The 121,896-nt window shown below is 44.6% G+C and overlaps 1 protein-coding gene across 1 annotated transcript; it reads left to right on the forward strand.

Annotated features, from left to right (window-relative positions):
- Positions 1-27,987: 27,987 nt before the first annotated feature.
- On the forward strand, positions 27,988-112,505 carry LOC126210072 (MD-2-related lipid-recognition protein-like). The gene is made up of 4 exons (XM_049939194.1): positions 27,988-28,152; positions 79,317-79,454; positions 90,134-90,303; positions 112,202-112,505. Exons 1-4 carry the CDS (start codon positions 28,068-28,070, stop codon positions 112,307-112,309), a joined length of 501 nt encoding a protein of 166 aa, XP_049795151.1. The 5' UTR covers positions 27,988-28,067; the 3' UTR covers positions 112,310-112,505.
- Positions 112,506-121,896: the final 9,391 nt, after the last annotated feature.

Consider the following 121,896-nt stretch of genomic DNA (forward strand, 5'->3'; position numbering starts at 1 on the left):
ATTGGATATACACTGTACTAGTGCCGACATTGTGCATGCTCTGTTGCCTGTGTCTATGTGCCTGTGGTTCTGTCAGTGTGATCATGTGATGCATCTGACCCCAGGAATGTGTCAATAAAGTTTCCCCTTCCTGGGACAATGAATTCACGGTGTTCTTATTTCAATTTCCAGGAGTGTATATATTCGTTGCTGAAATTTCTTCATAAATAAACCATCACAATTTGAGGAGAATAGTGATGTCCATGCCCACACCACTAGAGGAAATAATTGCCTTTATGAGTCATTATTAAAGCTGTCAGTGGCTCAGAAAGGAGCTCAATGTGAAGCAACAAAAATCATTGATCATTTAGCCAGTAACATAAAATGTCTGGCCGATAGCAACTCAATCTTTAAATCTAATCCAAAATCATTTTCCCTGGACTACTAGTAATTCATGGACAAATTCCTGTTTAAGAATGAGTAGCCAGTAAAACAAAAAAGAAAGGGGAAGAAAAGCACTAGTATTAGTGTAGCGGCATGAGTAGGACTAAAAATGTCTTTATTTATGTTAGCACCAATCATGTATTATGTATACCTGTACACTGACTCGTTCCACATAATTTCGACAAAAGAATCGTTCAAATGATCTATGGAAAATACAACTAACAAGCTTAGAGCGAGGGAAAGAATATTTTAGCGAGCTGCGCAACTGCCCTAACCAAGGGCTAACTTTCAGTGAAAACCAAGAAGAAACAAATGAGACAGAGCCATACGGGAGACTGAAAGCAGTAATGCGCCAGGAAAGGATACAGTCTCTGCAGAAATGCTGAAGAATGGAGAAAGCAGACAAAAGGTCGGGCTATGCAGTCTCATTCAGCTCATTTGGAATACTGAATCGTTGCCAGACAGCTGAAGGACAGCAATCATTCGTCCAATATACAAGAAAGGAAGCAAGATGGACTGCTCTAACTACTGAAGAACCTCAGTTTACTTAGCACGGCATACAAGATACCTCTTACAGTTATTTTAGAAAAGCTAAAATCATTTGTAGAAAATAACATTGGGGAATATCAGACTAGATTTCGCTCAAACCGTTCAACGGCTGACAATGTGTTTGCTCTTAGGCAAACTCTTCAGAAATATTGGGAAACACATAGAAAATTCCACTGTATGTACATCTTCAAAGAACTTACTGCAGTATTAATCGAGATAGCCTCTACAAAATTTTGAAGGGGTTCCGAATCGCAAAACCCTGTCTGGTCACCCATATTTACGTATTCCGTGATTTCCCCAAAACTGTTCCAGGCAAATTCCGGGATGGTTCCTTTGAAAGGGCACGGCCGACATTCTTTCTCAGCCATTCGTAATCCGAACATGTGCTCCGTCTTTAATGACCGCGCTGTTACGGCACGTTAAACTGTAATTTTCCTTCCTTTTCTTCGAATATCAAATATGTATTAAAATGATTAGTGTATCTATGGGTAAATGAAGAGCGATAGTATGAAGCAGAGCATACCGATAACCTTCTACCGTAAGAAGTGGAATAAAACAGATAGATGTACGGTAAGTGTACTGTTTATCTCATTCTGGTGAAGGTCATAAGACAGAGCTAAGTTAAAGGGTGTATTGGGCTACAAATTAGAGATACGTTCAAGTTACAAATCCGTGTTACTTTTTACAAAAATATGGATCTACAATGCCGTTACACGCCCCAACGTCGTCTATAGTTTATGAATTAGACACTATCTAAAAGGCAGACGCAAAAGCTTCCAACACTTGAAACAAAGACTATGACAATAACAAAGGCATTGAGAAGAATCTGAAGCTGTATGGGAGACAGAGGTACTTGGAGAACATGAAAGACTAGTAAAATTTATGAGACCAGGAACAAGGCCAATGTTTTACGTTGTAAAATTTATAATATCAAAAGAGCAGATGACCCTAGCGGACATATCATTTCTGCATGTACACCTACATGATTACCCCGCAATTCACCTGCTAGAAGGTTCATCGAATAACCTTCAAGCTATATTTCTCTGCCGTTCCACTATGGAACAGCGCACGGGAAAAAAGAAGTCGTAAATCTTTCCGTGCGAGTTGTGATGATCGTTTCTGCCTATGTAGGTGGGCGCCAACAAAATATTTTCACACTTTGAGGAGATAGTTGGTGATTGAAATTTCATGAAAAGATCCTGCCGCATCGATTTTGCTGCCCCAATTCGCTTATCATATCCGTGGCATTCTCCACCTATTTTGCGATAACACAAACCGAACTGCCCTTTAAACTTTCTCGATGTCCTCCGTCAATCCTCTCTGATGCTGGTCAATACTCCTGAAGAGAAGTCTCTAGTAGACCTATTCCATTTTTTAAGCGTTCTCCCAATAAGTTGTAGTCTTCGGTTTGTTTTTCCTGCAACATCATCTATGCTGTAGTTCCAGATTAAGTTATCCCTAATTTTAGTCCCTAAGTATTATGTTGAATTTGCAGCCTTTAGATTAGAGCGGTTTATCGTGTAACCGAAATTTAGCGGCTTCCAGATTAAGTTATCCCTAATTTTAGTCCCTAAGTATTATGTTGAATTTGCAGCCTTTAGATTAGAGCGGTTTATCGTGTAACCGAAATTTAGCGGCTTCCTTTTACTGCTTATGTGAACGACGCACAATTTTAATTATTAAGAGTCAATTGCCACTTGTCGCTTAATACAGGTATCGTGTCTAAATACACTACTAGCCATTAAAATTGCTACACCACGGAGATTACGTGCTACAGACGCAAAATTTAACCGACAGGAAGAAGATGCTGTGATATGTAAATGATTATCTTTTTAGAGCATTCACACAACGTTGGCGCCGGTGGCGACACCTACAACGTGCTGACATGAGGAAAGTTTCCAAACCATTTCTCATACACAAACAGCACTTGACAAGCGTTGCCTGTCGAAACTTTGTTATGATGCCTCGTGTAAGGAGGAGAAATGTGTACCATCACGTTTCCGACTTTGATAAAGATCGGATTGTAGCCTATCGCGATTGCGGTTTATCGTATCACGACACTGCTGCTCGCGTTGGTCGAGATCCAATGACTGTTAGCAGAAGCCGGCCGTGGTGGCCAAGCGGTTAAAGGCGCTACAGTCTGGAACCGCGCGATTGCTACGGTCGCAGGTTCGAATCCTGCCTCGGACATGGATGTGTGTGATGTCCTTAGGTTAGTTAGGTTTAAGTAGTTAAGTTCTAGGGGACTGATGACCTTAGAAGTTAAGTCCCATAGTGCTCAGAGCCATTTTGTTAGCAGAATATGGAATCGGTGGGTGCAGGAGGGCAATACGGATCGCCCTATCGTATCCCAATGACCTCGTATCACTAGCAGTCGAGATGACAGGTATCTCATCTGCATGGCTGTAACGGATCGTGCAGCCACGTCTCGATTTCTGAGTCAACAGATGGGGACATTTGCAAGACAACCATCTGCACGAACAGTTCGACGACGTTTGCAGCAGCATGGACTGTCAGCTCGGAGACCATGGCTGCGGTTACCCTTGACGCTGCATCACAGACAGGAGCGCCTGCGATGGTGTGCTCAACGACGAACCTGGGTGCGCGAATGACAAAACGTCATTTTTTCGGATGAATCCAGGTTCTGTTTACAGCATCATGATAGTCGCATCCGTGTTTGGCGACACCGCAGTGAACGCACATTGGAAGCGTGTATTCGTCATCGCCATACTGGCGTACCACCCGGCGTGATGGTAGGGGGTACCATTGGTTACACGCCGGCCGCGGTGGTCTAGCGGTTCCTGGCGCGACTGCTACGGTCGCAGGTTCGAATCCTGCCTCGGGAATGGATGTGTGTGATGTCCTTAGGTTAGTTAGGTTTAAGTAGTTCTAAGTTCTAGGGGACTGATGACCACAGCAGTTGAGTCCCATAGTGCTCAGAGCCATTTGAACCATTTGAACCATTGGTTACACGTCTCGGTCACCTCTTGTTCGCATTGACGGCACTTTGAACAGTGGACGTTGCACTTCAGATGTGTTACGACCCGTGGCTCTACCCTTCATTCGATCGCTGAGAAAACCTACATTTCAGCAGGATAATGCACGACCGCATGTTACAGGTCCTGTAAGGGCCATTCTGGATACAGAAAATGTTCGACTGCTGTTCTGGCCAGCTTATTTTCCAGATCTCTCACCAATTGAAAACGCCTGGCCAATGGTGGCCGAGCATCTGGCTCGTCACAATACGCCAGTCACTGCTCTTGATGAACTGTGATATCGTGTTAAAGCTGCATGGGCAGCTGTACCTGTACACGCCATCCAAGCTCTGTTTGAGTCAATGCCCGGGCGTATCAAGGCCGTTATTACGGCCAGAGGTGGTTGTTCTGGGTATTGATTTCTCAGTATCTATGCACCCAAACTGCGTGAAAATGTAATCACATGTCAGTTCCAGTATAGTCCAATGAATACCCGTTTATCATCTGCATTTCTTCTTGGTGTTTTAATGACCAGTAGTGCAACTATGCAATTCCTTTTGATTATCTGATGGCTTTTCGAGACGTCAAATGGCAGCATTATCTGCAAACAGTCTTATGAGGTTGCTCAGACTGTCTCCTAAATCGTTAATGTAGGCCAGGTACACCGGAGTGGCTATAACACGTCTGTGGCCAACGTCAGATATTGCTACTGTTTTACTCGATGACTTCCTGTCAACTAATCCACGCGCCAGAAACCCGACTTCCTAAGCAAACTTCCATTTCTCACGTTACTGCAAAGAAACCCCTTGGTAGGTGTAAAGAAACAGATGGGAAGACGACGTAAAAGAAGATACAGATGCTTTGATTGTTGTCAGTTGTGAGGAAACAGTAACGGACAGAGCGCAGCGGAAATCGACTGACGCCGCCGCTCGTGGTATACAGGGTCGGTGACCACTGGGTAAGTACGTAATCTACAATGAGTAACTTTAATATTCCGACACTGAGATTTTTGTCTTTGTAGCGTCATAACATTATTCTTAACAAAACAGAAATAAAAAATAATCAATAAGGTACATGTCCAGTAAATAAAGGCATGAAAGTCTTCATACACAACTTACAACACTGGTTACATAATGCGATTTAAATAAAACACTGCTCGATTTTCACGTTACTTTAATATTCTGACAGTCGGCCGTGTTGTACTTGTTTTGATCTATCAGGCCAAGTTATATATCGGGTGATTATACACTACTGGCCTTTAAAACTGCTACACCAAGAAGAAATGCAGATGATAAACGGGTATTCATTGGACAAATATATTATACTAGAACTGACATGTGATTACATTTTCACGCAATTTGGGTGCATAGATCCCGAGAAATGAGTACCCAGAACAACCACCTCTGGCCGTAATAACGGCCTTGATACGCCTGGGCATTGAGTCAAACAGAGCTTGGATGGCGTGTACAGGTGCAGCAGCCCATGCAGCTTCAACACGATGCCACAGTTCATTAAGAGTAGTGACTGGCGTATTGTGACGAGTCAGTTGCTCGGCCACCATTGACCAGACGTTTTCAATTGGTGAGAGACCTGGAGAATGTGCTGGCCAGGGCAGCAGTCGAACATTTTCTGTATCCAGAAAGGCCCGTACAGGACCTGCATCATGCGGTCGTGCATTATCCTGCTGAAATGTAGGTTTTCGGATTGATCGAATGAAGGGTGGACCCACGGGTCGTAACACATCTGAAATGTAATGTCCACTGTTCAAAGTGCCGTCAATGCGAACAAGAGGTGACCGAGACGTGTAACCAATGGTACCCCAAACCATCACGCCGGGTGGTACGCCAGTACGGCGATGACGAATGCACACTTACAATGTGCGTTCACCGCAATGCCGCCAAACACGGATGCTGTAAACGGAACCTGGATTCATCCGAAAAAATGACGTTTTGCCATTCGTGCATCCAGGTTCGTCGTTGAGTACACTATCGCAGGCACTCCTGTCTGTGATGCAGCGCCAAGGGTAACCGCAGCAACGGTCTCCGAGCTGATAGTCTGTGGTGCTGCAAACGTCGTCGAACTGTTCGTGCAGATGGTTGTTGCCTTGTAAACGTCTCCAATTGTTGACTCAGGGATCGAGATGTGGCTGCACGATCCGTTACAGCCATGTGGATATGATGCCTGTCATCTCGACTGCTAGTGATACGAGGCCGTTGGGATCCAGCACGGTGTGCCGTATTACCCTCCTGAATCCGCCGATTCCCTATTCTGTAACAGTCATTGGATCTCGACCAACGCGAGCAGCAATGTTGCGATACGATAAACCGCAATCGTGATAGGCTACAATCCGACCTCTATCAAAGTCGGAATCGTGATGGTACGCATTTCTCCTCCTTACACGAGGCATCACAACAACGTTTCACCAGGCAACGCCGGTCAAGTGCTGTTTGTGTATGAGAAATCGGTTGGAAACTTTCCTCACATCAGCACGTTGTAGGTGTCGCCACCGGCGCCAACCTTGTGTCAATGCTCTGAAAAGCTAATCATTTGCATATCACAGCAACTTCTTCCTGTCGGTTAAATTTCGGTGTCTGTAGCACGTCCTCTTCGTGGTGTAGCAATTTTAATGGCTAGTAGTGTAATTAAACTTTCCCTCTTTAACACGTTGTAGCACGGAAACTAATATCTGTACGAAAAAAATGGCTCTGAGCACTATGGGACTTAACATCTATGGTCATCAGTCCCCTAGAACTTAGAACTACTTAAACCTAACTAACCTAAGGACAGCACACAACACCCAGCCATCACGAGGCAGAGAAAATCCCTGACCCCGCCGGGAATCGAACCTGGGAACCCGGGCGTGGGAAGCGAGAACTCTACCGCACGACCACGAGATGCGGGCAATATCTGTACGAGTACGGAACTTGGTAGCATAAATGTGAAGGACATGGGGAAGAGGAAGAATGGAGCATCTATTCAACTCAAACATCTTTACTGTGCTGCTGCGGTACATAAGACCATTACATACCGGTACCCATACTGCTACAAAAGGGGCTCAATATGGCGCCCATCAGTGTCCAGAAGAATCGGAAAGCGCAGGATTTCATTCTGCACGGCAGAACGAAGCATGTCCGTAAGTAGTGGCCGAGCGGTTCTAGGCGCTACAGTCTGGAACCGCGCGACCGCTACGGTCGCAGGTTCGAATCCTGCCTCGGGCATGGATGTGTGTGATGTCCTTAGGTTAGTTAGGTTTAAGTAGTTCTAAGTTCTAGGGGACTCATGACCTCAGAAGTTAAGTCCCATAGTGCTCAGAGCCATTTGAACCATGTCCGTAAGTACACTGGCTACCTCTTTTGATATGCTGCACTTCGGATCAGCACATGTGCGAATGTTCCCCTGGTAAATATTGTCCGTCAGGTAGCCCCACAACCAGAAACCACAGTGAGTGAGATCAGGTTATCGTGCCGGCCAAGCATCTGGAAACGATCAGCTGGTAATTCGATCCTTTTCAAATGCATTTGAGAGAAGTTGGTGAACTTCACGAGCGATGTGCGGTGGGGTCCCATCTTGCAGGAAAACTGTTGAGTTCAATGCGTGTCCCTCCTGTAGGCTGGGTAAGACACGCTGGTGAAGCATATCGCAGTAACGCTGACCAGTCACACTGCACGTCTTTGGTCCTTGAGCGCCAACCTGCTCAAAAAAGAATGGGCCAGTGATGAACATAGCCGTGAAACCACACCATACGGCGACACGTTACCATATAGAGGAACTTCATGCACAGTGACTGGAGGTGAAGATCCCCACACTCGGCAGTTTGTGTGCTCACCTCACCTGTTAGAGGAAAATTAGCTCGTCTGTCTATAGGATGGTCCAGGGCCAGCCCTAGTCAACTTCAAATGGTTCAAATGGCTCTGAGCACTATGGGACTTAACTTCTGGTCATCAGTCCCCTAGAACTTAGAACTACTTAAACCTAACTAACCTAAGGACATCACACACATCCATGCCCAAGGCAGGACTCGAACCTCCGACCGTAGCAGCAGCGCGGTTCCGGACTGAAGCACCTAGAACCGCTCGGCCACATCGGCCGGCCAACTTGAATTCGCGCGAGAAAGTGGAGAGGAAGTCAACACGTCGTTGTGCATCCTGTGGTGCAAGCTGCTGTTACCGATACAATTTTAGAATGGTTCAAAGCACTTTCCATACAGCGGACCAAGGGATTTTCACTGCCTGATTATTGGGAATTGCGCACAGCATTGCCTGCCATAGCAACAGCGATTTCAACAACCACCTGTGGTGCAATCAGTCGTCCGCCTCTTCCCAGAGCGATGTCCAGTTCTCCAGCTGATTCGGACTTCTTCATCATGCTCTGCACAGCAGGTAGAGAAAGAGGACCCTTCTGTAATCTTTTCAACCAATCATATTCTTGAAGTGCAGCTGCAGCATTATCGTTGTTTTGAGAATAGAGCTTCACCAATAACGCCCTGATCCTCTTGTCCAAGCTCATGTTGCAGATCAACAAGTGCACTGTGACTAGTTAGGTGTGTGAGACTGGTGCCCATAGTTGGAACTGGACGGTGGCGCTGTGATACATGGAAATCATGTACCCCATACTCTAGACAATGATGCTACCATGTTTGGTACTCGTACGGTAATTATTTTCCGTGTTATAACGCACTAAATACGGAAAGCTTAATTATAACCACCCAGTACTTTCTTCTCAGTCTCGTTTAGGAGCTCACTTGCTAATATGGCTCAACTGTGAGTTCTATCTTTTTCGTAATAGATACCTCTTGTCACGTGCATCAAACTCCTTTTGAAGTTTTTGAATCGTCTGACGATATCTGCCACAGTACTCCTACTCGTGTTGAACATGGCGGCAGTTTGTATATATGATTTGTCTTTCGTCTTACGAAAAATCACAAGTTGTCGAAACTGGCATTAGTTTTGCGTCGCATTGCACGGTCTGGACAGTCTGCCGCGCTTGTAATCAAACACAGCCTTCTAACTCGAGAGTACCGGGTGGTTATAATGAAGCTTTCCGTATTTAGTACGTTACAACGCGGAAAATAATTGCCGTACGAGTACCAAACTTGGTAGCATTATTGTCCAGAGTATGGGTTGCATGTTTTGATGCGTCACAGCGCGACCATCCAGTTCCAATTATGGCCAACAGGTGCCGTGATCAGTCATCGTGGTCCATAGTTTCACACACCTGACCAGTCGCAGTGCGCTTGACGTGTCAACATGAGCATGGACAAAAGGAGCACGGCATTATTGGTGAAGCTCTGTTATCAAAACAGCAGTAATGCTGTAGCTGCACTTCGAGGATATCGCTGGCTGAAAGGATTACGGAAGGGTAATCATTCTCCACCTGCTGTGCGGAGCATCATGAAGAGGTTCGACTCAACTGGAGAACTGGGCGTCGCTCCGGGAAGAGGCCGACGGCCGGTTGCACCACAGGTGGTTCGTGAAATCGCTGTTGCTATGGCAGACAACGCTGCGCTCAATTTCCGATCGTCAGGCTGTGTCACGACAGTTGAACATCTCGTGGTCCACTTGAAAGGGTACAGTACCGCCCGACATTGAAAATAGGTACAACATGCTTCATTATTCTTGTCAGAACAACACATTTTTTGTAAAAATAACTCAATTTCAATTAATACAGCGAAGCCGGATACCAGTGTGGGAAAGAATGACAATTTATTTATTTAATTGATCACATGTGCACTCCCACAAAATAAACTCCTGGAAATTGAAATAAGAACACCGTGAATTCATTGTCCCAGGAAGGGGAAACTTTATTGACACATTCCTGGGGTCAGATACATCACATGATCACACTGACAGAACCACAGGCACATAGACACAGGCAACAGAGCATGCACAATGTCGGCACTAGTACAGTGTATATCCACCTCTCGCAGCAATGCAGGTTGCTATTCTCCCATGGAGACGATCGTAGAGATGCCGGATGTAGTCCTGTGGAACGGCTTGCCATGCCATTTCCACCTGGCGCCTCAGTTGGACCAGCGTTCGTGCTGGACGTGCAGACCGCGTGAGACGACGCTTCATCCAGTCCCAAACATGCTCAATGGGGGACAGATCCGGAGATCTTGCTGGCCAGGGTAGTTGACTTATACCTTCTAGAGCACGTTGGGTGGCACGGGATACATGCGGACGTGCATTGTCCTGTTGGAACAGCAAGTTCCCTTGCCGGTCTAGGAATGGTAGAACGATGGGTTCGATGACGGTTTGGATGTACCGTGCACTATTCAGTGTCCCCTCGACGATCACCAGTGGTGTACGGCCAGTGTAGGAGATCGCTCCCCACACCATGATGCCGGGTGTTGGCCCTGTGTGCCTCGGTCGTATGCAGTCCTGATTGTGGCGCTCACCTGCACGGCGCCAAACACGCATACGACCATCATTGGCACCAAGGCAGAAGCGACTCTCATCGCTGAAGACGACACGTCTCCATTCGTCCCTCCATTCACGCCTGTCGCGACACCACTGGAGGCGGGCTGCACGATGTTGGGGCGTGAGCGGAAGACAGCCTAACGGTGTGCGGGACCGTAGCCCAGCTTCATGGAGACGGTTGCGAATGGTCCTCGCCGATACCCCAGGAGCAACAGTGTCCCTAATTTGCTGGGAAGTGGCGGTGCGGTCCCCTACGGCACTGCGTAGGATCCTACGGTCTTGGCGTGCATCCGTGCGTCGCTGCGGTCCGGTCCCAGGTCGACGGGCACGTGCACCTTCCGCCGACCACTGGCAACAACATCGATGTACTGTGGAGACCTCACGCCCCACGTGTTGAGCAATTCGGCGGTACGTCCACCCGGCCTCCCGCATGCCCACTATATGCCCTCGCTCAAAGTCCGTCAACTGCACATACGGTTCACGTCCACGCTGTCGCGGCATGCTACCAGTGTTAAAGACTGCGATGGAGCTCCGTATGCCACGGGAAACTGGCTGACACTGACGGCGGCGGTGCACAAATGCTGCGCAGCTAGCGCCATTCGACGGCCAACACCGCGGTTACTGGTGTGTCCGCTGTGCCGTGCGTGTGATCATTGCTTGTACAGCCCTCTCGCAGTGTCCGGAGCAAGTATGGTGGGTCTGACACACCGGTGTCAATGTGTTCTTTTTTCCATTTCCAGGAGTGTAAATCCCTACATCCAGTTTGGTGAGATCTGTGAAATGAATGAATGTATGGTCATCTGCTAACCGCAGATAGTGAATGTGAATATATGATCATCTTTGAGACGATCCTTTGGCCACCTTTGGTGGAACCAAAGAGATGAAACTTACCGGAGCTTTGAGCGCCTGAAATGTGGCTGACCAATACGGTATCATGGTCTTCCCCCACCTCGACAGAGGTGCGAGATGACCTGAAGAACGGCCATGTTTCAGCACTCTGCCACTGGATCTAGTGTTTGTGAGACCTGTCTTAGGCGTACTCCGTAAGGACAAAAGAGTGGAGACATGGTATGCATGTGAAATACTTAAGAGTAGTTTAGAAAAATAATATCTCTATTTCAGGAACTTTTGTGGGGAGAATTAAATGTCAGGCAGGTAATATTAATGGGATCGTAGTAATCTTCGGAAGTGACCAACGGTCACAATGAAACCACATGTAGCAATAAGTTGAAATACTTCCGAGTGCTTAAGTTAAGCTGAATTACTAGAGTGTGTACTATAAGTTGGAAATATTTAAGAAATGGCGTGTGCAGGACTTGAAATTAGAGAAGAGTACTTCCACGTGGTGAGTACTGTGTGAGTCTCAATCTGTGTATGAGACAAAGGATAAAGAGAAGTACTCGTCCATGGTATCAGTTGAGGACTCGCGTGTGTGATGAATATGTTCTTAATATTACTTTGCGTGTTGTGTTTCCGTGTGACGCTTGATTCAAACTATAATACTCTGAGAGGGAAGCAAGGTGAGTCAGCCGTCTATCCAGCAACGCCACTTGGCTTGCATTGCACAGGAAGGCGTGCATATAACGTCCAGAGTTCGTAGTAGGAAAGAAAAATTACGAAGTGGGGCAGTGTCGTGTGGAACTGGGATGAATACTAATTGAAGTGGGAAAGCTGAAAGTGATGGGATTATAATGTTGTGACTATTCCTTATGTCGTATTCCATGTTGCAGTGTGGTGTATTGTCATGTAATTTAAGTATGTGTGGTTTGCATGGGAGAGTAGCAAGGTAGTTTCAGAGGTAGTGGGTTATGCATGTTCCTTTTGTACCGCTCGGTCTGGAGGAAAGTTTCGTGATGATGGTTGTGAGAGTCGAAGTGTGAGATATCCAGAAAGTGCACTGTAGCATTAAATAATTACGAGACCATAAGATAGAGAATCACCAATGTAAAGCCATGCCCACCGGGCGGAAATTCTCATGTGTTATTGTTGTAGGTTATAGAATTTGTGTGTTTAGGTTATAGAATTTATCGGAATAAATAAGATAGTGAAAAGAAAAAGATTGGTGGCCTTTTCCTTCGAATTGTATGTTGTCATGATATCCAGAATTTATAATGTGTGCGCCATTCATATTCAGTGCGATGGCCACGTGTTGATAAAAGCCGTTAAATAGGAAAGAAAATGTGGTATTGCCAGTGCGTAGTGAACAGTCAGTGTTGTGGAAATTACTAATAGTCAGATGTGCGTTTCCGTTGCGTAATATCCAAGCAGGAGAATAACTTTTAACTTAATTGTGAGTACTAGAGTTCATGTTACCTGATAAATAAAAAAAAACGAATCCACTCGCTTGGCAGACCACTCATCTTGCAGGCCTGACTGCTTGATGCCACAGTATGAGCAAGGCATGTGGGTGCCTCTCACACTGTACCGAAATTACTTCGAACCATTCTCAAATTGTATCTGAACAAGATCCAAATAGTACAGCATCTTGCACCACAGGGCGCATAACGACGTGTTGACTTCGCTCTCCATTTTCAAGGATAACAGTTGACGATGGTTGGCCTTGGACCATCCTATGGACAGACGAAGCTCATTTTGCTCTCATGGGTCAGATGAAAGCATAGAACTGTAAAATGTGGGGATCTTCACCTCCAGTCACTGTGCATGACGTTCCTCTATATGGTGAACGTGTCGTGGTATGGCGTGGTTTCACGGCTATGTTCATCACTGGCCCATTGTTTTTTGAACAGGTTGGCGCTCAAGGACCAAAGACGTGCAGCGTGACTGGTCACTGTTACTGGAATATGCTTCACCAGCGTGTCTTACCCAGCCCACAGGAGGGAGACCCATTGAACTCAACAGCTTTCATGCAAGATGGGGTCCCACCGGACATCGCTCGTGGCATTCACCTGATTCTCCGACACACATTTGAAAGCAATCGAATTAACTGCCGATCGTTTCCAGATGCTTGGCCGGCACGATAACCTGAACTCACTCACTGTGATTTCTGGTTGTGACGCTACCTGAAGGTTTACCAGGGAAACATTCACACATGCGCTGATCTCAAGCGCAGCATATCGAGAGAGGTAGGCAGCCTACCTACAGACGTTCTTCGTTCTACTGTGCAGAATGCAATCCTGCTCCTTCGTACGCTTCTGGGCACTGATGGGCGCCATATTGAGTCCCTTTTATAGCAGTAATGGTAACGGTATATAATGGTGTGATGTACTGTGGCAGCACATTAAAAGTTTTTCAGTTGAATCGATTCTGCATTATTTCCCTGCCCTAAGTCCTTGACATTATTGCTACCAAGTCAGGTGATCGTACGGTAATTAGTTTCCGTGTTGTAAAGTGTTAAATAGGCGAAGTTTAATTATAACCACTCAATACATCTACAAACGATTCTAAGAGCACTGAAAGATAGTGGCTCCAACGGGAGAGTGGTTAGGAAGAAACCGTATATGAATGAACAGATTCGGAAGAAGAGATCGGACTTCCCTAAAGAGTTTATTACGAAGGAAGAAACATGGTGGAAAGACGTCATTTTTACCGATGAAAGTATATTTAACATTTTGGGGACGGTTAGACCAAGGATGTTTTCTTGCATAATGAGAATGACGTATTTAAAGTCACAAATGTTAAGCCGCCTGCAAAGCATGGAGATGGCACAGTGTTCTTGTCTGGGGCTATAGATCCACTTTTGGACTGGGCTAGTTACTGTTCATCGACAATATTATGGACAATTTTGTCTATCTGAACATATTAAAAAATAATGTACGCAAAAGTGTTGAAGAAATGAAGATATCAAACACGTTCAGGTTTTACTAGGAGCGTGACCCAAAATATATAAGGCTCGCATTGTGTAGGTATATACAACCGCCCGAAATTCGTCTTACAACCACAACCTCTATCCCCAGACATCAGCCCTGTTGAGAATGCGCAGGGAGAACTGGCGCAATGTATTAGAAAAACACCAATATCTTCCATAGAAATTTTGAAACGTCGATTAAAAGACGAATGGGTTGGTCTATGTACTGCCTATTTTTTTAAAAAAAAAGCATCATTAACAGTATACCGCATTGTTTGAAAGAAGTGATACAACAGATGGCTACAATGTGACAGACGTCATAGGATAGCGATACGCACATATGCAGATGGCGGTAGCATCGTGTACATGAGGTACAAAAGTGCAGTGCGTTGGCGAAGCTGTCATTTGTACTCAGGTGATTCATGCAAAAAGCTTACCGACGTGATTATGGTCACACAACGGGAATTAACAAGACATTGCATGTAGAATAGTAGTTGGATCTAGACGCCTGTGATAATCCGTTTTTGAAATCATTATCGACTTCAGTGTTCCGAGACCTAGTGTCAAGAGTGTGCCGAGAATATCGCTTTTCAGGCATTACCTGTCACTATGGACAACGGCCTTCGCTTAACGACCGAGATCAGCGGCTTTTGCTTAGAGTTGTCAGTACTAACAGACAAGCAACACTGCGCGAAATGAATGCATAAATCAATGTCGGACGTACGGCGAATGTATCCGTTAGGACAGTGCGGCGAAATATGGCGTTAATGAGCTATGGCAGCAGACGACCGACTCGAATGCCTTTGCGAACAGCACGATATCGCCTGCAGAACCTCTCCTGGGCTCGTGACCATATGGGTTGAACCCTAGACGACTGAAAAACCGTAGCCTGGTCAGATGAGTTCAGATTTAATCGTATGGCTAGGGCCCCCCGTCGGGTAGGCCGCTCGCCGGGTGCCGTTCTTTCAATTTAACACTTTGGCGACCTGCAGTCGATGAAGATGATAGGATGATGATGAGGGCAGCACAACACCCAGTCCCTGGGCGGAGAAAATTCCCCGACCCAGCCGGGAATCGAATCCGGCCCCAGAGGATTGATAATCCGTCACACTGACCATTAAGCTACCGGGGGTGGACGCCGATTTCAGTTGATAAGAGCTGATGGCCCAATTTGAGTGTGGCGCAGGCCCCACAGAACCATGGACCCGAGTTGGCAACAAAGCACTAGGCAAGTTGGTGGTGGCTCCATAATGGTGTGGATTGTGCTTACGTGAAGTGGACTGGGTCCTCTGGTCCAACTGAACCGATGATTGACTGGAAATGATTATGTTCGGCTACTTGGAGACCATTCGCAGCCATTCATGTATGGATGACAATGCGCCATGTCACTGGCCCACAATTGTTCAAATGGTTCAAATGGCTCTGAGCACTATGGGACTTAACATCTGAGGTCATCAGTCCCCTAGACTTAGAACTCCTTAAGCCTAACTAACCTAAGGACATCACACACATCCATGCCCGAGGCAGGATTCGAACCTGCGACCGTAGCAGCAGCGCGATTCCGGACTGAAGCGCCTGGAACCGCTCGGCCACAGCGACCGGCTCCACAATTGTTCGCGACTGATTTTAAGAACATTCTGGACAATTAGAGCGGAATGGTTTGGCCACTCAGATCGCCGGACATGAATGCCATCGAACATTTATAGGACATAATCGAGAGGTCAGTTCATGCACAAACTCCTGCACCGGCAACACTTTCGCAATAATGGAGGGCGATAGAGGCAGTATTTGGCTCAGTATTTCTGCAGGCCTCTACCAACGACTTGTTGAGCTCATGCCACGTCCAGTTGCTGCACTACGGCTGGCAAAAGGAGATCCCCAGAAAATTAAGAGACATCCCATAACTTTTATCAGCTCAATGTGTATTTGTCACAAAAATGTATCTCGAAATAGTTAATTCTAGTTCCGGAAAGTGTTTGAATATTGAAGAGACGTGAAAATGAGGCCGAGTTTTAATTAAATCGTATTATTAAAGAACTTTTGTAAGTTATGTTAATGAAGTTGAGGCTATTATTAAGACATATTGTATTGTATGTTAATCGGGGACCTAGAAACGACAGAGAGGTTCCGTCCCCGCCGCAGCCGCAGCGGTCCACAACCCCACGGCGACTACCGGAGTCCACTTCACCCCTCCGCCACCCCACACCGAACCCAGGGTTAATGTGCGCTTCGGCCCCTGGTGGACGCCCCCCCCCCCCCGCACCTCCCCCCCCCCCAGGGAATGTCTCACACCAGACGAGTGTAACCCCTATGTTTGCGTGGTAGAGTAATGGTGGTGTACGCGTACGTGGAGAACTTGTTTGCGCAACAATCGCCGATATAGTGTATCTGAGGCGGAATAAGGGGAAACAGCCCGCATTCGCCGTGGCAGATGGAAAACCGCCTAAAAACCATCCTCAGACTGGCCGGCTCACCGGGCCTCAACACAAGTCCGCCGGGCGGATTCGTTCCCGGGACCAGGTGCTCCTTCCCAATCCGGAAAGCCGTGCGTTAGACCGCACGGCAAACTGGGCTGGCCAAAAGACATATAACTTGATATAGTAGTTAGTTATGTTTTTTTTATTTGTTACGATGTTTCATTTTAAGTACAATTCTTTTGTTGCACTATTCGTTTATTTACTCGTAGTGATACAAGTTACGTTGTCTAGTGTACCTCAGAAGATAGTAAATAGGTATAATATCGTTCCTTACGTCTGTGTTCATCGATATCTACATACTGCACCTCGTGTTTGTGTCTTAGTTGGTATGACGTGGTCCATATGAGATCTTGGAGAGTAAATGTCGGCATCTTTTTGTTACGATATGATCATGTTATTTATAAGTATACCGAGTGAAGTGGCACAGTTGTTAGCACACTCAACTCGCATTCGGGAGAACGACTGTTCAAACGTGCATCCGATCATCCTGATTTAGGCTTTCCATGATTTCCCTAAATCGCTCCAGGTAAATGGCTGGCTGGTTCCTTTGAAAGGGTACAGCTGATTTCCTTCCCTAACGCGACCTTGTGTTCCGTCTCTAATGACCTCGTTGTCGACGGGACGTTAAACACTGATCTCCTCCTCCGTTATTTAGTTGTTTGCTGTCTGTTTGCCTAATCTTGTAAAGTTATATTTTACGGCCTTTTGACAGCTTCGGCTGTAGCGATGCTGTGTGTTTGCAATAGACTTTCTATTTCATGGGAAGTCATTGATTACGTTTAATTTTTCAGAGATAGTATTTGCGATTTTTGCCCGTAAGTGATAAGTTTTGTATTGTTTTGTGTTTATCGCGATAATTTACACATTTTCGTTTATAATTTCCGTAAAATTTTGAGGTATTTTTTGTGTTTAAAATCTGTTTGTTCGTTGAGGATGTTTTCTCAGCATTTTGCTGTACGAGCGTAAATTTCCATTTCCTCCAAAAACTTGTACTTAAAATATATTGTTCTTCGACCTCCTGTAACCTGCGGCACCACTGGAAATGAAAGTCATGGTCCTACAAAGTAAGCCGGCCGGAGTGGCCGAGCGGTTCTAGGCGCTACAGTCTGGAACCGCACGACCGCTACGGTCGCAGATTCGAATCCTGCCTCGGGGATGGATGTGTGTGATGTCCTTAGGTTAGTTAGGTTTAAATAGTTCTAAGTTCTAGGGGACTGATGACCTCAGAAGTTAAGTCCCATAGTGCTCAGATCCATTTGAACTATTTGAGCCTACAAAGTAAAAATCTCGTAGTGTCCGAATATCAGCGTTACTCTTATCCTTACTTACTCTCCTGGCCCCACAAACAGCAGTCGGTTTTTGGCCTTGTCTAGTAGCCTCTTACCGAGCGAGGTGGCGCAGTGGTTAGCACACTGGACTCGCATTCGGGAGGACGACGGTTCAATCCCGTCTCCGGCCATCCTGATTTAGGTTTTCCGTGATTTCCCTAACTCGTTTCAGGCAAATGCCGGGATGGTTCCTTTGAAAGGGCACGGCCGATTTCCTTCCCAATCCTTCCCTAACCCGAGCTTGCGCTCCATCTCTAATGACCTCGTTGCCGACGGGACGTTAAACACTAACCACCACCACCACATAGTAGCCTCTTCCACAAAATTCTGTCTTCTGCACCTTCTTTCTTTCTCCCAGTACCTGGAGATCTTTGGCACTCTGGTCTCTCAATTTCATTTTCGGCCTGCATAGAGGTCTTCGTTCTTCCGGTTTATTCTCTGAGACTTCTCTCACTAAAGATCCTTGCTCTCTTCTATAGATGTGGCCGGCCCATCTTAGTCTTCTTGTCTTGGCTTCCGCAACTACATCTAGTTCATTGTATGGTTCCCTGAGCACACTGTTCTTTCTTCTTCGCCATTCTACTCCCTCATAGATTGGTCAAATATCTTTCGCAGGATTTTTATTTTCAAAAACGTTTATCTTTCTCTCCTTGTATTTTTCCAAAAAGTGTGTGAAATCTTATGAGAATTTACTGCCAAGGTCATTAGTCCCTAAGCTTACACACTACTTAACCTAAATTATCCTAAGGACAAACACACACACCCATGCCCGAGGGAGAACTCGAACCTCCGCCGGGACCAGCCGCACAGTCCATGACTGCAGCGCCCAAGTTCGCTCGGCTAACCCCCGCGCGGCTTGTATTTATCTATTCTCCGTATTTCTGTCCATATAGTAATACTCGTCTGATTATAGTTTTATATATTCTTACTTTAGTTAACCCGCCAGGTTAACCGAGAGCGCTAATACGCTGCTTCCTGGACTCAGGTACGCGCGTCAGCCCCAGATCGAATCCGCCCGGCGGATTACCGACGAGGGCCGCTGTGCTGGCCAGCCTAGCTATGGTTTTTAGGCGGTTTTCCACATCTCGCTAGGTAAATACTGGGATGGTCCCCATGTGCCGCCTCAGTTACACGACTTGCAGACACTTGAAAACGCTCACACTATTTCATGGCTTCCACTAGACAGCTGGGGTACACTCTTCCTGTCCCAGGGGGTACGGGTTGGCGACAGGAAGGGCATCTGGCCACCTCTGACACTAACATTGCCACATCCATAGTAACAGGACCAATTGCTCGCTGATTGACGCATACTGTGTTTTCCCGTTCCTTCAATTTCCTCATCTTGCGTGACCAGCCCCATACAACGCTATAGTTGCTCTGACCTCACAACATGTATCGTCCACCTTTTTTTGTACGACTAGTAGGCCTCCGCCAACACGCACCCCTTCATTTTGAAGTGGGACAAAGGCCCAAGGAAATGATGATGATATTCTTACTTTGGTTCCTCTCGAAAAAAATTTAGATTACAGTAGTTTGTTGAGTGTGTATAATACTCTGGATGCAGCTTTGATCCTCGTCTCTATTTCTTGCTTCTCATCGTTTTTATTGTTTACTACTACCCCCAGATGTTTAAACTCATCTACTTCTTCAAACACGTGGTTATCGATCTGCAGAGAATCCCACTTTTTTGTTGTGTAATTTCTTTGTACCACCATAAATTTTATTTTCTCATCATTTACTTCTAATTCAGCTTGCTTTGCTCTTTGAAAGAGTCTTTTTGCCAGTATTATAAGGTCATCCGTATTTTCAGCGAATAGTGCTATGTCATCTGCAAATGCCATCACATTTATTTTTGTTCCTATTTGAATTCCCTCTTCTGCTTCACTTGCTGTATCCACGCTTGCTGTATTACAATGTTGAACAAGAGGGGCGATATTCCATCTCCTTACCTGACTCCTGTTTTTATATCAAACGCCTTGGAATATTCTCCATCCATTTTCACTGCCCCTTTCGAGCCTTTCAGTGTCACTTCCACAAGATGTGTAATCTTCTTCGGTATTCCGAATCTCTGCATTTTCTTCCACAACTTGTCTCTGCAGATACTGTCATAGGCTTTCTTAAAATCAACAAATAGTATTACCATTGTTTTGTTATACTCACAATATTCGAATATGGCTTCTTTCAGTATGAATATCTGGTCAGTAGCCGAGCGATTCTTCATAAATCCCACTTTTTTCTCATTTATTATCACTTTTAAACATGGTTCTAATTTTTTCTGGAGGATCTTGGAGAACACTTTATAGGCGGTGCTAATTGATGAGATGCCTCTGTAGTTCCTGCATTGTTGTCTGCCACCCTTTTTATGAATTGCTATTATTGTCGTTTCTGTCCACTACGGCATTCTATCTTCAGTCCACATGTTCACCTGTTATGCCATCTCTCCCTGGAGATTTTCTGTTTTTTAATATTTTGATTGAATCTATTGTCTTTCATTGTCTATCTACACTGTGTTAATCGTGGTTGTTGTTCCATTTCTGCACATCTATCTTCAACATTTAGAAGCTGCCGAAAATATTCGCTCCAAATTTCCATACCATTGGATCTTTCGAGAACTGTATTGCCACTTTTATCTTTAATGCCTTACATCTGTAGTATGTATCTTTTTCGTTCTGAGAAGATTTTTAGTTTCGCTATTAACATTTTCATACGCTTCTTTGTTCTCGTTGGAATTCTCTCGTAGATGTTTTTCTTCGCTGCCCTTTTTTCTTTCACGTTTTGCTCACATTCTTCTCAAAACCATGGTTTTTTCGTCCTTTTTCTTTTTCCGCATACCTCTAACGCCGCTTCTTCCACATTTCCCAGTAGTCTTCAATGTCAAGGTTGTCTTCCTTTGTTAGAACATCAAATTGGTTTTGCAGCTTAATCACAAACTCCTGTGCTTTGCCATTATTCTTCAATCTGTCTATGTAAATATTATGGTCTTTTATGCTCCCCCCCAACCCCTTGGACTTTTCTATGGCTATTCGTTGACGTATCTGTGCTGTATAGACAATGGTCTGTGTCTCCCCTTATAGTTTTCACATTCATTGTACTGCTTTTATGTCTTTGATCCTTCAGTACATGGTCTATTTGGTTTTTTATTCTTCCTTCTGGTGATACCCAAGTTACCTTGCGAATGTCCTTACGAGGAAAGTGTGTGCTCATAACCCTTAGGTTGGCTGCACTTGCACAGCTTAGTAGCCTCCCTCCATTATCACTACTTTCAACATGTAGGCTTTCAGTCCCAGCAATTCTTTTCCAGATGATCTCCCTTCCAACTTTAGTATTGGCATCTTCCACAATGAGCTTCGCATCATATTCTGGTGTCTTACTAATTACCTCTTCGAGATTTTCGTAAAAACTGTCATTCTTTTAGTCTTCCACCTCCTCGGTCGGAGCATATAGTATAACCATCGTTACATTTCTGAATCCACCTTTTAGTTTCATGACTGCCATTCAATCGACTGGAAATTAATTACTGCCGCTCCTAAAGTTTTGCTGATTGTAAATCTTACTCCCTTTTGAAACTTTCCATCTACCGATTCAATGTAGTATAGAATGTACCTGCCTGTTTCCAGTTTTCCTGTTCCTGGATATCTAATTTCTTGCAGTGCAACAAGATCAATTTCAATATCAACGTTGTTTTGTTGTTGTGGTTTTCAATCCAGAGACTGGTATGATGCAGCTCTCCATGCTACTCTGTCCTGTGCAAGCCTTTTCACCTCCGAGCAACTACTGCAACCTACATTTTTCTGAATCTGCTTAGTGTATTCATCTCTTGGTCTCCCTCTACGATTTTTACCCTCCACTCTGCCCTCCAGTACTAAATTGGTGACCGCTTGATGCCTCAGAACGTGTCCTACCAAACGATCCCTTCTTCTAGTCAAGTTGTGCCACAAATTCCTCTTCTATTCAATTCTATTCAGTACCTCCTCATTAGTTACGTGATCTACCCATCTTATTTTCAGCATTCCTCTGTAGCACCACATTTCGAAAACTTCTATTCTGTTCTTCTGTAAACTGTTTGTCGTCCATGTTTCACTTTCATAAGCAGCTACACTCCATACAAATACTTTCAGAAAGGACTTCCTGATACTTAAATATATACTCGATGTTAACAAATTTCTTTTCTTCAGAAACTCTTTCCTTGCCATAGCCCGTCCACATTTCTTATCTTCTCTACTTCGACCATCATGAGTTATTTTGTTTCCCAGATAGCAATACTAATTTACTACTTCAAGTGTCTCATTTAGCAATATAATTCCCTCCGCATCGCCTGATTTAATTGGACTACATTCCATTATCCTCGTTTTGCTTTCTACAAGTCTACAAATGCTATAAACTTCTATGAGAAGTCGTAGGGTCACTATTGCCTCGTGTGTTCCAACATTTCTACGGAATCAAAACTGATCTTTCCCGAGATCGGCTTCTACCAGTTTTTGCATTCTTCTATAAAGAATTTGTGTTAATATTTTGCAGCCGTGATTTATTAAACTAATAGTTCGGCAATTTTAGCACCTGTCGGCACCTGCTTACTTCGGAACTGGGATTATTATATTCTTGTTAAAGTCTGAGGATATTTCGCCTATTTCATAAACCTTGCTCAACACATGGAAGAGTTTTGTCATGGATGCATCACCCAAGACTATCAGTAGTTTTAATGGAATATTGTCTACTCTCGGCGCCATGTTTCGACTCAGGTCTTTCAGTGCTCTGTCAGTTCTTCACTCAGTATCATATCTCTCATTTCATCTTCATCTAAGTCCTCTTCCATTTCTATAATATTGCCCTCAAGTACTTTGCCTTTGTGTAGACTCTCTATGTAGTCCTTCCGCCTGTTTGGTTTGCCTTCTTTGCTTAGGACTGGTTTTCCATCTATGATATTCATACAGGTGGTTCTCTTTTCTCCAAAGGTCTCTTTAATTTCCCTGTAGGCAGTATCTGTCTTACCCTTGTGGTACATGCTTCTATATCCTTGCATTTGTCCTCTAGCCGTCCTTGCTTAGCGATTTCGCACTTCCTTTTCGCCTGCTTCATTTACTGCATTTTTATGTTTTCTCCGTTCATCAATTAAATTCAGTATCTCTTCTGTTACCCAAGGATTTCAACTAGTCCTCCTCTTTTTACCTACTTGATCCTCTGCTGCCCTTCACTATTTCATCTCTCAAAGCTACCCATTTTTCTTCTGTTGTATGTATTTCCCCTGTTCCTGTCAAACGTTCCCTAACGCTCTCTCTGATACTCTCTACAAGCTCCGGTTCTTTCAGTTTATCCAGGTCTCATCTTCTTAAATTCCTACCTTTTTGCAGATTCTTCAGTCTTAATCTACAGTTCATAAAAAATAGATTGTGGTCAAAGTCCACAATTTAAAACCTGATACCTAAATCTGTCTTACCATTATACAGGTTGGTCCATTGATAGCGACCGGGCCCTCACGAAATAAGCATCAAACGAAAAAACTACAAAGAACGAAACTCGTCTAGCTTGAAGGGAGAAACCAGATGGCGATATGGTTGGCCCGCTAGATAGCGCTGCCACAGGCCAAACGGATATCAACTGCGTTTTTTTTAAAAATAGGAACCCCATTTTTTTATTACATATTCGTGTAGTACGTAAAGAAATACGAATGTTTTAGTTGGACCACTTTTTTCGCTTTGTGATAGATGGCGCTGTAACAGTCACAAACGTATAAGTACGTGGTATCACATAAAATTCCGCCAGTGCTTCGTGATACATTACCCGTGTTAAAATGGACCGTTTACCAATTGCGGAACAGGTCGATATCGTGTTGATGTATGGCTATTGTGATCAAACTGCCCAACGGGCGTGTGCTATGTATGCTGCTCGGTATCCTGAACGACATCATCCAAGTGTCCGGACCGTTCGCAAGATAGTTACGTTATTTAAAGAAACAGGAAGTGTTCAGCCACATGTGAAACGTCAACCACGACCTGCAACAAATGATGATGCCCAAGTAGGTGTTTTAGCTGCTGGTGTGGCTAATCCACACATCAGTGTCAGACAAATTGCGCGAGAATAGGGAATCTCAAAAATGTCGGTGTTAAGAATTCTACATCAACATCGATTGCACCCGTACCATATTTTTATGCACCAGGAATTGCATGGCGATGACTTTGGACGTCGTGTAGAGTTCTGTCACTGGGCACAAGAGAAATTACGGGACGATGACAGATTTTTTGCACGCGTTCCATTTAGCGACGAAGCGTCATTCACCAACAGCGGTAACGTAAACCGGCATAGTATGCACTATTGGGCAACGGAAAATGCACGATGGCTGCGACAAGTGGAACATCAACGACCTTGGCGGGTTAATGTATGGTGCAACATTATGGGAGGAAGGATAATTGGACCCCATTTTATCGATGGCAATCTAAATGGTGCAATGTATGCTGATTTCCTACGTAATGTTCTACCGATGTTACTATGTTTCACTGCATGACAGAATGGCGATGTACTTCCAACATGATGGATGTCCGGCACATAGCTCGCGTGCGGTTGAAGCGGTATTGAATAGCATATTTCATGACAGGTGGATTGGTCGTCGAAGCACCATACCATGGCCCGCACGTTCACCGGATATGACGTCCCCGAATTTCTTTCTGTGGGGAAAGTTGACGGATATTTTCTATCGTGATCCACCGACAACGCCTGACAACATGCGACAGCGCAGTGCCAATGCATGTGCGAACATTACGGAAGGCGAACTACTCCATGTTGAGAGGAATGTCATTACACGTATTGCCAAATGCATTGAGATTGACGGACATCATTTTGAGCATTTATTGCATTAATGTGGTATTTACAGGTAATCACTCTGTAACAGCATTCGTTCTCAGAAATGATAAGTTACCAAAGGGACATGCATCACATTGGAACAAGCGAAATAAAATTTTCAAATGTACATACGGTCTGTATTTTAATTTGAAAATCCTAGCTGTTAGCAACTCTTCGTCTAAAATTGTGAGCCGTATGTTTGTGGCTATTACAGCACCATCTGTCACAAAGCGAAAACAGTGGTCCCAATAAAACATTCATATTTCTTTACGTACTACACGAATATGTAATAAAAATGGGGGTTCCTATTTAAAAAAACGCAATTGATATCCGTTTGACCTATGGCAGCAAAAACTGATAAAAGCCGACCTCGGGGAAGATCAGTTTGGATTCCGTAGAAATGTTGGAACACGTGAGGCAGTACTGACCCTACGACTTATCTTAGAAGAAAGGTTAAGGAAAGGCAAACCTACGTTTCTAGCATTTGTAGACTCAGAGAAAGCTTTTGACAATGTTGATTGGAATACTCTCTTTCAAATTCTGAAGGTGGCAGGGGTAAAATACAGAGAGCGAAAGACTATTTACAATTTGTACAGAAACCAGATGGCAGTTATAAAGAGTCGAGGGACATGAAAGAGAAGCAGTGGTTGGGAAGGGAGTGAGACAGGGTTGTAGCCTATCCCCGGTGTTATTCAATCTGTATATTGAGCAAGCAATAAAGGAAACAAAAGAAAAATTCGGAGTAGGTATTAAAATCCATGGAGAAGAAATAAAAACTTTGAGGTTCGCCGATGGCATTGCAATTCTGCCAGAGACAGCAAAGGACTTGGGAGAGCAGTTGAAAGGAATGGACAGTGTCTTGAAAGGAGGATATAAGATGAACATCAACAAAAGCAAAACGAGGATAATGGAATGTAGTCGAATTAAGTCGGGTGATGCTGAAGGAATTAGGTTAGGAAATGAGACACTTAAAGTAGTAAAAGGGTTTTGCTATTTGGGGAGCAAAATAACATGACGGTCGAAGTAGAGAAGATAAAAAATGTAGACTGGCAATGGCAAGGAAAGCATTTCTGAAGAAGAAAAATTTGTTAACATCGAGTATAGATTTAAATGTCAGGAAGTTGTTTCTGAAAGTATTTATATGGAGTTTAGCCATGTATGGAAGTGAAATGTGGACGATAAATTGAGTAGAGAATAAAAGGTTTTGAAATGTGGTGCTACAGAAGAATGCTGAAGATTATATGGGTAGATCAGATAACTAATGAGGAGGTATTGAATAGAATTGGGGAGAAGAGGAGCTTGTGGCACAACTTGACTAGAAGAAGGGATCGGTTGGTAGGACATGTTCTGAGACATCGAGGGATCACCAATTTAGTATTGGAGGGCAGTGTGGAGGGTAAAAAAGAAATGAATACGCTAAGCAGATTCAGAAGGATGTAAGCTGCAGTTGGTACTGGGAGGTGAAGGGGCTTGCACAGGATAGAATAGCTTGGAGAACTGCATCAAACCAGTCTCAGGACCGAAGACCACAACAACAACATGGCAGCGCCATCTAGCGGGCCAACCATAACGGCATCTGGTTTCCCCGTTCAAACTAGACAAGTTTCGTTCTTTGTAGTTTTTTCGTTTGACGCTTATTTCGTGAGATATTTGGACCGATCGCGATCAATGGACCACCCTATATAATCTATCTGAAACCTTCTAGTGTCTCCAAGTATCTTCCACGTATACAATCTTCTTTCGTGATTTTTGAACCAAGTTTCAGATATTATTAATTTGTGCTGTGTGCCAAATGTTACCAGGCAGCTTCCTCTTTCATTCCTCACCCCCAGTCCATATTCACAGTCTACTTTTCCTTCTTTTCCTTTCCCTACTATCGAAATCCAGTCCACATCAACGCTACTCAATGTAAATCGTTCGGAGTGCAAGTGGCTCACGAAACGTGTAACTATAGTTCAATTCAGATGCGGGAAACTGCTACGTTGCCAGTTGTACGCGCCAAGAGAAGCAGCGCCATAGTATAGTTCGCAAACTTACGTTGAAGGGGGAGCGTGCAGTTTATGAAGTAAAGCCACCACGGCTGCATTAACCCTTCCGCTGCTACAGAGACGTGCTCCCCGCATTCCGCGATGTGCTCGATTTTGTCATCATTGCACTGCTCGCCTGTGCAGACACATAGGGTTTCGACTGCTTTGACACACTTTATCATTCGTTTTCACAAAAACTATTTGGCCCAAAAATTTGATTTTTACACATCTTCTTGACTGATACCTTCCCCTCATAAATGACTTAACTTTGTTTCGATGTTCAACGCAGTTGTTGTGCAGCATTAGATGTAGTAAACCATTGCACGAAATTTTGAAGAGTTTGCAGAGATAAAAGTCCATAGCGTATACTTTCCATATGGTTGATTTTAGTTGCCGCTAGAAATTTCAAAAAATTACATTCAAACGAATAAAATTCATGAAGTAAGACACTTCGATATTGTTTTTAAATAAAGAAAATATTAAGCACCGAATAAGGTCTTTAAAATAATACGCAAAATACCGACAAACACTATTGATATGACTACGAATTACTAACGTTTCGTCGAAGTACAATAGGAAATAAACAATTACCTCTGTTCTTTATTGTGAAAAAGCGGTTAGTGAGAATGATACAAACACCTTTCCTTGCTATCGCCTGAATTAGGAGGCTTATTGCTTGTTTGGTTTAATTCATTAATAGAATATGAAGCAATTGGTATAAAGAAAGTCTGCTATCAAGACATTGCTTTAGTTCAATTACTTTATTTATGACTGAACATTTCTAAAACCGAAGACACTCGTCCGTGCTCTGCACTGCAGTCGAGCTCTGGCAACGTCGTTCTCTGTTCATTGGCTGACACTGTTTTGTGACGTTAGATGCGCAGAACGAACCTAAACTCGGCCGCCGTCATAAATGACGCGCACTTTAACTGGACACTATTACCTACAACCCTTTCTGTATCTCGCTTCCTAAGGGGGATAAGACGCTGTTTGCTGACGCTGTATTTTCGACGCTGTAACCCCGCGACCTCCAGACTTTGGCCTCTCCTGAGCGCCAGCAGTACGGTACACACGGGCTGTTGCAGTCGCCGCGTTGGACTTGGCGGGCGATAGAGCGCTGTGTGACGTCACGCCGGGGTCAGGCGACCCTCGGCCCAGTAATCGGTTGTCCGCCCTGGAGCAGACAGCCAGAGCGTGCCACGCTGCCCACCGGACGAGAAGGGAGACGGGATGCTGCGATCCGCCGCGTGTCTGCTGCTGCTGGTGGCCGCCTGCGTGGCCGAGGAAGTCACCTTCCGGAACTGCAACGAGAAAGGTGAGGCTCCGCGGCCGTTCATTCACTTCCTGGAAGCCACGAATCGGGGGTAGGTGCGGCGTTTCCCACTGTGGTGTACGGGAAGGTGTCGTCGTTGAGTGACTGTAGGAGGATACAAGATGACTTGGACAGGATTTGTGATTGGTGTAGAGCAAGGGTCTCCAAACCGGCCAGCGTTAGCTAGCCGGACATCCCCGGTATCCGGCCGCCAAATATTTGAGGTGGTACCTATACTGCCAACAATTGAGTTTCGAGGCCTATCGCGACCCGTACACCGCGACATTGTCGGAGCTCTATCTTTACAAAGCGGTAGGTCATGGTTAAACTTGTGGCTATCCACAATAAACAGACAGACCATTCTCCGTACGATAGGGAAAAAAATAAATAAATAAAGAACGGTTAACAGACTAGATTGGCGAAAACATTTTAAGTAAAAAAATTCTTTGCATTTTATTCTACTCACGATTCTGGTGCAAGTCTTTCAAATGGACGCCACTTCGGCGACTAGCCTTAGTAATCAATCATTATGGAAGATGCTTCTTAAGCGAGGTTTCACTTTCTTTTGATTACGTTGTAAAATACATACAGAAAGTGCAGTGATATACTTTTATGTGAAATTCGCCAGAATAAAATACGACAGAATTTCGGTCAGGTACGTCCACCAATCAAAATTATGTAATTAAATAAAAATCGTAGTTAGTTTCAGCGCTAGCTATTCCCACAACCTTAGATTTTTGCGATTTCATCTTTCCTTTAGCCTTACATTACGGTGATCATGGAGTGCTAGGGTGCTTTAATCCCACTAGGTAGATCTTGGCCCTTATGACTTCGTGGAGGAGTCAATGTGGCCCACGGACTAAAAAGTTTGGAGACACCTGGTGTAGAGAATGGCAGCTAACTCTAAATATAGATAAATGTAAATTAATGCAGATGAATAGGAAAAAGAATCCTGTAATGTTTGAATACTCCATTAGTAGTGTAACGCTCGACACAGTCACGTCGATGAAATATTTGGGCGTAACATTGCAGAGCGACATGAAGTGGGACAAGCATGTAATGGCAGTTGTGGGGAAGGCGGATAGTCGTCTTCGGTTCGTTGGTAGAATTTTGGGAAGATGTGGTTCATCTGTAAAGGAGACCGCTTATAAAACACTAATACGACCTATTCTTGAGTACTGCTCGAGCGTTTGGGATCCCTATCAGGTCGGATTGAGGGAAGACGTAGAACCAATTCAGTGGCGGGCTGCTAGATTTGTTACTGGTAGGTTTGATCATCATGCGAGTGTTACGGAAATGCTTAAGGAACTCGGGTGGGAGTTTCTAGAGGAAAGGAGGCGTTCTTTTCGTGAATCGCCACTGAGGAAATTTAGAGAACCAGCATTTGACGCTGACTGCAGTACAATTTTACTGCCGCCAACTTACATTTCGCGGAGAGACCCCAAAGATAAGAGAGATTAGGGCTCGTACAGAGGCATATAGGCAGTCATTTTTCCCTCGTTCTGTTTGGGAGTGGAACAGGGAGAGAAGATGCTAGTTGTGGTACGAGGTACCCTCCGCCATGCACCGTATGGTGGATTGCGGAGTATGTATATAGATGTAAATGAAATCGTTTCACTCAGGACCTAGCAGACTGCCTCTCTAAGCCCTTCTTCGTACTTGGGCGAGTTAAAGGTCATTGTCCAGACAAAAAAGCTCGATAAAGTCGCCTTTGAAGACTAGCTGTTAAGTACGAAACATTTGTTAACAATGAACGTAGCAGTCAGCAGCTGAGCACGTAGTGTAGAAGTATCTACATCTACATCATACTCCGCAAGCCACCTAATGGTGTGTGGCGGAGGGTACTTTCGGTACCACTATCTGATCCCTCCAACCCTGTGTAAGTAGGCTGTTTAGGTTTTTATGTTGGTAACGTCACGTAGCGCTCTGTGTGAAAATCACTGGCTGTGCTGGGTGCAGCTGTGGCTGGTTGGCATTGTTGGAATCTTCGCTATTGTAGTGTTGGGCAGTTGGAAGTGAACAGCGATTCTGAAGGTGGTAGGGGTAAAATACAGGGAGCGAAAGGCTATTTACAATTTGTACAGAAAGCAGATGGCAGTTATAAGAGTCGAGGGGCATGAAAGGGAAGCAGTGGTTGGGAAGGGAGTGAAACAGGGTTGTAGCCTATTCCCGATGTTATTCAATCTGTATATTGAGCAAGCAATAAAGGAAACAAAAGAAAAGTTTGGAGTAGGAATTAAAATCCATGGAGAAGAAATAAAAACTTTGAGGTTCGCCGATGACATTGTAATTCTGTCAGAGACAGCAAAGGACTTGGAAGAGCAGTGAACGGAATGGACAGTGTCTTGAAAGGAGGATATAAGATGAACATCAACAAAAGCAAACTAGGATAATGGAATGTAGTCTAATTAAGTCGGGAGATGCAAAGGGAATTAGATTAGGAAATGAGACACTTAAAGTAGTAAAGGAGTTTTGCTATTTGTGGAGCAAAATAACTGATGATGGTCGAAGTAGAGAGGATATAAAATGTAGACTGGTAATGGCAAGGAAAGCGTTTCTGAAGAAGAAAAATTTGTTAACATCGAGTGTAGATTTAAGTGTCAGGAAGTCGTTTCTGAAAGTATTTGTGTGGAGTGTAGCCATGTATGGAAGTGAAACGTGGACGTTAAATAGTTTAGACAAGAAGAGAATAGAAGCTTTCGAAATGTGGTGCTACAGAAGAACGCTGAAGATTATATGGGTAGATCAGATAACTAATGAGGAGGTATTGAATAGAATTGGGGAGAAGAGGAGCTTGTGGCACAACTTGACTAGAAGAAGGGATCGGTTGGTAGGACATGTTCTGAGACATCGAGGGATCACCAATTTAATATTGGAGGGCAGCGTGGAGGGTAAAAATCGTAGAGGGAGACCAAGAGATGAATACACTAAGCAGATTCAGAAGGATGTAGGCTGCAGTAGGTACTGGGAGATGAAGAAGCTTGCACAGGATAGAGTAGCATGGAGAGCTGCATCAAACCAGTCTCAGGACTGAAGACCACAACAACAACATATATGATGACTTTTGAATATTATTAAGGAGCCGGCCGGTGTGGCCGTGCGGCTCTAGGCGCTTCAGTCTGGAACCGCGTGACCGCTACGGTCGCAGGTTCGAATCCTGTCTCGGGCATGGGTGTGTGTGATGTCCTTACGTTAGTTAGGTTTAAGTAGTTCTAAGTTCTAGGGGACTGATGACCGCAGATATCAAGTCCCATACTGCTCAGAGCCATTTGAACCATTTATTATTAAGGTAAATACATTGTTTGTTCTCTATCAAAATCTTTCATTTGCTAACTATGCCTATCAGTAGTTAGTGCCTTCAGTAGTTAGAATCTTTTATTACCTGGCAGTAGTGGCGCTCGCTGTATTGCAGTAGTTCGAGTAACGAAGATTTTTGTGAGGTAAGTGATTCATGAAAAGTATAGTTTATTGTCAGTCGGGGCCATTCTTTTGTAGGGATTATTGAAAGTCAGATTGCGTTGCACTAAAAATATTGTGTGTCTGTTTAGTGTTCATCAGAATAAGTAAAGAGAGAAATGTCTGAGTACGTTCAGTTCTGCTCAGCTGTTTGAAAATCAAAAAACGTAAGAGGTTACTCAGCACAGTAACTCATAAATTTTTCTAAGGGCTGTTTCACCTGTTCCACTCACGAATAGTGCGGGGGAAGAATGATCGTCGGTAAGCCACCGTATTGGCTCTAATTTCTCTAATTTTCTCCTCGTGGTCCATACGCGAGATGTGTATGGGAGGAAGTAATATGATTTCCGAGTCCTCATGAAAAGTGCTGTCCCGAAATTTCAATAGTAAATCTCTCCGTGATGGACAACGCCTCTCTTGTAACGGCTGCCAGTGGAGTTTGTTTTTAGCATCTCCGTAATGCTCTCTCGCCAGCTAAACGATCCTCTGACGAAATGCGCCGCTCTTCATTGGATCTTCTCTATCTCCTCTATCAGTTCTACCAGATAGGGATCCCAAACAGATGAACAATATCTACATCTACATCTACACGGATACTCTGCAAATCACATTTAAGTGCCTGGCGGAGGGTTCATCGAACCACCTTCACAATTCTCTATTATTCCAATCTCGTATAGCGCGTGGAAGGAATGAACACCTGTATCTTTCCGTACGAGCTCTAATTTCCCTTATTTTATCATGGTGATCGTTCCTCCCTATGTAGGTCGGTGTCAACAAAATATTTTCGCGTTCGGAGGAGAAAGTTGGTGATTGGAATTTCGTGAGAAGATTCCGTCGCAACGAAAAACGCCTTTCTTTTAATGATTTCCATCCCAAATCCTGCATCATTTCTGTGAACTCTCTCCCATATTTCGCGATAATACAAAACGTGCTGCCTTTCTTTGAACTTTTTCGATTTACTCTGTCAGTCCTATCTGGTAAGGATCCCACACCACGCAGCAGTATTCTAAAAGAGGACGGACAAGCGTAGTGTAGGCAGTCTCCTTAGTAGGTCTGTTACATTTTCTAAGTGTCGTGCCAATAAAACGCAGCCTTTGGTTAGCCTTCCCCACAACATTTTCTATGTGTTCTTTCCAATTTAAGTTGTTCGTAATTGTAATACCTAGGTATTTAGTTGAATTTACGGCTTTTAGAATCGGGCGAACGAGCGCCTTATAAGCCAGTTTTTTCGTGGATGAGTTACATTTCCTTAAGATTCTTCCGATGAATCTGAGTCTGTTGTCTGCGTACAGCAGTGGATTTCTTTTCCTATGTACGCGCAATACGTTACATTTATTTACGTTCAGGGTCGTGCCAGAGCCTGCATCAATCATCAATTCTCTGCAGGTCGTTCTGCAAATTATTACTATCTTCTGGCGTTGCTACTTTGGTATAGACAACGGCACCATCTGCGAATAGCCTTAAAAAGCATCCGTCACTTTCTAACAGATCATTCATCTATAATGTAAACAGCAACGGTTCTATCACACTTCTCTGTGCTGCTCCGTATATTAGCTTTACATCTGTCGATTTTGTTCCGTTAAGAGCGACGTGTTGAGTTCTATTTGCAAGAAAGTCTTGTATCCAGTTGCATGTCTGCTCCGATATTCCGTAAGCTCGTATCTTTTCATTAAACGGCAATGCGAGACGGATTCAAATGCCATTACGGAAATCAAGGAACACGGCATCAACCTGAGCGCCGTTGTCCATTGCGCTGTGGATTTCATGGAGACCGGCCGGCGTGGCCGAGCGGTTCTAGGCGCTACAGGCTGGAACCGCGCGGCCGCTACGGTCGCAGTTCGAATCCTGCCTGGGGCATGGATGTGTGTGATGTCCTTAGGTTAGTTATGTTTAAGTAGTTCTAAGTTCTAGGGGACTGATGACCTCAGAAGTTAAGTCCCATAGTGCTCAGAACCATTTTTGATTTCATGGAGGAACAGAGAGAGCTGAGTTTCGCAGGATCTCTGTTTACGGAACCCATGTTGATTTTTACAGAGGAGATGTTCATTTTCCAAAAACGTCATAATTCTTGAGCATAAAACATGTTCCATAATTCTACAACAGATTGACATCAACGATATAGGTCTGTAATTGCGTGGATCTCTGTTATGGCCTTTCTTAAAAACGAGAATGACCTGCCCTTCTTTCCAGTCGTTAGGTAACTTACGTTGCTCAAGCGATCTATGATAAATTACTGCTAGAAGGGGAACAAGTTCTCTCCCATAATATTTATAGAATCTTAAAGGTATCTTATCTGGTTCTGATGCCATTCCAATACTAAGCGACTGTAGCTTAGATAGTTTGGATCTGGCTATATACCGTTCATCATAAGAATAAACCTCATGTAAGCATTGCATTTCCGTTCACGTGGAGCAGAACCCAAGCTGTCTCGAGTACAGTCAAGTACGATAATGAGGATACGTTTTATGCTGTGCATTACGCGTACATCGACTCAGCGATAATACGGGACCACAGCTTTACCGGCGCATTTAACTTGGAAAGCACTGGCTAGCTACCTGGTCCAACTAACAAGCAGTGCTGTGAACAGTTGTAGTAAAGGCATAGAAAGAGACGAGCAGATAACAATATAGTCTTGAGTGTCATTTAATTTTTGAACAGAACGAAATAGTGGTAATACTCATGCTATACGCCTCTTAGGTGATCTGCTGGAAAACATAGCATGCTCTCGATCCCATCTAACATAGTACTGCAATTAAAAACGACTATAACAAGGGTAATATCTCTGCATGAGCTATGTGCAGCGTAAAAGCGAACTGCTGGGATTTCACCATGTAGTTAAATATTGAAGCCACTGAAAGTATTAGAGTCAGTCGTCTGGTAACCACCGAACTTCTTCCATGTCGGACTCCGAGGAAAGTGGTACACTTCAATACTGCTACAATGATACCGAGGCGATAAACAACAAAATCCCCAGCCACGAAAAAGTCCATATTTCCTCCTACCCCTCTTTTATGACGTGCTGTTCTGCATTTCGTTATTGTTCGGCAGTGACGCGTCACATACAAACAGTGGGACAATCAGAGCCCAAGTAGTGCTTACTGAGACTGTGACTCTACATGAGTTTTTAAATAAAAATAACGTAGCTAAAGTATGATTAACAAAAACGTTGACGGTTGTTCATACACCGGAATGTCTTCAAGTTTCATTTACAGTGACATAGTAATAAGATATCCAAACATAAGTTAGACCTACTTCCAAGAGCGGAACAACAGCAGTGTACGAGGGTTATGGCTGCTGCCCAATCTCGCGTCTGTGTTTGTTTAAGTCAGGTTTATCGTTATGACGAACGGAGTATAGTACACATCTTTTTTACTTTTAAATTCTGTATTTATTTACAAATATAAATTTTAATTAACAAGTATTCAATCATAATTTTTCAATTAAGTTAGGTTTCTTTTATTTTAATTACGGTACTGGTCTTATGGATATAACTAAAAATTTTATATAGATACGCGAAATGCTTCATTGTTAAATGAAAAATATATGTAAATCAACAATGTTGTACAATTTCTAGAGATAAAAAGTACTTTATTTTCTTCTTCTCTTGCTTGTATAAGGTCCTCTTATGACATCTGTATATTTTTGACAAAATTACATGTAAATCGTTTATTTCTTGTTGATTACATAGGATTCGGCATATGTGGCATTTTCAAGTGTTTCTGTTGACACTGCATGTATATATAATTTTATTCTACGTCTAGGTAATAGTGTACTATGAAACTGTATCTTATGTTTGTGTCTAAATGGAGTAATGTCCATGAAACATCTTGGAACGTAATTTCTTTTAATCTATTGGTTATGAACTGCAGATTGAAACTGAAGAAACTGCAAAAAGGTGGGAATTTAAGGAGATGGGACCTGGATAAACTGAAAGAACCAGAGGTTGTAGAGAGTTTCAGGGAGAGCATAAGGGAACAATTGACAGGAATGGGGGAAAGAAATACAGTAGAAGAAGAATGGGTAGCTCTGAGGGATGAAGTAGTGAAGGCAGCAGACGATCAAGTAGGTAAAAAGACGAGGGCTAATAGAAATCCTTGGGTAACAGAAGAAATATTGAATTTAATTGATGAAAGGAGAAAATATAAAAATGCAGTAAATGAAGCAGGCAAAAAGGAATACAAACGTCTCAAAAATGAGATCGACAGGAAGTGCAAAATGGCTAAGCAGGGATGGCTAGAGGACAAATGTAAGGATGTAGAGGCTTGTCTCACTAGGGGTAAGATAGATACTGCCTACAGGAAAATTAAAGAGACCTTTGGAGAGAAGAGAACCATTTGTATGAATATCAAGAGCTCAGATAGCAACCCAGTTCTAAGCAAGGAAGGGAAGGCAGAAAGGTGGAAGGAGTATATAGAGGGTTTATACAACGGCGATGTACTTGAGGACAGTATTATGGAAATGGAAGAGGATGTAGATGAAGATGAAATGGGAGATAAGATACTGCGTGAAGAGTTTGACAGAGCACTGAAAGACCTGAGTCGAAACAAGGCCCCGGGAGTAGACAACATTCCATTAGAACTACTGATGGCCTTGGGAGAGCCAGTCCTGACAAAACTCTACCATCTGGTGAGCAAGATGTATGAGACAGGCGAAATACCCACAGACTTCAAGAAGAATATAATAATTCCAATACCAAAGAAAGCAGGTGTTGACAGATGTGAAAATTACCGAACTATCAGTTTAATAAGTCACAGCTGCAAAATAGTAACGCGAATTCCTTACAGACGAATGGAAAAACTGGTAGAAGCGGACCTCGGGGAAGATCAGTTTGGATTCCGTAGAAATGTTGGAACACGTGAGGCAATACTAACCTTACGACTTATCTTAGAAGAAAGATTAAGAAAAGGCAAACCTACGTTTCTAGCATTTGTAGACTTAGAGAAAGCTTTTGACAACGTTAACTGGAATACTCTCTTTCAAATTCTGAAGGTGGCAGGGGTAAAATACAGGGAGCGAAAGGCTATTTACAATTTGTACAGAAACCAGATGGCAGTTATAAGAGTCGAGGGGCATGAAAGGGAAGCAGTGATTGGGAAAGGAGTGATACAGGGTTGTAGCCTCTCCCCGATGTTATTCAATCTGTATATTGAGCAAGCAGTAAAGGAAACAAAAGAAAAATTCGGAGTAGGTATTAAAATTCATGGAAAAGAAGTAAAAACTTTGAGGTTCGCCGATGACATTGTAATTCTGTCAGAGACAGCAAAGGACTTGGAAGAGCAGTTGAACGGAATGGACAGTGTCTTGAAAGGAGGATATAAGATGAACATCAACAAAAGCAAAACGAGGATAATGGAATGTAGTCAGATTAAATCGGGTGATGCTGAGGGGATTAGATTAGGAAATGAGACACTTAAAGTAGTAAAGGAGTTTTGCTATTTAGGGAGTAAAATAACTGATGATGGTCGAAGTAGAGAGGATATAAAATGTAGACTGGCAATGGCAAGTAAATCGTTTCTGAAGAAGAGAAATTTGTTAACATCGAGTATAGATTTAAGTGTCAGGAAGTCGTTTCTGAAAGTATTTGTATGGAGTGTAGCCATGTATGGAAGTGAAACATGGACGATAACCAGTTTGGACAAGAAGAGAATAGAAGCTTTCGAAATGTGGTGCTACAGAAGAATGCTGAAGATAAGGTGGGTAGATCACGTAACTAATGAGGAGGTATTGAATAGGATTGGAGAGAAGAGAAGTTTGTGGCACAACTTGACTAGAAGAAGGGATCGGTTGGTAGGACATGTTTTGAGGCATCAAGGGATCACAAATTCAGCATTGGAGGGCAGCGTGGAGGGTAAAAATCGTAGAGGGAGACCAAGAGATCAATACACTAAGCAGATTCAGAAGGATGTAGGTTGCAGTAGGTACTGGGAGATGAAGAAGCTTGCACAGGATAGAGTAGCATGGAGAGCTGCATCAAACCAGTCTCAGGACTGAAGACCACAACAACAACTATGTTGTTAACACAGGTCACGTATTTACTTTCTATAGAAGAATTATAGTGAAATTTCACATTTTTTTAGTTATAATATTATATATGTGGTGTCACAGCCAGACACCACACGTGCTAGGTGGTAGCTTAAATCGGCCGCGGTCCTGTAGTACATGTCGGACCCGCGTGTCGCCACTGTGTGATCGCAAACCTAGCGCCACCACAAGGCAGGTCTCGAGAGACTGACTCGAACTCAGCCCAGTTGTACGGACGACAGAGCTAGCGACTAGACGTACGAAGCCTTTCTCTCTCATTAGCCGAGAGACAGAATAGCCTTCAGCTAAGTTAATGGCTACGAACTAGCAAGGCGCCATTAGCCTTACAGTGATTGTAATAAAAGTCTCCTTTGTGCGATGTACCACAATGATTGATTAAAGATAAGTATTATACCAGCTACGTACTTTTCTTCATAGCATTAATTACGTATCCTGTTCCAGTACTTCACGCCCGTCTGCGTTAGTCTAGCGTGCCTTTTAAGCCACCTCTATCTACAAGGTGTTGGCCCAGCTGCCGACACATCAATATATATCACGCCAATGACAATTATAAGATTATAGATCGTTTCAGTGTCAATCTAACAGCTGCCAAAAAAATGAAATTTCACTATTATTCTTCTATAGAAAGTTATACAAGACCTATGCCAACAACACAGTACATAAAAGAAATTATATTTCAAGATGTTTTATGGACATCACTCCATTTAGATGTAAATATAAGATAAGCTTCCATAGTACTATTACATACAAGGAGAATAAAGTGATATAGGCTATACATTTAATGTCAGCAGGAACACCTAAAAATGGCACAAATGCCGAAACATGCTTGTCGTGAACCTATGCAATCAACAAGAAATAATTTGCAACTATTTTTGCCAAAAGTATAAAGAAGATTTTGTTTTGTATTAGACGTCTCGAATTTTTAGTTTTGTCTATAAAAGACATGAAGTCACTGTATGAGCCTACGACCATTGTCACTGCTCGGGAAGATTCTCCGTCTTGATCACTATTACCATTTTTAGGGTTCTGTACCTCAACCGGTAGAATCGGGATCCTTACAGGATGACTTTGTTATCTGACTACTAATAACCCTTTCTCTCAGGAAAGGGGAGACGTATCAAGCTGAAATTCATGTCACATTCTTTTTTTGCGGCATAAATCATTTAAGCTTGAAAGTCAATGCAATCAAAAGATACAGCCATTTATGTCACATATGTTGATATGTTGCCTGTATCGATATCGATGACGGGCAAAAATCGTCGCAATCCTCGATTTCTGGGATGCATAATTAATTATGTGCACGAGTCCTCCTCGCTCTTACTCGGATTTTTTTTTGTTTTTCAATAATACACCTTAACGCGTTTTGGCCACAGCCACACTCAGAGTTTGTTATCAACTAATAGAACAACCGAGAAGTAGTATTTCTAGAAATATTACAGTAGCACATATACAGGATAAAACGAACCAGTGTCACATTTAAAATCTCGATACCCTGGCAGTTCCCATGTTTGCTTGTACCGAAGAGTACTGCTGTGTAGTGAGGGAGCCTACCTTAAATAACGGTATGTGGCCGTTAGGTGGCGTTAAATGAAAATAGACGTGTCAAAGTTAATATTCAAATTAATATCAACAAGATTTTTGTGGTATTAAGGAGACAGTTATTTTATAAAAATAGTGTGCAAAAATAATAAAATAGTAAAATTTGACGATGAAAACCATTTAAGATGTGGCTTAGAAGTATACAGGGCGGAGATTAACGTAACTTCCACAGTAAGTATTAAGTACGTGAAAACGCTTTCGTAATCCCTTTTTCTTTTTATAAAATTTAAACCTTATGACTTCATTATTTAAAATACACAGAAAGGTCGTTAAAATATGAACATAAAAAATGGGAACGTCGTCATTTTGCGGCTGTAGTGTTTACTTCTGGTGTTGACATAGCAAGCTTGGCCATGTTCGCTATATGTGAACATTTTAATGTCCTTCCTATGTATTTTAGTAATAAAGTCAACATATTTTATATTTCATAACCTATCCTGTGCAAGGCTTTCCTTCTATGCATAACTGCTGCAGCCTATATCCATCTGAATCTGCTTTTAATATCGTCAAACGTTGTTCTCCCTCTATAATACCCCCCCCCCCCCAAACACACACACACACACTTCCTTCCACCACCAAACTGACGATTCCTTGATGGCTCAGGCTGTATCCTGTCAAGCGATCCATTCTTCTGCCACAAATTTCTTTTTGCCCATTAGATTCAGCACTCTCCCTTTAGCTGTTTGATCTACCCTTCCAATTTTCGACATTCTTCTGTGGCAGAAACGTTCGAAAACTGCTATTCTCTTTTCTCTTCTTGTCTGAACTGTGCATCGTCCACGTTTCACTTGCGTATAAAGCTACACCGCAGACTCATACCTTCAGAGAAGACTTCCTAACACTTAAGTTTATATTCGATGTTCACAAATTTTACTTTTCTGAAATTCTTATCTTGTAGTTGCCTATTTGCATTTTATATCCTCTATTATTTATTTTGGATATATGTGGTACCTTAAGAGTGGAAGCGCCAACGGCCTTGCCGCCGTGGTAACACCGGTTCCCGTCAGATCACCGATGTTAAGCGCTGTCGGACTGGGCTAGCGCTTGGATGGGTGATCATCGGGTCCGCCGAACACTGTTGCCAAGCGTGGTGCACTTAGCCGTTGTGAGGCAAACTGAGCTACTTGACTGAGCAGTCGCGGCTCCGGTCTCGTAAACTGACATACGGCCGGGAGAGCGGTGTGCTGACCACATGCCCTTCCATATCCGCATCCTGTGAGGCCTGTGGGCTGAGGATGACACGGCGGCCGATCGGTTCCGTTGGGCCTTGATGGCATGTTCGGGGGGAGGTTCGTTTAGTTTAAGAGTGGAGGTGATGGCAGTTTGATACGAATGTGATAGGGTGGGAGCGGACGGGGATATAACAGTAAATAATTTTTAAAAAAATCAATTGTTTTGTGAAATGATTTGTCTAAAAGTAAGAAATATAACAGAGCAGAGAAACGTTTGACTCGTTTTTGAATGATGCTCGAAGTCATGTAAAGCAAATGAGATGCGTCAGATGCTTCTCTAATCTATATTATTTCTTATTTTTCGAAATCATTTCACAACATTTTTGACCGTTTTCTTTTTTGCAAGTTTTATATAGAAACCACGAAGTATAATATACTTCATTATCGATAGGTATTCAGTTATTATTAAGAGTATATAGGTCAGGAGAAAGCAGAGAAGTTTCAATATACGCTGTACTTTGATACCTTCATTTTACTTTTTTAACACAGACGAAAGAGTTCGACGATTTGTGCTCCAATGCAACATTTTACGAACCAAAATACATAGGCCTTACAGAGATGCACTTGGACGCTTCATTTACGTAGTCAGCAGTAGTACGTCAAATATTTCAGTTTACCTCAAATCACTAAGTTTTTCTTAATTATCCTGATTACTTTCAAGCAATTTTTTTTAGGTTCCGTCTTTCAGTCGGTAAAAACGGAACCCTTATAGGATTAGTTTGTTGTCCGTCTGACTGTCCACCCGACTGTTAAGACCCAATTTCCTCAGGAAAGGGCACACGTAGATCAAGTTAAAATTTGTCGCATACTGAATTCTATGGTGCCTTGGCGGTGTAAAAACTTTAAGCTTCAAAGTCAGTGCAGTGAGAAGACATTGCCATTTATGTTACATATTTTGCTACTTTCAAACTCACTCATCAAAGCCTGTAGGGTGCATCCCACTGACATAGAATCGTGAAATTTGGCAAGACGGAAGGTTTTACAGTCCAAGTAAAGGAAAAAAAAAAACATGAAAACTGTTGATTTGTAATATCACACGATTTTTTTTTTTTTTTTTTGGCACTTACACTCCTGGAAATGGAAAAAAGAACACATTGACACCGGTGTGTCAGACCCACCATACTTGCTCCGGACACTGCGAGAGGGCTGTACAAGCAATGATCACACGCACGGCACAGCGGACACACCAGGAACCGCGGTGTTGGCCGTCGAATGGCGCTAGCTGCGCAGCATTTGTGCACCGCCGCCGTCAGTGTCAGCCAGTTTGCCGTGGCATACGGAGCTCCATCGCAGTCTTTAACACTGGTAGCATGCCGCGACAGCGTGGACGTGAACCGTATGTGCAGTTGACGGACTTTGAGCGAGGGCGTATAGTGGGCATGCGGGAGGCCGGGTGGACGTACCGCCGAATTGCTCAACACGTGGGGCGTGAGGTCTCCACAGTACATCGATGTTGTCGCCAGTGGTCGGCGGAAGGTGCACGTGCCCGTCGACCTGGGACCGGACCGCAGCGACGCACGGATGCACGCCAAGACCGTAGGATCCTACACAGTGCCGTAGGGGACCGCACCGCCACTTCCCAACAAATTAGGGACACTGTTGCTCCTGGGGTATCGGCGAGGACCATTCGCAACCGTCTCCATGAAGCTGGGCTACGGTCCCGCACACCGTTAGGCCGTCTTCCGCTCACGCCCCAACATCGTGCAGCCCGCCTCCAGTGGTGTCGCGACAGGCGTGAATGGAAAGACGAATGGAGACGTGTCGTCTTCAGCGATGAGAGTCGCTTCTGCCTTGGTGCCAATGATGGTCGTATGCGTGTTTGGCGCCGTGCAGGTGAGCGCCACAATGAGGACTGCATACGACCGAGGCACACAGGGCCAACACCCGGCATCATGGTGTGGGGAGCGATCTCCTACACTGGCCGTACACCGTCATCGAACCCATCGTCCTACCATTCCTAGACCGGCAAGGGAACTTGCTGTTCCAACAGGACAATGCACGTCCGCATGTATCCCGTGCCACCCAACGTGCTCTAGAAGGTGTAAGTCAACTACCCTGGCCAGCAAGATCTCCGGATCTGTCCCCCATTGAGCATGTTTGGGACTGGATGAAGCGTCGTCTCACGCGGTCTGCACGTCCAGCACGAACGCTGGTCCAACTGAGGCGCCAGGTGGAAATGGCATGGCAAGCCGTTCCACAGGACTACATCCAGCATCTCTACGATCGTCTCCATGGGAGAATAGCAGCCTGCATTGCTGCGAAAGGTGGATATACACTGTACTAGTGCCGACATTGTGCATGCTCTGTTGCCTGTGTCTACGTGCCTGTGGTTCTGTCAGTGTGATCATGTGATGTATCTGACCCCAGGAATGTGTCAATAAAGTTTCCCCTTCCTGGGACAATGAATTCACGGTGTTCTTATTTCAATTTCCAGGAGTGTATTATCCGTCTGTCTTTCTGTACGCCTGTTAAGACACCTTTTCCTCTGGAACCCGTGGGCGTATCATCTTGAAATTTATGACTCATACTGAAGTCTACGGTCCCTTGGCAGTGTAATAAATTTAAGTATTCAAGCCAATGAAATCAAAAGATACTGCTAGTTATGAGGGGAGTTCAATAAGTAATGCAACACGTTTTTTCTCAAGGCCGGTTGGTTTTATTCAGGATTCCAATACACCATATTATTCTCTACTCTTCTGACTACAAAACACTATTTTTCAACACAATCTACGTTCAGTGTCACGACCTTATGGCGTCTTACTAAGACGGCCTCTATGCCCGCGTGGTACCACTCTACTGCTCGATGTGGGACCCAACAAGACGCTGCACCAATAACCTCCCCATCATTCATGTACTGTTTCCCTCGGAGTGCAGCCTTCATTGGGCCAAACAGATGAAAGTTGGAAGATTTGAGACCAGGGCTGTAGAGTGGATGAGGAAGAACAGCCCAATAAAGTTTTGTGAGCTCCTCTCGGGTGTGCAGACTTGTGAGGGACCTTGCGTTGTTGTGGAGTAATATGAGGGGCGTTTGAAGTCCGTGCAAAAATAAAAATTACTCACGTGTTTGGGGTAAACCTTTTTTAGTTTTCGACATAGTCTCCTTTTAGACTTATTCACTTCGTCCAACGCTGTTCTAATTTGTTGATCCCTTCCAAAAAATAGGAATTTTCCAAGTCTGCAAAATAGCTATTAGTTGCTGCAATCGTCTCCTGGTTTGAATAAAATCTTTGTCCCGCCAGCCATTTGTTCAAATTGGGGAACAAATTGTAGTCCGAGGGAGCCAAGTCTAGAGAATAAGGAGGATGTGAAACGAGTTGAAATCCTATTTCCATTACTTTTGCGACCACAACTGCTGAGGTGTGTGCTGGTGCATTGTCGTGATGGAAAAGGACATTTTGCTGTCCAATCGCCGCTGTTTTCTTGCAGTTCGGATTTCAAACTGTTCAGTGACTATGAATAATATACACCTGTAATAGTTTTACGCTTTTCCAGATAGTCGATGAGGATTATCCGTTGCGAATCCCAAAAGACGGTCACCATAACCTTTCCGGCCGAAGGAATGGTCTTTTTGGCGCAGATTCTCCCTTGGTAACCCATTGTTTAGAATGTTGTTTGGTCTCAGGAGTATAGTAATGTATTCACATTTCATCCACAGTGACGAAACGACGCTTTAAGTCCTGCGCATTCTTCCTGAACAGCTGCAAACCATCCTTGCAACACTTCACACGATTCCGTTTTTGATCAAGCGTGAGCAGTCGCGGAACTCATCTTGCGGATATCTTTCTCATGTCCAAATGTTTATGCAAAATATTATGTACCCGTTCACTGGATATGCCCACAGCACTATCAATCTCACGCACCTTAACTCTTCTGTCATCCATCACCATATCATGGACTTTATCAATGATTTCCGGAGTCGTAACCTCCACAGGGCGTCCAGAACGTTCAGCATCACTTGTGCCCATACGGCCACACGAAAATTTTAAAACCACTTATAAACTGTTCTAATCGAAGGTGCAGAGTCACCAGAATGTTTATCAAGCTTCTCTTTAGTCTCCTGAGGCGTTTCGCCTTTCATACAGTAATGTTTAATGAGCACACGAAATTCTTTTTCTTCCATTTTTTGACAATCACTCGACTTCCTTGATTCATACAAATGCCAAACACAAAGCAATAGACCAATATGGCTGAAACGTGGTGTGCATTCTTTCCAGCCGGCCGCGGTGGTCTCGCGGTTCTAGGCGCTCAGTCCGGAACTGCGAGACTGCTACGGTCGCAGGTTCGAATCCTGCCTCGGGCATGGATGTGTGTGATGTCCTTAGGTTAGTTAGGTTTAAGTAGTTCTAAGTTCTAGGGGACTGATGACCACAGATGTTGAGTCCCATAGTACTCAGAGCCATTTGAACCATTTTATTTTGCATTCTTTCCAAAGATGCTACTAACTAAACATGACCTCGATAGACGCCGGTGGTGCCATCTCTCGGACTTTGCAAGGACTTTTCAAACGCCCCTCGTAGGAGGTCGTTTTCATTTTTGTGGCGACTGTCTCGCTGACGTCGTTCGTTCAGTTTCCTGCGTGTAGCGCAATACGCTTCAGAGTTGATCGTTGCACCATGAGGGAGGACATGAAACAGACTAACCTTTGCAGAATCCCACAAGACTGTCGCCATGACTTTACCGGTTGAGGATGCGGCTTTCAGCTTCTTTTTCAGAGGAGAGATGGCGTGGTACCACTCCGTGGATTGCCTTTTTGTTTCGTATTCTAAGTGATGAACCCACGCTTCATCGCCTATGACGATGTCTGACAAAATATTGTTACGATCTGTCTCGTAACCCGCAAGCAGTTTTCTCACAGATGGTCCTTCGTTGCTCTATATGGTCCTGTATCAGTACTACCAACAGAAACGTCTAGCTGGGCAGCGACGTGTCTGATTGTAATACGTCGGTCAACTCGAAGAATGGCGGTACGTTCCACCACTGCAGGAGTCACAGCTGTGTGCGGGCGCCCGGGATGCAGAGGGACAGCTTTGAGAGACCTTGTTGCGATGATGACACATGCCTCGCCCAGTGACCCACCGTGCTTTTGTTCACTGCCAGGTGTCCGCAGACATTCTGCAAGCGCCTATGAATATCTTCGATGCTCTGCTTTTGCACCAAAAGAAATCAACGAAGACTCTGGTTGGAAGGCAGCTCCGTTAAAGAAGCCATTATGAAGTCTACATATAGTGCCGCCACCTATCGGAAATCATGAAACTATAGGGGCTGAAGTGGGACTATTCCACGATACCACGCAGCAAAATCCGCATTTGTGTTGCAGTCCTTATTGAAAGCCCCTCGTATGTCACATGTTTTGATAGTCGCAATCTCACTCATCGAGACCTATTGCGCAGAATTATTATTCGACTAGGCACTTCAACAATAACAACAAACAACAGGGTTCACGTTGTTACAACTTAGCAAATATCCTCTAGTTCCCTAATGTTACATCAATGCCCGTTCCCAACTGGCCATGGTTGATATGCTAATGGAGATAGGTGCCTTCAGTAACTGCTTACACAACATTAGTAATTTACATAATTTATTAGTAATAGTTCACCAACAACAACAAGTCTTAAAACACTTCATAGAAGACTGAGTAAATAACTGTTCCTTTGGGTAATAAATTCTCAACCAACAACAGTAGCAAACAACATCACTTCCAAATAAAAACTTACACAATCATAATGGTAGAAAGGTACCTTTCAAACTTCAAAATTAACTTTCGTTTAACACGTATATATAAAAACATATACAAAACTCACAGTTAGTAGATATAGTAAATTCCAGTAATAATAACCCGCTGAACTACAGCGCTGAACTGAATTTCAAACCTATCCAATGAGTAATCCTGATAAAATTATGTTCACAAATAAGAAATATAATAACTTTATGATAACGCCCATACGGCATTGGCCACACTTTTACACACTCGTCAGCTCCTTTGAAAAGTGACAGTCACTGCTCAGTCTCCACATCCTTATTGTGGGTGAACATGCTACAGCACGGCGTGTTCATGCTGGGCCAACGCTGCCTTGTTTATCTGCCATGGCAGAACACCCACAAAGGACATCGGCCACAGATCGCCGTAAATTGCGTCCATGCAATTGCAGAGCCCACGGCTTATCGTTCCACAGCAGCGTTGAATTCCCAAGCGTCTCGGTTTCACCATCAGTCCACAATCACAGAGCGCTTTAATGATTCAATGCACAATTAGGACCATCCGTACCCCAATACTCTGCCGTTCTGTCCTTTTCGCTCGGTACTCTCCAATCCTCCTGTCCTCGTCGCCAGAGGGACGCTCGGCGCCCCAGTATCTCTGGCGTGGCCAATATCGACCTTCACACTCGCGGTCGGAACACAATCGTGCCGATTTTCGGCATACTACATGGTTCTTCCCATTAACCTAGAATCATAACATTTGACAAGAAGCAATGTTTTACAGTACAAGTAAAGGAAAGATTCGAAAATTGGGAATTCGTAATTCCAACACAAGAAAAAACAAAATATTTTTGTCATGTTATCTGAGTATCGATCAGTTTGTTAATACCTGTTTGTCTCAGGAAATGGTAGACGTAGTAAGTTGAAATTTGTGTCACGTACCATAGTCCACGGTCGCTTGGTGGTGTAAAAAATTTAAGCTCTTACGTCAATGCAGTCAGAAAATATGGCCATTTGTGTAACATATTTTGATATCTTGCGAGTATCGATAACGATAACAGGCCCATCCGGGATAGGTCAACTATATATAGGCCTACACATAACAAAGTTTGTAAAGAACTCTCAGTGCGCGAGATCTACTCGCATTTAACGAATTTAGTTATTTGTTTTTTGCAAAACAAGACTTTTTTTCTGGTTAGTTTGCTACAACATTTGTCAGTTTTCCACTGTTCCTTTGGTTATAAAAATTCAAACAGAGTAGATTGTGTAATGTCTAAGGAGCCTTGTTTTCGCCCCGATCAAATATTTAACCAGGAATTATCACCCTCCCAGAATCGAAAATTAGATGCAAGCCCCCCGGTTCCATTCGCGCAAGGAGAATGACTGATTTCCACTGAAGCGCCAAAGAAACTGGTATAGGCATGCGTATTCAAATGTAGACATATGTAAACAGGCAGAACAGCTGCGGTCGGCAACGCCTACATAAAACAAGTGTTTCGTCAATTGTTAGATCGGTTACTGTTGCTACAATGGCAGGTTATCAAGATTTACGTGAGTTTGAACGTAGTGTTATACTCGGCGCACTAGCGATGGAAGTTGCTGCAGATCTCAACGCTGGACCATCAACAAGTGTCAGTGTGCGAACCATTCAACGAAACACCATCGATATCGGCTTTCGGAGCCGAAGGCCCACTCGTCTGTCTATCCTTGTGACTGCACGTCACAAAGCTTTACGCCTCGCCTGGGCCGGTCAGCACCGTCATTGGACTGTTGATGACTGGAAACATGTTGTCTGGTCGGACGAGTCTCGTTTTAAATTGTATCGAGTGGATGGACGTGTACGGGTATGGAGACAACCTCATGATTCTGTGGACCTTGCATGTCAGCAGGAGAGTGTTCAAGCTGGTGGAGGCTCTGTAATGGTGAGGGGCGTGTGCAGTTGGAATGATATGGGATCCCTGATACATCTAGATACGACTGACAGGTGCACGTACGTAAGCATCCTGTCTGATCTCCTGCATCCATTCACATCCATTGTGCATTCCGACGGACTTGGGCAATTCCAGCAGAACAATGCGACGCCTCACACGTCCAGAATTGCCACAGTGTGACTCCAGGAACACTCTTCTCAGTTTAAACACTTCCGCTGCCCACCAAACTCCAGAGACATGGACATCATGGAGCATATCTGAGATGCCTTGTAAAGTACTGTTCAGAAAAGATCTTCACCCCCTCGTACTCTTATGGATTTATGGACAGCCCTGCAGGGCCCATGGTGCCAATTCCCTCCAGCACTACTTCAGACATTAGTCGAGTCCATGCCACTTCTGCATGCTCGCGGAGGCGCTACACAATATTAGGCAGCTGTACTAGTTTCTTTGGTTCTTCAGTGTAAATACATATGTGGGCACTGTGATTAGTTCATGTTGTCTTCGGCGTCGCTTGGGGCACTGAAGTGCATTCATAGATTCCGCACCGCCGCGCGGAGTGACCGCGCGGTTTGAGCCGCCACTTCACGGATTGCGCGGACCCCCCGCCAGAGGTTCGAGTCCTCCCTCGCGCATGGGTGTGTGTGATGTTCTTAGAATAAGTTAGTTTTGGTCCGTTTTAGTAGTGTGTAAGTCTAGGGATCGATGACCCCTGCAGTTTGGTCCCTTAGGAATTCACACACATTGAATATTTTTATTCCGCATTCAATACTTGTTCTTGAAATTTTCTAAGTAGAGTTTCTCGGGATAATTAGCACCCACCTTCAAGCGAAGAGAGGTTTTTCAGCGTTTCCGTGACTCTCTCCTTTGTCAAAAAATCCTGTGACCATTCGTGCTGCCCTTTTCTGTGTACGTTCTGTGGTGTCACCGCCAGACACCACACTTGCTAGGTGGTAGCCTTTAAATCGGCCGCGGTCCGTTAGTATACGTAGGATCCGCGTGTCGCCACTATCAGTCATTGCAGACCGAGCGCCACCACACGGCAGGTCTAGAGAGACTTCCTAGCACTCGCCCCAGTTGTACAACCGACTTTGCTAGCGATGGTTGACTTCCTACATACGCTCTCATTTGCAGAGACGATAGTTTAGCATAGCCTTCAGCTACGTCATTTGCTACGACCTAGCAAGGCGCCATATTCAGTTACTAGAATGTATTCTGAACAGATAATATTGTGAATCATGTACCGTCAAGAGCGATGTTCCTCATTAATGGATTAAAGTTAAGTATCAAACTAATTATATCCGCTTTCTGAACTCTCATTCCTTGTCATGTTCCAGACCTCACGTCAGTATAGTACTTCCCTCCTCACGCCAGCCTGCGTGAGCTAAAACGCGTGCATTTCGGCCTCCAGTTGTAACCGGTGTTGGCTCTTCTGCCAACACAACACGTTCAATATCCCCTGTTAGTCCAATTTGGAATGGGAGCCGTACAGTTGAGCAATATTATAAGGAGGGTGGCACAGGTGTTTTATAAATAGTATCCTTTGTAGACTGTATTTTCTCAGAATCCTCTCAATCGAAGTCTGCTTGTGCTTCACTTAGTGTTACGCTTATGTAATCATTTCATTTCATATCCCCGTGAACTGCGACACCGAGATATTTGTATGAGTTATATGATTTCAGCAGTGATTCACTGATATCGTAGTCAGAGGATAATACTTTAATGGGTTTTTTCCAACTGTACAACTTCACTTTTCTTACGTTTAAGCATGTTGGCGTTCTTATATCACCACTTTGAAATCTCATCGATATTTGAAATTTCCAGGCAAATTAAAACTGTCTGCCGAAGCGAAATTCGAACTCTGGACTTTTCTCTTTCGCGGGCAGGTGCTGTACGGACTGAGTTAACCAAGGACGACTCACGACCCGTTCTCACGTCTATACTTCCGCCAGTACCTCATCTCCTAGTTTCCAGACTTCACAGAAGCGCTCCTGCGAAACTTGCACGACTAGCACTCCGGGAAGAAAGGAAATCGCGGAAACATGGCTTAGTGACTGCCTGGGGGCCTGTTTCCAATTTTTGCTTCACTATCGATACAGTTTTTTCGGATAAGGACCATTATAGATAAATGCATCATCTGCAAAAAGTTTTACACAGTCCAGTGACATTAATACGAGGGTTGTAAGTTAGATAGTGGCAACTATTTATTCACAACCAATACAAAAGAGTTACATTTTTGCACCTGTTACTGTCCTTCAAAGTAGTCACCAAGGTTGTGTAGAACCCGTTGCCAGCGATGCGGAAGTCATAGTATACCGTTAGCAGAGCCTGTTCTGTTGATGTTATTACTTTTTTGCAGCGTCACCTGCGACCAGCTTTGCAAAAGAAGCGGCGACACTTTCTATGCAACCCACCCTTCATTTTGCACGACAAGCTGACCAGGATGTCGTTTGGTGCAAGTTTTAGTTTCCTCAGCGTGTGAATGAAATGTCCTGAGTCCTTTATGTACGTGTCAGTCTTTCCCACGTGAGGCTGAAGCAGAGAGGTCAAGTGTTTCGCCACTTTATACGTCGGTGAGCCAGGAGCGCTAACAATTGGTCTTAGTGCAATGTTGTTCTTATGGATCTTAGGTAATCCATACAGCCGATGTGGTAAGGCTTCTGTGTTGCGCAGGTTCCTCTGTATGTCCGCCGGTAGAGAAGACGTCTTGATTAACCGATTCCGTGTGATAAGCTGCGTCGGATCTGCGCTTAGTTTTCGGTACGTCGTCGGATCTAATAGGTCGCAGATCTTTTGCTCATAATCTTCGGTCTTCACTACGACGGTCGCATGCTGTCTCATGCGCACCGATATTTGCTTCTAAGCCCAACTCTTTCCGTCGCCTGATATAAATCTTATGTCTGTTCCATGCCGTTGGTTACGAGTTTAGAGAATCTTCTACATTACAGAGAGGTAATTAAAAGGGCTGTAGGTTTTTATTTTTTTATCTCCTCTATTTCCTAAATAGCACCCTCACAACATTGCTGCAGTTTTGGCAATTGTTTAGTGTCTCAAACGCATGGAAATGGTGTTGGAACTAATTTTGTGTTAGTTTTCGTTCACGTGGCACAACATTTAACCGACACACACATTCACTCATTTTGTTAGCACATTCATTCATCAGATTTCAGCAGTTTTGACATCATACGTTCCACCAAGTATCTCAATAATTGCGAGGGAGTGTTGTCTGCTTTACGTGCTTAGTTCCCCACCCACTGTTACAAAAATGAAATTTTGTGAGTAGTAAAAACATTTGCGGTTCAGATATCATTCTATCAAGGAAAAACTATTTAAAAAAGTCATTTCTATTATCACTATCGGTTAGGCTATAATATTTATTAAGTATAACCAATTACTACCAAACATTTTCGAATACGAACATTCGCGTACGATGCAGTGCGACGGAAGGTGCAGCTTGTGAAACGAATATCTTATCCGTGCTATTTGCAGTTCTCGCAGTCAGCGATGGTCACAACTTAGCAAATAGCCATCTTGTTTGGCACTGTGTGTTCAGTGATAGAGCGAATTATCGCCCCGTTTGCTGTTCAACGTCTCTCCCTGAGAGTTGTTCGTTCGCCAACAGGGCCAAACCAACAGACAACATATTTATTTCCAAACTATCAAGCTCGTAATCCATACTAATATTATAAGTGCGAAAGTAACTCTCTCCGTTACGCTTTCACAACTAAACCAGTGAACTGATTTCGGTGAAAATGGATATGGAGACATCTTGAAAGCTGCGAAAGAACATAGGCTACTATATAAAGTAAAAAGGAAAAAAAAAAGAAAAATCGTCCCTAAAAGGGTACAATAGAGAACGGAACGTCTTTTTTTTCGCCCATAAATCATGATAACTGAAACTGACCAGTTGCGAGTTGAGCTCGCACACTGAGGGTTCCGTAAAAACTTAGTTATTCATATAGACCGTTCATCCATTCCGGGAATCGAGGCTGTTTTTTCGCGTTTTATCGATATTGATACCTGTAAGATATCGGCCCCAGGGATTCCAAGATTTTCGAGAACGCTTTAATTTCAGTCATATGAATATGCCATAAAGTCATGCAAGATGCGGGACGCGCGGTCTTGGGTGCCTTGCCACGGTCCGCGTGGCTCCCCGCGCCGGAGGTTCGAGTCCTCCCTCGGGCATGGGTGTGTGTGTAGTCCATAGCGTAAGCTTAGGGACCAATGACCTCAGCAGTTTGGCCCCATAAGGCCTTACCACAAATTTCCAAAAATTTCCTGGAGGCGGGCGGCCATTATTATAGTAATCACTAGTTCTCGATTCAGACTGATTGGATCGCACTTGCGACAGTCAAACAGCAGGCATATAACGCGCTCCGCAATTTATCAAGTGGTTGAAATGGCTCTAAGCACTATGGGACTTAACATATGAGGTCATCAGTCTCCTAGGACTTAGAAGTACTTAAACCTAACTAACCTAAAGACATCACACACATCCATGCCCGAGGCAGGATTCGAACCTGCGACCGCAGCAGCCGCGCGGTTCCAGACTGAAGCGCCTAGAACCCCTCGGCCACCGCGGCCGGCTCGGAATTTATACATCAGCATATATCCAGGAGCGACTATTGCACGTATGTGAAACAAACATTCGCGGCCTAGTCTGTTTTGGATAGCGCCATTTTACCATGTAAGGTATACTTAACCACGGCGGCACGCAAACAACGTACAGGGTGACAATTATTGAACTATATGAAAAAAAACGTAAATTAGCTACAAACTAAGGTGTGCACACACTTTATTCAACATGTAAACGTCAGTACAGATATTCGGATTTAGGTTATGACATGTTTGATATGCCTGCCATCATCGGTGATGATGTGGCGCAGACGAATAGCGAAATTCTGCATGATCCGCTGAAGTGTCGGAACATCGATGCTGTCGATGACCTCGTGAATCGCTGTTTTCCGCTCAGCAATGGTTTTACGGTTATTGCTGTACATCTTGTCTTTAATGTAGCTCCACAAAAATGAATCGCAAGTGTTCAGATCCGGAGAATATGGCGGCTAATCGAGGCCCATGCCAGTGGCCTCTGGGTACCCCAGAGCCAAAATGAGGTTCCCAAAGTGCTCCTTCAGGACATCTAACAGTCTCGTGCTTCGATGGGGTCGAGCTCCGTCTTGCATGAACCACATGTTGTCGAAATCAGGGTCACTTTGGATAAGTGCCATGAAGGAATATCGCGCCGATTATTCCGTGACTGCACATTGCACACCATACATTCGCCCGCTGAGGGGTAAGAGACTTCTGTCATTAAATGAGGATTCTCAGTCCCTCAAATGCGCCAATTTTGCTTGTTGACGAACCCATCCAAATGAAAGTGGGCTTCGTCCCTAAACCAAACTATGCTAATTCCCATCTTGCCCCGCGGCTAACCGTGCAGTTTGAACGTCCTAACGCAAACCGTCCAGAAGTCACGACGATTTTATTTCATACAGTTCAATAATGTCACCCCGTACAAACTTAGCCGTTTCGGAAATGCTTTCACCTTTGGCCCGAAAGCCAATGATCGTGCCCGTTTGGGCGTCAGATAAATCGTTCCGTTTCCTAATTGCGACAACGACTTCTCTTTTTTCCGCGTCCCCTCGACACGCTTTACGTCTCACCCACTGCCAGTGCCTCCACCTACCGTCTGTGAGTGCCTGTTGCACACTGACATCGATCATAGGCGTGGTCACATTTATGTGTGACTGAACCGCGTATTTCTCCACACTGAATTAAATAATACTGGCCAATTCCGAACTTCAAATCCATAATCACTGCAGACTACTATCACTTCGGTAGCACGCAACTACCGATCGCAAGAGCTTAGGTGGTCTAATTAATATTTGCAATTATTCTGAGAATAATATACTCGTATTCCCTCACATGTTCCGAAATAATTTATAAAAATTCAGTGAAAATATAAATCCAGTGAAAACCTGCCGTGGTGCAATACATAATAGCACATCATACGATTAGAATATATGAGCAAGACTAGCGAGTAACAGTATTAATATCATTGTAGGGTTCTACAGCAGTGACATCCTGAAGCTCTTTGGCTGTTGTCATTGCTCGTGCTGCTGTGTAACAATTAATTTCATCTTCCACAGCCCCTATGGCTCGTTACTATAAATAACCTCTGCAATATATTTTTACAAACGTTACCAGAGATACATTATGTGATCAAAAGTATCCGGACACCCCCAAAAACATACTTTTTTCATATTAGGTCCAGTGTGCTGCCACCTACTGCAGCTGCTCCGTATCAGCGACCTCAGTAGTCGTTAGACATCGTGAGAGAGCAGAATGGAGCGCTCCGTGGAACTCACGGACTTCGACGTGGTCAGGTGACTGGGTGACACTTGTGTCGTACATCTGTACGCGAGATTTCAACACTCCTAAACATCCCTAGGTCCACTGTTTCCTATGTGATAGTGAAGTGGAAACGTGAAGGGACACATACAGCATAAAAACGTACAGGCTGACCTAGTCTGTTGACTGACAGAGACTGCCGACAGTTGAACAGGGTCGTAATGTAAAATAGGCAGACATCTATCTAGACCATCACACAGGAATTACAAACGGCATCAGGATCCATTGCAAGTACTACGACAGTCAGGCGGGAGGTGAGATACCTTGGATTTCGTGGTCGAGTGGCTGCTCGTAACCCACACATCACGCCGGTCAATACCAACCAACGCCTCGCTTAGTGTAAGGAGCGTAATCATTGGACGATTAAACAGTGTAAAAATGTTGTGTGGAGTGACGAATCACGGTACACAATGTGGCGATCCGATGGCATGGAGTGGTTATGGCGAATCCCCGGTGAACGTCACCTGCCAGTGTGTGTAGTGCCAACAGTAAAATTCGGTGGCGGTGGTGTTATGGTGTCGTCGTGTTTTTCATGAAGGGGCTTGCACCCCTTGTTGTTTTGCGTGGTACTATCACAGCACAGGCCTACATTAATGTTTTAAGCATCTTCTTGCTTGGCCGGCCGGAGTGGCCGTGCGGTTCTATGCGCTACAGTCTAGAACCGAGCGACGGCTACGGTCGCAGGTTCGAATCCTGCCTCGGGCATGGATGTGTGTGATGTCCTTAGGTTAGTTAGGTTTAATTAGTTCTAAGTTCTAGGCGATTGATGACCTCAGAAGTTAAGACACATAGCGCTCAGAGCCATTTTCTTCTTGCTTCCCACTGTTGAGGAGCAATTTTGGGGATGGCGATTGCATCTTTCAACACGACCTGTTCATAATGCACGGCCTGCGGTGGAGTGGCTACACGACAATAACATCCCTGTAATTTGACTAGCCTGCACAGAGTCCTGACCTGTGTCCTACAGAACACCTTTGGGATGTTTTGGAACGCCGACTTCGTGCCAGGCCTCACCGACCGACTTCGATACCTCTTTTCAGTGCAGCACTCCGCGAAAAATGGGCTGCCGTTCCCCAAGAAACCTTTCAGCACCTGATCGAACATATGCTTGCGAGGGTGGAAGCTGTCATCAAGGCTAAGGGTGGGCCAACACAACACTGAATTCCAACATTACCGATGGAGAGCGCCACGAACTTGTAAGTAATTTTCAGCCAGGTGTCCGGATACTTGTGAACATATAGTGTAGGTGCCCAGTATTCCTTATCTTCCGGAAAGCAATGGACACAGTTCCACACTGCATAAGGATCAAAATACGAGCGTACGAAGTGTCACACCAACTGTGTGATTGGACTGAAGAGTTCTAGCAAATAGAGAAGACAGCACGTGATCCTGAACGGAGAGAAGTCTTCAGACGTAGAAGTAACTTCGGGCGTGACCCTGGTGATCGTTATAGGACCATTACTTTTCACTATATATATATATATATATATATATATATATATATATATATATATATATATATATATATATGACCCAGCAGATAACGTCGGAACTTCCATGAGCTTTCCGGCGATGATGCTGTTGTATATACACTCCTGGAAACCGAAATAAGAACACCGTGAATTCATTGTCCCAGGAAGGGGAAACTTTATTGACACATTCCTGGGGTCAGATACATCACATGATCACACTGACAGAACCACAGGCACATAGACACAGGCAACAGAGCATGCACAATGTCGGCACTAGTACAGTGTATATCCACCTTTCGCAGCAATGCAGGCTGCTATTCTCCCATGGAGACGATCGTAGAGATTCTGGATGTAGTCCTGTGGAACGGCTTGCCATGCCATTTCCACCTGGCGCCTTGGTTGGACCAGCGTTCGTGCTGGACGTGCAGACCGCGTGAGACGACGCTTCATCCAGTCCCAAACATGCTCAATGGGGGACAGATCCGGAGATCTTGCTGGCCAGGGTAGTTGACTTACACCTTCTAGAGCACGTTGGGTGGCACGGGATACATGCGGACGTGCATTGTCCTGTTGGAACAGCAAGTTCCCTTGCCGGTCTAGGAATGGTAGAACGATGGGTTCGATGACGGTTTGGATGTACCGTGCACTATTCAGTGTCCCCTCGACGATCACCAGTGGTGTACGGCCAGTGTAGGAGATCGCTCCCCACACCATGATGCCGGGTGTTGGCCCTGTGTGCCTCGGTCGTATGCAGTCCTGATTGTGGCGCTCACCTGCACGGCGCCAAACACGCATACGACCATCGTTGGCACCAAGGCAGAAGCGACTCTCATCGCTGAAGACGACACGTCTCCATTCGTCCCTCCATTCACGCCTGTCGCGACACCACTGGAGGCGGGCTGCACGATGTTGGGGCGTGAGCGGAAGACGGCCTAACGGTGTGCGGGACCGTAGCCCAGCTTCATGGAGACGGTTGCGAATGATCCTCGCCGATACCCCAGGAGCAACAGTGTCCCTAATTTGCTGGGAAGTGGCGGTGCGGTCCCCTACGGCACTGTGTAGGATCCTACGGTCTTGGCGTGCATCCGTGCGTCGCTGCGGTCCGGTCCCAGGTCGACGGGCACGTGCACCTTCCGCCGACCACTGGCGACAACATCGATGTACTGTGGAGACCTCACGCCCCACGTGTTGAGCAATTCGGCGGTACGTCCACCCGGCCTCCCGCATGCCCACTATACGCCCTCGCTCAAAGTCCGTCAACTGCACATACGGTTCACGTCCACGCTGTCGCGGCATGCTACCAGTGTTAAAGACTGCGATGGAGCTCCGTATGCCACGGCAAACTGGCTGACACTGACGGCGGCGGTGCACAAATGCTGCGCAGCTAGCGCCATTCGACGGTCAACACCGCGGTTCCTGGTGTGTCCGCTGTGCCGTGCGTGTGATCATTGCTTGTACAGCCCTCTCGCAGTGCCCGGAGCAAGTATGGTGGGTCTCACACAGCGGTGTCAATGTGTTCTTTTTCCATTTCCAGGAGTGTATATATATGACCCAGCAGATAACGTCGGAACTTCCATGAGCTTTCCGGCGATGATGCTGTTGTATATAGAATAGTGGCGACGGTGGAAAATCATACCGAAATGAAAGAAAACCTGCAAAGGATCGACGCTTGGTAATTGTAGTGACAGCTGATTCCCAACATAAGCAGGTGTAATGTATCGCGAATACATACACAGAAATTCCCTTCATGGTGTGATCATGCAGTTGCAGAACAAACAGTGGAAGCAGATACTGGCATAACATATCTAGAAGTATGCCTAGGAGCGATTTGAAATGGAACAGCCACATAAATAATTCGCAGGCAAGGCAGATGCCTGGCAGAGATACAATGGAAGAATGCTCAGGAACTGCAGTCCAACCACAGATGAGATAGCTTATAAAGCACTAGTTCGACCAATACTTGAATATTGCTCGTCAGTCTGAGATCCGTACTAGATAGGACTGATAGACGAAGTAGAGAAATTTCCAAAGAAGAGGAGCACGTTTCGTCACACATTCATTTAGTAAGCGCGAAAGCGTCACGGAGATGCTCAGCGAACTCCAGTGGCCGACGGTGCAAGAGAGGCGTTCTGTGTGGCGTTACGGTCTACCGTTAAACTTCTGAGAGCGCACATTTCTAGAAGAGACAACAAATATACTGCTCACTCCTGCGTGTATCTCGCGGAAATGCCGTGACAGTACAACTGGAGACAAAGGTCCAACTCCAGAATGAGATTTTCACTCTGCAACGGAGTGTGCGCTGATATGAAACTTCCTGGCAGATTAAAACTGTGTGCCCGACCGAGACTCGAACTCGGGACCTTTGCCTTTCGCGGGCAAGTGCTCTACCATCTGAGCTACCGAAGCACGACTCACGCCCGGTCCTCACAGCTTTACTTCTGCCAGTATCTCGTCTCCTACCTTCCAAACTTTACAGAAGCTCTTCTGCGAACCTTGCAGAACTAGCACTCCTGAAAGAAAGGATACTGCGGAGAGGTAGGTAGGAGATGAGATACTGGCAGAAGTAAAGCTGTGAGGACCGGGCGTGAGTCGTGCTTCGCGAAAGGCAAAGGTCCCGAGTTCGAGTCTCGGTCGGGCACACAGTTTTAATCTGCCAGGAAGTTTCATATCAGCACACACTCCGCTGCAGAGTGAAAATCTCATTCTGGAAACATCCCCCAGGCTGTGGCTAAGCCATGTCTCCGTAGTATCCTTTCTTTCAAGAGTGCTAGTTCTGCTAGGTTCGCAGAAGAGCTTCTGTAAAGTTTGGAAGGTAGGAGACGAGATACTGGCAGAAGTAAAGCTGTGAGGACCGGGCGTGAGTCGTGCTTCGGTAGCTCAGATGGTAGAGCACTTGCCCGCGAAAGGCAAAGGTCCCGAGTTCGAGTCTCGGTCGGGCACACAGTTTTAATCAGCCAGGAAGTTTCAAAGGTCCAACTGTTACGGACTATCGTCCTTCCCGTGAATCACACTTGTCCGGTACAGCGTAAGTGGAAAATGACACTCGCACTCGAAGTACCCTCCGCCACATACCTTAAGAAGTCCTTCGGTGTATACGAGTAAACGGAGATGTAGGAGATCTTCGGCTCTCCAACTACCTGTGGCACACGGCTGCTACGAGGGCTGATCAACAAAGACTGAGATTGATTTTTTTTTCTTCTGTAGCTTCCGTGATAGTTCCCTATACCTTGAAAAAGCCCACCCGGTTAGCTGTGCGGTCTAACCCACGGCATTCCGGATTGGGAAGGAGCGCCTGGTCCCCGGCATGAATCCGCCCGGCGGACTCGTGGGACGGTTTTTAGGCGGTTTTCCATCTGCCTCGGCGAATGCGGCTGGTTCCCCAATTCCGCCTCAGCTACACTATGTCGGCGATTGCTGCGCAAACAAGTTCTCCACGACGCGTACACCACCACTACTCTACCTCGCAAACATAGGGGTTACACTCGTCTGGTATGAGAGGTTCTCCGTGGGGGGAGGGGTCCGTCCACCAGGGGCTGGGCCGCACAATAACCCAAAAACCCTGAAAGAGTGGTTTGGTGTGGGGCGGCGGAGGGGTGAAGTGGACTGCGGTAGTCGTCGTGGTGTTGTTGACCACTCCGCTGCAATACAATACAATATCTTGAATATCCGAAAAGACCGGGTTTTTATGTATAATGTATATTGGCGGCAGCACACACGTATCGGCAGATCGGTAGTGATGCTATGTTTTGTAGACGCTCCTTGCATTTCGCATACTGCAAGCCGAGAAGTGCTGCATGTCTTGGCTGACGGAGGGGACGCGTTTGTGGAACCTATTGTCGTCAGTGATGAGTCCTGGCTGCATCATTACAACCCGGAAGTAAAACGAGCCAGCACAGTGTGGAAATCGCCAATGCCAACACCAATACAGGCGAAAGTTATTCCATCTGAAGGGGTAGCGATGGTCACCACATTTTTTTTTTTTACCGCCATGGAATGATTTACGAGCATGCAGTTCCCGCTCACACTACTGTTACAACAGAATGCTACAAACGCACTGTGGGGAAACGACCAGAACTCTCTCGGAATTGGTGCTGACTTCACCATGACAACGCCCGGACTCACGTCGCATATCAAGTCATGCTGTTTCTAGCTCAGTTTAACATTATCTGTATACTACATCCGCTTATAGCCCCGATGTTGCACCATACGATTTTTTTTTAATTTCCATCACTAAAGAAAAAGCTTTGGGGCATTCGTTTTGGGAGTTCTCAAGAAAAGTGAGGCGATTCTCAAGGACCTGACAAATAATGGACTGCACCCTGTTTTAAAGGATTGCCAAAGACACTATAAAAAATATTCGTGGAGGAGGAAAGTAATTTGATAAAGATCGTGTACACACTGTAAAACATCCCCTTTGGAAAATTTTAAATGACTGTGCTGGTAAATCTCTTACGTTATTTGATTTTCAAACAGCTGAGCAGAACTGAACGTACTCAGACATTTCTGTCTTTACTTATTCTGATCAACACTAAACTGACACACAATATTTTTAGCGCAACGCAATCTGACTTTCAATAATCCCTACAAAAGAATGGCCCTGACAAACAATAACCTATACCTTTCATGAATCACTTACCTCACAAAAATCTTCGTTACTCGAACTACTGTAATACAGCGAGCGCCAATACTGCCAGCTAAATAAAAAGATTCTAGCTACTGAAGGCACTAACTACTGATAGGCATAGTTAGCAAATGAAAGATTTTGCTAGAGAACAAACAATGTATTTACCTTAATAATGTCATATATATATATATCAGTTCATGATACACAGTATTACAAATTTACTCTCTCTGATGGACACAAGTCCAGATCGTCCGCTCTCAAAATTCTGCCATCTCTCTCCCGACATCCACCACTGCTGGCGGCTCACCTCCAACTACGCAACGCTACGCGCTGTTCACATCCAACTGCCAACACTACAATAGCAAATATTCCAACAATGCAAATCAGCCACAGACTGCACACAGCACAGTCTGTGATTTTCATACAGAGCGCTACGTGGCGTTACCAACGTAAAAACCTAAGCAGCCTACTTACAACTGGAATGGAGTAATAAACATCTTTGGAATAAAATCACTCTCAGTCTTTGTTGAAGAGAAGAGGAGCACGTTCTTTCGCGTACTCAGATTCAGTGAGCCAAACTCTTGGAGACCTTTTGGGAAATTCTGCAGTCGTTCCGTCAGTCTTCTGAATGATCTTCTCCGGTTCGAGTGAGGATCGCGGGATAAGGCGCGTGTTGGGGGTGACGTATCGGGACCAGAAGTTGCAACATGGGCGCTTCTCAGGGACGACAAACAAGCTGATGTGACCCCTGACCCCGTAGCGATAGCCGTGTGCTGCGCTCCTCCACGCAGGGCCACGCAGGCGGTCCTAATCGCCGCTGCGGCTTTATTCACTCGGGTCAAAGGCACGACAGTCAGCGTGTAAAACGTTCCCCGTCTTCCTGTAGAGCCCATTTAGAGTAGTAGTCCCCAGTCTGAGGGGTAATTTCAATACTGGCGGGGGAAACCGAGTGATACTCGCGAAGGGGTAAAAACCTAGAAATGTAATACACTAATGTCTGCGAAAGCTGGAACACCAAGAAGGAGACGTGATTGAGGGGAGTTGGAACGGCCTATCCCGCCAGTGTTAAATTTAGTGACTTGGCTTCCCTGTATTTCAGGAACCACTGTAGCCATTGACATGAAACTTTTACAGGACATTAAACTGTATGTTCTGAGTCTACTGAGCTACAATAATTGCATTTCAGCCACTGCTTTTGAAAATACAATTTTTTAATTACACAGTTAAAATTTTGTGTCCTTTTTTTTACGTTATCCTAAATAATTTTAATTATACAGAACATTATGTTCTTCTTTTAGTTCAGTAGACTCAGGATATATATGTTATTACTCCCTAAAAATTTGAATACTCTACTCGAAGTGTTTCCTGAGATTTAGAGAAAAATGCAACAGAAAATCTAAATTTTCAGGAACAGCTTCTAAAATTTCAAAAGACTGTAACTCACTTAATACATGCTGAATTTTTTATTTTTAGTCACTCAGAAGCACCCTGCTCCATAGTGTATATCATCCTCTTGATCTTCTTCCAAGTTTTTTCTTCTTTCTGGGCTCCTTAGTGGCCAACTGTGCTGCTGCATATTCTGCTTTATCAATGCGAACCTTGTCCATCCGTTCAAGTTCTCTGATTCAGTTTGCTCCAGGATTTATTCCCATATGCTGTAGCACTTTCACCCTACCAATATACCATCATTAAAAGCAATAACAACATCACTGACCCTCCACTTTAACCGAGCGAGGTGGCGCAGTGGTTCCCACACTGGACTCACATTCCGGAGGACGACGGTTCAATCCCGCATCCGGCCATCCTGATTTAGGTTTTCCGTGATTTCCCTAAATCGCTCCAGGCAAATGCCGGGATGGTTCCTTTGAAAGGGCACGGCCGACTTCCTTCCTTGTCCTTCCCTAATCCAATTAGACCGATGACCTCGCAGTTTGGTCTCTTCCCCCAAACAATCCAATCCAACCTCCACTTTAGTGTCTTCATTCCAAGAAGGAAGCGAATCCATGTAACATTATTGAACGAATCTTTGGGATTTTGAGTCTGACTATGCAGACACTTCTTCAGTAATTTAGGATTTGCCATGTCTCTGGAAATAGGTTTTATGACATCCATGAGTGCTGCTGGGACGGAATGTTTATGGCTACATGAACTGTTTGAGTACTGCGCGTTACGGTAATTGCACCATGAATCGCCGGCCGCTGTGGCCGAGTGGTTCTAGGCGCTTCAGTCCGGAACCGCGCTGCTGCTACGGTCGCAGATTCGAATCCTGCCTCGGGCATGGATGTGTGTGATGTCCTTAGGTTAGTTAGGTTTACGTAGTTCTGATGACCTCAGATGTTAAGTCCCATAGTGCTTAGAGCCATTTGAACCATTTGCACCATGAATCAGGTCCAGGAGGGCAATTGTGGTGTACTGGTTTTTCATCAGTTGACAGTCTGTGGAAGAAAGTAGCCCATACTGCCTGCTTCATTTTCAACAAGTCCTGAGTATTATTTCTAATGGCCATCCCATAATACTGGTGCAGTTCATCAATCATTTTGTCTGTCAGCCTCCTTCTTATGGTTTTACCATCAGAAAGTTTCTTGCCTCTCAAACTTTGTTTCAACTTCCTCAACCTGGTGCCCATCCTCTTCTGGACATGACCAACACATTACAGTTTTGTGTAGTTCATTTTACGGATTTTATTAGATCTTGAAGTAATGCACATAAAAATTTTAACATTGTCAACACGTATAGATTATATTTAAAAAAATACAGGGTGGTCCATTGATCGTGACCGGGCTAAATATCTCACGAAATAAGCATCAAACGAAAAAACTACAAAGAACGAAACTCGTCTAGCTTGAAGGGGGAAACCGGTTGGCGCTTTGGTTGGCCAGCTAGATGGCGCTGCCATAGGTCAAACGAATGTCAACTGCGTTTTTTAAAATAGGAACCCTCCTTTTTTTAAAATTACATATTCGTGTAGTACGTAAAGAAATATGGAAAGATATAGGTGTTCGTTCTTTCCACGCGCTATGCGAGATTGGAATAATAGAGAATTGTGAAGGTGGTTTGATGAGCACTTTGCCAGGCACTTAAATGTCATTTGCAGAGTATCCATGTAGATGTAGATATATCGCTTTCACATCGGAAAGCCACACGAATCCTTTGTCTACATCTCGGTGCTTACATACGCCATCGGAGTCGCGCTACGTTGTATATACATTGATATACATTGCAGCAACGTCCTCAAACGGAGACTTTGTGACCGCTCCTACTTTATGAAGGAACTGATAACCTCGTTTCATCGTGCTGACGGTATATCTGTCTTATGGATACTGCACTCGTCTGAAGCAACAGACGCTGAAAACCTATTTTTGATTGGTATGGGATAAAGATATGACATTACGTGTCAACAGGACAGCGGAAATTGGTTTCCGAAGTATGGTTTTCGTCTTCCGTAAGTTGAATTTCATGGAAACGTAGTGTCGCAAAGACTGACAGAAACCGCTACCTTAGGGTAAAAACTCGAGTTTCCCAGCGATTACCTCCCGTCTTGGTTTCGAGTAATCCTAGTTGCTCATCTGTTGGCCTCTTACAACAAGTTTGTCGGCAGCTGATTGCTCGACCTGCGTCATCGTGACGTCATCATGCCAGCGGTGGTGTCAATCTCTGCGATGGAGTCACAGCAGTGGCACGACCGCTCACATTGGAACGTAAACACCAGAGATTTCTCTCCAGTGGTTCACGGGCGTCGCGTCGGATAATGTTGTGGAAGTTGCACAATATTTCAACAAGACAGATACTACATCTGCATCTACGTGGCTTCTCTGCAAATCACATTTCATTGCCAGGCAGTGGGTTCATCGAACCACCTTCAGAATAATTCTCTGTTATTCCACTCTCGAACAGCGCGCAGAAGAAACGAACACCTATAGCTTTCCGTGCAAGCTCTAATTTCCCTTATTTTACTACACTATTGGCCATTAAAATTGCTACACCAAGAAGAAATGCAGATGATAAACGGGTATTCATTGGAAAAATATATTATACTAGAACTGACATGCAATTACATTTTCACGCAATTTGGGTGCATAGATCCTGAGAAATCAGTACCCACAACAACCACATCTGGCCGTAATAACGGCCTTGATACGCCTGGGCATTGAGTCAAACAGAGCTTGGATGGCGTGCACAGGTACAGCTGCCCATGCAGCTTCAACACGATACCACAGTTCATCAAGAGTAGTCACTGGCGTATTGTGACGAGCCAGTTGCTCGGCCACCATTGACCAGACGTGAGAGATCTGCAGAATGTGCTGGCCAGGGCAGCGGTCGAACATTTTCTGTATCCAGAAAGGCCCGTACAGGTCCTGCAACATGAGGTAGTGCGTTATCCTCCTGAAATGTAGGGTTTTGCAGGGATCGAATGAAGGGTAGAGCCATGGGTCGTAACACATCTGAAATGTAACGTCCACTGTTCAAAGGGCCGTCAATACGAGCAAGAGGTGACCGAGACGTGTAACCAAATGGCACCCCATACCATCACGCCGGGTGATACGCCAGTATGGCGATGACGAATACACGCTTCCAATGTGCGTTCACCGCGATGTCACCAAACACGGATGCGACCATGATGATGCTGTAAAAAGAACAACGATTCATCCGAAAAAATGATGTTTTGCCATTCGTGCACCCAGGTTCGTCGTTGAGTACTCCATCGCAGGCGCTCCTGTCTTGTGATGCAGCGTCAAGGGTAACTGCAGCCATGGTCTCCGAGCTGATAGTCGATGCTGCTGCAAACGTCGTCGAACTGTTCGTGCAGATGGTTGTTGTCTTGCAAACGTCGCCATCTGTTGACTCGGGGATCGAGACGTGGCTGCACGATCCGTTACAGCCATGCGGATAAGATGCCTGTCATCTCGACTGCTAGTGATACGAGGCCGTTGGGATGCAGCACGGCATCCGTATTACCCTCCTGAACCCACCGATTCCATATTCCGCTAACAGTCATTGGATCTCGACCAACACGAGAAGCAATGTCGCGATACGATAAACCGCAATCGCGATCGGCTACAATCCGACGTTTATCAAAGTCGGAATCGTGATGGTACGCATTTCTCCTCCTTACACGAGGCATCATAACATCGTTTCACCAGGCAACACCTGTCAACTGCTGTTTGTGTATGAGAAATCGGTTGGAAACTTTCCTCATGTCAGCACGTTGTAGGTGTCGCCACCGGCGCCAACCTTGTGTGAATTCTCTGAAAAGCTAATCATTTACATATCACAGCATCTTCTTCTGTCGGTTAAATTTGGCGTCTGTAGCACGTCATCTTTGTGGTGTAGCAATTTTAATGGCCAATAGTGTATGATGATCGTTCCTGCATGTGTAGGTCGGCGTCAACAAAATGCAGGGTGTACATAAAGTCCAGGAGCACTTTTAATTATTTATTGTTCAAGAATCAAACATTGCACAGATATCATTCATAAGTCATTTTGAAGAGAAACCCTGAAACTTTTTTTTTTTCGTGTACACTTCCACTGCGCAGTTTGGCAATTTGCCGATAGTCAGCGCTTGTTGCAAACATGGCGAATTCAGGTGCGGAGAGAGCTTTCTGTATTTTGGAGTTCGAAACCTGGTGGTCAAGGAAGGCAGGATTCAGTTACGATTGTGGACTGGGCCGTAATCAGTTACTATTGGTTGCCTTTTACAGTTACACACATTTATTTTTAAAACGGTAATTGCAGACCCAGTAATAAATAAAGATATCACACTTTATTAATGAAATAATGAACAGCTGTGTAATTAATAGTGCTTTCAGTACGTTACAATTTACGAAGTGAGCATAAAATACAGACACAGCAAATAATGTTTTAAAAACAAACCAGTGTGATCCCAATTAGAATATTAAGGCAAGTAACCACAGTCACGGCTGAAGGCCTTTAACGCCAAGAATGACATTTATAAAAAACACACACACACACACACTGTAAAACAGCAGTGCAATAGCAAAGGTTAATTTAAAAAGACAGGCGACTGATCACCAAACGGGTGAGACAAAATGATGGTAAACTTGGTAGCACAACCATTTAAACCTGCTGTAACGCCAAGAGTGGCAATTATATAAAAAAATTAAAAAACATACAGTAAAATAGCAAATACAACTGCAAAAGTTTAATTTAAAAGGGCAAGCAACTGATCACCAAACAGGTGAGACAAAATGATCGTAAACTTGATAGCACAATCATTTAAACCTGCTGTAACGCCAAGAATGGCAATTATAAAAAAATTTCAGAAACATACAATAAAAGAGCTAATACAATAATAAAACAGATGGGCCAGTCACAGACAGTGCTGAGTAGGTCCGGCACAAAACACTTTCGTGAGCGATGAGATAGGCAGCCAAGAGTTGCATTCACTTGACAAGACGGTAACTCAGACTAGAGGCAGTCTAACGAATGAATAATGATAATCTTGCTGAGGCTGCCTGACGTCCAATAAACGAAATGCAAAGATGTAAAAATGTGACGAAACCACAACCGGCGGTCTGGACTCCATCCGCAGAATACTGTGCTTAGAGCGCCCGGAACGAGAAAGGAACCACTGCCACCAGAGTAGAAGAATCGCCAACCAACGTACAATCATGAAAGCTGTCAAAACTACACGCCTCACCGGACAGCAGCGGCAAGGCAAGGAAACGTACACTGCCGTTAGATACACTAACCCTCAGGGCAGGTAAGTGGGGCGTTAGCGGCCACGAGGCAGGAAAATACCGCTGGTTGAACTTAACAAATAGCAACAAACTGAACACAATAAATAGTAATTAGAAGTCCACGAAAGCTAACGAGATCCGCCTTCCCCAAGCACTCCACTCGCTGTTCTTCGCTTCGGCAACACTACGAGCTGCTACACGAACCCAAGTCACTGGAGAGTCACGAGATCTCACAGTGGTGGAGGTTTCTCTACTTGAATCCAAATGCACTCAGTTTGCAAGATCCGGTTTACGACGAGGTCGTGTAACCTCGTGACCACAGGCCTTTGATCTGACAGTCCATGCGCGCTGCCAGCGTTCCCGGCGTGTTCTCGCACTGCGCGGACCTGGCTCCTCCTGAGTCCCCAACTGAACTGCACACTGATACGACCCAGAAGAACCACGACGTCGCCCCAAAGATAGGGCCACACTTACTACATATCGATAACCGCCGCTGCTGCCACTAGCTGACAGGCAACACTTTCGAAACCGAGTGGCGCCAGTCAACACGAGAAGACAAACAACCGCAACCATGGCAACTAAACGATACGGTCTGGCCTCCAACAGAGGACGGAAACCCACAAACAGCACCAACACGAGCCACAGCACGGCTCAGAGTTAGACAAAAATAAGTGTGCTACAGCTAAACGGACGTTTAGAACCAAGTACGGTAAGAAGTCACCAACAAGGAAGGCCATTTACCACTGGCACCTCCAATTCGTTACGACGTGTTGCGTGTGCCCGTCAAAAAGAAGCGGACGTCCCAGTGTCAGTGAAGTGAATGTGGACCGATTCTTCTACTTCTCGCAGCTGTTGCGGTCTTCTTTTCTAAATAGTGATATCACCTTTGTGACAGTCTTCCTGGAATAGCTTCCTTTCTCCAGCAAATATGAAATAAATGTAGTAATCTCTTTTGTAGTAGGGTGCCTCCATATTGTAGCAGTTCAACGTTTATAACATCCATATCAGTGGCGTTTCTGTTTTTCGTGGAGTAGAAGCCTTCTATTAATCCATCCATACATAAATGGTGTATGCAGCCTATTTCAGTTTCATCCTCTATATCCTCTGCAGAGCCTGTTTTTTCGTACCTCAAGTTCTTATACTGTTCTATCCATTTTGATTGTTGGATGTTATTTATTTGAGCAACTTCTTTTTGTGTTTGATTTAGCAATTTCATTTTCTTATAATCTATCGTTTGCATTCCGTGAATATCATCTTCTGTTACGCTTGTAAACGTATCCCAAGATTCTTGACGAGCTCGTTTTACTGCGTCTGATTTCTTGCATTTCTCTCTTGTTTGTAAATTTGATGCTACTCCTCTGTTGGTTCATTAAGATACTTAAGATAAGTTCGTATAACATTGCTCGAGAACAGCGATCTTTATTGTCATAAAATTATTTAAAAATAGTCTTTATCGCAACCGATGTTAACTTTTGACCGGCATCGGCCTTTTAATTACGTTCCATCATCAGAGTTTGCCCTATACTAACAAAAGTAAAAGTACTATATTACATAGAGAAAGCAGTGATGTAAAAGTATACTCTAAAACGATGTATCATTATCCATCTGGATGACAGCAATGGCGCCTGACCCATAGGGCGGCCTCAGTCACTTAACTGATGCTGACGCTGATGGTTAAGCAGTCATGAGTTGTATAGGGTAGAGGGAGGGCGCTGCAGAGCCCGAGGCATCGTCGCCAGCCAATGGGGAATGGCTTACATAACGTTTTGAGTCTTCGTTTTTAAATATTTAAAAATTGAACTATTCTGCATTTACGTCTACATCTACATTTATACTCCGCAAGCCACCCAACGGTGCGTGGCGGAGTGCACTTTACGTGCCACTGTCATTACCTCCCTTTCCTGTTCCAGTCGCGTATGGTTCGCGGGAAGAACGACTGCCGGAAAGCCTCCGTGTGCGCTCGAATCTCTCTAATTTTACATTCGTGATCTCCTCGGGAGGTATAAGTAGGGGGAAGCAATATATTCGATACCTCATCCAGAAACGCACCCTCTCGAAACCTGGACAGCAAGCTACACCGCGATGCAGAGCGCCTCTCTTGCAGAGTTTGCTAAGCATTTCCGTAACGCTATCATACCAAATAACCCGGTGACGAAACGCGCCGCTCTTCTTTGGATCTTCTCTATCTCCTCTGTCAATCCGACCTGGTACGCATCCCACACTGATGAGCAATACTCAAGTATAGATCGAACGAGTGTTTTGTAAGCCACCTCCTTTGTTGATGGACTACATTTTCTAAGGACTCTCCCAATGAATCTCAACCTGGCACCCGCCTTACCAACAATTAATTTTATATCATCATTCCTCTTCAAATCGTTCCGTACGCATACTCCCACATATTTTACAGAAGTAACTGCTACCAGTGTTTGTTCCGCTATCATATAATCATACAATAAAGGATCCTTCTTTTTATGTATTCGCAATACATTATATCTGTCTATGTTAAGGGTCAGTTCCCACTCCCTGCACCAAGTGCCTATCCGCTGCAGATCTTCCTGCATTTTTCTGCAATTTTCTAATGCTGCAACTTCTCCGTATACTACAGCATCAACCGCGAAAAACCGCATGGAACTTCCGACACTATCTACTAGGTCATTTATATATATTGTGAAAAGCAATGGTCCCATAACACTCCCCTGTGGCACGCCAGAGGTTACTTTAACGTCTCTAGACGCCTCTCCATTGAGACCAACATGTTGTGTTCTGTTTGCTAAAAACTCTTCAATCCAGCCACACACCTGGTCTGATATTCCGTAGGCTCTTACTTTGTTTACCAGGCGACAGTGCGGAACTGTATCGAACGCTTTCCGGAAGTCAAGGAAAATGGCATCTACCTGGGAGCCTGTATCTAATATTTTCTGGGTCTCATGAACAAATAAGGCGAGTTGGGTCTCACACGATCGCTGTTTCCGGAATCCATGTTGATTCCTACAGAGTGAGTTTCCAGAAATGACATTATACGCGAGCAAAAAACATGTTCCAAAATTCTACAACAGATTTGCGCATCTGCCCGACGACCCTTCTTGAAAACTGGAATTACCTGTGCTCTTTTCCAATCATTTGGAACCTTCCGTTCCTCTAGAGACTTGCGGCACACGGCTGTTAGAAGTGGGGCGATTACTAGGTGCATTAACTATTTCATTTATGGTTCATAATCTATGCTACAGCTGCGGTAAGAAATTCAACAACTGTTCTCTGCTTGGAAGCCATCTCCGTTATAGATACCATTTTGAAGTGTAGGTACAGCGCCGTTACATACCACAGCTTCATGAAGCGATAGCGGCTGAAGCAGGAATATTCCGCGACGTCCCACAACAAATTCCGCAGTTTTTAAATCGAAACTGGTCGAGAAAATAAAAGTGTTGTATTGGTTATTGAACGCCCCTCGTATTTTACGTACATAAAAAGGTTAACTTTGAATCCCTGGATCTCGCTAACGGATCATGATATCGAAAAAGTTTCGACGTTCACCGAGAACATGCAGGACAGTCGACATGTTGTCCAATACTGGTTCCCCACGAAATGTCAGATGTACAATGCGATGCTTTTACATCTGCCATTTCGTGGTAAGCCAATATTTTTCTTAATTTATGGCCAACTTTGAGATTGAAAACATGTTAAGTGTCCTGCAATATACACTACTGGCCATTAAAATTGCTACACCAAGAAGAAATGCAGATGATAAACGGGTATTCATTGGACAAATATATTATACCAGAACTAACATGTGATTACATTTTCACGCACTTTGGGTGCATAGATCCTGAGAAATCAGTACTCAGAACAACCACCTCTGGCCGTAATAACGGCCTTGATACGCCTGGGCATTGAGTCAAACAGGTACAGCTGCCCATGCAGCTTCAACACGATACCACAGTTCATCAAGAGTAGTGACTGGCGTATTGTGACGAGCCAGTTGCTCGGCCACTGTTGACCAGACGTTTTCAATTGGTGAGAGATCTGGAGAATGTGCTGGCCAGGGCGCAGTCGAACATTTTCTGTATCCAGAAAGGCCCGTACAGGACCTGCAACATGCGGTCGTGCGTTATCCTCCTGAAATGTAGGGTTTCGCAGGGATCGAATGAAGGGTAGAGCCACGGGTCGTAACACTTCCACTGTCAAAGTGCCGTCAATGCGAACGAGAGGTGACCGAGACGTGTAACCAATGGCACCCCATACCATCACGCCGGGTGATACGCCAGTATGGCGATGACGAATACACGCTTCCAATGTGCGTTCACCGCGATGTCGCCACACACGGATGCGACCATCATGATGCTGTAAACAGAACCTGGATTCATCCGAAAAAAATTACGTTTTGCCATTCGTGCACCTAGGTTGGTCGTCGAGTACACCATCGCAGGCGCTCCTGTCTGTGATGCAGCGTCGAGGGTAACCGCTGCCATGGTCTCCGAGCTGATAGTCCATGCTGCTGCAAACGTCGTCGAACTGTTCGTGCAGGTGGTTGTTGTCTTGCAAACGTCCCCATCTGTTGACTCAGGGATCGAAACGTGGGTGCACGATCCGTTACAGCCGTGCGTATAAGATGCTTGTCATCTCGACTGCTAGTTATAGGAGGCCGTTGGGATCCAGCACGGCGTTCCGTATTACCCTCCTGAACCCACAGATTCCATATTCTGCTAACAGTCATTGGATCTCGACGAACGCGAGCAGCAATGTCGCGATACGATAAACCGCAATCGCGATAGACTACAATCCGACCTTAATCAAAGTCGAAATCGTGATGGTATGAATTTCTCCTCCTTACACGAGGCATCACAACAACGTTTCACCAGGATACGCCGGCCAACTGCTGTTTGTGTATTAGAAATCGGTTGAAAACTTTCCTCGTGTCAGCACGTTGTAGGTGTCGCCACCGGCGCCAACCTTGTGTGAATTCTCTGAAAAGCTAATCATTAGTATATCACAGCATCTCCTTCCTGTCGGTTAAATTTCGCGTCTGTAGCACGTCATCTTCGTGGTGTAGCAATTTTAATGGCCAGTAGTGTATGTTAAGGCCATAAAATCATACTTGAAAATGGCATAAAAGGTCGATAACTGGGTTGTATTTAAATAAACTATAAAACAGTCAAATCGCGGTGAGTTCTTTTACAAAATACTGTATGACTGTTGCTCAGCAACATCAAAAATCGAATTGTTGAAGCTGTTGATTCAAGAAACAGGCACCTGTTGATTCGTGTGTAGAATGAAATGGACTACCGTTTCGATGTTTCTCGAACAACGCATGATGCTCATATCGATTGTATTGTTTATAGTGGGTTTAAAACAAATTGCGATTTTTGAAAGTTTATTACGCAGCGAGTGGAGGGAAGTGTAGTTGCGAGTGTGCTGAGCGCATCAGCAGGTGACCGCAGTAAGGTCAGGCCGAGGAGGCGCGGCGCTTGGCTGGGTGCAGAGCAAGTCGGCTGGTCAGCGAGCTTTTAAAGAAACTATTCGGCAATAAACTTTCATTCTCGCACATCTTATAGTTTAATTAGTCAGCTTCATGCTGAACCGCCTAGCATTTCGTTAATGGCCATAGTTATTGCGATATTTCGATAGTATGTAAATTGCTGCAAGAAATTCGTAGTTTGCGAAGAAAAATAGGTATCGTTTGAATATGTTTTGTGCGTGTTAGGTTACTTGTTGCTGCGTATTAAATGAACTATTCTTTTAACTTGGATGGATATCGCTGTTTCTAATCTCGAGAAAATGGAGTTTATGTACAACGCTCCGTCATGAACTGGTGAGTCAGTGAATACTAGAATGAAATATTCATAAATTCCTCGTATCTTATAGATGGTTTGAGATATCGAAACACGATTTTGCTAAATGACAGCGTGCAGAGACAAGAGTGTTTTGCCATATGATTAATATGCAACACTTCCATGTCTACCGCTACTACAGCTTTTTTTCAGTGAAATAATGTAGTTATTGAGGGCCATCGATAGAATGTAATTATTGAGGGCCATCGATAGCTGATGAAACGAGAACTTCTGTGGGTTTTGTAACAATACAAGTGAAGAAGTTACAAGTTTGTTTTTATACTGACAATGAACTGTTCATAAACTATTGACCTGACTTGCACTCAGTTGTTACTTTAATATTACACTATTTCAGGATTCTGTCGGAATTTCAAGTGAATTAGAATGTTAGTGAGATGAATATTTCTAAACTCTTTTGTGTTTTGACAAAAAAAAGCAGGTTTTGACATGGCAACAAGAGAAGCTACGTATTCCTCAAAACTCGTCACAGTTCTTCATGAATTAATGTCTCCTTAAGTACCTTCTTGGTATGGCTGACAAATCAAGATCATTCCTGTCGTGTAACATATACAGTGGCTCCTTTTGTCGGAGGAAGCCGGATTAAACTATTTACTATATCGTGAGCCAGTTCGTCGACCTGATAGCGCGAAGTTTTGGCTTCTACAGCGCTACAAGTTCTATTAACTTTGCCTTATACAGCTGCAACTTTATCTCATGGAACATTTTTTTGTACCTGAAGCAAAATATCCGCTTTCCTGCACTGCATTTTGGAGCTTTATGCATCAAAACAGTGTGTATGGCGTTTTGTCCTTCAGTACTGTCGAATTCCGAGGAACGTTTTGCAGCACGACGTTCTTCCCAGCCGGTGAACCTGTTCTTGGACGACACTTTTATTGCAAATCCCGTATTCACATGTGCTGCACTGTTGTTATTAATGCAACGCCAACACAAAACACTTGTTCATAGTACCTGACGGTTAGTTGTTATTAATGCAACGCCAACACAAAACACTTGCTCATAGTACCTGACGGCTACAGAACACTTCAACGCCAGAAGATACGACTTTACTGTTATGTATGAGGCGGAAGTAGGTGCCTCCTGGAAAAGGGTGACCTGGCTGAGGCATGCAATTTGACTCTTGGTCTGATCACCATGGTTGGCCACTAATGGCACGCGAACGTCGATCTTGACTTTGTACAATAATATTTAAAAGGGAGGAGACTGGAAACTAGGTTTAAGGAACATGTTGCTCTAGAAAGAAAAGACGCAGCAGAGAAATCAAGTCTGGCTACACATTTATTGTCAGATTGCCAATGTTAACGTCAAATGTAAGGTTGCTACATAGAGGCGAGAAGGGTGGATTCCTCTATCTTCTTGAGGAGATGGAGATCTTTTGCCACCAAGGAAATGCTAAGTGTAATCTGATCAATGATCAGGTCATAATAAAAAGTGCCTACTTGAAGGCAGTGAAAAATTCGACCCAGGGGTCTCAAAGACCAGTCGCGACCTCACGCCATTATGTAGCAGCCACTTGCATAAGATCTAAACGAGTACCACTTTCATAACACTATTTTTACATGCCTTATTGCATTAGAATAACACACAATGAGGGTAACTATTAGCAACAATTAATACGTAAAACTGTCATTTTTCAAAATAAGTGTTCAAAAGATCACGCTTTATCATATTGTTCTTATTTCTCGGCCACTAAGTGCGACATATTGAAATGATGCTTACAAGCACTACTAGCGCCAACAAAGTGCATTTTATAAATAAAGTTCGCGTTATATCTTTTGTCAAGTAACAACTAATTAAGTTAAGACAGGTCCCAACACGACAAAATATGCAATACTTCCTATAACTTACTTTACGTAGCCATATCAATTTTATAAATAATTTTAGCCCATGAGGCGTAAACCGTCACTGTTAACGTGCTATAGTAATTTTAAACATCTAGCACATTACAGACATGAGAAAAAGTAAGAATTGTAATTTTACATAGTTTTACTCATAATAATTTCATGTTACTACTTAGTTACTATACAACATAAATATTACAAAATATGTCATCAAAACTGTAAACTTCAGGCGCAGCTCATAGAGGGCGCCATACGCAAAACCGATTTGTACTGTGAAACCAACATAAAATTTTACGACAGTAATGGTTGAACTGTGTAAGCATTCACTTGAGCACGAACAACTGCTACAATTCCGCACTGGTATGTAATGTTAACATTAAAAGACAACGATGTGATGGACTTATAACTTTTGTAAATCACATTGTAATATATACTCTTGTATTTGTTTTAGCATTGATAATGACCTTACACAGGTCGAAATCTGATCTGCGTTGCGACTATAAATGTTATATTAAAGCAACTTAATTCTACGACTGATTGCTGCTCTATCTAACCCAATTTACAAGTGCAGTTATAGACTGAACTGCAAATACTTCTTTACAATTCTGATTGCTTCACACATATAGATCAATTGTCAACGCATAAACTGTATGTGGCGCCTGGCTAGGTCGTAGCTACTGACTTAGCTGAAGGCTGTGCTAATTAGTGTTTCTGCAGTTGAGATCTCTGAAGCTATAACAAGTGAACCATTCCTATTAAAGCCGGCTGTAGAACTGGCCAGTGCGCTAGCTTGTCTCGTAAGACCAGCCGAGTGGCGGCGTTCGGTCTGCTAGCGTCGACAGTGGCGACTCGCGGGTCCGATGTGTACTGACGGACAGCGACCGATTTGAAGACTACAACCTAGCAAGTATGGTGCCTTGCGGTGACACCACATTTACTACGAGAGCTGACGAACGTTGATGCATGTAGTACGTGACACCACGTGGTACTGTTTACTCGTGGTGTGGGAACAGGGGCGCTGTACCAGCTGAACCGCTAGCGGCTTGGTAGGAAAAGCCGGCTCGCCGCTGGTGTTGCCTGGCAACGGCGCCACGTCGCCCTCCGGTCGTCAAACGTCAAAACTCGCAACTAATTTTAACCGCACTATATTTCTGCGCGAACGTTAAAACTTTAAACCTTTCTCTATCCAGTAAGATGCATAATGTGTTTCTGTCTTTGACTCTTTGTAATAAACAATTAAAATCAGTTTTTTCTTCTTGAATCATCCCCCTAGATACACACTGTTGTGTTGGCAGAAGAGCCAACATCGTGTTACTAGAGGAAGCTGAAATGCACGCATTTTAGCTCACGCAGGCTGGAATGAGGAGGGAACAACAATACTGACGTGAGGTCTGGAACATGACAAGGAATTAGAATTCAGAAAGCGGACGTAATTAGTTTGATACTTAACTTTAATCCATTAATGATGAACGTCGCTCTTGACGGTACATGATTCACAATATTATCTGTTCAGAATACATTCATAGAACATGGCGCCTTGCTAGATCGTAGCAAATTACGTAGCTGAAGGCTATGCTAAACTGTCGTCTCTGCAAATGAGAGCGTATGTAGACAGTGAACTATTGCTAGCAAAGTCGGCTGTACAACTGGGGCGAGTGCTAGGGAGTCTCTCTAGACTAGACCTGCTGTGTGGCGGCGCTCGGTCTGCAATGACTGATAGTGGCGACACGCGGGTCCGACGTATACTAACGGACCGCGACCGATTTAAAGGCTACCACCTAGCAAGTGCGGTGTCTGGCTGTGACGCCACACACACAGTAAGTAAAAATTTGTAATTTGATATACATCATGATGTTGCAGTCTTAATGGATAGCAATGTAGTGGTAAGTTGTGTGTGCTTGTCTTGCAGTCGCTTGCGGAGCTTTGGTAGTTACAGGGTGACAATTATTGAGCTATACGAAATAAAATGCTCATAACTTCTTAACGGTTTGCGTTGGGACGTTCAAACTGCACGGTTGGCCGTGGGGCATGATGGGAATTAGTATGGTTTGGTTTGGCGACGAAGCCCACTTTCATTTGGATGGGCTCATCAGTAAGCAAAATTGATGGCTTTGGGGACTGAGAATCCGCATTTCACGATCGAGAAGTCTCTTCACCCTCAACGCGTGACTGTGTGGTGTGCAATGTCCAGTCACGGAATAATCAATGTGATATTCCTCGATGGCACGGTGTCTACCGAACAGTATGTGAAGGTTTTGGAAGATGATTCCATCCCCATTATCCAAAGTGACGCTGATTTCGACAAGATGAAATTCATGCAAGACGGAGCTCGACCCCATCGAAGCAGGAGAGTGTTTGATGTCCTGGAGGAACACTTTGGGGATCGCATTCTGGCTCTAGGGTATCCAGAGGCCACTGGCATGGGCCACCATATTCTCCGGATCTAAACACACGCGACTCCCTTTTGTGGGTCCATATTAAAGACAAGGCGTCCGCAGCTCGTGGCCCTGCGGTAGCGTTCTCGCTTCCGGCGCACGGGGTCCCGGGTTCGAATCCCGGTGGGTCAGGGATTTTCTCTGCCTCGAGATGACTGGGTGTTGTGTGTTCTTTATCATCATTTCATCCTCATTCACTCGCAAGTCGCCGTAGTGGCGTTAAAGAACTTGTGGAGCGGCGGCCGAACCGCCCCGCGAGGGGTCTCCCAGCCACCAATGCCATACGCTCATTATTATTTCATTTTTCATTTCATTCAAAGACAAGGTGTACAGCAATAGCCCCAAAAACATTGCTGGCAAGGGAACCTCCCCATCACAGCCCCCTCAGATTTAGTTATAAGTTGGTACAGTGAATAGGCCTTGAAAAACTGAACACAGATCAATCGAGAAAACAGGAAGAAGTTGTGTGGAACTACGAAAAAAATAAGCAAAATATACAAACTGAGTAGTCCACGTGCAGGATAGGCAACATGAAGGATAACGTGAGCTGAGGAGCGCCGTGGTCCCGTGGTTAGCGTGAGCAGTTACGGAAAGAGAGGTCCTTGGTTCAAGTCTACCCTCCAGTGAAAAGTTTAGTTTTTTGTTTTCAGACAATTATCAAACTTCAGGCACTCACACATAATCAACTACGCTCTCCAAAACTCCAGGACATGTTCAGATTTACTTGGACATATGCAGGATTTGACGGTCTACACGCGGAAAAAATTGAAAACGTTAAAAACGTATGTTTTGACAGAGCACAGGGAAAACTGTGCGACTGTGAAACTGTTGCATTCATCTGTTGCAGTTTATGTGACAAACTCTTATGTTTTCATCACTTTTTTGGGAGTGATTATCACATCCACAAGAAAACCTAAATCGGGCGAGGTAGAAGAATCTTTTTACCCTTTCGCCAAGTGTACAAGTTAGGTGGGTCGACAACATATTCCTGTCACGTGAAGCACATGCCGTCACCAGTGTCGTATAGAATATATCAGACGTGTTTTCCTGTGGAGGAATCGGTTGACCTATGACCTTGCGATCAAATGTTTTCGGTTCCCCTGGGAGAGGCACGTCCTTTCGTCTACTATTCGCGCGGTTTTTGCGGTGCGGTCGCAAAACACAGACACTAAACTTATTACAGTGAACAGAGACGTCAATGAACGAATGGACAGATCATAACTTTGCGAAAATAAAGAAATTGAAATTTTAACTCGAAGGAAGACTCGAACCCAGGACCTCTCCTTCCGCAGGTGCTCACGCTAACCACGGGACCACGGCGCCTCTGACCTGATATTGTCCGTGATATTGCCTATGCTCCGCATGCACTACTCAGTTTGTATATTTTGCTTATTTTTTTCATAGTTCCATACAACTTCTTCCTGTTTTCTCTATTGATCTGTGTTCAGTTTTTCAAGGCCTATCCACTGTGCCAACTTATAACTAAATCTGAGGGGGGTGCGATGGGGAGGTTCCCTTGTGAGAGGAAAACAGCGATTCAGCAGGTCATCGACAGAATCGATGTTCCGACACTTCAGCGGGTCATGCAGAATTACCCCTATTCGTTTGCGCCACATCATCGCCAATGATGGCAGCCATATCGAACATGTCATAGCCTAAATCCGAATATCTGTACTGACGTTTATGTGTTGAATAAAGTGTGTGCGTGCCGTAGTTTATAACTGAAGTAGGTTTTTTTTCATGTAATTCAATAATTTGTCGTCCTGTATTACCAGTTACATCACAAACTTAGGCTCGTTGCCAATGACGAGTGCTGAAGACGATGGACACGATGCGCACTCGATTCGAGTTGTCTGCTGGGCTGAATGTGTGCGTGTGTTGTGTTTCAGGGCTGGATGACGTGGGCACGTCGCGCAACTGCAGCATCGGCCGGGTAACGGTGAACCCGTGCAGGGAGGCGGCCCAGAACAAACCCTGCAGGCTGGCCAAGGGCCGCAGCGCTGGCATCTCCTTCACCTACACTCCAGGTCAGTGGCAACCACAACTCTCTGACCCTTTCTCTACCACTCAGTCACATGTATCCTGCATTGGCTTATCACTGAAGTAGTGGGAATTTATTGCATGTTATTGCTATGTATTACTGTCTCACTAGTAAAAGGAACCTCGCTAATGGTTGATTGCTTGGTTCAACTTAGGTGGAGGGGGGGGGGGGGGGGAACCAAATAAGTCATCGGTCCCATCGCATTAGGGAAAGATAGGGAAGAAAGTCGGCATTTCCCTTCCAAAGGAACCATCCCTGCATTTGCCTGAAGTGATTTAAGAGAATCATGAAAAACCTAAATCGGGATGGCTGGACGCGGGTTTGAACCGTCGTCCTTCCGAATGCGAGTACAGTGTGCTAACCATTGCGCCACCTTGCTCGGTCCCGCTAATGTTTTACAGACTTCTAATTCAATGAAGCGCCAAAGAAACTGATATAGGTATTCAAATACAGAGATATGTAAACAGTCTATATAAGACAACAAGTGTCTGGCGCAGATCGGTTAATTGGCAGGCTATCAAGATTTAAGTGCGTTTGAGCATGGTGTTATAGCCGGTGCACGAGCGATGAGACACAGCATCTCCGAGGCAGCGATGAAGTGAGGATTTTTCCTGTGCGACCGTTTCACGAGTGTATCGTGAGTATCAGGAATCCGGTGAAACATCAGACCTCAGTCATCACTGTGGCCAGGAAAAGATCCTGCAAAAAAGGGACCAACGATGGCTGAAGAGAATTGTTAACGTGACAAAAGTGCAACCCTTCCGCAAATTGCTGCAGATTTCAGTGCTGGACCATCAACAAGTGTCAGCGTGAGAACCATTCAACGAAACATCATTGATATGTGCTTTCGGAGCCGAACGCCCAATCGTGTACTGTTGATGAGTGCACGACACAAAGACTTACGCCTCGCCTCGACTTACGCGACATTGCACTGTTGATGACTGGAAATATGTTGCCTGGCGAACGAGTCTCGTTTCAAATTGTATCGAGCGGATGGACATGTACAGGTGTGGAGACAGCCTCATGAATCCATGGACCCTGCATGTCAGCAGTCAGCAGAGACTGTTCAAGCTGGTCGAGGCTCTGTAATGGAGTGGGGCGTGTGCAGTTGGAGTGATATGGGACCCCTGGTACTTTTAGATACCTATCTGACAGGTGACAAGCACGTAAGCATCCCGTCTCATCACCTGCATCCATTGATGTCCATCGGACGCGGGCAATTCCAGCAGGACAATGCGACACCCCCACACGTCCAGAATTGCTGCAGAGTGGCTCCAGAAACACTCTTTTTAGTTTAAGCGCGTCCATTGGCCACAAACTGCCCAGACATGAACATTATTGAGCATATCTGGGATGCCTTGCAACGTGCTGTTTCCAAAGAGATCTCCACCCCCTCGTACTCTTACGGGTTTATGGACAAACCTGCAGGATTCTTGGTGTCAGTTCTCACCAGCGCAACTTCAGACATTAGTCGAGTCCATGTCACGTCGTGTTGCGGCACTTCTGCGTGCTCACGGGGCCCTATACGATATTAGGCAGGTGTACCAGTTTCTTTGGCTCTTCAGTGTATTACACCTTCCACCAGTAGATCAAGCAGTGTTCAAGTTTCATTGTTAATCCTGTGGCCTGCTCCGCTCCATATTATCGCATCGAATTACACTGCTTAACGGAATTGAAGGATCAGTTTTACAAAACCCGGCAACAGTCTCCCATTGCAACGTTTTAAATTATGAAATGATAATTAAATCAAGACCCTAATCTGCCGACAGGCGTTGATATACTGCAACGGGCAAAGCTGAAAATGTGTGCCCTGACCGGCACTCGAAGCCGGGATCTCCTGCTTACATGGCAGACGCTCTGTCCATCTGAGCCACCGAGGCCACAGAGGATAGTGCGAGTGCAGGGATTTATCCGTTGCACGCTCCCCGTGAGACCCACATTCCCAACTTACTGTCCACACACTACATTCGTAGTGCCCCTGCCCATTACACTCATCACTCGTGGCAGACAATCTTACCAAGTCCCGTAAGAGTTCGGGCAATGTGTATGTATCTGCACAGAAGAAGGTCAATGGACAATTAGCCTTAACTATATGAAGATGGTATATGTTCTTTCGGACATGTTCGAAATAACAGATACCATCGGTTACCGTGCAACTCTCTAGAATGAAATGATAATTAAATCAATGAGTGTAATGGGCAGGGACACTACGAATGTAGTGTGTGGACATTAAGTTGGGAATGTGGGTCTCACGGGGAGCGTGCAACGGATAAATCCCTGCACTCGTACTATCTTCTGTGTCCTCGCTGGCTCAGATGGATAGAGCATCTGCCATGTAAGCAGGAGATCCCGTGTTCAAGGTAGGCAGCTCGTGGTCGTGCGGTAGCGTTCTCGCTTCCCACGCCCGAGTTCCCGGGTTCGATTCCCGGCGGGGTCAGGGATTTTCTCTGCCTCGTGATGACTGGGTGTTGTGTGATGTCCTTAGGTTAGTTAGGTTTAAGTAGTTCTAAGTTCTAGGGGACTGATGACCATAGATGTTAAGTCCCATAGTGCTCAGAGCCATTTGAACCATTTTTTTGAACCGGGTTCAAGTCCCAGTTGGGGCACACATTTTCAACTGTGCCCGTTGATGTATATCAACGCCTGTCGTCAGCTTAAGGTCTTGATTTAATTATCATTTCATTCTAGAGAGCGGCACGGTGACCGATGGTATCTGTTCTTTCGGTCGGACATGTTCGAAAGAACAGATACCATCTTCATATATTTTAAATTTTGCTCAAAGGTGCCAACAACCGTAGTCTGTGACGATGAAAAAGCGTGGCGCCTTGCGCTGTCACCTTCTGCCTCGGCGACACTCCAAACATCAAGGTGTCGACACATGCAGGAAAAGGGTCACAGCTCAGTAGTCCACGTGACGTGTAAGGTGTGTTGATGATGTCACATTAACAGCAAATTTTACCAAAAATCTGCACAACGCCACTCTGGACGTATCACACGATGGGAAGCTCGTCACATTCTCTCTTACCCACATTTCACCCCTTCTTTTGACGCCTCTTCGATGGATATCTGAACTTTGACGCCCAGCACTGAAATCACGCGGTTTTTTTAGGGGTGTCCCAGGAAAATATTTCAGGCATATCGACATGAAGAGGCCTCAGAGGATGGCATAACGGGCGTGAAAGAAACCACCCCTTTCGTTAGGTCGTTGATTCCCACACATTTCGCGGTCTCAAACGATAGTTCGCAGTGTGATGAGCAACTGGACGACGATCATCTTTGATACTGCTGACACATCCTGGTGATCCCACCCCTGTGGTGTGCAGTACGACAGCAACGGTTCAAAACCATTTGACGAAATTTGAATGTGATCAGAAGCAGCAAAGGGTGCATATGATTTCTCAGCCCTCTTGCGCCCTCCTATGCCGTGTTCACAGAGAGGGGTGGGGAGGGGGGAAGGCGTGACATTGACGAATGAGTAAATAAAATAACAAAGGGCCACTAACAGCTCCCCCAGTTCGACTAAATATTCGGTGATTTCTGCCACCTGCAGTGCGACAGCAATTTTTCTCTCTTTTAGAAATTGGGTCCACTAGGGATGGTTCGAAACCGTTCAACGAAATTTGAAGATGATCCGAAGCAGCAAGGGAAACATACCATTTCTCAGCCATCTTGCGCCCTCCTATGGCGAGGTCTCAGCGGGGGTGGGGAGATGGGGGGAGGCATGACATTGACAAATGAGTAAATAAAATGGCAGAAGGTCACTAACAGCCCCCTCTCACATGGTTCGACAAAATAGTCAATGACACCTGCCATCCTTTACTGAGAATTTTAAAAATGTGGGTTTAGAGACACAATCTGCGAAGTAGTCATAGGATCAATTATCCAAAATGACAGTCACAATCGCATTATTTACTTTGCCGCCAACCGGTTTCAACCCGCGATGGGGTCATCTTCAGGGCAATTTACACCATTGGGTCGCAGTTACCAACCGTGCACAGGCAGGGTGACGACTCCAGCGATCGACCAAATGGTGTAAATTGGCCTGAAGATGACCCTATCGCGGGTTGAAACCGGTTGGCGGCAAAGTAAATAGTGCGATTGTGACTGTCATTTTGAATAATTGATTATAAGTAAATTAATCGCTGTTTATCTCCATACAACTATGTTGTCTAAAAAAAGTAGTCATAGGGGCCTGCAGGCAGGCAACTGGAATCGTAGTGGCGTCAAGAGGTTGCATGCCTGCAGGCATGTGCGACTACTGCACAGGTTGTCTCTCTCAATTTACATTTTTAAAAATCTCAATAAAGGTGGGCGTGTCCCAGCAAGGGTTTGCCGATCTTAGGTGTCTTTGAGAGCCCCTTTGCCATTTTATTCATTCATTTGTCAATATCGCACTTCTCCATGATCACGCCACAGGAGGGTGCGAATAAGAGGGCTGAGAAAGGATATGCACTCTCTGCTGCTTCGGATCACGCTCTAATTTCTTTCAATGGTTTTAAGCAGTCTCTATTGGTTACAAGCTGTACACCACAACAAAAACTGCAGTTGCACTGCACACCAACGGTGGAGTCCGCGTTTAGTGGGGTTGCTAGCCCACTTCGAGAAGGGCTGACCTGTCTAAGAGGTGTTGGCAGTCTCAAAGGTTGTCAAGCACATTGTCTTGATACTCATCACGTCCCAGGGGAAGGAATGGTTTCATTGACGCCCTTTCTACCAAACCCTAAGGCCATTTCGTGCCGATTCTGAATGGGCAGGCTTGTCACAAGTTATGGAAATCAGGGAATTTCAAACGTATGAGAGAAATAAGCGAAATTTGAAAAAAAAAACATTGGAAAAATCTCGTTTTGGTTTGAGTAGCATGAAACTGTTTGTTTACTGAGATCTCATGCTCCGCCCCTACTTGCTGCTAGCCTGGCAGCTGCCGATGAGAGGCAGGGGGGCGTGAGGAGTGGTTTGTTTGGATCTGGGTCTCAGAGCTTGTTGACGCAGCAGCCGGAGACACAATGGTCGTCTGTGCATGAGTTGTGTCTGACTGACTGTGTGAATGTGTGCGCTCTTGTTTTCTGACAAAGCCTATGGCCAAAAATTTAGTTGTGAGAGTGTGATTGTCTTTCCTATGTCCTTGCCTGTGGCTCACCGATTATCTTTACGGTGATCTGCTACCTTTCCTTATACACTACTGGCCACTAAAATTGCTGCACCAAGAAGAAATGCAGTTGATAAACGGGTATTCATTGGACAAATATATTATACTAGAACTGACATGTGATTACATTTTCACGCAATTTGGGTGCATAGATCCTGAGACATCAGAACCCGGAACAACTACCTCTGGCCGTAATAACGGCCTTGATACGCCTGGGCATTGAGTGAAACAGAGCTTGGATGGCGTGTACAGGTACAGCTGCCCATGCAGCTTCAACACGATACCACAGTTCATCAAGAGTAGTGACTGGCGTATTGTGACGAGCCAGTTGTTCGGCCACCATTGACCAGACGTTTTCAGTTGGTGAGGGATCTGGAGAATGTGCTGGCCAGGGCAGCAGTCGAACATTTTCTGTATCCAGAAAGGCCCGTACAGGACCTGCAACATGCGGTCGTGCGTTATCCTGCTGAAATGTAGGGTTTCGCAGGGATCGAATGAAGGGTAGAGCCACGGGTCGTAACACGTCCACTGTTCAAAGTGCCGTCAATGCGAACGAGAGGTGACCGAGACGTGTAACCAATGGCACCCCATACCATCACGCCGGGTGATACGCCAGTATGCCGATGACGAATACACGCTTCCAATGTGCGTTGACCGCGATGTCGCCAAACACGGATGTGGCTATCATGATGCTGTAAACAGAACCTGGATTCATCCGTAAAAATGACGTTTTGCCATTCGTGCACCCAGGTTCGTCGTTGAGTACACCATCGCAGGCGATCCGTTCTGTGATGCAGCGTCAAGGGTAACCGCAGTCATGGTCTCCGAGCTGATAGTCCATGCTGCTGCAAACGTCGTCGAACTGTTCGTGCAGATGATCCCCCATCTGTTGACTGAGGGATCGAGATGTGACTGCACGATCCGTTACAGCCATGCAGATCTCGACTGCTAGTGATACGAGGCCGTTGGGATCCAGCACGGCGTTCCGTATTACCCTCCTGAACCCACCGATTCCATATTCTGCTAACAGTCATTGGATCTCGACCAACGCGAGCAGCAATGTCGCGATACGATAAACCGCAATCGAAATAGGCTGCAATCCGACCTTTATCAAAGTCGGAAACGTGATGGTACGCATTTCTCCTCCTTACACGAGGCATCACAACAACGTTTCCGCTGGCAACGCCGGCCAACTGCTGTTTGTGTATGAGAAATTGGTTGGAAACTTTCCTCATGCCATCACGTTGTAGATGTCGCCACCGGCGCCAATCTTGTGTGAATTCTCTGAAAAGCTAATCATTTGTATATCACAGCATCTTCTACCTGTCGATTAAATTTCGCGTCTGTAGCACGTCATCTCCGTGGTGTAGCAATTTTAATGGCCAGTAGTGTAAGTACTGATTCTCAGAGTAGTTGTGCCAGTTATCGTTTGCACGAATTGATCAACGCGGTCTCATTTCATGAACATGATGTCTGTGACACGTGAATAGCTGGCCACACGACTGGACTTCCACGATTAGCCAAAACCGCAGGCCATTTCTGTGGGTGTCTCTAACGGATCGGGCCTGCCGATCTGAACTCATAGTTTCCCAATAATGTGTGGGCCCTGCCTGTCGGATCTAGTCTCACCGATCTGCCCGCAGGCTGGGTTTGTCTGTGTGTGGCGTAATGCGGCGGATTTTCATGGTTTATCTGTGGACGCGGGATTGTGGTGCTCTTCGGCAGGCCAGAGCACACGGCGATGGACTTTAGAAATTGCGACTGTCTCACCGCAAGTACACTATGTGATCAGAAGTATCCATACACCTGCCTGAAAATTACTTACAAGTTCGTGACGCCCTCCATCGGTAATTCTGGAAATCAATATTGTGTTGGCCCACCCTTAGCCTTGATAACAGCTTCCACTCTCGCAGGCATGCGTTCAATCAGGCGCTGCAAGGTTTCTTGGGGAATGGCAGTCCATCCTTCACGGAGTGCCGCACTGAGGAGAGGTATCGACGTCGGTCGGTGAGATCTGGCACGAAGTTGGCGTCCCAAAACGTCCCAAAGGTGTTCTGTAGGATTCAGATCAGAACTCTGTGCAGGGCATTACAGGGATGTTATTGTCGTGTAACTACTCCACCACAGGCCGTACATTATGAACAGGTGTTCTATCGTGTTGAAAGATGCAATCGCCATCCCCGAATTGCTCTTCAACAGTATGAAGGAAGTAGGTGCTTAAAACATCAATGTAGGCCTGTGCTGTGATAGTAGCACGCAAAACAAGTGGTGCAAGCCCACTCCATGAGAAACACGACCACACTATAACACCACCACCTCCGAATTTTACTGTTGGCACTACACACGCTGGCAGATGACGTTCACCGGGCATTCGCCATAACCCAGAGCCCGCCTTCCGATCGCCACATTGTGTACCGTTATTCGTCACTCCATACAATGTTTGTCCACTGTTCAATCGTCCAATGTTTACGCTCCTTACCCCGAGCGAGGCGTCTTTTGGCATTTACCGGCGTGATGTGTGGCTTATGAGCAACTGCTAAACCATGAAACCCAAGTTTTCTCACCTCCCGCCTCTGTCGTAGTACTTGTCGTGAATCCTCATGCAGTTTGGAATTCCTTTGTGACGGTCTGGACTGGAATTCCTGAGTGACGGTCTGGACAGATGTTTGCCTATTACATATGACGACCCTCTTCAACTGTCGGTGGTCTCAGTCAGTCAAAAGACGTAGTCGGCCTGTACGCTTTTGTGCTGTACGTGTCCCTTCAAGTTTCCACTTCACTATCACATCGATAAGCTCGTAGTTTGTTTCTCTAAACGGCAGCGTGGGTCGGCGTCAAATGCCTTCCTGAAGTCAAGGAACACGGCATCAGTCTGAGCGGCGTTGTCCACTGCGCTGTGGATCTCATGGAAGAACAGAGCGAGCTGAGTTTCGCGAGGTTCCAGTTTACCCAATCCGTGTAGGCTATTATAGAGGAGAGTTTCATTCTCCAAAAACGTCATAATTCTTGAGTGTAAAACATGTTCCACAATTCTACAGATTGACATTGACGATACAGGTCTATAATTGTGTGCAGCTGTCTTGCGGCCCTTTTTTGAAATGGGAGTGACCAGCGCTTTTTTCCAATCGCTAGGTACCCTTCGTTGCTCCAGCGACCTACGATAAACTGTTGCTAAGTAGGTTCAAACCAGTTTCAAGCGCACAAATCCTGCGAAAAAGTCATATTTAACTCTTCTTCTAATAATTTCCGGGTATGCAGCCGGATCCCGTCGACATTCTGCCACGATATTTCGGCCCAGAGACGTCCGGCCATCATCAGGTGAGTACACAACTACTGAAGAGCCCAGGTGCAGTCGCGGTATTTATGCCGAATCTCGCGCATGCGAAATGTACTGGCATCCTACAGCGCATGCGTCAGGTGTTGACATGCGCAGCATAGCCGAGTTGTACGTGCTGCCCTCGGTGGTGAAAATATAGGTTCACCTAGTCATTGAGTATCGAATGACACTGTCGATTCCGCTGTGATTGTATAATTTTAATAACAGGATTCCAATTTTTATCACAGCGGAATCGACAGTGTCATTCGATACTCTATGACTAGATGAACCTTTATTTTCACCACCGAGGGCAGCACGTACAACTCGGCTATGCTGCGCATGTCAACACCTGACGCATGCGCTGTAGGATGCCAGTACATTTCGCATGCGCGAGATTCGGCATAAATACCGCGACTGCACCTGGGCTCTTCAGTAGTTGTGTACTCACCTGATGATGGCCGGACGTCTCTGGGCCGAAATATCGTGGCAGAATGTCGACGGGATCCGGCTGCATACCCGGAAATTATTAGAAGAAGAAATACGCCGGGAAAATTTCAGAAGTCACATCATATTTAACTGTTTATTCAGTAATTTCCAGTTCACGTCAGCAGCCAATATTTTGCATGTGGGTTTTACAGGGTGACAATTACTGAACTATATGAAATAAAATCCTCACAACTTCTTGACGGTTTGCGTTAGGGCGTTCAAACTGCACGACTGGTCGCGGGGCGTGATGGGAATTAGTATGCGCATGCATCGTTTGATTTAGCGACGAAGCCCACTTTGATTTGGATGGGTTCATCAATAAGCAAACTTGACGCATTTTTGGGAGTGAAAATCCCCATTTCACGATCGAGAAGTCTCTTCACCCTCAATGGGTGTGGTGTGCAGTGTCCAGTCACGGAATAACGGTGCGATATTCCTTGATGGCATTGTGACTACTGAACAGTATGGAAGGTTTTGGAAGATGATTTCATCCCCATTATTTCCCTGATTTCGACAAGATGTGCTTCATGCAAGACGGAGCTCAACCCCGTCGAAGCAGGAGATTGTTTGACGTCATAGAGGAGCACTTTGGGGAGCGCATTCTGGCTCTGGGGTAACCAGAGGCCTCTGGCATGGGCTTCGATTGGCCGCCATATAATCCGGATGTGAACACATGTGACTCATTTTTGTGGGGCTATATTAAAGACAAGGTGTATAGCATTAACCCCAAAACCATTGCTCAACTGAAAACAGCCACTCAGGAGACTTCCTGGCAGATTAAAACTGTGTGCCGGGCCGAGACTCGAAGTCGGGACCTTTGCCTTTCGCGGGCAATTGCTCTACCAACTGAGCTACCCAAGCACGACTCACCCCCCGTCCTCACAGCTTTGCTTCTGCCAGTACCTCGTCTCCTACCTTGCAAACTTCACAGAAGCTCTCCTGCGAGGGAGCTCTCTTGGTAAAGCACTTGCCCGCGAAAGGCAAAGGTCCCGAGTTCGAGTCTCGGTCCGGCACACACTTTTAATCTGCCAGGAAGTTTCATATCAGCCCATATTCTGGAAACATCCCCCAGGCTGTGGCTAAGCCATGTCTACGCAATATCCTTTCTTTTAGGAGTGCTAGTTCTGCAAGGTTCGCAGGAGAGTTTCTGTGAAGTTTGGAAGGTAGGAGACTAGGTACTGGTAGAAGTAAAGCTGTGAAGACGGGGCGTGAGTCGTGCTTGGGTAGCTCAGTTAGTAGAGCACTTGTCCGCGAAAGGCAAAGGTCCTGAATTCGAGTCGCGGTCCGACATACACTTTTAATCTGCCAGGAAGTTTTTCTTATCAGCGCACACCCCGCTGCAGAGTGAAAATCTCATTCTGGGGCCCAGTCATTGCGGAGGTCATCGACAGCAACGATGTCCCGACGCTTCAGCGGGTCATGCAGAATGTCGCCATTCGTCTCCGCCACATTATCGCCGATGATGGCAGGCATATCGAACATCTCATAACCTAAATCCGAATATCTGTAGTGAAGTTTATATGTTGAATAAAGTGTGTGCACGCCATAGTTTGTAATTAATTTCGTCTTTTCTCATATACCTCAATTATCACCCTGTAACTGACGTTAATTATGACTGGAAAGAAATACCTTGAGTTTCGACATAAGTGTGACAATTCCCCCCATGAGTTCCAGTGACATGTGGGCGAGCATTTACGTGTAGTGTTTTGTGTTGCAGACGAGAGCGCGGACGAGCTGGTGAGCGTGGCTTCCTGGAAGGGCCCCCTGATGAACGCCAAGTTCGAGGGCATGGACACGGACGCCTGCCACTTCACCAGCTGCCCGGTCACCGGGGGCCAGACCAGCAACTACACGTTCAACCTCACCCTGGGCCGCCGGATACCCACGGTACGACAATCTCTGCTCTTCATCTCGTCAACATACTGACTGGTTCGATGGAGCCAACCTCTTCAGCTCAGAGTAGCATTTACGCCTACAACCGTACTCCGGAAGCCAGAAGAGCGTCGTAGAGGGTACTTCATATCGTATAACATACTAGGCTTGAAACTTCCTGGCAGATTAAAACTGTGTGCCGGACCGAGACTCGAACTCGGGACCTTTGCCTTTCACGGGCAAGTGCTCTACCATCTAAGCTGCCGAAGCACGACTCACGCCCCGTCCTCACAGGTTTACTTCCGCCAGTACCTCGCCTCCTACTTTTCAAACTTCACAGAAGCTCTCCTTCAAGGTTCGCAGAAGAGCTTTTGTGAAGTTGGAAAAGTAGGAGACGAGGTACTGGCGCTTAAATCTGTACTCTATGTTAACAAATTTCTCTTCTTCAGAAGCGCTTTCCTTGCCATTGAGAGTCTACATTTTATATCCTCTCAACTTCGATCATCATCAATTATTTTACTTCCCAAATATCAAAACTCATTTACTAGTTTAAGTGTCTCATTTACCAATCTAATTCTCCCAGCATCACCTGATTGAATTCGACTACATTCCACTATCCTCGTTTTGCTTTTATTGGTGTTCATCTTATATCCTCCTTTTAAGACACTGTCCATTCCGTTCAACTGCTCTTCCAGGTCCTCCGACAGAATTACAATGTCATCGACAAACCTCAAAGTTTCTTTCTTCTCCATGGATTTTAATTCCTACTCCAAATTTTCCTTTTGTTTCCTTTCTGAAAGTATTTGTATGGAGTGCATGGAAGTGAAACATGGACGATAAATATTTTAAACAAGAAGAGAATAGAAGCTTTCGAAATGTGGCGCTACAGAAGAATGCTGAAGATTAGATGGATAGATCACATAACTAATGAGGAGTTATTGAATATAATTGCAGAGAAGATAAATTTGTGGCACAACTTGACAACAAGAAGGGATCGGTTGGTAGGAAATGTTCTGAGGCATCAAGTGATCACCAATTTAGTATCGGAGGGCAGCGCGCAGGGTAAAAATCGTAGAGGGAGAGCAAGAGATGAATACACTAACCAGATTCGGAGGAATGTAGGTTGCAGTAGGTACTTGGAGATGAAGAAGCTTGCACAGGATAGAGTAGCATGGAGAGCTGCATCAAACTAGTCTCTGGACTGAAGACCACAACAACAATAGGTGTCAAGCTTCTTTTGTGCAGACGGTATATGTTTTATGTGATTTTTCACAAATTGAGGTCCATGTGTAATTAGGTGACTAAAACATTCGTCGTTTTGAATTGTTTTTACTTTGCATCCCTCCGCGTCCCCAGCACTGGAAGGGGTATGAATGGGAATAACGAAGTAACTGAGACGTGGAGATCAACAGAGAAGGAGGACAGATACACTGCATGGGGAAGAAAATCGGCTGCGTCGTTTCAAAGGAACATCCACCTTAAGCGATTTAGCAAAATCACGGAAAAACGGAATTAATGATCCGAAGAGCAATAGCACCATCCTCGCAAGTACACTACGTGATCCAAAGTATCCGGACCCCCCACAAAACATACGTTTTTCATATTAGGTGCATTGTGCTGCCACCTACTGCCAGGTACTCCATATCAGCGACCTCAGTAGTCATTAGACATCGTGGGGGAGCAGAATGGGGCGCTCCGCGGAACTCACGAACTTCGAACGTGGTCAGGTCATTGGGTGTCACTTGTGTCATATTTCTGTACGCGAAATTTCCACACACCCAAACATCCCTAAGTCCACTGTTTCCGATGTGATAGTGAAGTGGAAACATGAAGGGATACGTACAGCACAAAAGCGTACAGGCCGACCTCGTCTGTTGACTGACAGAGACCGCCGACAGATGAAGAGGGTAGTGATGTGTAATAGGCAGACATTTATCCAGGAATTCCAAACTGCATCCTGATGCACTGCAAGTACTATGACAGTTAGCCAGGAGGTGAGAAAACTTGGATTTCATGGTCGAGTGGCTGCTCATACGCCACGCATCACGGCAGTAAATGGCGAATGCCCGGTGAACGTCATCTGCCAGCGTATGCGGTGCCAACAGTAAAATTCGGAGGCGGTGGTGTTATGGTGTGGTAGTGTTTTTCAGGGAGGAGACTTGCACCATCAGGCCGGCTGCGGTGGCCGTGCGGTTCTAGGCACTTCAGTCCGGAACCGCGTGACCGCTACGGTCGCAGGTTCGAATCCTGCCTCGGGCATGGATGTGTGTGATGTCCTTAGGTTAGTTAGGTTTAAGTAGTTCGACGTTCTAGGGGACTGATGACCTCAGATGTTGAGTCCCATAGTGCTCAGAGCCATTTGAACCATTTTGAACTTGCACCCCTCGTTGTTTTGCGTGGCACTATCACAGCACAGGCCTACATTGATGTTTTAAGCACCTTCTTGCTCCCCACTGTTGAAGAGCAATTCAGGGATGGCGATTCCATCTTTCAACACGATCGACCACCTGTTCATAATGCACGGCCTGTGGCGGAGTGGTTACACGACAATAACATCCCTCTAATGGACTGGCCTGCACAGAGTCCTGACCTGAATGCTAAAGGCCACCTTTGGAACCGGCAGACATCGATACCACTCGTCAGTGCAGCACTCCGTGAAGAATGGGCTGCCATTCCCCAAAACACCTTCCAGCACCTGATTGAACGTATGCCTGCGAGAGTGAAAGCTGTCAAGGTTAATGGTGAGCCAACACCATATGGAATTCCAGTATTACCGATGGAGGGTGCCACGAACTTGTAAGTCATTTTTCATCCAGGTGTCCGGATACTTTTGATCACGCAGTGTACTTGTCAAGTGTCTTAAGATTGCGCCACTTGTTTCTGTCTTACGCTGAGGATATTTTTTTCCAAATATACTGGTGTGCAAAATTTGCGGGTGAAAGTACCTTTCGCATGACATGTTACTGCCAACTAATATAGCTCGATGAAACATGGACCCTACGTAAAAAGAACAGATACAGTATGGTACAGACGGCAACTGAAATAAATACGCAGAGAGACGCAAAGAAATGACACTTTTCTTCAGAGGCACCGCGCGAGTCATCATGATGCTCTGGACGTTACAAACGGCGAGAGACGGTTCTTAACAGGATGTGTGACCATCACGCGCGGCAGTGCATGCTATGCAACGTTCTCCCATGTTGGTCGCAAGATTGGTATTGAGTTCATGTGGTAGGGTGTTCCATCCCTCCACCAGTGCGTTTGACAATTGCTGAATGGTTATTTGAATGCATGTCTGTTCCTTTGACAGAAGAGACACCACATCTGCATCTACGTCTACATCATACTACGCAAGCCACCTAATGGTGTGTGGCGGAGGGCAATTTCGGTACCACTATCTGATCCCTCCAACCTCGTTCCACTCGCGAATAGAGCGTGGGAAGAGTGATTGTCGGTAAGCCTCTGTATTGGCTCTAATTTCTCAAATTTTCTCCTCGTGGTCAATAGGTGAGATGTGGGGAAGTAATATGTTGTCCGACTACTCCTGAAAAGTTTTGTCCCGAAATTTCAGTAGTAACTCTCTCCGTGATGCACAACGGCTCTCTTGTAACGTCTGCCAGTGGAGTTTGTTTAGCATCTCTGTAACGCTCTCTCGCCAGCTAAACGGTCCCGTGACGAAACGTGCCTCTCTTCGTTGGATCTCCTCTGTCAGTCCTATCTGATAGGGATCCCAGATAGATGAATCGGCAAACAAGCGCCTCATAAGCCACTTCTCCCGTGGATGTGTTACATTTCTTTAAGAATCTTCCAATGAATCAGAGTCTGGTGTCTGCTTTTCCCACTATCTGTTTCATTTGGTCATTCCACTTAAGGTCGCTCTGGATAGTTATAAATCCCGCAGATGTGATACACTACATGTACATGTAGTGTTTCACAGCTGCTGTATCCGCGTGATGTCTGTTCTGTCGAAGGAGCAGACATGATGCATTCAAACAATAAATAAGCCTGGCTGGGCAACGGATCCGCTTCCTTCAGTGCGAATGCACAAATACGTCCGACCTCCTGTGGAAATCTCTAAGTAGCGAACAGGAGTACAATGGACAGGGACTGCAGATAGGTTGCGCTAGGTGGGAGTGTGGTATAAAATTATACGTTGTCGTGTTGGAAGTCAGATCTGGAAGTTGGAGAGATGTGTAGAGACTGAATAAGAGTCCCTAAGCGTTCTTCCACCAACCTGTCGTCTTCTAAAGTTATGGTCCCAGCGCAGAAGACAGCTCGTCGGTCGTGGGATCTTCTTCGACGGAGGCTGCTATGCTGTCATCTCGAACGTGAACCTGTGTTTGTGCTTTTATGTGGGATGCCACTTGCCCAGGTTAGTCTCTGTATTTACAGAGGGCAGGATCTATAGTACTGACAATGATGGTAGGCGACACCTCTCATTAATGTATCCTGCTTATTTATATTTTAAAATATCACTTTTTACCCTGTCTTTTACAACACTCGACATGCCTTTCTTAATAGTAACTTTTCTGGTAACTACCGATATAGAGGACAACATGTCCGTCCGAAACAGTGAACAGCCGAAAAAGAGTGACTGGAGCGGCCAAAGTACTTCGGTCTCCCAGGCGCGCCAAAGCGACCCAAAGGTGTCTGAAGCACTGCAGTTGTATGAGGGTCACTCCAAAAGAAATGCACACTATTTTTTAAAAAATCCATATTTAATTCTACATGTTTGAAATTTTTACACTGTGTAGATACATCATTTAGGAACAATATTTTCATCTCTCCACATAATTTCCATCCTTCTCAACTGCCTTACGCCAACAAGCGCCTGAATACCCGCACGGTAAAATTCTGGACCGACCTGTTGGAGCCACTGTTTGGCAGCGTGCACAAGGGAGTCATCATCTTCAAACCTTGTTCCACGAAGAGAGTCTTTCAGTTTCCCAAAGAGATAATACTCACATGGAGCCAGGTCAAGACTGTAAGGTGGGTGTTTCAGTGTTGTCCATCCGAGTTTTGTGATCGCTTCCGTGGTTTTTTGACATACATGTGGCCATGCGTTGTCGTGCAACAGCAAAACATCCTGCTTTCGCCGATGTGGTCGAACACAACTCAGTTGAGCTTGAAGTTTCTTCAGTGTCGTCACATACGCGTCAGAATTTGTGGTGGTTAAACTTGGTATGATGTCCACAAGCAAGAGTCCTTCGGAATCGAAAAACACTGTAGCCATAACTTTTCCAGCAGACGGTGTGGTTTTGATTTTTTTTCTTGGGTGAATTTGCATGATTCCACTCCATTGATTGTCTCTTTGTCGCTGGTGAAAAATGATGGAGCCATGTTTCATCACCTGTCTCAATTCTTCCAAGAAATTCATATCCACCATTCTCGTACTGTTCCAAAAGTTCACTGCATACCGTTTTTCTTGTTTCTTTGTCAGCCACTGTCAACATCCTGGGAATCCACCTGGCACAAACCTTTTTTAAAGCCAACACTTCCAGTATTCTGCAAACACTTCCTTCCCCTATCCCAACGTAGCGTGACAATTCGTTCACTGTGATGCGTCTGTCGGCAGTCACCAATTCGGTAACTCTCTGCACATTGTCTGGAGTGTGCGCAGTACTCAATATTGCCGTGCCCGCTTTCATCACATAACCTGCTTGCCCACCGACTAACTGTACTGCGATCGACAGCAGCATCTCCATACACCTTTCTCAACCTCTTGTGGATGTTTCCCACTGTCTCGTTTTCACATCACAGGAATTCTATGACAGCACGTTGCTTCTGACGAACGTCAAGTGTAGCAGCCATCTTGAAGACAAGCTGTGACGGCGCCACTCACGGGAACAGGTTGAACTAAGTTTGAAAACAAGCGGGAAGGATGTATCTACACACTGTAAAACTTTCACACATACAGAACGAAAACTGTATTTTTACAAAAAAGTGTGCATTTCTTTTGGAGTGACCCTCGTAATATCGTTACTCTTACGTTTCTCAAAACTAGTGAAATTTAATAAGCAAACTCGGTAGATTCGTAGGGTAGCCACGAGAAATTGTGATACTGAAAACTGGGTTAAATACAATGAAAAGTATATAAATAATTAATTAAAGAAGTTAGGCTATTTTGCGCCTAACACCCGAATGTGACGACCAATCCGAAGCAAGTTCAGTACAACCGGACGACTCTCCCATGGGTATGGTACATACTGTACCATTTACTGATTGTTCCTCACTCCACTTTTGCACCATATGCTATTTCACGTGTATCAAGCTACATCAAGGCGAGCTTCTGGCATGAGAAAATAGTGGCAGCCACAGGCTGGAATATCTCAGTGGATCGTCCGTGAGGCGTACCGAGGCAGTCTGCGCAGTTGTGATAACGCTGTGTCCAGGATGGCGCAGTAGTTACCACGCCTGCTTAGTAAGTAGGAGATCCCGGGTTGGAATCCCGGTCCGGTACACATTTTCGCTCCTCGCCGCTGATTCCGGTCAATGTCTCGCTGCAGCTGATAGCAGTGATCCCCCTTCAATTTACATATGTTGGATGGTTGAGCACGTGATGCAATACGTCCCCCACCGCATCCCATTCGTGGTCGATGGGATTTAACTCCGTGGAGCGAGCAGGCCAGTCCATTCGCCGAATATCCTCCCTTTCCAATAGTTGCTCCACCTGCGCAGTTCGATGCGGTCGCGCATTGTCACCCATAAAAATAACCTCAGAGTCAAATGTACCCCTGAAAACAGGCACAGGGGGAAGGGGTACAGTGTCACAATCAACTTGACTGGTGAGTGTACCGTGTTCCATGATTTGGACGTCAGTACGACCATGTGACGTTATGCCCCCTTACACCATAACACGGCCTGATGAGGGTATTGCCATGTTCACGAAGTTCGCCTCATGTGTTCGGTAACCCCTCAGACACTAAAGCGGTACGGGCTTGCATAAGCATAAGGCGTTACCTCCCCGGACAGCGTCGATTAGGCCTTAATACAGTGTGCTTATAAATGAATATCGTGGTTTTAACGCTTTATAATATTTATTATATTAAACTTACAGTTATAAATGATACGTCAATTAAAGAGTAACTCAAACAGTTTTACCAAGAACCTTATAAATGTTCAATGTGAAAATCATTTGTCACACTTGAGTGTATAGCCGAGTGCTTCCCAAACGTTGTGTCTTCAGTAATTGTAGAAATAGCTGCTTCAGTCCGGTTTCTTAATTCAGGAAGGTGTGCTGGTAGCGGAGGCACGTACACACGATCCTTGATGAAGCCCCAAAGGAAACAATTGCTTGTCGTTAGGTCGGGTGAACGTGGAGGCCTTGCAAAGCAAGCCCTGTCATTGGGCCCCTTGCGGCCTATCCAGCGCTTGGGTACAGTGATGTTCAACCCGACCTAACCCCATCCGATTTTTTCCTTTGGAGCCCCATCAAGGATCGTGTGTACGTGCGTCCGGTACCAGCAGACCTCCCTGAATTAAAAAACCGGATTGAAGCAGCTGTTGCTACAATCACTGAAGACACACTTATCAACGTTTGGGAAGAACTCGGCTATAGACTTGATGTGTGCCGTGTGACAAATGGTGCTCACATTGAACATTTATAAGGCTCTTAGGAAAACTGTTTGAGTTGCTCTTTCATTTGACATATCATTTACAACTGTAAGTTTAATGTAATAAATATTATAAAGCGTTAAAACCCCGATATTTATTTACAAACACCCTGTCTTTCTAAAGTTTATCGGGAATCCGACATATCGATATTTAAAACGATATCATTATCGATATATCGTGAGAAGGTATGAACATATCACGGAAAAAAATATTGACGTACCTGCCTATATAAATATCGGCTGCACATTTTAAATACACTCCTGGAAATGGAAAAAAGAACACATTGACACCGGTGTGTCAGACCCACCATATTTGCTCCGGACACTGCGAGAGGGCTGTACAAGCAATGATCACACGCACGGCACAGCGGACACACCAGGAACCGCGGTGTTGGCCGTCGAATGGCGCTAGCTGCGCAGCATTTGTGCACCGCCGCCGTCAGTGTCAGCCAGTTTGCCGTGGCATACGGAGCTCCATCGCAGTCTTTAACACTGGTAGCATGCCGCGACAGCGTGGACGTGAACCGTATGTGCAGTTGACGGACTTTGAGCGAGGGCGTATAGTGGGCATGCGGGAGGCCGGGTGGACGTACCGCCGAATTGCTCAACACGTGGGGCGTGAGGTCTCCACAGTACATCGATGTTGTCGCCAGTGGTCGGCGGAAGGTGCACGTGCCCGTCGACCTGGGACCGGACCGCAGCGACGCACGGATGCACGCCAAGACCGTAGGATCCTACGCAGTGCCGTAGGGGACCGCACCGCCACTTCCCAGCAAATTAGGGACACTGTTGCTCCTGGGGTATCGGCGAGGACCATTCGCAACCGTCTCCATGAAGCTGGGCTACGGTCCCGCACACCGTTAGGCCGTCTTCCGCTCACGCCCCAACATCGTGCAGCCCGCCTCCAGTGGTGTCGCGACAGGCGTGAATGGAGGGACGAATGGAGACGTGTCGTCTTCAGCGATGAGAGTCGCTTCTGCCTTGGTGCCAATGATGGTCGTATGCGTGTTTGGCGCCGTGCAGGTGAGCGCCACAATCAGGACTGCATACGACCGAGGCACACAGGGCCAACACCCGGCATCATGGTGTGGGGAGCGATCTCCTACACTGGCCGTACACCACTGGTGATCGTCGAGGAGACACTGAATAGTGCACGGTACATCCAAACCGTCATCGAACCCATCGTTCTACCATTCCTAGACCGGCAAGGGAACTTGCTGTTCCAACAGGACAATGCACGTCCGCATGTATCCCGTGCCACCCAACGTGCTCTAGAAGGTGTAAGTCAACTACCCTGGCCAGCAAGATCTCCGGATCTGTCCCCCATTGAGCATGTTTGGGACTGGATGAAGCGTCGTCTCACGCGGTCTGCACGTCCAGCACGAACGCTGGTCCAACTGAGGCGCCAGGTGGAAATGGCATGGCAAGCCGTTCCACAGGACTACATCCAGCATCTCTACGATCGTCTCCATGGGAGAATAGCAGCCTGCATTGCTGCGAAAGGTGGATATACACTGTACTAGTGCCGACATTGTGCATGCTCTGTTGCCTGTGTCTATGTGCCTGTGGTTCTGTCAGTGTGATCATGTGATGTATCTGACCCCAGGAATGTGTCAATAAAGTTTCCCCTTCCTGGGACAATGAATTCTCGGTGTTCTTATTTCAATTTCCAGGAGTGTATATTACCGAGTTTAATGCTGTATTTGTAAGTATTGATTAATTATTAGATATTCTGTACATCAAGAAGCTGGCAACCTGTCTAGCCCCCTTAGAGCAAGAATTGAAAGGAAAACGATGTATATTCACGTTTGTCGAAAACCACTTTGCTAACAATGGTAACTGCATTTTAGTGGCACAATAAAAGTTGTCCGATGGGTCTGTCGTTCGATTTCGTCACACATCGCATTTGTCTGGAACACTTAATGTCGACTTCCCCGTTTCTTCAGTTCTGTAGACACCAAGCTATAATGTCAAAATTGCGTGTTGACTTTAAACGTTACAGTTTCTTTTGGTAGCGCCGAGCGCCAATTACGTCAGCATTTCCACTCACACACCTACGCCCACCGTAAAGAGCAATCTTGTCACTTAGATTTTTATGCATTATATTCAACATCTGTTTTTGAATAATGCCGATTTGAAATAGCACACCAGTTGCTTTAAAAACTGTTTTTCAAAGCAACTGGTGAGCTATTTCTTCACATCGGAAATCTTGTTATTCCATTCACACGCCCCCCCCCCCCCCCCGCCGCCCCCCCACCAGTGAGATCTGACTTCTTCTTTGTGCTACCTATACTTTCTTCACACAGTCAAAGAGAAAGACTGAATGTGATGAAAGCTCGAAAAATAGTGGGACTCCTTCACACAGTGAACGTAAAATTATGTTCAAAATGGTTCAAATGGCTCTGAGCACTATGGGACTTAACATCTGAGGTCATCAGTCCCCTAGAACGTAGAACTACGTAAACCTAACCAACCTAAGGAAATCACACACATCCATGCCCGAGGATGGGGTCGAACTTACGACCGTAGCGGTCGCGCGGTTCCAGATTGAAGCTCCTAGAACCGCTGGCCCACAGCGGACGGCTAAAATTTTGTTGTAATACAATTTCAAAAGAATAACTTCAAATATTTACCGAAAACTGTGAAAAAATAGAATATTAAAAAATTTCAGCCCTCAAATTATCATTATGGTATCGATATATCAAGGAAAAACACTATGTATATCGATATCTTTCTGAAAACATGTCGATAAAGCGGGATAGCGATGGCTTGTCAATAGGACAGGACAAGCGCACCAGAGTTCCTCCGTTCCAGGGACCTATTCCTCCACCGCGCCACGTATGCAAGACTAGATCGGCACGAATTCCTCCGTGCCTCGGCTATACAAGGCGGTGCAAGCCACCCCGTCGGCGTTTCGCTGCACTGAAGCTCTGAGCCATTTCATGCCGGCTCTTAGCAGCCCATCAATCAGAGCCCGGTCAGAAGGCACCATAATGGGACTTGCGACTTTCCAGCAATATCCCGAGACGTACCTGTCGGTCGATTACTTCGAACGCTCAACCTCCGTCGTTAGATTTTATCAGTGGCCTATTGTTCACGTCCCAATACGTTTATTCCTGTTACTGTCTGAGAAGCTGTTTTATTTTTATTGAGAAGAGTTTTCCTTTGTTATTAAATCTCTCTACTATCAGCGTAATAAACCCTTGTTTTTATTTACCTGTGTCTTACTATTGCTTATCAAGCATCTCTCAGTGGGAGATATAGCTCTATAACACAATCGTTTTGGTTATCCAGGTGATATGATGTGGGAAGACATGATGTAGAATGAACTTACTGCTCTCCAGACCGCTGAACATGGTACAATGACCGTCAACGTTATTGTGGCACTACAACCATTTCGCATGCGGTGTGTTCGAAGTTGCATTCGGCTCCGACCTCATTTTTATGGGTGACAGTGAAACAGCGCAGGTTGGGAAGCTCTGGAATGAGAGAATACCCGGCAGACTGCCCTGCCCGTTCCCCCGACTTAAACTGCATCGAGGACGTGTCGGATGCGTTGGGGAGACGTATAGTAGCACGTTCACATGCACCATCGACCATTGAGCAGTTGTGAACCGAGCTGGTGGATGAATGGAACTTCCTACCACAAGAACTCTTTTCCAGCTCTCGCGAAATTATATGCAGCGTAAAGCGAAATTCGCGCACTCGGGCTTCGCACCGCGACTCCTCACATCCCAGCGATAAAAAAATGTCTCATAAAAAGAAGACAGTTGAACACAGTTCTTCTTTACATTAATTTTCATTGTTGGTGTGGTGCATAATTATTACTCTTTGCACTCGAAAGTTCATGTCAACATTTTATATAATAGTAATACAAATGACACAAATTATCTGCCGCCTGAGCGGCCAGTATCGAACTCAATATAATATTTAGCACGGAAATAAAAGCTCTCGTCCATATTAATTGTTTTAAATATTTGCGTTCGAGTTTTTTTCCAATACTTTCACTGGGGACGGCACACAGCAGCCTTCTGGCACTATGGGAGCACGTTGCAGGGCGTGCATCACACATCCTATTAAGCACCACGCCCCGCCTTTTTAATGTCCAGAGGACCTCAACGTAATTATTGTATTACAATAAAAGTGTCGTTGTTTTCGTCTCTTTGTGTATTTCTTTCAGTTACCTTCTGTACTATACTGTAGTAGTTCTTCCCATGTATGGTCCGAGTTTGGTCGAGGTTTGTTAGTTGGCAATGACACACCACGCGAATATTACTTTTGTGGTTAAGTAGTCAGCCAAGTGGGATAAATTCTAGCGTCCGATTCCACTCGTCGACTTTGAGCAATGGCGTCATTCCTAAGGCAAAGACGCTACGTATAGGCAATTTACGAAACCAACGGATCATACACGTAAACAAACCAATCTAGCATACAACAAAATTACAATAATATTCACGCAGCTATTTACTTAGTAGTAAATTATGTCGAAACGAATTGAAAATAACGAAAAAAATTAAGAACAAGATTTAAAAACTAATTTTCATGTCTGGTAAGAAGTATTTTCGTCATTTATGCGACTAGAAAAGCATAGATAACCCTTAAATTGTATTACAGTAAAACACATGCTGAAGTCATACTATTATAAAATAGCGCTAATTTTATATTAATTATTGAATCTAACGGGAGAAGCGCAGGAAAGTGGTGGTTTTGGCGGGGAGAAACTGAAATGTATCAGAAAAACGGGAATATTAAATGAATGACAACAAATACGAAACAGTAGCATAAACTGTGTAGAAACCGACACAGTAAATTCTAAAAGAAAAGCCAGTAGATGACCAACGAATATCCACAAAAAATAAGGAATATTGGCATCAATAACTAGAATTAACTTACGTAGGTAAATTCCAGTTACAGATTCCAACCACTCCATGATTCATATCTAAATTATTATTGCAGTTGTATGCACTGAAACATAATACCATTTCTACATTTGTAATTACCCTCTAAAAGTGCTGGTGTGTATAACAAAAACTGGAATCGGTAACTAGAACTGGCCTTCAGTGTAGGTCAATTATAGTTACCGATTCCAATGTTAGTAACTTTCTTCCAGTAGTTCAGAGAGCAATTACAAATACAGAAATCATATTAACCTTCATTTTAATGCACACACGTACTGAAAAAACGATCTAATTAATGAATCATCGAATGGCTGGAATCGATAACTTGAAGTGACCTATAGAGTAGGTCAGCCTTACAGTTACCGTTTCCAGCTTTTCGATAGTTCATAAATTTGGACATTTTTGCAGTAAATATGTGGACTATGTTTTTGTAGGATTTCTGCATTTCTTATTGATCTCAGAACTACTACGAAAAACTAATAAATATTGCAGGTACAGCTTCCAAATTTTTCTCTTTTTCATAGTAATGAGGATGGTAATACCATATGTAGAAATCCTGTAACACTTAAGTGCACACACTTGTTAAAGCGATATAAATAACGAACAGTAGAAGGATTGGAATCGGTAACTAGAATTAACCTTTATAAGCCAGTTCCAGTTACCGATTCCAGTATTTGTTAGACCCTACTATTTGTCAATTTTCGTTACTTGTATACTCGTCCCGTTAGAATTAACAATTAGTATTAAATTTTAACGCTGATTCATAATGTTAAGACTTCACCATGCTCTATACTGTACTGGATTTAAAGATTCTCTGTGCTTTTCTTACTCGCATAAACTACGATAATAATTCCAGAATGAGATTTTCACTCTGCAGCGGAGCGTGCGCTGATATGAAACTTCCTGGCAGATTAAAACTGTGTGCCCGACCGAGACTCGAACTCGGGACCTTTGCCTTTCGCGGGCAAGTGCTCTACCATCTGAGCTACCGAAGCACGACGTACTGGCAGAAGTAAAGCTGTGAGCAGCGGGCGTGAGTCGTGCTTCGGTAGCTCAGATGGTAGAGCACATGCCCGCGAAAGGCAAAGGTCCCGAGTTCGAGTCTCGGCCGGGCACACAGTTTTAATCTGCCAGGAAGTTTTACGATAATAATTATTTCAGACATGTGAACTTCTCTTTTTCTGTTCTTATTTATGTCCGTCACCTTTAATTCTTGTCGGTATAATTTGTGGCTAAGTAACTGATCACGTGAACGGTGTTTGTAATTTTATCGTATGCTACATTCGTTTGTTTACGAATATGATAGTTGCTTTCAAAGATTGTCTCTGTGTAGCGTCTATGCGTTAGGTATGACGTCGTCGCTCAAAGCCGACGAGTGGAATCGAACACTAGAATTGACCCAAGTGTGCGGGAGGGGAAAAAATCTCCTTTGTAGGAATGACGTGGATTCCACAAACAGTGATACTGTGAGATTCCGGTCACTCTCTTCGCCAGTGAGATCCAGAAGGAAGAGTAGACAACGGAGCCAACGTTATCCCTTGTTCTATGGTTTCTGGAAGGCTTTCGATGTACCTTATCTAATCGGCTAATGAACGAAAAACGCGTTTACCGGTTGCTCTATACACAGGACACAGACTGCACGCGGTACCGCAGAGTGAGAATTGTTGCCTAAGCAGCAGGCGTTAAAGCAGCGAAAGGGCACCGCAGCTCCGGTCGTGTCTACAGTTGGCGCCGCCATTGCTGCACTATATTGTAGTGACTGTCACGTGCTCGTAATTAGAGCGTACATCATTTTTTTGCGGTCACTGTGTATTTAGGGACCACACAGTGAACTGGAGTTCAGCTGCAGAGTCAGCGGGTCTACTTCCGGGGCTGATGCCCTGCCAGCTACACCGCGCAACATAATTAAAGGACCACTTTTTCCAAACCGCGTAACTATATCCCATGGCGATACATACGATTGAAATTTGTTTCAAGGATGCCTACAACCTTTCTGTGTAATAGTGCAAAGACTTTTTTTTATTTTGCTTTAGGGCGCAAAAACAACTGGGGTCATACACGCCAACGTCAAAGCTATAGAACACGAAGACAGAGTGTCGCGTAATCCCCACCGCGCTTTTGACTTTATGTGCAGTTTATGTGGCATAATATTTCAATTAACTGTATATTGCTTATTGTTGCGAACACAACAGATAAAATGCGATTCTCACTATCAGTTTCTGCAGTTGGAAATATTTTAACTTTGTGCACCTTGATCTATTTCGTGGGGATTCGCACAACACTAAAAGATTTCCTGCTGTGCACGTATGATCTTTACTTTGCAAACTATTTTTATGTAACCCTGGTCTGGCTTTTTAGAAACGAAACACGGTATCATTACTGTAACTAATTATGAAATTAGACATGTCCTTCGCTACTTTCATCTCTGAAATGCACTGAAAATTGCTTTTATTATACGTACAGAAGTTACAGTATGCTATGTTCGCTAAACGTAAAAGGTGAAGTGGATTTTTTGATATATGATCACTATTGATTGCCACGACTAACACGAGAGAATGAAACTAAAAATGAAAATTGGTTTTTGTATTATTAGCCAGAATAGGTTTCATCACAGCATATTTGACATCACACAAGTAAAATTTTATTGCTCTGATTTATTTAAATTATTTACGTCACTGATATCGTAATATCAGTTGCCCATTCCACCTGAAAATGACATAATAAAATCCACCATTCACCTCTGAGGTCTCCGGGAATCTGAAAGAAATAATTTTAATGTACCGTTACCTGCCCGCTTACTTGCGGGAAAACTGCTTTGATTCAATTTAATTTGAATTTGCCGAGGCAGCAGCTCCCGCGATCGCTGCACAGCTCTGCTCATGAAAAATTCTAAATATGCTGAAAACGGCTAAAAATGTGGAATGAAATACTGGGCAAGCTAGTAATAAATTATTACAAGTATTTCTAACAATTTCTATATTCAAAAGTCAACATAAATTTAATGTACACACCTTTTTCATTCATCAGCTTCCGATGGTGTCTTTCCAAACAAGAACAAAAGAAAGCTAACCAAGCATTCAGTCGAGCGTTACAGGCTCTTACAACTTTAACGGCTACAAGAAGACAGAAAGAGTAATGTTTTAACCTCCACTATTTATAGGCAATTTAATATGCATCTTGGTTATCTTTTTCAATTATCATTGTCTGCTTTGATTTCTACACTCGCCGACCACAGACGTTATTTGCAAAATATAGATACATAACTATTGCACAAACATAAAAAGGAAAAAAGATTATTTCTTTTTTTTTTTTTTTTTTTTTTTTGCAGTCTACATAATCGACAACCGTTCATACAGAAATGAAATAATAATAATAATACAGATAAAAGTTTATTTTATATATATTACGATTTTGTGAATTGCTTTGGCGGAATAAAAGTAAAATGCGGTCGACAGCCCGCGCGTCATTTGCCAAAACGGTCGATGACTCAGATGGCAAACCCAAGCGGGAACGTAAAAGGTTAAAAAATAGGCATTCCTCCAGGAAGTAGCGGACACTTAAAACTTGGGCGCATTGTGTACAAAATGGTGGGGTAGCGCCACTTATTAGGTGACGCTGGCTAAAAAGGCAGTGCCCAACACGCAACCGAGTTAAAAATGACCTCCTCCAGGCGGGAGGGCTGAGAGTAGGTCGTCCAAGCCGCTGAGAGGGCTTAATAAGCCAAAGTTTATTCCTGTGAGGGGAGAGCCAGTTATATTATCCCTTCCTTTCTGTGGTTATTAATTATTGTTATTATTAAGTGAAACACAAGAAAGGATTATATGTACCAGATGGCAGTTATAAGAGTCGAGGGGCATCAAAGGGAAGCAGTGGTTGGGAAGGGAGTGAGACAGGATTGTAGCCTCTCCCCGATGCTATTCAATCTGTATATTGAGCAAGCAGTAAAGGAAACAAAAGAAAAGTTTGGAGTAGGCATTAAAATCCATGGAGAAGAAATAAAAACTTTGAGGTTCGCCGATGACATTGTAATTATGTCAGAGAGAGCAAAGGACTTGGAAGAGCAGCTGAGCGGAGTGGACAGTGTCTTGAAAGGAGGATATAAGATGAACATCAACAACAGCAAAACGAGGATAATGGAATGTAGTCGGATTAAGTCGGGTGATGCTGAGGGAATTAGATTAGGAAATGAGACACTTAAAGTAGTAAAGGAGTTTTGCTATTTGGGGAGCAAAATAACTAAGGATGGTCGAAGTAGAGAAGATATAAAATGTAGACTGGCAATGGCAAGGAAAGCATTTCTGAAGAAGAGAAATTTAACATCGAGTATAGATTAAAGTGTCAGGAAGTCGTTTCTGAAAGTATTTGTATGGAGTGTAGCCATGTATGGAAGTGAAACATGGACGATAAATAGTTTAGACAAGAAGAGAATAGAAGCTTTCGAAATGTGGTGCTACAAAAGAATGCTGAAGATTAGATGGGTAGATCACATAACTAATGAGGAGGTATTTAATAGAATTGGAGAGAAGAGAAATTTGTGGCACGACTTGACTAGAAGAAGGGATCGTTTGGTAGGACATGTTCTGAGGCATCATGGGATCACCAATTTAGTACTGGAGGGCAGCGTGGAGGGTAAAAATCGTAGAGGGAGACCAAGAGATGAATACACTAAGCAGATTCAGAAGGATGTAGGCTGCAGTAGGTACTGGGAGATGAAGAAGCTTGCACAGGATAGAGTACCATGGAGAGTTGCCAGTCTCAGGACTGAAGACCACAACAACAACAACATATCGGCTTGAATATTTCAAAAGGGGCACTATACAGTGACGATGCCCGAGGGACACCACCTCCTGACCGACGGCAACACAGAGATCGTCGGAGGGAATATAGGAACGTGGAACCCTGCGACGCATCCCTGGGCTCTGCAACGCTTCAAACAGCAGGGTGTCGACATGCGAAAAAAGGCCACAGCTCAAAAGGTCATGTGACCTCTAAGGTGGATTAATGAAGTCACATTGGCACTAAATGTCACCACAGTTGTGCCCAACGTCACGATGGACGTGTTACACGATGGGAAGGACGTGTTACACCCCCTTTTACCAATCTTATCCTATGGACAAACACAAACACCCACGCCCGAGGGAGGACTCGAACCTCCGCCGGGACCAGCCGCACAGTCTATGACTGCAGCGCCTTAGACCGCTCGGCTAATCCCGCGCACTACCGACATTACACCCCTCCTTTTAACGCTTCTGCGTTGGAGATATAACAATGATACCAACTTTGAAATTACGCTGTTTCCTTATCGGTGGCAAAGGAAAACATTCCAGAATCGACACTGAAACCACCGCATCCCTTTGGGGCTTTGATTCCCGCACATTTTGTGCTCGCAAACGACAGTTAGCTGTGCGATGAGCAACATGAGGACGTTCTTGGCAATCTTTAAGACGTTCCAACCCTTCTGTAAGGACAGAGTGGGGCTGCAGCCACATCGAAGGTGATCTGACCTTTCGTAATGCACCACGACCGCAATTTCGCTCTGGTATACAGGGTGGAACGACTGTGGAACGTTCGAATCCACGTGATACGAAGCAGCAGAGGGTGTTCGTGCTTTTTAAGCCGTCCTGTGGCGTGGTCATGTGGAGAGGTGGGTGGCGCAGAATTGACACATGCCTGAATAAAAGGCCAAATGGTCTCTCTAACATCCACCCCACTCCCCAGTTCGGAAACACCCTGAGTGCCACCCGTGCGTCTTTGTAGCGCACTTAAGGAATGTACCTGCACATAGACTTAAACGTCCATTTAAATGTTTGGCACTTCGGTGCTGCTCTAACGCCTGAGGGCAGTCACAATCACTTCGAAAGTGTAAAATGGGATTGCCTCGCCTCAGGCGCTAGAGTGCCCCTAATGTGAATCGGTGTCGAACTCTCTATACAGATAAGTTTTTACGAGCGTCGTTCAGAAAGTAATGCCCCACATTTTTTAAAAAAAGCCTTTAATATACACAAATCAAAAAAAATTTGCATCACCTCGGTTCCGAGAGTTCCGGAACCTATACAGAAAATTGGAATCGAGATCAACACAAACATCATTACCGCCCTTTTCACTGCTCGTGAAAACCACACTTTGCATGTTGTACCACCATACAGCGAGACCTTCAGAGGTGATTGCTGTACACACCAGTACCTCTAATACCCAGCAGCTCGTCCTCTTGCATTGATGCATGCCTGTATTCGTCGTGGCATACTATCCACAAGTTCATCAAGGCACTGTCGGTCCAGATTCTCCGAGTCCTCAACGGCGATTCGGCGTAGATCCCTCAGAGTGGTTGGTGGGTCACGTCGTCCAGAAACATCCCTCTTCAATCTATCACAGTCATGTCTGGTACGGTCCATATCTGGAGAACATTCGGGCCACTCGAGTCGAGCGATGTCATTATCCTGAATGATCTCGTTCACAAGATGTGCACAACGGGGTGCGAATTATCATCCATGAAGACGAATGCCTCGCCAATATGCTGCCGATATGGTTGCACTATCGCTCGAAGGATGGCACTCACGTATCGTGTAGCCGTTACGGCGCCTTCCATGACCACCAGCGGCTTACGTCGGCCCCACATAACGCCACCCCAACACAGCAGGGAACCTCTAGCTTGCTGCACTCACTGGACGGTATATATAAGGAGTTCAGTTCTAGCGGGTTGCCTCCAAACACGTCTCCGACGATTGTCCAATTGAAGGCATACGCGACACTCGTCGATGAAGAGAACGTGATGCCAATTCTGAGCGGTCCATTCGGCATCTTTTAGGCCCATCTGTACCGCTCTGCGTGGTGTCCTGGTGGCAAAGATGGACCTCGCCATGTACGTCGGTATTGAAGTTGCACATGCAGCCTATTGCCCACAGTTTGAGTCTTAACACTACACCTGTGGCTGCACGAAAAGCATTATTCAACATGTTGCGTTGCTGTCAGGGTTCCTCCGAGCCATAATCCGTAGGTAGCGGTCGTCCATTACAGTAGTAGCTCTTGGGCGGCCAGAGCGAGTCATGTCATCGACAGTTCCTGTCTCTCTGTATCTCCTCCATGTCCGAACAACATCGCTGTGGTTCAGTCCGAGACGCCTGGACACTTCCCTTGTTGAGAGCCCTTCTGGCGCAAAGTAACAATGCGGACGCGATCAGACCGCGGTATTGACCGTCTAGGCATGGTTGAACTACAGACAACACGAGCCGTGTACCTCTCTCCTGGTGGAATGGCTGGAAGTGATCGGCTCCGTGTAATAGGCGCTGCTCATGCATGGTTGTTTACGTCTTTGGCCGGTTTAGTGACATCTCTGAACAGTGAAAGGGACTGAGTCTGTGATACAATACCCACAGTCAACGTCTGTCTTCAAGCGTTCTGGTAACCTTGGTGATGTAAAACGTCTTTTGATGTATGTATAAAGCAGGAGTATTGTTAACAAAAATCTCGAGAACTTCCTGGCCGATTTACTTCAGGCTTTCACATGTTACTCTGATAAACATTCAGATGGACATTGTCTATATAATTTTTTAACAAAGAAAGTGAGGTTTTTATGTTAAAACCGACTGCAAGAAAAAATGCTGTGCTATGCACTATTCTAAAAACGTGTGGTTTTGTTTTCTTTCCAGCCAGTTTTATCTAGGATAACCATTAGACAAAATGTTTCTCTCACATATTTTCCTTCTCATTGTACATATTTTTAAACAAAGATTATACAATGACGTGCTGGTTTTTTTTTTCTTCCACAGAATCGGATTTGAGAGGAAAGAGGAAAGCTGTATTCATGGCTTATAGACTTATGATTAGACTATGTCTACAGAATCTGAATTTGCAATTGCAGTATACACTGAAGAGCCAATGAAACTGGTGCACCTGCCTAATATCGTGTAGGGTCCCGGGAGGACGCAGAAGTGCCGAAACACGACGTGGAATGGACTCGACCAATGTCTGAAGTAGTGCTGGAGGGAACTGATACCATGAATCCTGCAGGGCTGTCCATAAATCCGTAAAGGTATGAGGGGTGGTGGTCTCTTCTGAACAGTATGTTGCAAGGCATCCCAGGTATGCTCAATAATGTTCATGTCTGGCGAGTCTGGTGGCCAGCGGAAGTGTTTAAACTCAGAAGAGTGTTCCTGAAGCCACTCTGTAGCAATTCTGGACGTGTGGGGTGTCGCAGTGTCCTGCTGGAATTGCCCAAGTTCGTCGGAATGCAGGATGGACATGAATGGGTGCAGGAGATGAGACAGGGTGATTATGTACGTGACACCTGTCAGAGTCCTATCTAGACGTATGACGGGTCCCATATCACTCCAACTGGACACGCCCCACACCGTTACAGAGCCTCCACCTACTTGAACAGTTCCCTGCTGACATGCAGGGTCCATGCATTCATGAGGGTGTCTCCATTCTCGTTCACATCCATCGGCTCGATGCAATTTGAAAAGAGACTCGTCCGACCAGGCAACATGTTTCCAGCATCAACACTCCAATGTCGGTGTTGACGGGCCCCGGCGAGGCGTAAAGCTTTGCGTCGTGCTGTCATCAAGGGTAGACGAGTGGGCCTTCGGCTCCGAAAGCCCATATCGATAATGTTTCGTTGAATGGTTCGCACACTGACACTTGTTGATGGCCCAACATTGAAATCTGCATCAGTTTGAGGAAGGCTTGCACTTCTGTCACGTTGAGCGATTCTTTTCAGTCGTCATTGGTCCTGTTCTTGCAGTATCTTTTTCCAGCAGCAGCGATGTCGCAGATTTGATGTTTTACCGGTTTCCTGATACTCACAGTACACTCGTGAAATGGTCGTACGAGAAAATCCCCACTTCATCGCTACCTCGGAGATGCTGTGTCCCATCGCTCGTGCGCAGACAATAACACTACGTTCAGACTCATTTAAATCTTGATAACCTGCCATCGTAGCAGCAGTAACCGATGTAACAACTGCGCCAGACACTTGTCTTATACAGGCGTTGCCGACCGCAGCGCCGTATTCTGCCTGTTTTCATATCTTTGTATTTGAAAACCGCGTGCCTATACCAGTTTCTTTGGCGCTTCTGTGTACGAGCCTCAGAGAGAGGAGGAAAGAGTAGATGGACAGAGGGAGGGGCTGGGGAGGAAATGGCAAGAGAGAAGCAGAAAGAGGAGGTGGAAAGAGAGAGGTGGAGGAGAGGAGAAGAAGGTCGAAGAGCGAGGTGGGAGCGAATGGGCAGAGAAAGGCGGGAAAAGGAGATTTGGACGTATATCCAATTGCCAAACACATTTAGCAATTACGATGCACTGCCAGGTTCGCTAGTAATGACATACCACTGTAATTCTCATACTTGCTCCATTTTTGCTTTCTTATTATTTATCAAGTATTATTAAATTATTTTTTCCTTTATGCAGAGAGAATACGACGTGATGTGGAAGCTGTGGAACAAGGGTGAGGAGCGGAAGTTCGAGTGCTGCTTCCTGATCACCATCAAGATCGGCGGCGCCAGCTCCAGAAGCTAGAAGGCGCCTGGCCGACGCAAGGGCGCTCGCCACGGCCTTCGGCACGTGCTCCTCTGCGAAGAGTCTGTCTGCCAGAGAGCAGACATTCAGTTACAGTTTGACAGTGCCGTTACCCCAACTGTTGTGTAAATTTTTTATTTTAAAAAATAAAATGGAAATTTGGAAATAAACTATGCCTTTAGGCTTTAACACCTTGGACTGTGTTACTTTTATTATTTTTTTTTATCTTTCTAACTTTGTATCTCAGTTTGGCGTGTGCCGTCCCAGCGACAATTGTGGCGTAAAGACTTAAAAAAAAACTTGGAACGAGAAGTGCATCTCGCGACGAAATAAATGTACACGAACCTTGTGTGTTTCACCGAGGGTAGCATTCATCTCACGCTAGGTGATGTGACGGTACGTCACATAAATATTGACATTTTCTATCGGTTGTAAACCGTAGTTATCGTATTTTATGAATATAATTAGTATAAAATATACAGTTAATGTTTTTGAAACAACTGATATGCAGCGTTAATTCAAGAGTAACATCTTTATTTAAAAGATGTCTATGAAAATAAAAAAGGATCGAAAAGAGATGCGATTGTACTGCCGAGGAGGAGGACGTACTTTATGGTACACACACTGTTTTGTTTCGCGATACGGATAGCAGCCATTGAGCGGCTACACATATTTTATGTAAGTTATTCGGTATTATGCTAAAATAATCTAATTATTGTTAGCACTAAATGAATTTTTTTGTAATAGTTGTCACCTCAAATGCTCGCAGCGGCTAATTATTTTTAATAAGCATTTTTTCAGTAATTTGCGCTGCGGGAAGCTCATCTTCTGATGCAGCCTCTGGTCGGCCATTACGCGCCGAAGCATTAATTTATTTTTTTAAAGTGTTAACAGTAACGGTAAAGGCGAGAGATTTCGTTAGAAGAACCTTTTTAAATTGCAACAAATAATTTACGTTAAAGTTCAATTTTTTTAAATTATACAGATTCCATGAGTTCAGTAAGTTTTATCTTGGCCGCTCCACGGCAACAATCGAACTTCTCTCGAACCTTGCTTTGCAAACAATAAATAAAAATTAACAAAATTACATTCAGTTCAGTTAACAGCAACTATATTTTAGTCATCACGTCCAAACTCTAAAGTTGGTACATGAATAACAGCGGCCCTTCAAGAATCCGTTTCATATTTACTTATGCACGTAAGTAAAAGTGATAAGAAAACATAATATCCCTGAGAGGGTCATGCACTAACAAAAGACAAATTCATGCTGAAAATATATAATGTAACAAATGGCACCGATGTAACAATGAGGAGAACCCCACGTCACAGAGACGTATCGATACGTCATCGTGACGTAAATATACCTGAACGAAGGAACCATAACAATAACGAAAGTCCGCCGGCCGGAGTTGGCCGAGCGGTTCTAGGCGCTACAGTCTTGAACTGCGCGACCGCCACCGCGACCGCTACGGTCGCAGGTTCGAATCCTGACTCGGGCATGGGTGTGTGTGATGTCCTTAGGTTAGTTAGGTTTAAGTAGTTCTATGTTCTAGGGGACTGATGACCTCAGATGTTAAGTCCCATAGTGCTCAGAGCCATTTGGACCAACCAATAACGAAAGTCAATAAAAGGGAGTAGTTATTTTTTTTAAAAAATCCGATTAAATGTGCATAAATCATGTGGATAGAAACGTTAAATAGGGAGAAATTAAGGTGTTTCTTATTTTTATAAAAGCCAATGGATTGTACATAATTCTTCTAGGCAGAAACGTTAAACCGAGAAATTAACGTGGTTCCTAAGATAATTCCGAATGTTGCTGGAATTTTAACTTTGCCTTCATGTTGTAGATCAACTCAGAAAGCTTTGCTCTTCAGAAATAAATTATTGCTGATGAATATAATGTACTGCCCTGTTTATAACACACGTCATTATTTTTCTTCATACGCTGTATACTGTGAAAAAACAATGATATTTCGTCTATAATTGTTACTTACATTTTAATATTTGAAAACTATCAACTATAAAAAAATAAGTTTCCTAGTAGTTGACAAATGATGTTGATCACTGTCACAATGGATGAGCTACTTGACAAAATAACCTCGACAGCCCTCTGTTTTTAACAGCACTAAGTGATGTTTCATATGCGATGGTGGATTGCATGATTACTATAGCTATTTCCATATTGCCTAAGAGTCATACAAAAAGTAGCTGAAAATGGCAGCAGCACTTACTGCTTTCGGTTGCTTAAAATGCTGGTAAATGTGACTTGCATGTCATTATTTTTTCACAGCATACAACGTACAAAGAAAAATGACGTGTGTTATAAACAGGCCAGTACATTATAATCGTCAGCAAAAATTTATTTCTGAGGAGCAAAAGTGTCTGAGTTGATCTGCAACATGAAGGCAAAATTGATATTCATGCAACATTCGGAATTATCTTTGGAACCACATTAATTTCTCAGTTAAACGTTTCTGCCCAGAAGAATTATGTACAATCTATTGGCTTTTATAAAAATACGAAACACTTTCTCTCTATTTCAAGTTTCTATCCACAAGATTTATGCACAGTTAATCCAATATTTTTAAAAAAAATTACTAGGCGCTATTTTTGATTTTCGTTATTGTTATGGTTCCTTCGTTCAGACATTCATTACATTCAAGAAACACGCAATAACATCCGAAATTGTTGGTATTACAGCTTAATAAGTAATTCAGCTGGGATGAGCATATCACACAACAGCCGTCACTATTTACATTTAGCTTTCACGTTATCGGTGCAACATCTGTGGTACAACTGCAAATATCGGTATACGTACTCATGTAGTCGATTTAGGTTATTTCCGTCACGATAACGTAGCGTTACGTCACTATGACGTAGGGTTCTCCTCACCCAGCGTGAGGTGAATGCTACCCTTTCACCAACCGCATAGGCGGCGTAAAATTTTCCTACTTTATAGTAAATATTAAATTCAATCTTAGTATCAAGGAGTAAACTCCTTAAATGTAGTATGCAATTAATAAGGGAGAAGAACGCTCCTAGATTGTTCTTCTCTTACTCTCTCTCTCTTCGCTTGTTTCTAGTAATAGGAAGCACACATATTGTACCACGAAGGTTAGTGGTTGTTAATATAATACGTTAAAGTTTATATGTGAGTTATTTCCATGTACAGTTTGCCCTCCATCGTGTTCCTTGCATTAAATTAATTTTTCTTAAGACGTTTACAGCTCCATAATTTTAGCGGCAGCTGCTTCAACGGACGCTATTATGCGTCGACCTACATAAAGTGAAATCATAGCGGAAGCGCAGAGATCGCCAGCTTAAACATTTAACAAACAGTTTTTCACAGCAATGACCCGCAGCGGAGAGAAACATTAGTTTTAAGATCTTACTTTTCAGCTGAGGCTGGTAACAGGAGTAATGTTCGGGAGTGTTGTGTGGGTTCACAATAATTTCAATATTTGAGTCCATGCTCTTAAAGTACAAATACGCCGAGGCTAATGATAATACTGTTATATTTTCATTTTCAAGTAATATTCTTGGGAGTAAATCAGTCCATTATGTTTGATGATTTTACTGCTCAGTTGCGCGTTACGTAAAAGTAAAACCAATTTTGAAAAACCTTTTTTAAAATAGTTAAATAACTCAACAATAAAAAACCAAAGTGTATATTTAAATCGCTTTGAGTGATAGATTTCAAGTAAAAATCATTTAACAATTTTTGCATATTGGACCACACAATTACACTCACGCGTGTTTTTAAGGACACCGAACAAATGAGAAAAATATAAATAAATAAATATATTCCACCCGAAGAGCCTCTTCAGGCGACAGGCTTAACACAGAGTTGATTGATTTGGGGGAAGAGACAAAACAGTGACGTCATCGGTCTCATTAGATTAGGGAAGGATGGAGAAGGAAGTCGGCCGTGCCCTGTCAAAGGAAGCATCCCGGCATTTGTCTGAACCGATTTAGGGATATCACGGAAAACCTAAATCAGGATGGCTAGACGGGGGATCGAACCGTCGTCCTCCCGAATGCGAGTCCAGCGCCACCTCGCTCGGTCTTAACTCAGAATTTCCAGCCTTATCTAATGTAACCTGTGTTAGGTCTGTTGGTCGATTCTGGAATAACCGTGCTGGGAGGCAGCCCATCAGCTAACACAAAGAGTGTGAATCGGCATGAAATTTACGTAATGAGAGATAATTATCACTTGCAGTACTGGAATTAAAGCATGAATTCTTGTTGAAACTAAATTGGTGCCATGAACAGTCACCCTCGCAATGTAAGAAAAATACAATACTGAAGATACACAAACCGTATTTTGCAGCAAACTTAGTGCTTAACAAAAAGTCAATTGTTCGATTATTACACTCATATATATTGCATATATATTTAATAGAAGTCACTATTAAGTTACGCTGACACCATTAATTTAACTCTTAAGTTTCTGTGGTTGCCGATCATACAATCTTGATGATTAGCACATTTGTATTTTAAAATGTCTTGCAGGATGGAAGAAATTACTGCCTCTCCTTATGATTGCAGGCAAAAGTCCCGCTTGTGAACGAATATTTGCGTAATAAATAAAAATATTCTTTTGTCTATGATAAATCTTGATATATGTATTTTCTTGCATTTTTATCACACACACCATTTACTACACGTATTGTTGACGCACGAGTGAAAATTACACGTCCTTTTTGTGTGAGATCTGAAACATAATTACCCTTAAGCGAGACTGAAACAAAAGTTGTTAAAAAATTGAATATTCTGGGGACATTGTTCCTTTGTCAAAAAAATAAATTTAAAAGTGTATCTTTACCGTCTTCTGCTGCAATTTACAATTTTTTATTTCTAAAGAGGAAAAGCAAACCCTGATAGAAATAAATAACGAGAAAAAAAGTAAAAGGTATGATATTGGGAGCTAGTTGTTTAGGTATTACATAATTGCCCCCACTGTACACTGACATTGTATGGAAGTGTACAGTGTTAGGCAGTATCATATGATTAATAGGTTGCTATCTATTACCGGTGTGGTGGGAGGGGTCAAAGCCCTTTATTTCTCGGTCTTTTAGATAGACTTACGTCATGTTGAGTGGAGATGTCAGCTTTACCTTATTGTATCTACATTTACTAATACAAGTAATTAAAAGGAAAACAAGTTATAAAAAAGTTCAATACTGTGCGTATTCACCAACACGTGATTTAGTTAAGTCTTTTTCATTATTGCAGCCACGCGCGTGGCAAGTAGTTGGCGAGCTGGCACTGGGGCTTTTAACGGTTGCGTCCTCACTGAATACTTCGTGCGTGTCCATTTCACGCGGGGAGTGTTGCACCGTGGATTCCTCCACAAATATTTGTTCATTTCTTGGAAATGGTGTGCGTGCTTGTGGTATTTTCGATGCTGTGACAGAAGGCCTTCAATTTTACAGCCTGGGACCCGTTGTTTACCCGTCGTAACACGCTTATACAGCGAAGAGGAAATCCCTCGATCAGCACACGAATATAAGGTATGTTTCTTATAAAACACTTCTCCATTTATTCAGAGTTGAGAGTAATTTAGTAAACATTTTTGTAGGTTTGCACAAGCGTGCTAAACGTCAACACACTTTACTTTTGGAAAAAAAAGTCGTTTTTACACAGGTTCCTTGCCGAATTGCCGTCGAACTCCTTTAATCACTTATTTTGCATAAAGTGTCTGTTTACTCTGTAAATAAACCGTTATGTATATAGTTACAATTTTAATACATTCATATATTACATATTACTGCTGACATACCACTCACACTTACTTCATATTGAATTTCATTTTGCCGGCCGCGGTGGCCGTGCGGTTCTGGCGCTGCAGTCCGGAACCGCGGGACTGCTACGGTCGCAGGTTCGAATCCTGCCTCGGGCATGGGTGTGTGTGATGTCCTTAGGTTAGTTAGGTTTAAGTAGTTCTAAGTTCTAGGGGACTGATGACCTAAGATGTTGAGTCCCATAGTGCTCAGAGCCATTTTTTGAATTTCATTTTCAAATGGCTCTGAGCACTATGGGACTTAACATCTATGGTCATCAGTCCCCTAGAACTTAGAACTACTTAAACCTAACTAACCTAAGGACAGCACACAACACCCAGCCATCACGAGGCAGAGAAAATCCCTGACCCCGCCGGGAATCGAACCCGGGAACCCGTGCGTGGGAAGCGAGAACGCTACCGCACGACCACGGGATGCGGGCTTTGAATTTCATTTTGATTATTTTCATAAACAGCCACTTCAGTTTGTAAATAATAGATAAACATGTGTAACCTCAGTTACATCGATCATCCTCATACAGGATGGTCCATTGATCGTGACCGGGAAAATATCTCACGAAATAAGCGTCAAACGAAAAAACTACAAAGGACGAAACTTGTCTAGCTTGAAGGGGGAAACAAGATGGCACTATGGTTGGCCCGCTAGATGGCGCTGCCATAGGACAAACGGATATCAACTGCGTTTTTTTTAAAAAATAGGAACCTCCATTTTTATTACACATAAGTGTAGTACGTAAAGAAATATGAATGTTTTAGTTGGACCACTTTTTTCGCTATGTGATAGTCACAAACATATGGCTCACAATTTTAGACGAACAGTTAGTAACAGGTAAGATTTTTAAATTAAAATACAGAACGTAGGTACGTTTGAACATTTTATTTCGGTTGTTCCAATGTGGTACATGTACCTTTGTGAACTTATCATTTCTGTGAACGCATGCTGTTACAGCGTGATTACATGTAAAAACCAAATTAATGCAATAAATGCTCAAAATGATGTCCGTCAACCTCAGTGCATTTGGCAATACGTGTAATGACATCCCTCTCAACAGCGAGTAGTTCGCCTTCAGTAATTTTCGCACATGCATTGACAATGCGCTGACGCACGTTGTCAGGCGTTGCCGGTGGATCACGATAGCAAATATCCTTCAACTTTCCCCACAGAAAGAAATCCGGGGACGTCAGATCCGGTGAACGTGCGGGCCATGGTATGGTGCTTCGACGACCAATCCACCTGTCATGAAATATGCTATTCAATACCGCTTCAACCGCACGCGATCTATGTGGCGGACATCCATCATGTTGGAAGCACGTCGCCATTCTGTCATGCAGTGAAACATCTTGTAGTAACATCGGTAGAACATTACGTAGGAAATCAACATACATTGCACTATTTAGATTGCCATCGATAAAATGTGGGCCAATTATCCTTCGTCCCATAAAGCCGCACCATACATTAACCCGCCAAGGTCGCTGATATTCCACTTGTCGCAGCCATCGTGGATTTTCCGTTGCCAATAGTGCATATTATGCCGGTTTACGTTACCGCTGTTGGTGAATGACGCTTCGCCGCTAAATAGAATGCGTGCAAAAAATCTCTCATCGTCCCGCAATTTCTCTTGTACCCAGTGGCAGAGCTGTACACGACGTTCAAAGTCGTCGCCATGCAATTCCTGGTGCATAGAAATATGGTACGAGGGCAATCGATGTTGATGTAGCATTCTCACCACCCACGTTTTTTAGATTTCCGATTCTCGCGCAATTTGTCTGCTACTGATGAGCGGATTAACCGCGACAGCAGCTAAAACACCTACTTGGGCATCATCATTTGTTGCAGGTCGTGGATGACGTTTCACATGTGGCTGAACACTTCCTGTTTCCTCAAATAACGTAACTATCCGGCGAACGGTCCGGACGCTTGGATGATGTCCGGGATACCGAGCAGCATACATAGCACACGCCCGTTGGGCATTTTGATCACAATAGCTATACATCAACACGATATCGACCTTTTTCGCAATTGGTAAACGGTCCATTTTAACACGGGTAATGTATCACGAAGCAAATACTGGCGGAATGTTACATGATACCACGTACTTATAGGTTTGTGACTATTACAGCGCCATCTATCACAAAGCGAAAAAAGTGGTGGTTCAACTGTAACATTCATATTTCTTTACGTACTACACGAATATGTAATAAAAATGGGGGTTCCTATTTTAAAAAACGCAGTTGATATCCGTTTGACCTATGGCACCGCCATCTGGTTTCTCCATTCAAGCTAGACGAGTTTCGTTCTTTGTAGTTTTTTCGTTTGATGCTTATTTCGTGAGATATTTGTCCTGGTCACTATTAATGTACCACCCTGTATACATCCGTATGTTTGGGTATCACAAATCTTTTCATAAGAAACATTATACATATTTCCTTTCACATTATTCACGAAGGGTTGAAGGAACGAATCTATTTGACATTGACGCGAAATTTAACCGACAGGAAAAAGATGCTGTGATATGCAAATGATTAGCTTTTCAGAGCATTCACACAAGGTTGGCGCCGCTGGCGACACCTACAACGTGCTGACATGAGGAAAGTTTCCAACTAATTCCTCATACACAAACAGCAGTTGACCAACGTTGCCTGGTGAAACGTTGTTGTGATGCCTCATCTAAGGAGGAGAAATGCGTACCATCGCGATTGCGGTTTATCGTATCGCTACATTGCTGCTCGCGTTGGTCGAGATCCAACGACTGTTAGCAGAATATGGAATCGGTGCGTTCAGGAGGGTAATACGGAACGCCGTGCTGGATCCCAACAGCCTCGTATAACTAGCAGTCGAGATGACAGGCATCTTATCCGCATGTCTGTAACGGATCGTGCACCCACGTTTCGATCCCTGAGTCAACAGATGGGGACGTTTGCAAGACAACAACCATCTGCACGAACAGTTCGACGACGTTTGCAGCAGCATGGACTATCAGCTCGGAGAAAAAAATGGTTCAAATGGTTCTGAGCACTATGGGACTTAACATCTGTGGTCATCAGTCCCCTAGAACTTAGAACTACTTAAACCTAACTAACCTAAGGACATCAAACACATCCATGCCCTAGGCAGGATTCGAACCTGCGACCGTAGCAGTCGCGCGGTTCCGGACTGCGCGCCTAGAACCGCTAGACCACTGCGGCCAGCTCAGCTCGGAGACCATGGCTGCGGTTACCCTTGACGCTGCATCACAGACAGCAGCGCCAGCGATGGTGTACTCAACGGCGAACCTGGGTGCACGAATGGCAAAACGTCATTTTTTCGGATGAATCCAGGTTCTGTTTACAGCATCATGAATGATGGTCGCATCCGTGTTTGGCGACATCGCGGTGAACGCACATTGGAAGCGTGTATTCGTTATCGCCATACTGGCGTATCACCCGGCGTGATGGTATGGGGTGCCATTGGTTACTTGTCTCGGTCACCTCTTGTTCGCATTGACGGCACTTTGAACAGTGGACGTTACATTTCAGATGTGTTACGACCCGTGGCTCTACCTTTCATTCGATGCCTGCGAAACTCTACATTTCAGCAGGATAATGCACGACCGCATGTTGCAGGTCATGTACGGGCTTTCTGCATACAGAAAATGTTCGACTGCTGGCCTGGCCAGTACATTCTCCAGATCTCTCACCAACTGAAAACGTGTGGTCAATGGAGGCCGAGCAACTGGCTCGTCACAATACGCCAGTCACTACTCTTGATGAACTGTTGTATCGTGTTGAAGCTGCATGGGCAGCT

The sequence above is a fragment of the Schistocerca nitens genome, chromosome 10 (assembly GCF_023898315.1).
Source record: "Schistocerca nitens isolate TAMUIC-IGC-003100 chromosome 10, iqSchNite1.1, whole genome shotgun sequence".
NCBI classification, from domain to species: Eukaryota; Metazoa; Arthropoda; class Insecta; order Orthoptera; family Acrididae; genus Schistocerca; species Schistocerca nitens.

Excerpts from the sequence above, each read along its gene's own strand:
- LOC126210072 (XM_049939194.1), top strand. The coding sequence starts at position 28,068 with ATGCTGCGATCCGCCGCGTGTCTGCTGCTGCTGGTGGCCGCCTGCGTG. Across the intron at positions 28,153-79,316 it reads CCGGAACTGCAACGAGAAAG|GGCTGGATGACGTGGGCACG; the intron begins GTGAGGCTCCGC and ends GTTGTGTTTCAG. Across the intron at positions 79,455-90,133 it reads CTCCTTCACCTACACTCCAG|ACGAGAGCGCGGACGAGCTG; the intron begins GTCAGTGGCAAC and ends TTTGTGTTGCAG.